General features: G+C 38.4%; 2 protein-coding genes and 1 pseudogene across 12 annotated transcripts; 2 read left to right on the top strand and 1 right to left on the bottom strand.

Moving 5' to 3' along the window:
- Positions 1–3,679: 3,679 nt before the first annotated feature.
- On the top strand, positions 3,680–81,443 carry PPP6R3 (protein phosphatase 6 regulatory subunit 3). Of its 9 annotated transcripts, none has more exons than XM_075426356.1 (26): positions 3,680–3,806; positions 18,076–18,158; positions 26,234–26,315; positions 28,960–29,192; positions 30,599–30,785; positions 31,687–31,824; positions 32,352–32,417; positions 32,857–32,969; positions 33,652–33,765; positions 34,470–34,599; positions 36,450–36,602; positions 38,433–38,582; positions 39,090–39,154; positions 41,646–41,761; positions 42,152–42,237; positions 51,471–51,557; positions 55,244–55,341; positions 57,470–57,524; positions 58,242–58,372; positions 59,567–59,685; positions 61,036–61,189; positions 62,568–62,674; positions 64,462–64,612; positions 67,655–67,672; positions 67,983–68,105; positions 71,806–81,443. In XM_075426356.1, exons 4-26 carry the CDS (start codon positions 28,966–28,968, stop codon positions 71,855–71,857), a joined length of 2,640 nt encoding a protein of 879 aa, XP_075282471.1. In that variant the 5' UTR covers positions 3,680–3,806; positions 18,076–18,158; positions 26,234–26,315; positions 28,960–28,965; the 3' UTR covers positions 71,858–81,443. The 9 variants fall into 9 exon arrangements, with proteins under 9 accessions (XP_075282471.1, XP_075282472.1, XP_075282475.1 ...); XM_075426357.1 differs by lacking the exon at positions 26,234–26,315 and adding an exon at positions 12,158–12,347; XM_075426360.1 differs by lacking the exon at positions 26,234–26,315 and having other exon boundaries at positions 55,295–55,341.
- Positions 46,899–47,471, bottom strand: LOC142361881 (protein lin-28 homolog B pseudogene; annotated as a pseudogene).
- Positions 81,444–107,237: 25,794 nt separating the features above from the next.
- On the top strand, positions 107,238–115,598 carry GAL (galanin and GMAP prepropeptide). Of its 3 annotated transcripts, XM_075426493.1 has the most exons (7): positions 107,238–107,401; positions 107,576–107,656; positions 108,367–108,421; positions 109,767–109,853; positions 111,989–112,149; positions 112,898–112,975; positions 115,333–115,598. In XM_075426493.1, the coding sequence occupies exons 2-6, from the start codon at positions 107,576–107,578 to the stop codon at positions 112,943–112,945; spliced, it is 432 nt and encodes a 143-aa protein (XP_075282608.1). In that variant the 5' UTR covers positions 107,238–107,401; the 3' UTR covers positions 112,946–112,975; positions 115,333–115,598. The 3 variants fall into 3 exon arrangements, with proteins under 3 accessions (XP_075282608.1, XP_075282610.1, XP_075282609.1); XM_075426495.1 differs by lacking the exon at positions 111,989–112,149; XM_075426494.1 differs by lacking the exons at positions 107,238–107,401; positions 107,576–107,656 and adding an exon at positions 107,478–107,558.
- Positions 115,599–124,979: the final 9,381 nt, after the last annotated feature.

The following is a 124,979-nucleotide window of genomic DNA, read 5'->3' as shown; positions in this document are numbered from 1 at the left end:
TTGGTTGTTACACTTCCACCACCCTATAGCGAAACAAGTGGACTATAAGTGTAGTGTTGTAATTTTGAAAAGTATATTTTAATAATATTTAATCATTATATGATTAAAAAAATTTAAATATGGAAGTATTGAAAAGATAATTATTTCAAAACTTCCAAAGGGGGGAAATGTAACCAAGGTGATGGAATTAGTTAATCATAAAGCACGAACAATGCTGCTATGTCCCTTGTACAGCCCTGCCCATCTGGACATTAGGTCTGGGAACAGAGGGTTTAGTCCCTAAGTAATCATTAATGTTAAACACTAATGGTGAAGAGGGATTTTTAATAGAAATAGCGTTACCAAATAGTTGCAGGTGTATTTGTGGTACCTATCTATTGTGTGAATTAACTGAAGCAAAAAGTCATACATCTCCCCCCAAAGAAGTTAGTTTTAATTAAAACCAGCAGGTGCCTAGAACTGGTCAAGACGACCCGTGCCACAGGGACAAGAGCCAGAATAGGACTGAGTTTGCGCAGAAACTGTGATGAAGAGGATAAGCCTTCATCTTGGGACCCCCGACGACCACCACTAGGAGGCACTGCGCAAGCGCGGGTGGGAGGAGTGTATGAAAATGGACTGATTTGACTATGAAAGGAAGGGCTTATGTAATCAGATGAATATGCATATTTTGATCTATATAAACTGCACAGAAGGGGTATGGGGTATGCATGTTCGGTGGAATTATCCCCCGTGCATCCAGGTCTATTCCCGGATTTTCGGTGACAAGATGAACATGTGAAAGATGTGAAGATACATTATTCAAAGTGGAGTAGCTCTGTCCTGTGTTGCTGATTCATAATGAAGTTCAAGAAATGTATGGTTTTCCCCTTATTTTGGTATAGAAAAGAAACACAGTGATCTGTGCTACCCTTCAGTTTTCATGTGCTTTACATGAGGTGCTTGCAAGAACTACCCTATCACTAAACTGTCTTTTCAGCTCTGTTGTTTTTTCCCTCATTGTAAATAAATAAGTCTTTGCCTTAACCATAACATAGGTGTTTCTCTTCTTAAACATATTATGACCAGTAACTATCAGAATGAATATATGTAAATACAAAAAAAACCCACCTCATGCATGATTCATACTTACTCATTATAAAAACAGAGCGCTCCGGCACCATTCACAGAAAGCACATGCTACTATCACCATGGGCAAGGCAAATGCTAGTATGATGGAATATTAGCTTTGGCCTGGACTTCACCATAGCCCCTTCAGCTACTTGCTTATACACTTTGACGAAGAGGCACTAACACTATGCGTCATGGTGCTGCAGTGCCCTGATGCAGCAAGCCTCCAAGAAAGGGAGTGTTTTGTAAGTCCATGATGTCAGTTGATAAGGACAACAACAGGCTTTTCTGGCTCTGTTACTATACTGGGAACGGATGTTGAGAAGGCGGGAGGTGCAGGAGTTGGGACTTGCAGACAGGCTGTCTCCCTTTGCTTTACGAGGTGACACCCCACTCTGCACAGAGGCACCTCCATGAACCTTCATTCATAGATAGGTAGACATCTTATATACATAAACATCACTGCCAACCCTAAACTTTAAAAAAAGCAACACAAAATGTAAAGGGCAGAACTGCCTTGCTGGGTCAGGGAGAAAGGCTCAGGCTCAGCAGAGCCCTCTTTAGCAGCACCTTCAATCCCAGGAAATGTGAGGTGGTTCTGGGCCTAAAATAATTGCTGGTGGCAACCAGGTGAGTACTGCTGGCCCAAGGTGCAACCAGACATTTTTGGTACCTACCACCTTGCTGGTGCCACCTCCAATCAGCAGGCCCCCACAGCTATTCAAGAGCCACTCGCAGCAGAAAACGGTTGAAACCAGGCAAAACCACATTGAAACCAGGCAAAAGCCCACCAAAACCAGACAAAACCCATTGAAACAAGACAAGGCAGTTTAGCTGACGCTGGCTCTGCTGCCCACAGGTGAAGCACTGTTGACCACAGCTGGGTGCTCTCCTCTGAGGATGGGGATCTCATCCTGCCAGTGATAGTTTGAAACCTGGAGGGCTGCCCTGAGAAGTGAAGGGGCAGCATCTGGAGGGGTCACCGCCATTTTGGGCAAAGGTAATTCAGATGACTTTGTGAGTGAAGGCCACAGGCACCCTGGCTGGCCAGAATATGCTTCAGCCTCTAAGACACTGGGTGCAAAACAGTGGTACAGTAACTCGGCAGAAACAAAGACGCTCTAAAACTTGTTTGGGAATTTTAGAAAGTGAGCATTCCTTACTACAGCACCAGATGCATGTGGGATATTGCCTCCTAGCGTGCATACCACAAATTGAAGCAGACATTCCTTTATTCGATTTCTTAAGTTTCAGTCCCCGGGCAGTCCCATGCTGCGGAATGGTTACATCGTTTACACAACACTTGGTCAGCATTTTCACACTGTACATGTTCAGTGAGGAAGGGTCCGGGGGTCTTCCTTCTAGGGGATGTGATTTTTAGTATTATAATGTCTTATACTGAAGGATAGGTTACTTTCGGACACGACTTTTCAGCCAGAACCAGCCAAAACTAGCTAAGTGCTAACAAGCAGTCTTCTCAGGACATTCTTATCTCTTCAAGGACAGTTCCCTTGATTTACAGGTAACACTAACTCTTCTATGTAAAAACAGCAAACTCCTATAATTCTAATCACATCAGGGCCTTTATGTGGATCACTAGCTCTTTCAATTATGCTAGGGCCTTTATGATAACACCACCGTGTGGCAGGTGGATTTTTGCCAGCTGTGGGGCACACGAGGCCACCTGTTCAGCTCTTTGTCACACGAGCTTTCACGCAGAGGCCCTTGCCAGCAGGGTCTGGCCCAGCGGGGTTACAAAGCTGCCACCTCAGCCAGCAGTGCTGCAGGTGACACGCAGGAAGGGCTGCCAGTGCCGGGGCACAGCACCTGCCTGGTTTTCACACACGTTTATTCTGGTGCTCTTTGCTTAAAATACACTGCCAGTTGTTAGGTGGAGTGGGAGGTCCCACAGGCACCCGCACGGTAGCTCAGAAAAAGAAAAGGCCTTCTTGTAGAGAAGGCGAGCACTGATTCCCCCACCTCCCGCACGCTAAGCGAGGGCTTTACCGCGCGAGCCATCTTCCCTGCTCGGTGGCACCTCCCCGCCCCGCCCCGCAGGCCGCCACACCGCACTCCCTCCAACCGACTTGTTGTCAGGCAGTTTGGCGCCCGCGCCGCGCCCTGAGGGGCGTGGCTCGGAGCACTGGCCAATGGCAAGACGTAGAGAGTAAGGATACGGGGAGATCGCCACCACAGTCGCCCACCCCTCCCGCCGTGACCTCCTGCCGGGTCTGAGCGCCTCATCACTAGATTGGGAGCAAAGCGTTTTTTTTAAAAAGGAACCTGCTCATTCTATTGGGCGAGGGAAACGCCTGTCAGGGTGATGCTTCCTTGTTGCTAAGTCGGGAAGGTGGGAACCGAGGTGCACCCGCCCCATACGTTGACTGGACAACAGGAAGCTGAAAGCCCGCCCCCATCCCCTTTCGACCCTGTTGCAGTCGCGTAACTGAGTGACTGACACCCACCAGACTGCCAGTGAGAGGCCGAGACCCACACACCGCCCAATAGAAAGGCGCAAGCCGAAGAGGAGGGTGGTGGCGGGGCGGTATGATTGGCAGGTGGGGGGGAGGGAGAGGAGGGCTCGCAGGAGCTGATATGTCCGCCATCTTGGAGCGTTGGTGATGGTGACAAGCAGTAGCTTTCCCGCCTGAGTGGAGGCAGCCTGGGTCCTGTGGCGGGGGGACGCGTTTGCCGAGGTATGGGCGGGATAGCGGTGAGCTCTCTGCCGTCGCTTCGAGCGGACCGATGCTCCGGCGGCTGCTTTTCTGCGGCGATGCGGCCCTGGCGCCTGCTCCCTCTGTGTGGGGGACTCCGGACGCTCCTCAGGCACCGCCGGGCCGGGGCCTGGCGGGGCTGCTGGGGCCTGTCGTGTGCGACGGGACGCCGCACACGCACCAGTGAGCCCGGAGCGCTCGGGCCAGGCGCGGCGGCCCACGGCGCGGCTGCAGGGTGCCGTGGGCCTGGGCGCGGCGGGGAAGGCCCGGGCTGCGCCGGAGGGAGCCCTACCCGCCCGCCGCCTCTTTCTTCCCGTGGCCGTGACGTTGGGTCCTTCGGCAGCTGCCCCGAAGCTTCTTCCTGGTGGCTGTACCGCTTCATCCCCGGTGGGGAGCCGGCCGCGGGGACGCCCTGGCCGTTCCACTGTAGCTTTTGGGCGCGGAGCAGGTCGTGGCGCGGTTGGGTATGGTGGGCGGTGCATTGTTTCCCGGTAGACCGAAGGAGCTCTAAACTGTGTGTTTTGTCGAAGTGGGAGAAGCTGTCTACGAGTACTTCCTGCCTGGGCAGTCGCTTGTGCAGTTGCTGTAACTTCCAGAACTTTATTCTGGCTTCACTGTTGTCTGTCGGATAATAAAATAGATAAGCCTTGCTGATAGCTAATTTTGCATTCACTTTCCTTCTTTAAAATAAAAGCCTGAGTATTTTTGTGAGGACACTGCCTATTTTGTTAGGGTTGGATTGTTTGTGGGTTGTTTGATTTTTTTTTTTTTTTTTTTTTTTTTTTTTTTAAACAAGGCAGCTTCTTTCGATTAGAGTTTTTTTAAGAGCATAGCAGTGTTTGGGTAAGCTTTAACTGCTGGTAAATATATTTGGCAAAATCTGACTTTGAACCTGCCAGTTCTTTTGGTTTTGTTTTGCTTTGTTTTGCTTCTCGAAGCACAGGAGGGAATTAGTGTTACAGTCTTGTGTTTTCTCTGACTTAAGTACGACTGAGGCTAAAGATCATCTCTGTCAGGATAAATTTTTAGAACAGTGGGGTGCTTTGAATAGGTATGTTGCTGTTTTAAAACAGTGTTCTGAGTGGAAGAGTACGGAAAACTTACAAGTGGGTGGATAGCTTTAGGAAGTGTTCCTTGTGAGTTGTTGGACAACTTGAAAATGAAAGATTATGTTACTGCTAGTGATCTTACTTGGGTTTAAAATGTCCTTCAATGGAAGTAGTCTAAATGTACTCTTAACAGTGTAGTGTGGGTTTGGTTTTGGGTTTGTTCTGGGTGCTTTTCTTGTTTGATTGTTTTGGTTTTTTTTAAATTGATGAATATTAAGCTTGTTTGAAATTTCCAGCTAGTATATAAAGTAGCTTGTGAACTGCATGAATATGTTTGCTTTTTTTTTTTTCCCCCCTGGAATACTGAAAGATGGGAAGTCTCCCTCTTTCAGTGTTCCAAACAGGTCACTGCAGTGTGTATTTTCAGTACAATGTACATTGTAGTAAGGGTCTGTGATTACTTAGCTCTGTGTTATTTGTTTTCAGTAGTGAGGCATGGACTTACTGTAGCTTGCAAGAGTATTATACAAAAGAACACTACAGAATTATCTTTGAATATATAACCTCTTAATGAAGCTTCATGCACATGTGGTATCCAGTCTGCATATTTACTTCTTGTAGTTCTAAGTACTTGTTTAAATTCACTGAAGTAATTTGTTTGCTCTATCTATGATATTGCTTGAACGCAGGTGATGCTTAGTTGCTGTGCGAAAAGCAGAATGCATATGCAGTATTGAATCCTGCACTTTCTGAGTTGCTAAATGAACTTCTCTTATAATACTACTAGAAGATTTTACTTTGGTCAGAAGAACTGCGGAAGAGGTCTGTTTACAGTGGACTTAGGCAAAACACTGAGTTAAAGTGAAAGTTGTAGTTTAGAAATTGAGGAAAAGCAGCCTGTTCCACAGGAATGTCTTGAAGTAGGCTAGTGCATTATAGTTTCTTTGCAAGCAAGTTAGATTTGTATGTAAACTGCTGTGAGTAGTGTATTTGGATTCTTTTAAATATAAATCAACTAGCCATTATTATTCCCTTATGGAATTAAAGATATTAAATAGTTTGTATGTCTCTCCACGATGCTGCCTGCAAACTGTTCACTCTACTTCTGTTGACTTGCTAAAGTGAGAAAACACGATTGTTTCCTTCAGAACCCTTTTCTCTTGCACTTAACAGAGGTGATGCTATAGCTTGTATACCAATCAGAGAATCAGCTGATGTTCTAAGAGTGAAATTTAAGTGAATTAATAGTGGAATCTGAATTTAACAGTATTAAAGCAGGAAATTATGTGTATAGTTCTAGTATTAACAGATGGTTAGAGAGTGAACTCTTATTGTTGTGGTTCAACAGCTTTGCTGCTCTACTTGGCTTAAGCTTGAAATGCATGTCCTATGAAATGCTAAAGAAAACAACGAGTATGGAATTGAAACAGTCAGTAGGGAGAAACACTTTGGACTGTCTAGTCCAGTCTCCTTTCTCTTCATTGATGTCCCCTTTTGTCAAAGTGCTTAAAAAGCCTTGAGGTATTTGCTTAACTCTGCAGTTAGCTAAGATCACTCTGTATCAGTATATTGAAATAAGACATTTTCTAGCTTCAGTGTTCCAGCATACTACACAACATTTTCATAAGTAGGAAGCTTGCGTATTCACTTCTCAATGACTGGGTTAATGTATGTCCTTTAGAAGTCATGATGGAAACTGTGGCTTTCCTGCTTGAGAAGAGGCACTAGTGTGAGCATAGTGATCTGTTCTGAAGTAAAGTAGGATGTCTTAAGCATATTTGTCTACCATCTAGATTTAGCTCTCATAACGGCATCTTGATCTGTAACCCTAAAGATTGTTGTGTACTCTAGGTTGTTTCATATGCCAGGTTTAGGAATGGTGTGTTACCTCAAAAGTAGACACCACATCCAAATTCTAGAGGACCAGATGTCTGATTGGATTATCCGAAGAGCAAAATGTGGAGCCGTTGTTTTTGGTAAAACTTTCCACAATAATAAAACAAATAGGGAGAAATGATAAATAATATCTTGCTTGCCTCATCTTATTTTGTCAGGTTGGAGGAAGAGAGCAAAGAACTCGGGGAACTATTTAGTGATCATGTTTGATCCTGATATTTTTGGGGTGAGAGGCAAGCCTGAAAAATCAGTCAGAAAATAAAGTTGATAGCTTTTCATAGTGTGTTTAATTGTTTTTGTGGTGTGTCAGGGTGCCAGCATCTGTCTTGGAAACTGTGTGCTACTAAGCAACTAAAGTAAAATATTTTTCTACTCTTGGATAATATATGCAGCTCTATAGCTAGCCTGGGACACTTCTCAGGCAATGGGATAGACTGAATTGATAGGATTGTGAAGACATTTGGTATAAGCTGTTAACAGCTTGCTTGTTTGTGGAATATTTCTTCACACAGTACTGGGAAAAAATGTGTTACTGTAAAATACGAGACTCTTCATGACCTTTGTTTATTTAATAACTTCCGTAAAATGCCAAAAAGTGTGTATGTGATTTGGAGCGGGTGAAAAAGTTCACGACTAACCGTTTGGATGTTCTTTCTTCTTGCTGTTACTCTGCATAGTCATCCCCTAATCCTGTTAAATGGATGTATATTTTCCTCTTTCATGGGACTCACACTTGGAATGCTCAGTGACAGAATCTATGCAATGTGTTGCATGCCATCAGAGGAAAAGATTATCAAAAGGGCCTCAGCATACAAGTGTATGGAACTGTGTAGCTGTAATACACTCTACTGGAGTGGTGGTATATGTTGTTGGGCATGTTGGCAAAACGTCTAAGAAGCACACCTATGAAACTGGTAGTGAGGATTTGGTTAAAGATGTGAGGGGAGGCAGAAACGAGTAAAAAAACATGTACGTATGCACAAGCAGAAGCTGCCTATAGTGAGATTTGAGGGTTAGTTTTCTTGGAGGAAGTTTTGAGAACATTCCTGTTTAATTTTGAATGAAGTGATTCCAAGTATTTATGCACAGTCGAAGTTCCACGTGTGTAAGGAGATGGAGTCCATGGTCTAGTGGTCTCCATCCTGTGTCCACTGTGTCCTCTTGAAAATGAGCAGTGAAAGACCATAGGCCAGCTCTTGTCAGTTGTGCCAAAAGATACTTTTAAACATGAAGAAAACTCTAAAACCTTTTTATGATGACCAAGCAGGTTCTGGGTGAGGCTTGTGAAAGGGCCATGTGATTTCCAGATTGGTAACAAAACATGCTTGGGATTAAGGATGGAAACATCCAATTTTTTTTAGTAAAAACTAATGACTTGTTTCTGGGTTTTTAAAATATCTTCTAGAATATAGCAATTGCAGTTCTAAAAGCATTGTCATTGTTATTATGTATCAGGTGAATCATAGGCCTCTTTCATCCCTGCTACGAAGTTGCACAGTCCCCACCTTCACTGACCATAAGCAGAGTTTCTGACTGGGTCGGTGTTATGTATAGTAAGATTCTATTGTGCAAATTTAACTTCTACTAGAGGTTTTTGGAGTGAATCTCATTATTTCCCAAACTAGTAGTAGAAAGAAAGATGCTTCTGTAAATGTTGCTCTAGAAGAGTGAAGCATAAGACCCTAGTTCCCAGTTAGGTGATGCACATTTCTTGCTTTTAATAGTGGTGGTGCATTCCAGATGGAAGTCCATTTGAAAATTGCAGTAGCGTAGGGGTTGTATTCCCATCTTCCATGTTTGTCTTTATGTTCTTTCAGGCTGTTACGAAGGAGGAGTTTGTCACTGCTCATGGCAATTCTGAGGGCTAATAGCATTTTGGTAAGCGTCTTTTCATTGCTCTGAGTGACAGCTGTAGAAGTTAGACTGAACTGGCTATGAAGTAGTCAGTTCTTCCTTCTGACTGTGTCAAGCAAGCATTCATCAAAGGATCCTTCTGTGTGTGTACTTGACACTGATGATGGGCTCTTTATGTCTTCAAGCCACATTTAGTGACAAAAAGATACTGTACGCTGAACATGGTACTTAAATGAAATTTGTCTGATAAAGGAGGTGGTAAGGATAACGTTAGTGAGAGGTCTGCATTTCTTAATGGTCAAGGTAAAAAACCTAAATGCATCTTTTCGTGTTGCTTGCCTGTACTGTAGTGATTAGTGTGCTGATTTTGTTTTAACAAGTGGTGCTTCAGAGAAGGGAAACAGGAAATTTAAAGGCAATGTAGATAGAAATCCAGTAGTTGTGCAGTGGTGTTACACCATCTTTCATCAAATTGTTGAGCTCTGCAGGTTGTAAGAAAAGATAATAGCTGTCATGGCTGTGACATTAAGCATTCAGTGCTTAATTTTAATAAACTGCTACATACTCGTAAAACTTTACAATTCCTTTTGACATTGATGAGTCCTTCCTGTTGCTTTAACAGTGGTGTTATGGGATGGCTTTCCCCATTTAAAAGGGATCTACTTTGCCATCAGATTATGAAAGCTGTGTCTATAGTTCTGTAGCTTTATTGTTTTTTGGGCTAAGGCTCTATTCTGGAGTCACTTATAATTCAAAAGCTTGTAAGTTTCGTGGTGAGACTGGTTATATGTTATTGGGGACTGAACTTATAACTTTACTCTTTCTCAACCCATTATAAATGTTTGATTGCTTTTATTTCAGTAGTTGAGCCAGACACAGTTGTCTTATTAATATGATTTCAGTCATAGATGGGTATATACTCTTTTTTTCCTGTGGCTGTCTGTTCCAGTATGCTCTCCTGGTGTACTCATTTATTTTGAGAGCCAAAGAAAGAACCTCAACATGGGTGAACTGAGTACCAGCCACACCTAGCTTGGATATGCTGTGCTTCAAAAGTGCAGTTTATAAATACAAATTAATGCCTAATGCTCCAGTTACTGAATAGGGAGTTTAGTTGCCCAAATTTGAGTTGTATAGATGGGGTATCAAAGGCAGGAAAGAAATACTGAATCTCTTACATATGTGGGTGGGTGTGTGTGGAAAAAAAGATACAATATCTGAAAAACCCGTGGGTTGTTTGATATAATTTGTAATATAGGAAACACCTGTGGGTGTCTGATACATTTTTCATTATAGGAAACTGGCTTCCTTTTAGGGAATAAGAGAAAGCAATTATGTTAATGCTTGTACAGGAGCTTTTTTTTTGAAATACACTGGTCCACTCTCTGGACTCCAGAATTCTGAAGTTTAACTTTTACTCCTCAGAAAAATGTGCCAGCTGTAAGGCTGGAGGCCAGAACGCAATGGGGTTGCTTTTTTCCCCTCACATGTTGAAGTTGTAGCCCCATGCAGCCAAGAATGAAATTGTTAATAGATAAAGTAAAAAATCTTTGACTATGATACTGATCATGAGATCACTCTCTCATGGGAGGGGGAATTACAGATTATGTCAATATTTATAATTTTTTTAAATTTATTGGAGATTGTGTAGATCATGAGTGTGAAGATAAAGGTCTTCTCTGGAAATGTGAATCGGTAACTATGATGTTATATAGTGGAACTACTAAGCAGCAGAATGCAAGTAAAAATGATATATGTGTTTTACTGCTGAGTGGGTTTTTGTAGAGAAAAAAGTAATCTCAATTTTTATTATAGGAAAAACTGCAAGCAACAGCCAGTGAATCCATCCCCCCCAAAACTAACAAACTGGCAGTTGAAAGTAAAGAAAGTGGGAGAAGGAAAGAGATGAAGCTGTCTTTTAATTGCAGATAAATCACTTGTAGATTTTTGTTTCTAGACTTTAAAGCATTTCAAACTAAGTTAATTTCTGTGTCACTTGCCACACCAGTGACTTGACTTTATGGAATGTTAGTAAGATTTACATGACAAAATCGGTGTGGAACCCTAAATTTTACTTAAAAGGATAGAAGATGTAAGTTCAGGTCTTAAGTGAATTGACTTCTAAGTTTCTGCTCAGCAGGGTATTGCTTTTTAGGGCTATATTATGGAATGCTGTTATAAATACCGTTTTAAGTTCTGAGCTAGTATTTTAAACGGCTTGCTTTCTTTGAAAGTCTATTCTTCAAATCCCTTGAGTGTATATTGATATCTATTGGTAGCTAGAGAAGGGAGTTGTAGGAACAAATGGGTGCTAGAAGTATTCTGTGGATTACTGTGTTGTAGCCTGTCTTGAAATGGCATGAAGAAAGTAAGAGAGAAAATATAGCCAGTTGAAATATAAGGGTCGTTCTAAAATAACATTGTATCCCTAAACTATGGCATGTTGCTTGAATGGGTTTTTTGAACTCCGTTTGCATATATATATTGTTGTACTTATGATACTGCACAGCTGATGCTCACTTCAGTGTAAAGATTTAGAGTATGAAAGTAATTTCTCTTTGAAAACAGTTTTCTTATCAATGCCACTAAATCTTTGAGGTAGACTTGCCCTGTAGTTTGCTACTTGCAACTATGATAGAGTTTTGAAAGACACTGTGTAGTGACTGTACTCTTCTGATGCTCCAAAGAGAAGTGTTGAAGCAGATCTTTAGAAAAATGATTTTGAAGATTACAGAGAAAACAGAGTAGATTTAGCATTTCCATATAAAACTTTGGCAGCTTCTTAATAAGTAGGGTGCGTGTTGCAGTTGGAAGAAGGTGGTTTAGTGTTACGCAATCTTGATTTTTCTAATATTGTCCATCAGAACAGGAGTTCCATGGGGAAGGCATACTTCTGTAAAGTGCAAGCACCAGAGGCATCTGTACCTGAAAAATGTGGTGTAATTGCAATATGCGTGGTTTGTAAAAGCACAGTGTGGCAAAATTTGGATTACTGAAGTGATTTGCTTCAGAATATAAATTGCCTAAGGGGTGGGAGAAAGAGGAGGAAAGATAAGACTAACTTAAAAGCCACTGCAGATTCTTATGTGTAAAATGCCTCCTCAGTGATCTTTCATTATTTTGCTGGGTTTCCAGTTTCTGTTCTACAACTTTTTTCATATACTCAAGTAAAAATGGTAGTCATTCATTAAACTTATGTAGGTGAGACTTGGTGAAATGTTCTAATTCAAGGTAATTTTCTCATGGTTTTGTAAGCTGAGTCTCTCAGAAAACTAAAGCTAGTCATGCCTCAATCTGTAGTGTTGCTATGTAATGTTAAGTCCTCATTGTTTAAATAACATGGGACTGGGGGATTTCTAGCATTTAGGATTACAAAAAAATGGTGGTAAAATGCTTGTGGAAGATATTGAATCTCTATTCAGTTGTGTTAATCTTTGAGTAATAAAATCGCAACTGTTTGGCATCCAGTATTTCATTGACATTCCATGTATATTAAAATATTTTTCTTTTCCAACTACTTAACTTTGTCCTCAGGATATCTGGAGAGATGGGGAAACAGTTGTATAGACTATTTTCACGAATATACGGAGTATGTTCTTGTGAAGGAAAGGAGAGTGTTCTTACTTGGTTAAAGGCTCAACTAAAGGCATAACATCGGTACTAAACTAGGGAAGATTCCAGATGGCACTAAAGCATTTGTCTAAATGCAGATACCAACATTTAGGTAAGCAAGTGTCGTAAAGTAGCATCACTTCCCCTGTATCCAGGTGCTGCTGTTGTATTTTATTTCTCTTGCTTGACATTGGAATAACTTTTCTACTTTTGTCCTAGGGGTTGTATTGATAAACATGAAAATTTAGGGACTGTAGAAAGAAGTATAGATGGGGCTTAAGCTTTTTGGTAACTGAAGTCAAATGAGTAATTTTTCCCCAAGAGTAAATCAAAATCAAAGAATTATTTCAACCTGCTTAAAGATTAAAAGAGAAATTATCTTCAATTTTTCTTTTCATGCTATCAGACCTGTACACTCTTTGAAGAGTGCTAGGGATTCCAACTTTCAGTTTGAAAAGCAAAACATGTTTGTGATACTGTCATGTTAGGGGAGGATTAGCCTATGTATGCATACAGGGTGGGTTAATTAGTTCTGTCAGTTTTCGCAGGATATCGTCGCACAGAAATCATAGGTAGTATATTTAGTGGCTCAGTTCTTGATATCCTAGTTTAAAGTGTAGTCCTGCCTGACATCTTGAAAGTGTGCCACTGTCAAAACTTATTTTAATAGTTCGGTAAACCTTAGTGTGAGGGGAAGCAGGAAGATTATCTTGACCACAGCCTTTAACTAGTGCAGTTCAGGTAACCGGCGAGGAAAGTCCAGGTTACCTGAACAACAGGTCCAAGGAACCTTTAATGAAAATGAGGCGTCAAGCAAGAAACGAACAGCTTTGGATTTAATTTTGAAGTTGCTGTCTTAATGTAAGAGTCCAGTCTAATTCTGGCAGCATCTGATTGGAGCTTCAGGAGGCAAAACACCCGCAGACTCCTAGAGGCTGCTGACTTCCACCTCTGCATTGCGAATGATCTTAAGTACTCTTTTTAGCAAGACTAAGATGTTGGGTGAAAAAGAAAGCTCATTGAATTCACTGTCTATATAGAAAGAACACTCTGGTGTCCTGGTTAGTTGCTGCAGTAAGCAGCTTTCTTCTACCTCAGTGCATTTTCGTGCACCTCAGAACTTGATTTGCGTCCAACTTTCAAGGTCTAATCAATGAGGTGAAAAGGAAGATGAACTTGTTTATCTGAACAGTTAAAGGTTGTTCAGAGAAAATGGGTATGTTCAGATGATACACTACTGTGTCTTGCTGGAAGTGTCCAAGACAGTTATGCACACGCTTTTGTTTAGTGTGCCAAACTGAGTAGTGTTTTGAGTTTGAAAGCTGTGTGGCCAGTTAGCATGCAGTTGTACTCGGTTTAATTAAGGGAGGTGAGAGACTGGGCTGGGTAGCTTTGTTACAGCAAAGTGTCTGATGCAGATGTATTGCCTTCTAGTAATACTGGTTCTGGTACTATCTTAAGGAACTCTGTATTGTGCTGTTGCCAGGTATTGGTAAACACATTCAAACAGTAGTCTTCTCATCTCTAGCCTGCTTTTTCAGCAGCGTTCCATCTGGGTGGGGAGGAGTGAGACAGATTGAGTGAAATGCTGACAGTTGACTGTGGCTCCAGTCATGCACAGCAGCAGTGCAGCCATGGTAACTGTATCCTTGTGATCTGATGTCTTAGACTTGAAAAAAAAAATATCCAAACCCCCACACTCTTTGAGACTACTAACTGGAACAGAATAGAATAAATACTTAAGGAAAAAAAACCCTCTGCTGAAATTCATACATGAAACCTTAAGGCTGTCTCCTTAAGCTGCAATAGTTTTTCCTTAAATGTTCAAATGAAAAAGGAAGTGTACTGCTGAAGCAGTCAGTCGGCATTACTGTTTTTTACATTTCTAGAGTAGTAGTACAAGAATTCAGGACTCATTTACACTTGCAGATTATCAGATGTCTGAGACAGTAGTAGAACTGATGTTGAATTACCCAAATTCAGCCTTGTGTCTTGTTCTTATTCATCATCAGATTCAGGAGAACTTCTCCTCTGCTATCCTGCAGCAGGCCTAAGGTGATAGAATTTGGGGCACAGATGGAAGAGGCAAATCCTGGTTGCCCTAGTAGTGTGTTCCCTCTTCCTTGGCCGTGCTGACTGTGGTGATTGACAAACCCTTTGAGCTGTTTCAGTATGTGGACTTGGCAGAATAACTCCTTCCCTTCTTCCTCCACCAACTGCATTTGTCACCTCTTAAAGTATGTTTTTTTTACTTGGAAATGACTTGGCAGAAGTTTGTCCAGTGTCAAGGAGCCAACAGAGGGAGACTGCACGGTAAGGGATAGTGCGGAGCTTTTTTACCTAGCCAACTTAGCCTCCTATAGCATTCTTGTCAGAGACTGGATGGACTTTCAGTTCTGGTCCTCATTCTGTGCGTGGATGGTGATACTTCAGCATACAAATGTGCCCTCTAAGCAAGGTGTTTTGGAACTGATAGCAAAGCATTCCAGCTTTAGGTCCTAGCATGAGCCACTTCTTACAGTGTTTAGAAGTTGGCTTGGTTATCATGCAGATTTTTTTTATAAACTTCACTAGTTCACAAATGACAATAGTGGACTAGATCAGATGCACGTATTTCTCTGCCCTTCAACTGTGTCTGCCCTACCAAATTCACGGTGGTGGACAACATTTTAAGGTGAAATTTCTTTTCATTGAAGACTGTTTGTTCAAGGGATTGCTTAAATAAAAGGCTTTGGGAAGAGGTGTTCCTGATTAGCTTCTGTAGTGAGCCCTAGGTCATGAGCGTTCTAAGGAGGACACATTATTTTTGTTTCTCTTACCAGACATTTGGAGACATGTGGTAAGGAACAGTGATGATTTTGCAGTGTTCTGCCTTGAGCATTAACATTAAGCAGTCTTGTATTGCTAGACTGTAACTTCATTGGGGAATCTTTCTGGGCAATAGCCAGTGTAAAAAGGAAAAAAAAATTACTATTTTTTAGTTAAGTGTTGTTTTAAACACTTGCTCTTGTTCCGAGTATAATATGGCCCAAAGAGGGAATAGAACTAAACCGTGCAGTGACCTATGTTTCCCATTATCAGTTGTGGTCTGGACACCTTTATTGTTCCTGAAGAGATGCTGGTGTTCTGCTAGTAGTCTTGTCAGACTGATTGCTCCCATTATGAGGGTGTGGGGGCCACAAAATGAATCTGGAATTTTTTCATTGAGGTTTTTTACATCACAAAAACCTGATTTTATATAACAAATTTATTTCAGATAGAGTAGGCTATATAAATTACTGTTTTGAATGCGTGGAATGAAGTACAGTAAGAGCAGCTCTATTCAGTAGCTTGGAATTCTTGCACATTTTTACTGGGATGCGTATAAGTTGCACTGGTTTTTATAAGCAGAGATCTGTTTAGTTTGTGTTTGGGCCAACAGAGATGCATGGGAGTAGTTTTAGAAGCAGACGTTTCCCAGTCAATGCAGCACTTACAAAATCTGTGTAGTCTTGCTTATGACAGCTGGTCACATAGTGGTTAACTATCTAAAAAAGTGTAAATAAAGTTCATCAGGTAATACTTTAGAACAGGCTTTACCATTCTGTTACACTTCACGTGAAGATGGATGCTACCCTGAATAGCTGTGCCCTGCATATCCATGCTCACATGTTCTAGTGGTGATGAGTTTTCATAGTTTTGTGTTGGAATGTAATACATATACATCACAATACATCCATTTTGCCTTTGTGTGTTATCTTCAGGTTTAAATTTTTGATATCTTCTATCATGGCCTCACTTCTCCCTGACAGAAGTACCATGTTAATGTAGCTGAACTATTTCTGGATGTGAGCCATCCCTGGATGTAGGAAAGCCAGATGTAAATAGACTGGAACCTCATCCAGTCAGTTTGGATGCTTTTTGTTACTATTTTAAGGAAAAAACTTCTGTGTTTTTTCTTTTTTTTTCTCTTATCTGTACTGCAGTCCCTTTCAGTACCTCATCGGTGCTGCGGAGGGGAACAGTCTGGGCCGGTAAACCATCTGTACCACTGAGTGGAAGTTGTTCTTTAAACTAAACTCTACTCTTACAGATTCTGAGGTGGACTGAAAATGTCCCGATTGATGAGAGCAGGCTTCTGGTGCAACACTATTCGCAGGGTATGCCATAATACTTGCACTGCTAGTATCTTGTTAGTTTTGATTATGCAGGTGTTTTTATTTTTCCTGTATAATCCTACTGTGTTGAATTCAGAAGCTGACTGTTCTGGTGCTAAACAATGATATTTAGACACTGAAGTTTTCTTTTCAAACAGAAAGAGTAATGGAGAAATACCAGAAAGAAATCCTTGTAAGGGGAGTAATAATAGTTTGTTTGGATAGTTTTACTGGCAATTGAAATCTCTATGGACAATATCTTAAAAATTTGTAAACTCTTCTGAAAGTGTATAAAGGTAAGCAGGCTTCTTATTTTGCTCACACATGACAAAATTGAGCAGTTTGGAAGACACAGCTTCTTATCTTTAACAGGGAAGATGTAACATTAAATCATTCTTCTCTTTGGCAGAATACTTGAAATGCTTTTAAGGTGTGTGGTTTGTTTTGGTTTGTGTTGTTTTTTTTTTTTTTTTTTCTTCCTTTGGCTAAAGACATATTTGTGACAAACTCTGAAACCAGAGCTTTTCAGCCAAATACTAGGCAGTCACTGACATGAATTAATAAATGTACTACTATATTTGCTACCCTTCCTAGTTGCTAGTATTTCTGCTTTTTTTTTCCATGAACAATATTACCCATGTTCCCAAAAGAAACAAAAGTCTTGTCTTGCTTGAAACCTGCATTAAAAAGCAAATTTAAAAAGCCCTCTAACTGGTGGAACGGGAAGGTGAATTTTAGTATTAGAAATGCATCTCAGAACAACCAGAAACGCTACATCAGAAAAAAGCATCAATTGATAGGATGCTTTTTCTTGCACGTTTGATGTTGACCAAAGCACAGGGAGGTGAAGTGTCACTCTGAAACCAGTTACAGATATCTAATTAAGATCTTTAATGTTACTTTGCTTTATGTTGAAATAATTAAGTATTAATGATGGAATTTTAGGTGACTGACTACTGTCTTAAAACAGCTGGTTACTTTGTAAAGTCTGTATGTGGACTGTGTTATGTTTTTCAAAATTAAACTGATTTCAAATTGAAACTGACTGAACTGTTTATACAGACTTACACCAAAGTAATTGGTATTGTTAATGCTTGTATGTTTATTTCTGTGCAGGTTTGTAAATAAATCAGATGTTAATACAGCACGAGAATAGTTACCAGGACAGAAAAAGAATGCTTCAAAAAACTCTAGTAGTGTGTATTCAGATTTTCTGAATCTGAAGACATTATTTCATATGAAATTGCTAATAGTTTGTAAAAAAGGAAAGTCTGGGTTTGTGTTAGATTCTACAGTCAAATGCAGATTATAAAGGCACTTATATTTCAGTGAAGCAATGAAGGTTCTTCCTTTGTCTTCCAGAATTCAAGGAGAATGTTTAATTAAGGTTAATTTAAAAGTAAGTCTTTCAGATGACAAGCTGCTTTTGAATTTGTCTACTGCACTGAACTGACACTTTTCTTCATAGCAAGTTGTTTCCTTCTTCTTTCGTATGTCTTATTCCATGCAAAGCAATGCTTAGTAGTCATGCAGTTGTTGAGCTATTGAATAGAACCTGTTAACAGTATTAAATTATAAAATGTGTTTGTTTCTTTTTGTTGTTGTAGGAGGAAATCTGCTGCTTCTAATTCAATCCTAATTCAGTCCTGCTAATCTGCTAATACTGTAGACTGAAAGATTTTTTTTTTTTTTTGCTGTTGCCAGGATACCCTGTAATGGGCAAGGAGCCTGAGAGAATACAAACCGTTCTGTTTTTTTAACTTTTAAAAAACTTTTGTGTTGAACAGGTAAGAAACTATTAAACTTCACCTATAGCAGTAGGTTTAGCTTCTGCATCTATAAAGCCTTATCTTAAAATTTAAGTGTTTCCTGAATGCTTTAAGTTTTTCGTGTCCCTGATGTCCACTAAAAGCTTATTTACCTGATTTCTTTAGGTTCACATTTACCACCATCTAAGTTGTTCTTCCTTCTCCGGTCCAGACTTTGTGACCATTCATTCCCTTGACGTGCAGCTTTTTTCTGCCTACTTTGTAGCTGGCTGTTTCTAACTTTGTCTTTTAACCCACACTGCTGTTGTGCTATCTTTTTTTCTCTGCCTCGCTTTGGTCTTACAGAGAATCAAGGGTCATGTAGACGCACTGTTGTGATTATTCTATTTGTTTTACAGGATACATGTTTTAAAGTGTTTTGGTTTTGTGCCAGGAGGTGTATCTGATGCCCAGCCTCCAATTCTTTGGAAGAGGTTTCAAAGCAAATGTGTTCATGAACTGACATATATTAGGTATAAATGAGGTTTAGCACCATAGGTTATTGTATTGACTTATGGTAATACTGTCTTCTGCAATTGATTTTTTGGTACAAAACTGCATGCTTCATTGTAAAATTGTCTTCTAGGTAGCCGTGCATTGTTTAGCTTGCTGTCTGTAATGTTACGGAACCATCTGCTATTCTCAGTACATAGATTATCTTCATTTCCATTTTGAAGATAATTGGGATAATTCAGAATATGAAGAATCTGAGTTCTGTGACTGGTGAATATTTTAAACGTGTACATCTTTGAAGTGGAGTTACTAGAAAATGACTTTTCTACTTGGGCAGGAGAGATCAGTGTCTATTTTGTAGTTATTGCAGGTAATCAAGATCTATATTTATTAACACTTACCTATGGTTTGAGATAGAGTGGAGGAATTGACAAGCATGCACGTTTTGCTTGGTATAAAATTGCTCCTGTAACTTCACTGCAAACTGTAGGTGTCAGCTGATTTCTTTTGCGGGATGGTTATGACCTCCTGAATTTTGAGGGGTTGGTGTCTCTGAGTAAACATTAACTAGTTTGGACTTATTTATGTGCTTCAGCATGTCAAAGCAATTCATTATTGGGGCATCCAGTCGTAATGGGGGGGCTGCATATGCACATGATGGATATATATTTTATATAACTTATGTTAAAAATATAGTTCTGATCGAGACAGAATTGCAGTTAGTTTGCATAAATAAGGGAGCCTAGTATGATAAATAAGGGTGAAAGTGATTTCACTTCTATCTCAATTCTTAACTAATTTGCAACCACAGCAGGCCCCCTCTTCTCTTGTCTGATACAGGAGTGAAAGTTGCTACTTACAGGAGGGAGTGGCAGCTCTTAAAGAGGATGTTATGAAAAATACTGTGTCTTCATGGAGTTTTCTGATGTGTTTCTCTCCCAGTCAAGAAAGGACTACTACATAGTCTTTTGCTTGCATTTCACTCAAATGTGTGTGTTCTGGAAGTATAATAGTTCAGGAGCATAGGTATTCTAATTTAGTATAATGACTGGAACGAGTTGTATCTGTAGTACAAGCCTGAATTGCACAATAGTCAGTGAACATGCTGAAGTGTTTCTCTTGTATTCCGAAACATCGTTTACTTACCTGGGAATTCTTGATGGTGTTTGGAAGAAGGTGCAGTGTTTTTTTTTGGTATGTAAGGGAAACTTTACCTGCAAATAGTTCAAAACAGTGAAATGTACAAGGAATGTTCACTCACAATTCCTGAATCTCACAATGTACTGTTGATGAAGTCTTACAAAGATAATTATAGAATCATAGAATGGTTTGGGTTGGAAGGAACCATTAAAGGTCATTTAGTCCAATCCCCCTGCAGCGAGCAGGGATATCTACTGTTAGATCAGGTTGCTCAGAGCCCTGTCCAACCTGGCCTTGAATGTTTCCAGGGATGGGGCTTCTACCACCTCTCTGGTCAACCTCTTCCAATGTTTCATCACCTTCATCATAAAACTTTTGTTCCTTTTGTTCCTTTTATCCACTCTGAATCTCCCATCTTTTAGTTTAGAACCATTTCTCCTTGTCCTTTCATAACAGGCCCTGCTAAAAAGCCTGTCCCAATCTTTCTTATAAGCTCCCTTTACATACTGAAAGGCCTCCATAAGGTCTCTCTGGAGCCTTCTCTTCTCCAGGCTGAACGAACCCAACTGTCTCAGCCTGTCCTCATAAGAGAGCTGTTCCATCCCTTTGATCATTTTTGTGGCCCTCCTCTGGACCCACTCCAAGAGGTTCATCTCTTTCCTGTGCTGAGGGCTCCAGAGCTGGATGCAGGACTCCAGGTGAGGTCTCACCAGAGTGGAGCAGAGGGGCAGAATCCTCTCCCTCGGCCTGCTGGCTGTGCTGCTTTTGATGCAGCCCAGGATACGGCTGGCCTTCTGGGCTGTGAGCACACATTGTCGGCTCATGTTGAGCTTCTTGTCAACCAGTACCCCCAAGTCTTTCTCGGCAGGCTGCTCTCAATCCCTTCATCCCCGAGCCTGTATTGATACGAGAGGTTGCCCCAGCCCAGGTGCAGGACCCTGCACTTGGCCACATTGAACCTCATGAGGTTCCCATGGGCCCACTTCTTGAGCTTGTCCAGGTGCCTCTGAATGGCATCCTGTCCCTCAGGCGTGTCAGCCGCACCCCTGAACTTGGAGTCGTTGCAGATTTTCTGAGGAGGGTGTGCTAAATCCAACTGTCTACGTCATTTGTGAAGATGTTAAACGCTACTGGTCCCAGTACGGACCCCTGAGGAACACCTCTTGTCGCTGATCTCCATCCGGACATTAAGCTGTTGACCAGTACTCTGGATGCAACCATCCAGCCAATTCCTTATCCACCAAATAGTCCATCCATCAAATCCATGTTTCTCCAGTTTAGAGAAGGATGTTGTGGAGGACAGTGTCAAAAGGCCTTGCGGAATTCCAGATAGATGACATCCGTAGCTCTTCCTGTGTCCGCTGGTGTGGTCACTCCATCACAGAAGGCCACTAGGGTGGTCAGGCAGGACTTGTCCTTGGTGGAGCCACGCTGGCAGTCTCAAATCATCTTCCTGTCATCCATGTGCCTTAACACAGCTTCTAGGAAGAACTGTTCCATGATCTTCCCAGGCACCAAGGTGAGGCTGATGGGTGTCTTTCACTAGATCAGGTTGTTCAGAGTCCCAGCCAGCCTGACCTTGAACACTTCCAGGGATTGAGCATCCACAGCTCATGACCAGAGGCAGTTCCCTCAGCCTTCGCTTGTGTGGCTTGTGCCCTTGCCCCCATCTCGAAGGCCCTGAGCTCGGCCCACACCCCACGTATCAATGTCTTTCATGGACTAGAGAGACCAGGAGGGGACAGAGGAATCCCAGTGTGGTCAACAAAGTATCAGATAAGAGAGGAGGAAAGCATTTTTACTGTTACTTTTTTGTTTTATTGTTTTGGGTTAATGTTTATTTCCCAACCTTGAACAGAACTCCTAATGAAGCAACTAGAAGGGACCTTAATGCTGCAGGCCAGCACTTGCGCTGGCACACCTGCAGTCTTCTGCTTTTCTAAAGGAACAACTGTCTCTAACTTCTTTGCTTGATCTGTTGCTATTCTTTATGCACCACTGCAGAGCATCTGGCTTCATTTTCAGACAGACATCAGGGAGCCTTCTCGTCCTCAGACTAAAGAAAGCCCACCTCCAGGCCCTAGGGACCTCAGTGGCCATCCAAGGGATGACTCCTGTTGCCCCAGTACAGCAGCATGGGGAAAGCCAGGTTTTCTCATTGCCTTTTCTTGGGGCTCAGGGCAGAGGAGATGGCAACCTTTCAGGAGGGGTAGGGGTGAGGAGTGGGAGAGAGAGAGGCTCACACCACCTGTGGCAATTAACAAAATAATTGTTAATGCTGGGAGATGAAATGAGTGAGCCTGCATGACAGGTGGGTGGAGAGGCCTCCCAGCTGATGCCACGTGTGGAGGCTGAGCTGATGGTAGGGTGCTGGCAGGGTGCTCCTGCAATGCTGTGTTGATGGTGTCGTGGAGGGTAGCCCTGGCATGGTGTAGTGGTGCCAGGGGAGCCATGCTGGAGGTGGATCCACTTCCACTGGTTGTTCTTGATCTTTGGGTGGATCCACCTCCATGGGCTCCACTCCATCAGTCACATGAATGATGGTCATTGCTACCATGTGGCTGATTGTGCTCCACCTCTGATGCTGCCTCTTCTGCCTCTCTGTCTCCTGCAACCACCTATCTGTCTTTCAACACAAAAGTGGGCAGCCATTCAGATTGCTGCTGTGGGACCTCTTTGTTCCAATCATTCTTGGAATTCAAAGGCTTTGAAACTCAGCAAAATGTGAGCCAGCTGTCTGGGGTCTGTTTATTTATAGGGCCCAGGAGCAAATGGCAGTTAGGTGGCTTGTGACACCAGGAGGCCACTGTGATGGCAATGTGTGTGGCCAAATATGGCTGCTCTGGGAGTTAGGGGGGCTGTGGCCTGAAAGATTCCATCACGTGGGAGAAAGGGGGGGTGGGGAAATGATGACTGAGGGCACCTTTCCTGGGGGTTGCTTCCACGTGCCATTCTGCTGCACCTTGGGCTCACGGACTGCCTTCCACTTCCCCTCGTGTGCCTGGGCTCCAGCCCACTTCTCATCCTGTGACGGATCCCCTGGATGACTCCCTAGTGGCAGCAGTGTGTCAGGAGGGTTGGGGATCCTCGGTGACCTCTCACCAACCCAACTCCCTGCAAGTAGTGGAGCCCTCTGTGTCTGAGAGCAAAGCATCCAGATAGCTTGCAGGCAGCAAAAGGAGGTGCAGCCAGCCTGCACAAGGTCTCCCCGTGCTCCATAACAAGATTGTTGGTTGGTTTTGTTTCCATTTCAGTATGTTTTCTAGTTTGCTATGGCATTTTGAAAATGGGAGGATGAGGACTGTGCGCACTATTTGAAATATGGGTGCAGTACCTACTGAATTGTTGAAGTAAAAGTGTTTGGATTTTGTATTCCATTCCTTTTAATTTTAAACCATTTATTGGCTCCCTCCTCCACAAAGTTTCTTAACTGTTAGTGTTAAGTAATGGAGTATTCCTCAAAAATTAATTTCCTCTAGGGTTCACTTCTATGGCCTGAACAGGCTGTTCTGAAACTGAAGAGACTGCTATGTCTGTCTTTGTCTTTATGTGAGATTTTTATTCTGTCAAATTGATTTTACATTTTCAGAAATTTAGAAACTGTGCGATGAAAACTCTCCTGTATGACTGCTTTTATTTTTTTTTTATTTGTGATTGTTGTATGTAATGTAGTTAAATCTAGGGACTTAGCACTCATGATGGGCCTCACTGATTGGTAAATAAATTTCCTTTCAAATAGGTTATTGGGTAAGTATGGTCTCTGTTGTATTATGTGAAATATTTCAAATAATAGAATGTTAGGGATAGAAGATAAAGAATTCCGTATTTTTCCCCTGAACTGTCAGTGCAGAAGCAGCAATGTGTGTTGCTGTGTGTAAGAGACTGTTTCTTGCATTCATCAAGTTGGAAAGAAGTGGGGAACTCAGTTACAGCATAACTGTATAGCTGTAAATTACTATTGCCTTATGGAAAAGAACTATTTAGGTTCAGATCTTAAAGCTAGAATACAGGTGTCTCATTTTTTTTTGTATTGTTCAAATTGCCCTCTATTCTAGACTAAATGCATAAGTACTTAATTTTTCTATTTAATATGTCTTGGGATATTGACTACTTTGAGGAATTGTGCCTCAGACTGCAAGGGACAAGCAGTTGTAGACAGCAGGTTTATAACAGGTGATGCTCTGGCTGAGTGAAATAGGCAATTTGAAAAGTAGCCAGTAGAGTCTTCTCCGTCGATTTGGGTGACTGGTAAATCTGTTTAGCTCTAAATTGTTTTCAGATGTGCTTAGTTTTGTTTTGAACAGGTGGTCCATTTCCAGTGTCAAAATAAGCACTTTAAATACTAGTATGGTGTCTAATTATACTGTCCATCCTTTGGAGAAAGGGGAAATAAACAGCAAAACTGGAAACTAATTAAATATACCTAGGGGCTAACTGGTTGAGGTTACATGAAGCTGGCAGAATGGCATATTTCGCATTTTAAAGAAATCACTTAATGCATTTAAAGGTCTTAAATATTTGCAAATTCTCTTTTGAAATCATAAAAGCGTAAGAATTGTTACTTTGTCTTTCCCCAAACTTACCTACCTGTTTGGTTTTTAGAAGGCAATGAATTGATTGCAGTAGAAATGCTTTTATCAGTTAGAAATGTAAGACCACCTTGAAAGCCTGTGGTGGCACCAAGGACGCTGTTAGTGGTTGCTCTCCTTGCAGTTGTGTTTTGCTTGTTGCTACACAGGAGTTATTTTGCTGAAGCTGGCTACATAATTTAGGATGTGTTGCAATCACGGAAAAGTTCGTGGTGCAAAAGTAACTGATTTTTTTTTTTTTTTAAATCTGTGTACTTGAACCCTGTAGTAAGAAAATATGATGGTACGTAAAGAAAACTGACAGTTCTGAGTTTAGTTTTTTATAATGCAATCCTTGTTATAACTATGTAGGATTTCTCAGAATTTCATATATTACTGAATCTTCAGCTTGACACTGATACAGTTTTTTTTTTTTTTAGAAAAAAGTTTATCTTGCTTGAAAAATGAAACTGGGTATTGCTATAATATCTGCAAAGTTCCTAACGGAAGCTCTGTGTTTGTTTTAACATCCAGTTGTTGGGTAAAACAGCCTTCAGCTGGCTAGCTGAGATCCTTCTAGTTTTCTTTCTGCAGTGGTCTAGATCCCCATGTCTGCTTGTAGCCACCAATACTCAGCTGTTAAGTAGAAGTGTGAGGTACGAAGTTGGAAATAATTCCTTGCAAATAATGTTTGTCTTGTTCATTGTAGCTAAGTATGATGCTTATAAGTTTAACTTAAATGAGCAGCTTCAATAGTTTCCTTATTTTCTGAAGGGACTTCAGGATACTTAAAGGTAACTAGTCTGTTTTGTAAAAGGAGACATTGTTCAAAATTAAACTATATGCTTGCCTGACTGGAATTCACGTCTTTGTCTTGTAGCTCAAAACCAGGAACGTCTGTGTTCAGGAAAGGTTTGGACAGCTGTGTTGACTTGAAGCTACAGAGAAACTTACTGACACAATTATTACCAACTTTTTTTGACTGAGATGCCAGTTAAGCATTTGACATCCAGAAAGAGCCAGACTAGTTCCTGTTAAGCAAAATATGGTCCGGTTTTCTTCAGCTGTAGTAGGCAGAAGACTTAAATTTTTTTCTGGTCTGAGAGGATTGCTTCTAAGCCTTATTTCTTCCATTTAGCCAACAGTTCAGGTGCATCTCACGGCAGATGACAAGCTTTCTTCATTTTGGCGAACTGCTTTCTTTACTTTCGAACTGAAGTCAGGTGTTTACTACATGGAATGTTGTTTCAGCATTCATTCAGTTAAGAATCTAACTAAGAAAACAAAGCACTATTTTTCTGAATGGTAGGTGTTGTTTAAGATCTTGAATTGTCATAACTTGTACATCAGCAAGTTGATAAAGTTTCAGAAGAACTATTTCCGTGAATTAGAAGTCTTGCTTGCTGGGAACTTTCAGATGAGATTGTGGAAAGCTAACTCAAGTTACAAAAGATCGTCAAATATCTGCAGCAGCTTTACTATCTGTAACATAGTTTTTTTTCCCAAATCTGAGAGTTTTTAGTATTATCCTGAATTACTATGCTTCCTGTTCTATCTAATCTTGAGCATGTCTTGTATTTGGCAGTCTTTTGCATCTTGCATTGAATCTAAGTGTTGTGATTTTTCTGCTCATTATGGCAATGGAGTTGAACATTGGAAGTAATACAACCCAAATGACCTGTGGAGTTTATTGTAAATTTGAAGATAGTGAAATTTTGGGAGGAGCACTTGTGGTTTGTGGTCATAAAGCCTAATTCTGACTCTATTAGTGGGACTGAAATTTGAAAAAGCATGAAGATAATTCAAAATTTCAGAATTGGTAGGTTTTGGGAGGGAGGATGGAACAGTAGGCTGTGGGAAGAACAATAACTTTGTTTTTAAACTTCCATTCAGAACTACGGTAGGCTGATTCTGGATTACCACCAGTGATAACGCCTAAGAAAATCCTCTTCGGGGTTCCTGGACTTCCTCTTTGGCACATGTTATGTTGTTTATTTTTCCTTATTTCGAAGGACCTGGGCTCCTGTTCAAAAGTGATGGAATAATCTCTGGCCGGCACCTGACATTTTGAGGGAGCATCCCCTAAAAGAGCTTGCCTGGGAGACAGTTTGTGAAATAACGCAGTAACATGTTTGCAGTAGTATGCCTCTTTTTTGTTGCTATTTTCTATTGTTGAGTTTCCTCTTGAAATAAGTAACTGAGACATACAGTGAAGCTACTGAAATAAACTTTAATCACTGCAGAGGGATTTACATCTGGAATTAGCATTGATTGTGGTTACTTGCAAAGATGCTACTTGCACTAATTGGGGCAAGGGGAGAGATTTGATCTACTTTCTAGAGGTTTAAAAAAAAAATCAAACAAAATACCGTGTGACTTTAATAATGCACTGGTTTCACTTGCTTACAGTAAATCTGTTTGTAGCCTGAATACTCACAAGCTAGTGTTTTTGATAACAACTTTGTATAATTTGATTTAAGCTAATTTGTGAGATTGGGTGTGTTCAACCCTGCTAGTAAGTTTACTAATAATTTTAATAGAAAATATTTTTTCTATTTTTATCACTTAATCCTTGCATGGGATCTTGGATGATTGTAAGTATTGATACTCAGTTGAAATGACCTGTACCTTTTCCTGATTGATTTTTGACTCCCATGATTTTAAACAGAAAGCTATGTAATCTAGGGGCAGTTATGTATGCTACAACTTCTGACAAAAGGCTAAGCAAAGGTAGTATAATGTGGTCATTGTGTAATGGTTAAAGCAACGGTGAAAACTGTAAAAGCGATTAAAACTTCTCCATACTGAGTATACCAGGCTTTTCAGTATTTTGGCTAAATACTGGAAGCATTGCTAATGAAGAGAGTCATAAGGGTTTTCCTGGGTCCTTGGACTTGTATCTGTTTTCTAAACTGCTCAGGTACTAAATTTGACACTTCACTGGTCTAAGTAGCTATCATGTGCATGCTGAATCCGTTTTAATTTGGAAATAAATGCTTAAAGCTGTCTACCTCTTAGTGTGCATAAGAATTAGATATTTCTGTTTGTAGGTTTTTATAAGTGTATGACAAAGCATAGTTCTATTATTGTCTTTAAGCTTGTTCCTGCACACAGCCAGCAGCTTTCAGAAGTATTCTTGCTAAAATAGCAGTGTTCACCTATGTTCTCTGTGGTAACTACGTGTCCTTACTGCTAACGATGTCGCTAATGCACAGTAGAAATTAATGTATTGAGTTAATCCTTCACACTTGCAAGGCAGTTACTAAAGGAGCAGAAGGAGGGTTTCTTTCCTTACTTAAATGAGTACCGCTCAAAACCATGCTGCTTCCATTGGTAAGGGAAGAAAAGTTTTTCTTTGTTCTGTAGTATCTGTAGTATCTTTTTCAATTCACTTAAGTTCTGCATGCACATAAGACCAGCTGATACTGTATCAAAGGTTAAATGCCATGTAAAAGCCCTGTTTTGGCAAGGGGTGGAATGGAGTGAATTCGTGTATGGAGCTTCATGAGAGGTGAAAGCAGAAATCTGTCATAGACTGAAATACTCTTTTCTGATAGCACAGTTGTCTCAGTAACAACTGCTTGCAAGGTGTCTTAGAGCAACAGAGTTAACCTGGAGGTGCTGAAGCATTTTACAGGGGAAGGTTAAGTTGCTCATCCTTGTACTTTTCTGTTAGGGCATTTTACAGTGTTTCAGTGGTTGGGGCCAGTGCCCTTCCATGGATTTACATAATAATGGGTTAATGGTTTTAAACTTAAACAGAGTAGATTTAGGTTAGATACCAGGAAGATATCTTTTACAGTGAGAGTGGTGAAATACTGGAACAGGTTACCCAAGGAGGTGGTAGATGCCCCATCCCTGGAAATGTTCAAGGTCAGGTTGGACAGGACTCTGAGATATCCCTACTCATTGCAGGGAGGTTGGACTAGATGACCTTTAAAGTTCCCTTCCAACCCAAACTATTCTATGATAAGATACTTTATTGTTCCTTGTTCTTCCTTCTGTGTCAAGCTTTTGGAGAGTGGTACCGTGGAAAACTAGGTCCTGTGTTGAAATTGGCTCCAGCACTTTGATGTGTGCTGCCTGCAAGTTAAAATTATAATTTCCCCACCTCTATAGATGTTTTCTTCAACAGTAGGGGTGGTACTCCAGTGCATTTATGCAGTGCCCGTTTTATCTTCTCCCAGCTCTGTTAGTTGCTGAGCAAGTTGATCTGAATCTGAGACGTGGTGCATAGATTAAAAACAAAGGTTTAGAAGAGCAAATTCAATAAAATGAAAACCAAAGTTACTCTGTTTTCTTTCATGCATGTTAGCATGTTCCTTTCATGTAAGTAAAACCCTGGAGCTGCCTAACTTTATCTTTGGATGTTGGAACATTGGCTATTGTTAAATATACAAAAATTACTGCAGAATGTTCAGTCATCTTTAATTGAGCCTGATTTTTGTAGCTTTTGATAGTTAGCATCTACTGTTGTCTCATTCAAGTTCTAGAAAGTTTCTGTGCATACAGGTACCTTTGGGGTTAGAAGATATGAAATACTACTATGAAGTGTTACTACAAATACTGCTAAAATAGATTTGTAAACTTAATGCTTTTTTTATATTCTTCTTACTCAGACCAGCATGTTTTGGAAGTTTGATCTCCATTCGTCATCCCACTTAGATACACTTCTAGAGAGAGATGATGTAACACTAAAGGAATTGATGGACGAAGAGGATGTTCTGCAAGAGTGCAAGGCTCAGAATCGCAAACTTATAGAGTTTCTGCTGAAGTCAGAATGTCTGGAAGACTTAGTTTCATTTATTATCGAAGAGCCACCTCAAGACATGGATGAAAAAATTCGATATAAGTAGGAAAACTTTTGGGGGTGGGGGAACTTGGGAAGGTGGAAAGAGGGTAACTTACTCCAGTTAATTTAATAGTGTGTGTTGAATCCCTGCGTGCTGATAATACCAGTACAATACTGGTATCTTTAGAGTAAGTTTGCTTTCAAGGGATTTTGTAGAACTTTTAAAGAAATCATTCTAATATTTGCATATTTTTCAAATGGAAGCCTTGTATCCACAAGTGCTTCTAAAATCAGTTACTGTCTGAATGAGGCTTGCAAAAAAAATATCAGTATCCACATGAAGAGTCTTGTAGTTGTAATTAAAAAAATAGTTGAATGAGAAACCCTACTTGGCTAATATATTGAAGTGCTTAGTTTTGTTTTATTGGTGATTGGTAAGATGTTTTGAAGGTGCTTATTAGAAGGTCTTTAGCACTCCTTGGAAGAATTTACATGATGTTTAATTGCTGGCGTTTTCTTTTGCAGAGCTAGAACTGTAAGAATTGAGTATGGCCATGACTTCAGCTAGTTCGCTGAGAAGGTTGAAACTCAAAAGTCAACCTAGCAATTCATATAAAAGCATGTCTACCGTTTTTGGCCTATTTTAGAGTTGTTTATGCAGAAGGCTGCTTTTTTTTCTTGAAACAATATGTAAAAAAAAAAAAGTTAAGTAAGCTACACTCTTAGTTGCAGCACTTCACCATTTCTGGTAAACTAAGACTCCCCTAAGTGTTCCTAGTAGAGTGTGAAATTGAAGCATCTTTCGCTTGGAAATCTTAAGCTGCTGATGCTGTCAAAATTACCTCTAGTGTGATTTGGTAATAGTACTGTCAAATGCAAGAAATTACTGGTCTTGATGGCCTCTTAGTTGAATTACTCAGTGTTCTGAATTGTACTTACGACTCTGTGTCATGAAGCAGTACTATCTAGTTTTGCAGGCTTTACTTAATTTCTGCATAATTGCAATATGTGTATATATAAAACCTAAAGCTATTCATTTTGACCTTTTTAATGTAATCCTTGTTATATTAGAAAGTGGCAAACACACTGCCTGCTCCTCAGTATTGATCCAGTACTGTCAGTCTGCCTGACTTCTTGGTGACTAACTTTTTTCCCTTCAAAAATGGAAGTGGCTGCTGAGAGGATGTATCAGTACTAGAACAGGTGGACTTAACAATACATCTTAAAATAAAAGCTTGCACTTTCCTTTCACCACTTCCCTAGTGTTGTCCTATTGCTACTGAAGAGCAGACCTGAGAGGCTGAATGTGCAGTTATGTTACCTTGCAGTAGTTTGCTGCTTTAATTACTGCAGACCAACCCTGCTTACAAACTTGATCAGAAGCCTTACCAGGTTCTGAATTCAGAGCTGAAAGTATCACAGCTTTGAAGCATGAGTGATGGATGTTTTTATGTCCTTTTTCCCAGATATCCAAACATATCGTGTGAGCTGCTTACATCAGATGTCTCGCAGATCAATGATAGGCTGGGAGAAGAAGAATCCTTACTTATGAAACTGTACAGCTTTCTCTTAAATGAATCTCCTCTAAACCCTTTATTGGCCAGTTTCTTCAGCAAGGTGCTAAGTATTCTTATAAGCAGAAAACCAGAACAGGTAAATATTTACAGGGTCTCCAATTTAAGAAGTGCTTTAATAAAGTTACAGTACTCAGCAATGCTACTTTAAGACTATGCATTTGAGGGATAGCAGCAGAGTCAAAAAAAGAGCATTCAGCTTCCATACTAGCTGAAAATGCTAGCTTTTTTATGGTATGCACAGGATTAAAAGATATATCTGGATGAGTAAGATGTATTTGATTCAGATTTGCAAGAGCTATTAATGCAACCAGTGTGTGAGTGCTTACATTTTGACTTAGCTTAGCTCAATATTTTATTTGGTGATATTTGCATTAACTGCTGTTAGAGGTGAAGTAAGCATATTGAATTGGTGAGAGTGGGTCCAGTTTGATGTAAAGAATTGTTACAGAGCAAGGTGAGAGAAATTTGGAGTCTTTGTTCAGAAATGTTTTTATACTCTGTGTTCATGTGGCACACTACTGTAAAGAGGTGATGAAATTAAGTTTGTGACTCTGTTCTGTATCTTTAATTTAGTAAGCTTTGTATTTGTTTTTATTTTGTTAAGGTTTTGCTATGTCAAGCTTTGCCCACTAAACAGGGATGAGAGTAATTCATACCAAAAAGGAAGGCTGACTGTGCAGTGGATTATAAGTAGTTTGTGGTCAGCAAGTTGGGCTTGAGAGGGGGCCCAACACACACTGCATGTAGTAGATCTGTCCCGTGTCACTTTTGCTACTCTATACATGTGTATAATGTGCTACTCTATACGTGTTTGTAATTTTATCTTGCTTTGTACTGCAGACTTTGTGGCAAAAGTGTTTAAGAGGTTCTCATTTACTTTCTGTATTTGGTAGGAGAGAAACTAAAGCCGATTTATCTAATCTACTATGTAAAATACAGATAAACAAATGTCAGCTTACTTCCTTTTTAATTTCTAGATTGTGGATTTTTTAAAGAGGAAACATGACTTTGTAGACCTCATTATTAAGCACATAGGGACCTCTGCTATTATGGACTTGTTGCTCCGGCTACTGACTTGCATAGAACCTCCACAGCCCCGGCAAGAAGTGTTAAATGTAAGTAAAATGTCTCAAAGGTGTTTTGTTTGGGTTTTTTTTTTTTTGACGTGTGAACTGTCAGATGGCTTATCTTCTGCTGGTGTTACTAAGTTTATTTCTTAAATGTGCTGAAATTAGATGTGTGGGATTTTTTGCTTGGAGCTGCCAATATTTTTCCAGTGGAGCCACAACACTGGTGGGGACAACTTAAACCTGAGTGGCTAGTCTCTTCCCCTGGTCTTCAGTATTTAACTTATGACTGCCAGATGCACTTTTAAAAATGCTTTGGACTTTACTGAACACTTGGTTTGGCATTGGAAAGTTTATTTAAAAGTTATACCCAAGGCTTTTTTCTTTTCACTTGCTCAGAAACCCTAGTTTTGCTTTTTCCTTTTTTCTGAAGTATTGTTAATATTTGTTTAGGAGTATTGACAATATGACTCATGCCAATTGTCAAATGACTTCTTTTAATTTCGTTAATTTTAATTCATTTAATTCATTCACTTGGATAACGTTCTTACTAACATGCACAAACACTTTTACAGTGGCTAAATGAGGAGAGAATTATCCAGCGGCTTGTAGAAATTGTACATCCGTCTCAAGATGAAGATGTAAGTATTGGTATGACACTCTTCTGTATCTATCTGTTCAGCAAGATGCCGTACAACATAGTGTTAAAACTTTCAGCTTTACTGTTTTCTGCTTTTTTTTCAGTAAGCTGATTTCAGTATTTAAGTGTGGTCGTTTGACGGAGGGTGTGTGGTTCTCTCCCCTCCCCAGTCAAAGCCTTCCACATACTCAGTGTTGTCTGGACATTCAACTCTAAGGTTTTGCCACCTTAGTACTGCAAATAGATTCTTACCTCATGCCTCAATGTTGGTTTTTTTTTGGTCTTGTTAAGGTTTAGTTATGGCATGAAGCTATTGTCTGAATGTTTTTTGGGTAGCAGAGGCTCTTGTACACCTTGAAACTTTCACCTTTTTTAATTGAAGTATTATGGTCCAGCAAGTTATTACTCTTATAGTGAAAAGCTATGATTTTTTGTTCCAGAGGCATTCGAATGCATCACAGTCACTCTGTGAAATTATCCGTCTAAGCAGAGACCAGATGTTGCAAGTACAGAACAGTTCAGAACCAGATCCACTGCTTGCAAGTCTAGAGAAGTAAGTTGGTTTGAATTTCTGATTTTATTTTCAGTTCACAAAAACCACTGTTTTTAACTTGTGACTGTGAAAACCTTTAGGAATGGCAAGCTCTGCTTTTCAGGTGAATTTTCTTGGCTACACATCATCTGTCTGTAATTTAAAACAACTCTGCAAGTAAGCAGAGCACACCTGGAGGACTTCCCGGCGGGGGGGGGAGGGGTGTGTGTGTGTCACATTAATATTTCCTGCACTGCCAAAGTTAGTGGGGTCAGACATGCAGCGGTCAGCTTGATACTGTGTAGAGTACGCATGGGAGACTTTGGCTTTGATCTGTTATTTGTTTTAAGTTAGTCAAAGTGTAGGATTCTGCCAGAGAAGACTTCCTATATTTCCTTCTTCCTTTTGCTGGTCATAGGTTTAGGCTTGTGTAGCTGTTACGGCAAGCTGAATATCTGACTGAAAACTTGCTTTATGTAGTGTCGGTTGTCAGATCAAAGAACTAGATCAATAGAAGGAACAGGAAAATATGGTTGGGGCAGTGAGGGTGGGAGTAATTGTCCTAGTGGTACCTGCTAGCTTGAAATAGCTAGTTTTCTTTGTATTATCTCCTTACTAATTTTACATGGGCAAATGGTAGCTACTTCGCTTAACAGCTGTATCCTGAAGTAGTGTTATATCATGCTAATGCTTTTCTTTCCAGACAAGAAATCATAGAGCAGCTTCTGTCTAATATTTTTCATGAAGAAAAAAATGAATCTGCAATAGTCAGTGCAATCCAGATACTCTTGACCTTACTTGAGACAAGACGACAGACGTAAGTATTCTTATTTTACTTAAATTATGCCTGCATAATTTAGCTAAACTGTTGTTCAGTAATAGCATGTGTCTTCCATGTACTTATGACTGAATCATTTTTCTGGCCTCTTGTAGCTGAAGGAGTGAAAGATGCCAACAGCAACCACTTGGTTTGCTTACTACGCTTTCACCAAATGACTGGTCTTCCTGCAGTTTTTTTTCTGGAAGCTAGTTTAAGTGCCACTTGACAGATCAGACTAATTACATTTCATCAGTTTGTTTCTAGATACAAGGAATAAAATAAACATGTACAGTGCAGTGAGTAGGTGTTGACTCTTTAAAAATTTATTTGGAGTTTTATTACAACTTCACTTTGAGAAACTGCTGAGCAGATCTCTGCTACATTCAGTTTGTTTATGTTGTTTAGAATAGAGAAGTGAAGCTCTTCTGTTTCCTCTTTTGAGGCAGATAAAACAGCTGTAATGTCTAACCTTAAAACTTTGTTGGACATTTCAGGCACAATAAACCTAAGAATACTAGGAGTGGTGTTTGGAAAAATCTTGTTCAACCGTCACTTCACACAATTTATATTTGTAACCCTATGGTTTTTACTTGCCACTTCATTCTTTTTACGTGCCTTCAGAACTCTCAAAATCATACCTTGAAGATGTTTTACAGTTAGTTTTGATATTAATTATCAGATTTTGCTTGGGTGTGTTTTAGATTTGAAGGCCATATAGAGATCTGTCCTCCAGGCATGAGCAATTCAACATATTCAGTCAACAAGAGTGTATTAGAAGCTATAAAAGCACGACTTTCTTCCTTCCATGAGCTCCTACTTGAGCCTCCAAAAGTAAGTGAAACCTTGTGTTACCAAATTAATCGAAACAAGACTGTCACTGTGTGACTGTATTTTAGATAGGTTATAATAACAAATAAAACCTAGTTTGACAGCTTTCAGGCAAGTGCACAGGCTCCTTCCCAGTCTGTTGTGAGCTTTGCTGTTCATTGTTGTTGTCCCTGAACTAGTGTGTTCTGCTAATTGATACCCTTTTCCAGTTTAAACTTTCTTTAATTGGCAGAATAGCCTTGAAGCAATTACTTCTTTCTGAAAGCAATGAGAAGAGATTTGGTATATATTCTCACAGTGGGTCCTGTTTTCTGCTTGGAAATCCTATCCGGATAGGAAACATGGACTATGGATGCATGAGTTGTTTGGAACTTTGGCATGGCCGGTATGAGACCTGCACAATTCCTCTAGACTTGCCCAGGACCCAAGTAGACCATCTCCACGGCGTGCACCCTGCGCTCTAGGCATGTTAAATTCTTTGGGCTTTTTAACTGATGTAAGCAACTATGTCAAGCAAAAGATAAATACAAGATGTATAAAGAGGGAGTTTGCCTATGGTCTATTTATTTTTCTGATCAGATTTTCACTGGCAGAATTTCAGCTGGAGCATTGCACCCTGAACTGGGTGCCAAAGTCCAGAAGAGGGAAGGACCTGTGGGCAAAAGTGAAAACAAAGAGCAGAGGTGTATAAAATACTGGGGGGGATGTCAAAGTAGTGTTAAAGTTTATTTTAGCCTGGAGAAGATGAGACCTCAAGATTTCCAGATGCAGAAGAGGTAATAAAATACAATAAAGAGAAGACAGTTTCTTTGCAATGACATAACAAGATACAAGTCTATATTACAGTAAAAGCAGGGTCACAGAAGATGCTTGAGTATTTTCTGGTATTTGGACATAGCATTTGAGTAAGTCCTCTAGTGAAATTACTGAATCTGTTGCTCATTTTGAGCACTAGTTGAATGGGCATGCTTACATAAGGCAAAAATCTAAATGAACTAGCAGGATGTCAGTCATCTTTTTTTCTGGTGCAAGGGTGCACTAGTCAGGCACAATGACATCCAGTATTACAGAAAACGGTAGTGGTGGTCTTGTCAAAATGTGTTTGTGCCCTAAGATAGGAAGACATTTTTGTTATGAATTTCCCTGCTTATTGCATATTTGATACTAGATTTTTAGCTCTTATGATAGCTAGTACCAGATTTTTCTTATTAGCTGACACTTAGTTATGCGACAACCAGCTAAAATTTCAGTGTAAGTGCCATGAAGCTTATGATTGTGCTAAAAAGACCCGCGAGTGTGGAAAGAGATTCTTGCTGTATTTGAAGTAACATGTTCAAAGACTACAGGTGGAGCTAGTTTCATGTATGACATTAGAATAAGACACCAGAGAACCCTGTGACTTAGTGAAATTGTTTTCATGTATATGAAGTTAGGGTTGTGGAGGCATTATAACATATTCAGAGACTGTCCACCTAGCTGTTTTATGTATGTTGTAGCAATGTAGACTATATCACTGGTTAATCCATGTACAGCTGAGCATTTCCTATGAAGTATCTACTAATTCCTTTCAAGGATGAGCAGAATGCATCTACTTTCAGATGCTGTCTGTAGTTAACAATGAATTTTTACAATGCTGTTGATTTCATATGGCTGTTTTTAGAGCTTATTTTAACTCCATAGACAGGAAACAATAGCATTCAGAACTAAAAATTGCTTTTTTCAGGGTGAAGGTAAGACTTGCTAAAGGACTGATTGCATGTATTTTTAAGCACTACTATGTTGTTGAACAGTGTAATGATGAGCTGTTTTTTTTAAAGATATTTTAATGGGTCTTATGTGCTCACCTTTTTCAGAAAAGTGTCGTGAAGACAACCTGGGGTGTATTGGATCCACCTGTGGGAAGCACACGTTTAAATGTGATTAGGTTAATATCTAGCCTTTTACAGACGAATACAAGCAGTGTGAATCAGGAGCTTATAGAGCTTAACACTATAGGAGTAATACTGGTAAGAACTTTATGCTGCCTTTATTTTTATGGATTGCTCTTAAGATCTTGTCTGTTTTTTCTGTCACTGCAGATAATTTGTAGTATATTTTCAGGCCTAACTTTTCAATTTGTTTGTGGCTTCTATTGCACCATTTAAGAACTTTTAATACTGAATTTTACTGTTAAATTCATCTGTCTGAAGTCAGCATTTTCCTCTGATCACTTGAGTGGTTCCTATTCTCTAAACCTTTGTAAATACGTGAAGTGCTTTTCTTAAGCAGCTTATCTTTTTCATCTATATGTTCTGAAGTTTTCAGCCATGTTCCAAGCTTCCCTGCTGTTTTCATTCTTTTCCTGGATTATTCCCTCAAACCCCGTTTTCCTCTCATGATAATGTATGGCACACCAAATGGTATCTCAGCACTGTCCTGTAAAGGGACAGCTATTCTTGATACCTCGTATACCTTCAAACCTCTGAAAGCAAGATGTTGCACAACAGACTTTCAGTCAGTTAATTCACTGCTTTTTGCTAATGTGGAATGTGTACTTTGAGTACTTCTTGCCTCAGACTATGGCAGGACATATTCTTTGTGTTTAGGTTGACAAAAAAATTCAGATGTTGGTATCGGTTAAAAAATAACTAGCAAAACATGCTAGAACATGTACTACAGTTTCTGAATACAATATATAAACTTCTGCTTCGGAGCAGGCAGTTGCAAACTTACAGTGTAAATATTTTCTCTGCCCAAAATTGTTTTAGTCTAAAATCTCTTTTTTTCTTCAACTAGTTAATAGAGCTATGGTTGTAATGTCTTCATCTCAATATCTCTGCACAACTTGGGTTTGCAGGCAAGTGTTAACTTGTATACAAACAGCTAACTTCACCGTAACTGAAGTTTTTCCTGTATGTACTCTCTAAGGGAATGTGCATGCTATGAACACTTCATGTTCTCTTAAGTAGATTATTTTGTAAACTAATTTCATTGAGGTTGAATATGCTTTTCTGTTGCAGGTTTTACATAAGGAAAAAATAATTATAGCCATATAAACTTCTTGGTGCTTTACTGTGCAGACTTGACTGTTAGGAAAAGTATTTGTTTAGTTCCAGTAGCAAATCTTTGTGGGAGGATGTCATTACTTTAGGAGGACTGAAGGAAGGTAGAGAATCCGTAGCTGCATTTTAAATGAGATTTAAATTGTTCAGTATTGTTCCAAACACTGAACTAAATGCACACTGTTACTGTATCTCAACCTCAGTATTTGTCTGTCTCTTGTAAGGTGTTTAATAATATTAAACTGCATCTGGATTTTCTGAGGTAGCCTTCTGTGATATAAGAATAAAATCGGTAGATTACAGATTCAAAACAGGTAGATGATTTTGTCAGGAATCTCACTGAAGTGAGGAGCACGTTATAAATGTTATTGTAGATGCTAGAAGGTTAAGTTGAACTCAAAAAAGAGAAATCTGTCAAGGGCTACTAAGGTCGTAAATAACACTTATGACTCTGGGACTCTAGGCTGCAGCTAGCAGAAAGAATGTAAGTAGGGACATTCCTCCCTGTCTTTGTTTTCTGAAAGTGCATTATTGACTACCCTCAGGATAAATCCAGTTACAGGTGAGTTTTTGTTCTGACCCAGTATGATAGTCCTTGTGTTCAGGTAATAGCAAGCATGAGAATTAACTTTTTTGTAGGTCACAAATTTTTCTCTTGAACAATAATACTTTTTGTAAAATGTAAAGAATTAGTTCCAGTGTAGTTATTCAAATGACTTGCTGGGGTTGAGACTATTGGTCATGTTTAATGAAAAGACCTTGTTTTGTGTAAACTTTGTTGAATTTGTATTTCAGGACATGTTCTTTAAGTATACATGGAATAACTTTTTGCATACTCAAGTAGAAATCTGTATTGCATTGATTCTTGCAAGTCCTCTTGAAAGCACTGAAAATGGCACAATTACAGATCAAGATTCCACTGGGGACAATCTCTTACTGAAACATGTAAGTTGTATTTTTTTGGGAATCTCTTGAATTTTCCTGTATCCAGGCTATCATGGCAGCTACTCTTACATAAAATATACCCTAATTTTACTTTATGTATAGAATGAACAGGAACATTTTTCTGTTTTTTCTTAAACTGTCAGCTCAGGATGTTAAACCTGAAAGTGCCATAGAGTAGACTTTTGCTGCCCCAAAGTGAGCATGTGTGTAGAGGTGCAAGTATTTTGCTTGAAGAAGTTCCTCTTACTTTCAAGAATTAAAATTGCTATTTCAATAGCTTTGTGATAGTAGAACTCATCAGCTATAAAGAGAAGTAGAATTAATATAGATTGAGCTTTTAGGTGTCTGGTTGAGATCCGACTGCTGCTTCAGAACTTTAAACCCTTTAATGAAAGTATTTATCCTGAACCTGAAATGAGTTGTCTTTAGTATTTATTAAAATTAATTGTATAATATGTAATAGTGTTCCACTTTACTGCTACTAAGCTTACTTTACTTTTTTAATAGCTCTTCCTTAAGTGCCAATTAATAGAACGAATACTTGAAGCATGGGAGATGAATGAGAAGAAACAGTGAGTAACTAGTTTTATCATTCCCTGCAACTGTCTACATAAAACTTGAGTTGAGATGAATGTGTGACCAATTTATGACTTATCTGGCCAGTTCTAAAAACACTTGTATGTTAATACTTGGATTAAAGCTTTCTCTCATACTACTTTTTGGTAGCATTCTTAATGCTTTTTCCCATGACCACTTGAGAATACAATAGTTTGTCATTCTTGCAATGTATGAGGTATTACTAGGATCTTTAAAGTCTACCCATCTTCAAGCGCAGAAATATACCATAAGTTTTCAGAGGACAGGAAAAACTTTTCTCCAGTAAGCAACTGAAAAAGTTATAAACAGATCAAAGCATATTACATATTAGTGAGCAACAGACTCCTAAGTAATAAAAGCCAAGTTCTCAGCAATGGAATACCTTCTAAAAGTATGTGTTTATGAAAGGATGGAGTTTCAAGTAGCTAATGTTGTCTGAAACTTTTCATAGCAGAAGTAGTAATCCTCAGTCTTCACCTTATGTGGTAAAACATTCCTCTGAAGGCTTGTAAGTTTGGCTCAGGAGATACTGAACAGGCAATGTTAGATCTAACTTGTCAAAATACAGAATTGGCTGACTGGGATAGCGTTGCTGGTTTCCCGGTGTATTATTTTAGACAGTTCTACTCCCCCACATGTTCCTGTTTGTGTATTAGATAGTAAATATATTGCTAATGTGACTGATGTGAAAATAAGGATCTTGAAACAGGTGAAGAGAGTGGTACAAAGATTGTGACTTAATTTAACTGTAGAGAACATGCTCTCCTAAATGTCTTCTGTTTTATGTCATATTCTCTTGAGGTTACAGAAAACTGTCAACTTTATCAGCAATTAAACTCTCATAGGAGAGAAATGTGGAAGGGTTATTTCGATAGATCCAACTTAAAACTAATATTTGGTTGGATAAGAATGTTCTTGATCCAGTGCTTACTACATGGATGTATTAAACATTTAGTCTCATGTTTGCAAATACTAATGTGGAAAATGTTGTAAACCTCTGCTTTTATCTACAAATAATTATTTTTTATTTGTGGGAAATGAGCAGACTGTAAGTCTTTAAGATAATAAAGGTATTTTTAGCTTAGCTGGTTCAGAAAAGGGATTTTTTTTTTTAAGTGATGTTATATTCTGTCAACATTATTTCAAGCAGCTCTAGAAGCTTGAGACTGACTTCTTTCTACTGGTAAAAATCTGACACAGTAAAAAGCTGTTTGATTCACTGGGATTAATAAACATTTGTTAAGAGGATACAATCGTATTCTAACTTTTTAGCTAGACAATAACAAGTCAGTCCATTTTGTCAAATACAAGCACTCTTTATGGCGTGTCCTGTATTAGAAATTGTAACCTTTGCCATCATCATGTGTTGTTTGTTTTGAATATACTTGTTACCTAAGCAGTGGAGGAAATAAGGTGGGAATCTCTCTCTCAAGTTGTTCCTGTCAACAGTGTGATACTGTTTCATTCATGACATCTTGCGGTCACATAACCCAATTTTTCACCATCATCAAACACATGAAGTAACTGAAATTGTTATGTGACTTGTGTTTGCATAACATAAGCTACTTCCTGAACTGCTGTCACTTTATGAAGATTTCGGTCAAGTTCATGGGAAGCTTGTTTAGCCAATTGAGTGGGTCTTTCTTGATCACACACACCCCACCCCCACCCCCCCCGCCTTTCCCCAAGCACAAGACCTTAAAAAGCTGGCACAGCACATCTGGTTAGCTTGCAGCTAAATACTAGAAATTCAGTCCAAGTCAGAGTTCTCCTGGTTCTAGCTGATCATAACTACTCTAAACACTAGTCATTCCTGTCTCTCCAAAGCAATTCTGTCACATAAAAATATTCAGACTGCCTTGTAATAAGTGTACCTTTGGCATACACCTATGTGTCACTCCTAAACTTCAGGAAAGCAATGATTCTAACTTAAATTTCAGTTGGTCGTACCATTGCAGCTCTGTACGCTGAATGTAATGTTAAGAAACTGCAATACTAGAGCACACCGGATTTAAGAATTTTTTCTCTTTTGATCATGGACTTAAAGTTTTGAGAGAATGTATGGTGTATTGGGATTTTGAAAAATACTTTTAGCAACAGAAACTTTGTGAAAACTATGGATGTGTTGTTAATTTTGTCTTTATTTTGATAATGCTCTACATTTTTCTTTCTACACACACACAAAAGTGAAAGCAGAAATAATCTGTTCGGATACTCTGCACTTCCCCCTTAGTAGTTTACATGCTTGTTAAGTCTTCTGAACTGGCTCAGTGCAGTCAAACCAGTTGGTATCTTAAATTCTTGAGTATTTTTGTGAACCTTTGATTTTAGGATGCAACTCTTCTGCTGAAGAACCTCTGTGCTATTTGTCTTGTGCAACTTCATGACTCTGGAGTGTTTCATAACAAAGTGTTGTAGCACAGTTGCTCTGAGTGTGGGCACTTGAATTTCTTTTGTCTCTTGTAGGGCTGAAGGAGGAAGACGGCATGGCTATATGGGTCACCTGACAAGGATAGCAAACTGTATTGTGCATAGTACAGATAAGGGGCCTAACAGTACACTAGTCCAACAGCTCATTAAAGGTAATGTTAATGGTCTTAAGTTTGTCTTCATGAATTTTATTATCACATTTTAAGGAAATGAATCAAACTGAAATTAAAAGGCAGCTGTTGGATAAAAGAAGAAAATACTTGTTATTTCTAATGCATTCAATTTAAAACCAGCTATCCTTAAACATATGTTTAGGTCGTTCTTTCAAACAGTATCAAAGCTCCCTAAAATAAATGCAAAGAGATGCTGACCTGCTTAATTTGGACTTGTTTGCTGGATGGAGTAATCCTTATAGATTTAGGAGGATGTATATGTTCTTTGCAGTATTTCTGGCAGAGCAGAAGAGAATAATTAAAAATTAAGTGATGCTCCATTGTCAATAGTATCAAATTGTGGGGTCTCTTTTCCGTTTCCTACACTAGAGCTACCAGAGGAGGTCAGAGAGCAATGGGAGACGTTCTGCACAAACTCTTTAGGAGAAACTAACAAGAGGAATACAGTGGACCTGGTAAGTAGTGACTGGTAAGGTATCAAAATTGCTGCTGTTTACTTGGGCCACAGTTTCTTTTTGTCAGCAGCACAGACAATCTTCCCAGCTACCACGTACTTGTGTCAACAAGCACATCTAGTTGCTGAGCTGTGGAATGGATAATTCTGTAGTTTACTTTTCAACTAAAGCCATATCATTAATATTTTGTATGGGAATCTTGCAATAGCTCAGTTTGTATAACTCATCCCGGACAATTAGCCAGTACGGAAGATTTCTTTACAGCTTCAGGTTAGTGTCCTTGAAAGCTGGTGTCCTGCTCGAAGAGTACAGACTAAAACTGCAGGAGCTGATGTTAATTGCTTTATCTAGAGTATGTAAATGACCCTGTAAGTTTAATGTGAAAATGCTACCTGCATCCTACTGCATGTGTTACTGACCTTGCTTAAGTCAAGTAACTTTGCATGCTTCTGTCGTGTACCTGTTGTATTTCCTCTGCTCACAGCAGTAGCAATAGCACTTTGAGAAAAGAGTTAAGCTTAAGTATGAAGATGGTTTGTGTAATCATGTTAAACGTGCAGTTTAAGAGTAGTCGCTTGGAGGCTTTGTAAACAAAGGCTTGTTTTCAATGTCAAGAGACCAATTAATGAATTTTAATACACTTGACTTCTCCAGGAATGCATTGCTTTGCATGTGGCTTTGTTAACTTGTGCTAGTGCTGTATTAATTGGGCTGTAAGACTAAGACTGTTAAATATGCCATTTCACCATAATATAGAAATTGTAACATAACGCTAGCGTGATGTGTGTGGCAATAGAAGCAACAGGAAGTCATCTGAAACTGCAGGTTGTGGATAGGGCTAAATGATGTACAGATAGTATTTTTGCCATGACCGTGTGAATTCAAAGTTCATAGTGCTTGTAGAATGATGCCATTTCCCTCCTTTTAGAAACTAGCTCTTGGTCAAGAGTCATCTAAAGAAGCAGAATTTTAAGCTGACTTACAATTAATAACATTGTAATTAGCTCTTTAAATAACTAATCATTTACTTGGACTGACTTGATGTAACAACAGTAAAACCTCATTTAAAACATCTCAACTCCACAATATTCAATTCAATAGAAATACAAAGCATTAAAACAAATTCTTGTATCTAAAATGCCATCTGGAAAATACTGTCTCTTTGAATTATTAAAAGTATAGGTTTTGTTTCTGCTTACATGATCAATTCTCACAAGCCTTGAATTAGCATTTAGTTCAAAGATAAGCAGTAATGAATGGTACAGTATGGTGTAGGATGTATGAAAAGACAGATCTCATAGAAAACTCAGCTTGCTGTTTTACTGAGTCAAGTTTAAGTTATGCTGATTGTATGGGTGTATCCTGAAAGCACAGCCCCACAGTATTTCTTCCCAGTCATACTGTCCCCTAATATCCATACTTTTGATCTGTGCTTTAGTGTCCATAGACGTGTCCTCTCCATCTGTAAACCTCGATGATTTGGTATGTTTGAGCTCATCTGAAAGTTGAGGAAAGCATCCTGGGTTAAAACAGCTTGTCAGTACTAATGTTTATACCTGATTTAAAGTGCAGATTTTCAGTGTCCCCGGAGCAAGATCTTAAGCACACTTTATTTTATATGGGTTAGCCTTGTATTTATTGCAGTTCCTGACCTGAATTGACAGAACTGTGGTTTACTGTTACACTTGATCCTCTTCAGTCATCTTACTGTATTTACTAAGCTCAGGTGATCTGATGTGTATGTATAATCTTATGATGTGAAGTTCATTAAAAAATGTGTAAAGAAGGTAGTTGTGTGAAGGCTATGGAAGTTAACTGATCTTGTGAGCACTTTCAATGCTTCAGTCATTTGATGCTCAACGAATTAGAGCTCTCTTCCTAGAATGGAACAAGGTATATGGTCCTGGGGTCCCATGCATAATGAACTGCTTCTGCAGCCATGAGACTATTGTTTTTCAGTTGTTTTACATCAGGGATGTTGATTGTAAATCACTTTCATTCTCTTTCTCCATCTTCAGGCTTTTCTGTCTTTCAAACAAGTTCTGTTACATTTTCTAAAATGACAGTAACTGCAGACTTAAAGTGAGCATGTAGCAGAACTATCTCAGAGTTTCCCCAAAACACTTTGCAGGCGTTACAGGAAGTTTATTTCTGTCTTTCCACTGCTAATTGACCTTCTGGTAGAAGGTATGTGGTACTTCACTATGCTTGCCTACTTACACTTACCTAGCTGAAGATTAAACAGATGTGGAGTAATTAATTTTCGCTTTAGACAAGGTACATTAATGATACTGGTACAGTGAAGAATGCTATAGATGTTGTAATACTAGGTTTGTACAAGAGATGTTGTATAACTTCAGGTATGCCTCTTTATGGCATCCTTCCAATATCAGTCATGAAATTGAATGGTCGTGAGGAATGCTTAAAGACTTGGTGAGGAGAACATACCTCTCCTAAGCCTAAAAAGAACAGTCTACAGCACAAAATGTTCAAGGTAGCCTTAAAAATTACTATGTAAGTCCTTGCTCTTAAGGAAAATCCTTCTCAATATTACCAGGAAATGAGGCAAGAAGTGTCACACATTAGAATGAATTATTTGTGAAAAGTGTCTGTGCTGTGTGTTAGTGTTAGGAAGTGACTGGTCTGAACAGTGAGGAGCTTTCTGAAGTAAAAATTAATTGCTGGAATTTGCAGTGGTAATTCCCACTCCCTTCTCTGGCATAATTCTGCCATTTATTTATTAGGGTGGAGTAATGCTAGTTTCTTCTTTCAGGTTTATGCTTCAACTACAGCAGCAGTCAGAAAACAGGAACAGTAACTCGTGTATCTTAGGCATTATGTCCTGTTGGTTCCCAAAGGGAGAGTCTGGGGGAGAAGACACTGTGTCTACCTAAGAGTCCGGAGCTTGTTTCTGTTACAGCATAAGGGCAGGATTTTTCCTGGGTATTAACTCGTTCATTAGTAGTAACTAAAGCTAAATAAACAACTTCTTACTTGGTTTTGGGTGTCTTTTCCCCCAACAAGTTGCAGTTGTAGGGGTAGGTGTATTAACTTTTCTCCTCACAAAATGTACCTGTGTGAGGGGGGCGGTATCTACGGCACCTCAGGTTGTGGTATTGAATACCATACAATTACCTTGAAGAGTGTAGACTTTGCAAGAATATTTTCATAAATACACACTGAGAACTAACCTTCAATGGATTCAGTCTGTTGTTTGATCTAACAGTTCTTTTCCAGACACAACAAACCCAGAGATCATTTGGTGCCTAACTGTTCTTCCCACTTATTGACAGTTTCAGTGTTGATAGGTCAGGTTTCCTTCAGAAATTTGCTAACTTGAAGTCAGGGTACTTCTAGTATGCAAATTGCAGTGCAGGATGGAATGGTAGATGTGCAAAGATAAAGCACTCCCAATGATTTTTTTTTTTTAAAGAAGTGTGATACTAACACAGGGAAAAACTTAAAACCAAAATATACTTCAGGTAATAACTGTCTTTGTTTCTCTTACATGTGTCCTGACTTCAGCATTGTCCTGTGATGTTTCTGGGAGCTTAGAAAGGTGTCTGTCTTACATGAAGCTTTGTATGCATTTCAGTACTCCTTTTGTATAGTGATACCATAAGTCAGCAAAAACTCTAAAACTCGTTTGGGAATTTTAGAAAGCAAGCATTCTTTATTACAGTGCCAGATGCACCGGGGATATTTCCTCCTAGCGTGCATGCCACAGATTGAAGCAGACATTCCTTAATTCAATTTCTTATCAATAAGTTTCAGCCCCTGGGGCAGTCTCATGCTGTGGAATGGTTACATCGTTTACACAACACTTGGTCAGCATTTTCACACTGTATATGTTCAGTGAGGAAGGGTCCAGGAGTCTTTCACCAAAGGGGTGTGATTTTTTTTTTTTAGTATTATAATCTATTATAGTAATGTTAGTATAGTTAATGTATATAGAAATATAGGCTACTTTTAGACACTACGTTTCGACCCGAACCAGCCAAAACTAAGCGCTAGCAAGCAGTCTTCTCAGGGTGTTCTTACCTCTTCAAGGACAGTTCCCTTGATTTAAAGGCTCCTTGTGTTCATCTTCTTGGCATCTTGAAGGCAAAGGTTTTGAACACATTCCTAAATAAGCAACAAAGTTCTGCTGTTCTGACTATAAGAAGGCCTTTATGATAACAATTCCCCCCTTTGGGATTTAGGTATTACTTAAGTCCCACTATATTAACTTATTAACAAGCAACAAACTACATTTGATACAGCATTGTACAATCACAACTGCACATACTAGGGTAAGAATCACTAAAATTCTCATTATGATTAATTTCTTAACTGAAAGTGACAAATCCAGGGCATCAGCCATGACCAAATGTCTTGAAATCCATATGAGGTGTCATCCTTCAGTATTTCACGTCTGTCTTCACTATTTTCTGTATCATAAAGTGCACATTCCGAGTCCACAGATCTTCTTGATTTCTCAAGGCCATTACTAAATTCCATTTAACGAGCCCAGGATTAGACAACATATGATGATTACATAAATGCCTGAAAATAAAAATTGAAGGTAAGATTCTTATATTATTGAAGGTAAGATTCTTCTTATTCTCATGCTTAATAGAATGTAACTTTGCCTACAGTCAACATAGAAATAAGGTTCCAGGTCAGTCAGTGTACAATTCATTTACTTCTGTACTTGATGAAGCTTCCTGTGGTGACCAGCTCGAGTGCTCTGAGATCTTTGACCTGCCCTCCTGAGAGTTTATGGGGGCAGTCAGCCACCATGTGCCTGATGCTGTGACAGTAATGGCACTTCTTTGGCTGCAGAGGTAGACTACATTCTTTAGCATGGTGGTCAAGGCCGCCACACTTGTTGTATCTCTCCCTCTTTGGTTTTCTTTTTTGTGCTGATTTCACTTCCTAAACAGGAGATCCCACCAGGACCTGTTACACGTATTGATTCAAGGCCTTTGGGAAACTTCTTGAAAGTAAATTCCACTGGTTCTCCTTCTTTTAGGCTTATAAATCCTTCCATGTAAATCTTAGTTTGGTGTACAAAGACATCAACCGAAGACTCCAAGGGGCTTTCCTCTTGGTTGCTCATGGAGGTGAACCCGAATCACATTCTCACATTGAACCATTTATGATGGCCAGTTCCATGCAAAACCTGGGATTCCTTCTCCCTGCTCCGGAAACTTCCCAAGCTCATCTTCACTATTACTTGCCCCTTCAGCCATGTTGTTCCACAGACACTCTGCTGCAAGAACATTCTGGTAGCCCATCGTCCAATGCTTCTTCCAGAATTATTTCAGGTTCCAGTTTACTCAGTCTACCTTTACATGTATATAAATGGAGTTTCCGGTATGGGAGTTACTGGGTCACTCATGTTCCATCTAGAATATATTTCATTCCAGACATTATTCTGATTTTCTGGGGAAATTTAGTGAAATGAATCATGCTCCACCAAAAGTGAGAGTGACACCATATTGGCTCTCAAACGGAGCTTTCACTCTGCCTCAAGTACAGTTGGAAGTACAGGTTCTTTGTGATTGTATTCAACTTACATTCTAATATTTTGGAGAAGTTAATAGTAGAAAAGCTAATACCTTCTCCTGAAGATTTGGAAATTTGAATACAAACTACATGGTTAGTGTGGTTCCAAATGCATATGAACCCTTGAATTAGTTCCTAGACTAGATTATGTGAGACATCTTTGCCTTGTTCTCCGGTACCAGAGGAGAGGAGACAAGTTGTCCAAAACAGCGAGAGCTATAGTAGTATTAAAAAGATTATAAGGCTAAAAATCAATCAAAGAAACCACATATAACCAGCAATCAATGTTAGTCTTATCTTTATTAACCATGCTCCCCACCCCGTGAGTCCTAAGGATTGTAGTATGGACTGTAGTCATGACCCAGGAGTCCCGCCTTGTTTCCAGTACTCTGGAATTACATTTTCCAATAATACTTTAACTACCTCTCTAGCCTGATTGGTGTGATGGGGAAAGGCTTCTGGCCATCTTGTAAATTTATCTGTAAGATCCAGAAGATACTTATATTGATTACATTGTGGTAATTCAGAAAAATTAATTTGCCAGCATTCTACTGGAGACTTTCCTGTATTACCTCCGCAGGTGGAGGTCTAGGTTCTAGCTTTGGATTATTTTTACAACAAATTACGCACGGCTTTACTTGAATTGCATAACTTCTCATTTTAGGTCCAATTGCGTAATCCTTTATGCTAACAGTTAAAGCTTCAACTCCTGTATGACTTCCTTCATGGATTTGCTGTAGTATTCTCATCATGGGAGCGGTTACCAAATACTGTCTGTTACTGGTGATCCACCATCCTTCAGTGTGTTTTTGATTGGTCCATGAGCATGGGTCATTCCAAATGCATATTTAGATAAATATTCACCTATTGATCCGCTGATAACTATGAGTCTTTTGTTAATGCTAGTACTTCAGTGTTTTGAGCAGAAAGCGTATTTCAAATCCAGAACTGAAAAAGAAACATTACTTGCAGCAGTGTTAGTCATCAAAGTGTAGGGATTAGGTACCACTGGATGCATGTCAATTACAATCTGATTGATAGCTCTTAAGTCTTGTCCCATGTTAGGTGGTAACGGTCCTGACTCCAGTACCTTGTCCAAAGTCACTATTGCGTATCTGGTTTTACGTTCCTCTGTGACAAAACTGCTACTGTCAATATATAATGTATGATCTAGAATTTCAAGAGGCAGGATTTAAAGAAATGGAAATTCTTATACTCGCATCGTCCTGTTCTAGCAATGTGGCTTGATACTGTACCATCCAACTAGGAGATAACCAGTGGCGTCCATGTTGTTCCAACACTGCCATCACTGCATGAGGCATATGAACAGGTTTGGTTTTTTTGACCCATGGTTAGCTTCTTGGATTAACAATACTGTTGCAGCCAATGCTCAGAGACAGGTGGCGATCCTTTACTCACTTGGTGCAATTGTTTGGAAGAATAGGCCACGTGTCTTTTTCCAATCTCCGAGAATTTGTGTTAGAACTCCCAATGCAATGTGCAGTCTTTCATGCACATATAAAGCAAAAGGCTTAGTTAAATCTGGCAGTCCCAAAATGGGGGCAATTATCAAGGCCCTTTTTGTATCATCAAATCTTTTGTGACAATCGGGAGTCCATTCCAATAGTTCATCTGATCCTTTAACTACTGTACAGAGGTTTAGCTATTAGGCCAAAATTTGGAATCCACGTGCAATGCCAACCAGCCATTCCAAGAAATCCTCTTAACTCTCTCACTGTCTTGGGAGAGGAGATTCTGAAAATGGCCTCTTTTTGATCAGGGCTCAATTGCCTTTCCCCCTGAGAAATTTCAAAACCCAGGTAAGTCACTGTTTGTCTGGGTTTTTGTTTTTTTTTGACCAGCTGGGCCTCTTTTGTGTGACACCTGATATCCTGCTAGTCCCAAAAAGTTCAACAAGCTAATGGAGGCCTTTTTTCACACTACATTTCAGTTTCAGTACCCAATAATACGTCATCCACATACTGTAAGAAAGTGACTTCTACGTTTCTTCCCTGCCATTCTTCTAGCTCTTTAGCCAATACATTATCAGAGTCAGGCTATTTTTGGATCCCTGGGCAAGCACTGTCCAGCATAGCTGCATCTTCCTTTCCGTAGTAGGGCTTTCCCATTCAAATGCAAAAAGTTCCTGGCTCCCAGGTTCCAATAGGATATAAAAGAAAGCGTCTTTCAAATTCAGAACTGGAAAATAAACATTACTTGCAGCAAGGTTAGTCAGCAAAGTGTAGGGATTAGGTGCCACTGGATACACGTCAGCTACAATCTGATGGCTAGCTCTTGAACCAGTCCATACTCTCAAGAATGAGTTTTCTTAACAGGCAAAATCAGGATATTAGATTCAGATTGACATTCTTGTAAGAGTCCGTACTGTAAAAATTTATCAGTTCATTCATACCTAGCTTCTGTTTTTGTAGGATATTGTTTTCACGTTATGGCTTAACGTTAGGTTTCAGTTCTACCTTAATAGGGTCAACTTTGACTCTTCCTGGGATTCCTGTTGACCGTACCAAAGGAATGACAGAGATTTAGAATCTCTTCTGGAATATTGAGATCCTGCTCTTTTTGTTTCTGTAACAAACATATCTGAGCCTTTCAAGCATTAATTTTTTTTTAATATGCAATTGGATTGAATTTTCAGCAAATATTATTTGAACTTGTAATTTATTTAACAAATCTCGACCTGAGAGAGGTACGGGGCACTCAGGTACATATAGAAATTCTTGTATTACAGGTTTTTTTGCACTTCATTGGTTGTAAAAATGGCCTTATTTCCTTTTTCCCATTACTCCAACAGTCGGCATGTTAAATTTACTAAAAGGTCCTTGACATGTAGTTACCACAGAATAAGTTGCTCCTGTATCCATCAAAGGGGTGTGTGGAATAATGCAATATGCTATAGTGCAGTATAAATTTTGTCATCTGTAGATTTGCTTTGTACTGCTGATCCTTCATAGAGTATGTCTTAAGGGGCAGCTGTCGCTGCTGTTACTTTAACTGTTGTCCTGGCTAAAATTACTTCTGGGGTCCTGTTCTCATTGAAGATTAGTACTTCGAAGAAGATGTTGCTTAAATAGCAGTGTCACTGAACAAACTACTCCGACTAGTTCTGTGGCATTGTCAAAAAAATCTGTCAAGGATAATACGTCAAACAGCAGTTGCTGTAGCAACAACTCCATGTTTGTTTCTGCAAGTACACATTGGTTATGAATTTCTGAAATTTAATTCTTTTGTCTTTTTGTAAATATTGTAGATACTTAAGACTGTTTCCCTTTAATTTTTATATACAGGAAAGGAAGAGGATCGCTGTATATGATCTAGTAATTTGGTGACTAGTAATTCACTTGCTGTTTGATATTTCATGCAGTACAAAGACGATACAAGTTTTGTCTCATTTTGTTTGAGGTAACTGTCAGCTGTAGGACTAGTTTTTTATGTTAAATAGTCATTCTGAAGTAGACAAAAGCTCTGCCTTTTTTGGGCTATCTAATATTCGTGTATCTGTTAATGCTACTGAAATATTTTAGGGACCGTTTAGGTGGTATAACAGTTGAGAATACAAAATTGAGTTTCTTGTTTTGATATGAAACTGAAGATTCAGCCAGATAGTGTGAGTGTACTTGAGTGACTGTCATATACTATGAAAATGACTAAATTCCTTTGTACAGGTAACTACCTGCCACATTCATTCTTCAAGTGATGATGAAATTGACTTTAAAGAAACTGGCTTCTCACAGGATTCTTCTTTGCAGCAGGTGAGTTGAATTTTTTTTTAACAGCAGAAGTTTTTTTTTTTTTACAGAAAGAACAAAACACACCAAAAACTTCTATTTCTGTCACAAATAAATACAAATCTAGAAAGTTTAAAATAAAACTTCGACCTGTGTGCATGCACACAGCTGTGTTTCGGAAACCCAGAGGTATGTTTTTTAACACAAGTCAGGATATCTTGGTGTGCATTCCAGTCTTTAGTCTTTGATCATGCTGTGTCTGCAGACATCTGCTCATGATGCCCAAGAACACATTTTGTATGCCAGCTGTCTGGCTAAATTGAACACAATTTCTGTGTTAACTTTAGTTCTTACTAGATGTAGACATTTAGAATTGTGGCTTCTAATTGTATTTTCTGGCAAGTGTGAATTGCTGTGAAAGCAAATATGGTTTCTGTTTGGTTTTGCCAGTTTTTTTTTTTTAAATGTCGACCTTTATTTTGATGAGGAAACAAGGCGGATTGGCTGTTTGTTGTTACATGCTTTTTAGTTTTTGGCAAAATATTGAACTCTGCAGCTGTCACAACAATATAAATGAAGAGCTAAGTATCTTCCTGTGACAGGTTGTATCTGGCAGGTTGAATGTTTTTAACTTTATAGACCCTTGATACCTGGCAAGTATACATAGCCAAATCTTCCTGAAGTAAATTTCCAGTGAACTCAATCGTTTATATTTACTCTATGCCTTTTACAACTCATTTGTGTTTCACAGGTAATCATATATCATTTGATTTAATTAAAAAAAAATGAGAATGTCTAGGGTATTGTCAGATCAAGCAGACTGAAGGTTTAAGTCAAAGCTGTGTCCACCAGGAAGTTTTGAATGCTTTCATAGCTGACTGATAACGATACAGTGTCTTAATATGGTTATGGTATTAAATAGTTTTATGCTGAGTGATTATGGAGAATATTGGTGCCTTTTTGATGAAGAATGGGAGCATTTCTGTAGTAGTACTGTCCTATCTGCAATATACATCTTTTTCAGTGCTTTCACTGCTGGTCACAGTGGGAGCCATGCAGTACAAGACTGCTGGTAGATCCCTTATATCAAACATATTACTTACCTGGGTTACTAGCTGCTAATGTGAGCTGAAAGATTTTGGTTACGTAGTAACTACCTAGTCTAAGACTGGCTTCGGTACGTTATGCATCTTCTACATTTTATAAAACGTCATTGTTTATCTAGCTTTGATTTGTGGGTAGTGGCTCAAGTTTTAAGAATCTGATGCATTTTTATCTAATTCAGTGATTTTGTGTATGTAAGATGCACCTGAATATAAACTTGGTAAGTTGGGTGCTATCTGTACCAACTCTAGTGAGAAGGTAAAAATCTTCAAGTATCTCTGCACTTTTCATGCATCCTCTTAGTGACTTGCTGTGCCTAGTCAATCCCAGTAGTTCCAGGTAGTTAATCTGGAGAAATGCAAATAGTCCAAAGCTGTTTATTTCAAGTTTGTCACCATTTCCTTAATTTTTTTTTCTTGTAAGCTAGTGAAATATACTTTCTAAAGTGGTCTTGTGAGAAAAGTATGATACTAGACAAGATAAATCACTGATGGAAAATGCATTGAAATTATTCAGAGCATTTTCCAGCTGCACAAATTTGTTCATAAAGGTGTCTCTAGCTTCAGTTAGAACACCCTATTCTAGACCAATAGTTAAGGGAGGATGTAGGAGGTAGACTTCCAAAATTCAAGTGGGCCCATTAGGAATTGGGTAAGGGAAGAAAATACTGAGGAACCTATTCATCTTGGGTTTATTTTTGTCAAATTTAACTTCTGCCTGTGCAGGATTATATTTTCTATGACTTCTTTCTTCTGGCATCCTAATCTAGTATGATACTGTTTTCTTCTAATGAAGGCCCTTTGTTCTAGAAGGGAAGGTTTCTCTTCTCAGAAACACTTTTTATGCAAATTTCTGAATAACACTTCAAAACTGACATCTTTGAAAAAGTGTTCCATCACCTAGTTCTGGGTTGTAAGGTTTCTTGTGCCAGCAGTATTTAATGTGTTGGCTTGCTGTGGCCCTAGAAGCTTTTACTCTGGGAAGGAATTGTTGTTCTGTTCTCCACTAGCTTAGTACCACTTTTTGTCTCTTATAAGCATACTGAAATCATATTAAGGAACAGGATAGAACTTTCTAGAGTCTCAGATGCACTAGCAGCTTATAACTGCATTTTATATACTTGCTGTAGACATTTTTGATGTAGTGATAAGATTTTCATTCGTTTCACAACTAGCTGATGTCATAAACCTCATGTTAATTTTCTGTTTATCCTGATGAGTGGTGTTCTTAATGATTACACTTTTTGTAAATCAGAACAAGTCTGTTTAACCTCTTGGAGTTTTTGCTTCCCGTGGAGATAATTCAGTAGTGTCTTTCAGTCACATGCGCTTTTTAATATCCGTATTATTGAAAACACTTTCCAGGAAAGAAGAGCCCAGTAACCTAGTATAAAGCACAGTAATTGCTTTATAGGGAGGTCAGTTGGTAATTGATTGTCTACCTGTGTAATGTTGATATACTAATTGTGTATCAAATCCTGAAGTTTTTCAGAACTATCAGATTTAAAATTTAGGATTAAAATATAAGGGAGTTCTTGCTTTGGCCTGGCTTAGTGTCGTGACCCTAGCAGTCATAAGGGTTTTTCGGACCCAATCCTAGCTCCAGTGGTGTCTTGCTATATACTTCATCCTTCTGTATCTCCTTTCTTTTTCCTCCAGTTTTCATAGTGCCTTAATCCAAACTTGCTTTTTTGACCATTCTCTGGTTTTCTTTCCATATTCACTTTGTTCAGCTTTACCACCCTCTTCAAAAGTTTTTTCTGTATGCTGTGCCCCTCTAGCTACCTGAGCAAGAAACAGAGAGATGATGTGACAGCTAGATTTCCTACAATTTCTTAGCATTGGATGACTTTACACATGGAAATAATGCTATTAAAAATCCCTAGAGAATGTGTGATAACTTAATTATAGTCCTCGGAAGTAAGGGACAAAAACTGCTGTCATGGATGGGAGAAAATGTACGTGTGTACCTTAATGGGTATATACCCATCTGCTGGCAGTTGATGCTAACATCTTTATATATAAAGAAAGAAAAAAAATAGTAAAGTTCGAGTCAGTGATGCTGCATTGGAATGTAAAATGTTAATTTCCTTCTAGATGTCAAATAGATGCTGCTGGTATGTGTGCCCAAGCCTGGTATTTCTAGTGATAACTACATGATAAATATGCAACTGTGCTTTAGTATCTATGCATAATGTATTTCTCTGATTCTTACCATTGATAACTTCATGTAAATTTCAACAAAGACAGCTTTTTCTTTTATCTGTGTTGTTTCACTGTTATACTGTGTTGTTTATACTGTCACAGTTATGCTGTGTTGTTTCGCTGTTTTTGGGGTGCATTTGGAAAGGTGCTGATTAATGTGGTTAAACTAGAGATTTAACTTTCTTATTGAGAGCTGCTATTAGACTGGCTTTCAAGTCAGTAAATGTAAGTAGGTATGTAGTCAGTGTTACCATCTAAAATACAAAGGTTAAGTCAAATCCTTTTACTGTCCTTTATGTTTAGATTAGAGAGACTTTTGTTTCTTTGGAGCAAAATGGGCAAATAGGATTTAGAGTATTATTAGAATCATTATATCACTGTCGTTGGTCCTGGGGTTGCCAGGCCTTTTCTGATTATCAGATGCAACAAATGACGTCCAATTTTATTGACCAGTTTGGCTTCAACGATGAGAAGTTTGCTGATCAAGATGACATCGGCAAGTGAGTATAACGTTATACTAGCTTTGACTATAGTCTCGGGAGTTTCCTTTTTTTATTGTGTATTTGGCTGTGCTTTTGCTGATGATAAATACAGGCCTTTACTGATGTGAGGCAGTTGCCAGTCAGCCCTGTCTGTTTGTACCATCTGTGTGCATTGATAGACGCTTCCCGGAACATCGTACAGAGGAAAGCAATGACTTATCTTCCATACCTAGTGTCCTGGTTGTGCCAACATGAGAATCCAGTACTTGTGAATAATTAACTAAACTATAACTCTGCTTTTGAAAGCTGTGTCTGGCCAATGACGTGACATTGTTGGGGGCACTTTCACTTTCTCTGTGCCTCAAAGTGTTTTTTGTTGGTGGTTTGGTTTTTTTTCCCCTGCTGAATCTATGTGCCAGTCCAGACGAATAGCTCTACTTTTAAGTTTTCCTGGAAAAGATTACAGGAACATACTTTTTGCAGGGGAAGGAAAGGCATCATAAATCTAAAATCTACCTTTGTTTTCAAGGTCAAGGCAGTTAAGACTCATTTTCTACAAATAGGGTGAGTGATGAGGAAATGAGAACAATATTGGCCAGGGTAAGAAAAGAAAAACCACAAAAAAAACTAAAACACAACAAAAACACCCCACATACAACTGAAGAAAGAGATCAGTTTTTAAGTAAACTGATGCCATAATGGGAAGGGGAAATAATGGGTGTTCTTGCTGAAAATAGAGTTGGATCTTGATTTTTGTAAGAATTCATGGCTTGGAATTCAAGAACATGCAGATAAGAGTATAAAGTGTCACTTTAAGATGGTTTCTAGAAGGGTAAAATACAATAAAATGTTTAAGTGCTGTTCTGTAGGATGTGTTTAGTAAGTGATGGTTGACTGAAGCTTGGATGTGCCCTCTAAGAAACATTGCTGCCTTTTTACATCACATAATCTGCTGAGATTATAGATTAAGATATGATCGGAGTGGAAGCAACTCAAGATACTCTTTAACTTTGTTAGAAACAAGTGGATTTTGGCAAGGAGTTAAAATTCCCTAAGATCATGCCTTTGGTAGCGTATGGTCGTGGTGGAAAGATGATGACTGCTTGTGTAAGCAAATCTCTTCAGATTTGTGATAGGTATACTGATGATGTACTCATCAGGTGAATTAAACTGTTGGTAAAGGTACTTTAAAATTACCTCTTGTGCAAGAATCAATTACAGTTTAAATTACCTTCTTAGTATTGTACAGTAATCCAGATGGTAACTTGCACAATAATTCAGTCACAATTAACACTTATCTTCCTTCAGACCACTTACCTTGTTCTCTAATTTGTAGTGCAGTGAGGGTTAGAGCAAGAGTAGTACTTGCTCTGCTGAATGCACTGCTATTTGTGGCTAGAGGAAGACGATAGTAACTCTTCTGAAAGTATGGTAGTATTTCCCATCTTCTCTTCTGTTTCTTTTCGCTTCCCTTAATGATTTAGTTTGCCTAATGCTATTTGTAGTTGAAGACATGTTTGTAATTACTTTAGTGAAACTGCTCGATAGCTTAATATGTGAAGATCTTTAAAGCCTAATATTTAGTGTTCAGTTTGGAAAAAACCTTCAGTGATTGGTTAAAAAAGAAAGATTCTTATTTTCTTTAGGAAACAGAAATTCATATTACATTTTTCACTTTCTTTTTTCTTGTTGAGAAGGTCCTGCTGTAGATTGTTGAAACGATTTAGAAGGTATAAGAACTGTCAATACAGATCTTTGCAGGATTTTGGGCGATATCACGGTAGACCATAGTCAAGTCAGGCATTCTTTAAGCCTACTTTTTTCCGAGTTCGTAACAGTACAGTATTTGAGATTTGCGCGTATCATTTCATTGATGCTTTCTTCGGCTTGTTGTATCTTCATAGCTAACTATAGGGTAGAGACAACGTAGGTTTGCGTTTTTGTTTAAAACATCTCACAGTTAGAAAAATCACATGAACGCCAGGCCTCGTCAATGTGGAATTTGACTGTTTTATGTTGGAAACTACTTTGTCTGTAGGGATAGTTTTAGATGATTGGAAAGCGAGAAACATAAGAGCAGTGAGATGTCTTCATGTCATAATACAACATCTTGTTTTATTGCATACATCTGCTTTTTTTTTTGTAGTGTTTCTTTTGATCGGGTCTCCGACATCAACTTTACCCTCAATACAAATGAAAGTGTAAGTATGTGTTCCTGTACTGTCAGAAAAATTACTGCCTTCAGTGTGACCTCAGAGTTTTCGTGGTGGTTGTTAGATTTACTCCTTTGATATGTAATCTTTGGAAAATAACTACCCAGCCCTGTTCCTGTGTCATAAGATTTTCTAATTGGAAGACACTACTGTTCTTTGTGATCAGTATTAAACAAAATTGCTTCTAATTTGTATGGCCAAGTTCAAGAATAGGCTTGGATCTGGTTTGTGTGTATTGCACACTTGTGTGTTATGGGTAGAAGCTCCTTAAGTCTTGCACTGATATTTTGGTGACAGGAAAGTAAAGACAGAGACTTTAACTCTAGATAGTATTTGTCACTTGAGCTGAAATGAACCACATTACAGAAAATAAAGATGAAATACTTGGTTGTCTGGTTATATGAGAAGCTCTCTAATGTCATTCTTCCATCACGTTTAAGAACGGCATGCAAACTGCTAGCTGTTGTTTGACAGTCCATTCAGCTTGTTAGTAGCTAAGTAAAGCAAGCACCACTGAATATTTTCTTGACAAGCTTTAAATTGTTAAGACATTCTGGTTTTCTGCTGCTTTTAGAGAAATGGATGGTCTTTTTCCCCACTGGTTTAAGATTGTCTTCAGAATAGTCATATATTTCCATGACTGTTTACCAATCTAAGTAGAATGATTAATAATAAATACAGATTTTGTCGTTTTGCTGTATTTAGGGCAATATAGCTTTATTTGAGGCATGCTGCAAGGAGCGGATACAGCAGTTTGATGATGGTGGCTCTGATGAAGAAGACATCTGGGAAGAAAAACATATTGCATTTACACCAGAATCCCAGAGGCGTTCCAGGTAAGAAACGTGTTTTTCATCCAAATAGTAGTAGAGTGAGCACTCAATACTGAGCATGTCTTTTGGTTCAGGCTGACTGTGAGCACAGGCTGTCCAGCATAACTAGCTATCTGCATTCTGTGGAGGAATGAGAGGGATGGCTTCAGTGTTTGTCTTCCAGCTGTAATTTGCAGAAGATGGCAACAGCTGCACTACCTACTCAGCTCTTCTTGCACTTCAGCTTTTCTAGCTTGTGTTTTTTTTCCTGCTGCTTATCTTTCCCTCTGCTTTTCAACTTGCTCAGCCATTCTTGTCTTGGACAAGGCAGTCCAGCCTCACACTTGCGTAGCCCTTGCTGTTCTCTCTACAGTAGCAGTGTGGCTGTGGACAAAACTGCATAGGAAGCTGCACTGAAGGGAAGAAGCATCTGGATCCCAAAACTCTCAGGGCTGTGCAGCCTTCCATTACATGTACTGAATTTTGTCCCAGGGTAGTCTTGGCTTTTCTGACCTTTTTGTGACTTCAGTCACAAACCTGATCTCTTCTTCCCTTGCAGCCTTCGGAATGCATGTTGCTAATACCTTCTGTACAACATCAATTATTTTGATGGTGTTGTGGTTACTTAATGTGATATGTTTCTGGGACATCCTTACCTTCTCACATTACCTTGCTTTTTGTGCTAGTTGTGCTCACTGGGAAAGGAGAGATGCCCATAGGGTTTAATGTATGTATGTAGTTAAAGAGGACGGACTGGAATACAGTTGGGGAGATTTTAAAATAGATTTGTTGTTTGATTTTTAAAATCAAGGTAAATCTTGTTAGATTGGTATTGGAGAGCTTTGTATTTCAGCACCTCTGTTTAGTGAGAAGAGACCAAATAGACCAACAATCTCTGTATGCAGATCTGATTACTTTACTTGCCTTTTTTGCTCCCTTTTGCATGGCAGGAGGAAAATCAGTCTTTGTCTTTTACTTGCAAATAAGGGGGGAAGATAGCTTCTTTACATGATCAAGTGAAAAACCTTAAACCTTGCTTTTTGAGAGAGAAATGAAGGGAATACTAAAGGGAATACTAACAGCTAACAAATTGCACCTCAGTAAGTCTATCGGGAATTACAGCTGTTGTAATTCTCTTTAGCCTTAAACTCTCCAGTATTTTATTGTGCCTAGGGTCTGGTACTGAACACAAAGTGAACTATCTCTTTGTATTTTAAGTTCGGGCAGTACGGACAGTGAAGAAAGTACAGATTCTGAAGAGGAGGATGGAACAAAACAAGACTTGTTTGAATCGCACACCAATCCAGAGGACAAAATGGAAGTAGACTTAAGTGAACGTATGTAGTTTTTTCTCCCAGCTGCTTTGAGTTAAAGGAAAGTGTTAGATCTAGCAATCTTATTTTGTAGGAGTTTTCCTTGTTTACAGTTTTTATTCCAACTATCTTAAAGTAGTCTTTCCCACTGTAAAGACCGCTTGCAACAGAGCGTGCAGATGTTGAGAAGTTTGAATTCCTCACATGTCTTGAGTCAAGTTACTTAGTCTCTCTAAAATTCATATTTCTACTCTTCAAGAGGGGAAAAAAAAGGAGGAGGAATCAGAAGGGGAAGGATGAAATGTAATCATTTATACATCTTGAATGCCTGCAAAACTAGTAGGTTGTTAATCTCCAAACCTAAAATACAGTTATTTTTACTGGAAGCCTTTCAGACCAACTTCTCATCTAACCATGCTGCCTTTCAAAAGACTTACTACAGAAGCCAATTGAATTTGCATTGGTCTGGTGTCATGCGTGAATGAAAGACGCACATCAGTAGACTCTGGTGTGGAAACTTCACGTTCAAGTTGCAGTAGACTAAACTGGCAATGTCTGTAGGTAAAGGCCCTGTGTTTATCTAGACTGTAAGGTATTAAAATAGAGGCAAAAGTTAAGGGTTTTCTTTTCTTTTGTCAGACTGGTGTCACTGGCATCTGTGTGTCAAACAAGTTTTGATCCATGTGGGTCTCTTCCCATATCTGCCTGGGCTGGAATTTCTAATTGCTAGTCAGAGCTTCCTTTTCAGCCTGTTTTTTTGTATGTAAGTGTTAATGAAAAACAGTTTCCCTTGGGTAGGTGAAGTATTTTGGATTAACCTATCCTAAATTAGATGCTGTTAAGTCGCAGTTGCTCCAAAATTCAAAATCCCAATAAATATTAAGTTGTAAAAAGCCTTAAACTTTTCTGAATTTTAGCAGTGGTGTTAGTGCATGAGATACTTAGAGACTGCCAATACCTAAGTTGACATGCTCGTTTTCTTTGTTCAGGAAAATGTGCATAGGAAACTGAAAATGGATGAAAACTCCTAGAATTTCTTTTTATTATTATTATAGAAATCAGTTTTGAAAAATAACAAGTGTTGATGTTAGTTTAAAGAATTAGAATGGGATTATACTTGTGATCTAGTATGGTTTATTGTTTTCATTCTTAGTGTTTTTAAAATTCTGCCTTACTAGCAGAATTTTGCTGTTAGGGAATGCATTCATTTTTTAACAGTGTGTAGGGCATTTTTCTGCATGTGCTTTAAAGTCTAGTTATGAATATTGCTGCTCTTTTTGGAATGTACATACAGAGAATCAGTGTGTTAGGCATGTGTGCACTCATGTTCTTTACTTAAATTTGTTCATAATGAATTTGTTGATGGCTTTTCAGCACCAAACTGGTCAGCTAACTTTGATGTACCCATGGAGACTGCACATGGTGTAAATCTGGATTCTGTGGGATCTGATGTGTGGAGTACAGAAGAACCTATGCCAGCAAAAGAAACTGGCTGGGCTTCCTTTTCAGAGTTCACATCCTCTTTGAGGTAAGAATGTTAGTGACTGAGGGCAAGTTCTTCACTACTAAATGTAATGGCAGCTGCCGTTTGGTTTCCTTCGGGTGTCCATCTCTACCAAAGCCTGTGTTGCCAGTGTTCTGGTGGAATACAAGGTGTGTAGTGTCCAAAGGGCCCATGTGTTATAACAATATGTCTTTGTATGGGTATACATCATAGCAGGCTTTTGTAGGATGGGTGGATCCTAGTGTGTCATTGTTTTAGAGGGGTTTTAAAGAATATTTGGGTCTAGAATTCGGGCTGTGATTTTTTTTTTTTAATATTTATTTTTTAGCGTAGACTGAACCCAGTGAAGGGTTGAATGTGAACTGTTGAATGTAAAGGTCATAAAATGTATATGATGATTCTGTTTTATGGATATTATAAAACAAGTAGGTTTGAGGGGGTCTGGTTTTGGTTTTGTGTGGTTTGAGTGTTTGGTTTTGTTGTGTGTTTTTTTTGTTTTTCCGAAAACTTGCATGGTTATGCAGCTGTGATATCTAGGTTAGGCAGCTGTATGCTATTTGGAGGATGCCTGAGATACACTTGCCTTTCTTGGCTTGAACTCTACATAAATGAAAAGTATAACTGAAGCCCTTTGTGTAAGTACGTAATCATATAGATGTGAATTTTGAGTTGCCAAATACGAGCAGTCAAGAACTGATTCATTCTCCAATCAGAAGACTTCTTTTTATACACCTGGCTCTCAGTTGTCTATCTGGGCTTTAAAAAGATTGGCTATAGAAATATGATTTTTCCAACATAAAGAGTGTATTGTTTCATGATCAAGGCAGGTAAGTTGATAACAGAACTATGGGTTTAGAAAATGAAGACATAGAGTTGCCACATTAGTGGATAGAAAAGATGTTAATTCTATAAATAGTGAGAAGTGCTTCAAGTGGCCAAAGCTTGTCCTTTAGAATGAACAACTTGTCGCTATACTGCATATACAATTAAGTAGTAAGATCGCCTCAGTAGTGGGTGATCAGGACTGTGTGCAGTCTTGGCAGAGAAACATCTTTCAAGTTGCAAAGAGTACGTTTAGAAAGTCAGTTTAAAATGTTGGTAACACTACAAGGAGCCAGTGATACTTGTATGCCTTACATACCAGCACCTTGTCCACTACTACTTGTCATCAAACTGAACAAAACCACTACCAAACATATACTCAGCTCGATTGTGGTAGATTTTGCCTTAGGAAACTTCTGTTTAGCATGTCTTCCTAAGGCTCCTACAAACCTGCTGTCATTCAGTTTTGGTAGAGTTCTAAGCCTTGTAGCTTTGATATAAAACTAAAAATACTGTTTTAAGAACATTTCGTTCTGCCGTTCAGATATGTTTCTAAAGGTTTTTTACTTTGTATTTGAAGCTCAAAAGATTCCTTAAGAAGTAATTCTCCTGTGGAAATGGAAACAAACACAGACCCAATTGATCCCTTGAGTGTAAATGTAACTGCTCTTGCAACACAGCTAGAGAGTAAGTACACTGCATTCAGAAACAGATTTTCAGAGTTGTACCCAAGAAAGATCTACCTGAACTTTAAAATTTAGGTTTCCAGAGATCTCTCATCTGGCTCTGCTGCTGTTTGGCCAAGTAATGAAAATGACTTGTCAAAGAATTTCTGAACTATTTATAATAGTTTCTTACTTGAAACAGGAGCCGGTTTACTGTTACCTCTAAAAAGCCTGCACATCATGAACAGAAAAGCATTACGAAGAAGCTAAGTGTGTTCTGTTAGAGAATCCTCACCTGTGTCAGCACTTAGTTAGCTAAGTTGATGCCTGTGAAGTCATAGCCTTTAGTCTCTTCTTATGTGGCGATAGGCCAGTAGCCTTAACATGTTCAAATATCCCCTTCCTGCTCATTCAAAAAAAAAAAAACAAAACAAACAACTTTAAAACCGCATGAAGTTCAACAAGGCCAAGTGCAAGGTCCTGCACGTGGGTCGGGGCAATCCCAAACACAAGTACAGGCTGGGCAGAGAGTGGCTCGAGAGCAGCCCTCAGGAGAAGGACTTGGGGATACTGGTGGATGAGAAGCTCAATATGAGCCAGCAGTGTGCGCTTGCAGCCCAGAAAGCCAACCGTATCCTGGGCTGTGTCAAGAGAAGCATGGCCAGCAGGTCGAGGGAGGTGATTCTGCCCCTTTACTCCGCTCTCGTGAGACCCCACCTGGAGTACTGTGTCCAGCTCTGGAGCCCCCAGCATAAGAAGGACATGGATATGTTGGAGCGGGTCCAGAGAAGGGCCACAAAAATAGTCAGAGGGAAGGAACACCTCTGCTATGAGGACGGGCTGAGGGAGTTGGGGCTGTCCAGCCTGGAGAAGAGAAGGCTCCGGGGTGACCTTAGATCAGCCTTCCAGTACCTGAAGGGAGCCTACAGGAAGGATGGAGATAGACTTTTCACAAGGGTGTGTAGTGATAGGAGAAGGGGGAATGGCTGTAAACTAATAGAGGGCAGATTGAGATTAGTTATTGGGAAGAAATTCTTCACCATGGGGGTGGTTGAAACACTGGAACAAGTTGCCCAGAGAAGCTGTGGCTGCCCCCTCCCTGGAATTGTTCAAGGCCAGGTTGGATGGGGCTTTGAGCAACCTGGTCTAGTGGAAGATGTCCCTGCTCATGGCAGGGGGGTTGGAACCAGATGATTTTTAAGGTCCTCTGCAACCCTTCCCATTCTATGATTCTTTTCCAAGTTCCCTTCACTGTGCACATGCTAATTCGTTCTACATTTATGAAATGGTTAAAAGCCAAACATGCTAGTTAGCTTTTTGTATAAATCATTAACAGACAGAACAAAAAGTGCAGATGAGAAGTCCAGGGAGAGGAGACTTCCCAAAGGCTTGTCTGTACTTGGAAGCTTACTGTCAAATTTGTAACTGTCGTAACTGACAAATTTGTGAATGTGTGGGCTTGTGTAATGAATTTAAATGTACAGAAAAATACCACTATAATCCTATTAGAGTCTTGTTCAGGCAGACCTGTTGCAGTAAGCGTTGTCAATCTAAATCACTAAGTGGTGTGCAAAATGAAAAAAAACCCAAACAGGTACAGAATGTGACTTTTCCTTAAGCTATTTGTAAGAAATACTTATACTCTATGTATGTGTATAGTGGAGGTTGCAGATAAGTGACTTTCTCCGTAAGGAAGAATTTAAGTAGTATACAAAACTGCAAAAATACCGTTCTGGTTGTATTGGCTTGTATACTTAGTCATGAAGTAAACATAACCAGCCGTGTACTAAATTACTTCTATATATCTAGCCCCAGGAAGTGTTGCTATGGAGGCCAGCTCAGATGGAGAGGATGATGTAGAAAATGCAGACAAGGTAACTGAAACAGTAATGAACGGCAGCATAAAGGAGACACTGAGCCTTACTGTAGATGCTAAAACTGAAACAGCTGTTTTCAAAAGGTGAGAATACCTATTTATTGTCTTTCCGTCCTTGTAAAGTAAGCACTGTTGATGGAACACTGTGTGTCATCAAAAAGAGTTCTTTGCAAGTGGTAAATCCTGAGGCTCTAACTAGAAACATTCCCCCAAAGTAATTGTTTTAAAATTTTACTTCCAGCTAGTTACTATAACATATGACTGACTTTATCAAACCTTAATTTCAGTGGAAGATTAGTAGTAGAAGATTGAGTTAATGACTCTTGACCCTGGTGCCTATTACTATGCATTTTTTCAGGTACAGTTATTCTTTTAACATAGCTTTGATGTGCAATTAACTAAGCTTCTTAAATTTTGCACAGAATTGTTAGATTTGGATTGGAATTCCATGCCTCTCATCCAGGAGGATGGAGGACAGAAGTTGGAAGGCCAGCCAGGCAGTGCTCTTGAGAGTAACTCATCAGACATTTGAGATCATCACTGATGGTGTCAAATGTGCTCTAGACTACAGGTGGCACATTGTTCTTCTGGTTATTGTAGAGTTCTAACTCCTCAATTTTGGTATCTTCTAATACAAAGTGTTTGATTCGGGATTAACTGTCTTACAATATGGTTATATTCCATATTCCATATTACATATATCAACATTGTGGTCCTTTTATGGGAAAGCACATTTATTTCGTCTACTTGAAATCTACCCTACTAAGATCTTGTGATCTTAGATTCATTGATCAAGTGGTTTTTATTTAATATCAAATCCTTATGTAGGGAAACAGAGGCTACAAACAGTTCGACCTGCAAAAATATTTTTGCCTTTATTAATTGAAGCTGGTGTGTCACCGCCTTCCCCCTTTCCTCTGCTGATCTTGACAAATTGGAACATATTCCTAGCATTTTAGCATGCAACCCTCTTCTTATTCTTTTAGAATAATTTCCTAGTATCTGTCCCTATTCTAGCTTTAAATACTGAAAACAGATTGTTTTGGAAGTTGCTTAAAATACCAGTCCATTTCAGTAGACTTCCCAGTGTTAGTCCTTACATTACCCTTCTTTTAAATCATTTCCCTTGGTTCGTTAGAGGCAGTAGATAAGTGCTATTCATTTTGGATGGTTCAGAAATTGAAACTTAACAGCTTTCAGTCATTCTTGCTTCCATCATTTTGATTACTGAAGCAATAAATAACTGCTCTAATCTCATATGGCACCCGACTTAACTTCTGATGTTTTTCAGTATGGAGGAGGGAGCATTTATGGCTGCACAGTGCTTATAAATTGAATGATGGTGTTAGATGAATTGAACCAAAGCAGTTTAGAGGAGGATTGTAACTGAGTGCAGACTGATGTGGCGTGGAATCATAGTGCTTTTGTGACTTCATAAGTGATGAATCTGCTCTCCAGTTTATTCTGTATTTTGGGGAACACTTTTATATGGTTTGCACTCCTGTTGTGTTAGATGTTTACAGTTGGATTTACTTATCCATGGTGGGTTTATATTTCTCCTTAAACTGCTTTAGTTCACCACACTTTATCTTCTGATACTGGTGCAGAAACTAACATGAGGAAGCAGTATGTGATGACAGTGCCTTCATGGAATTATCTGTTTGAGCTGTGGAATAAGCACTTTAGTTCTTATAGTTAAAAGGACACAGAGGTACAAAGGGAGGCAATATCATAGGATATTGCACCATAGGTGGGCCAGCCTTTTGTGGGAAAGGGAGCCCAGATGAGTTTATCTAGCACTCTGTCCAATCGCATCTTGAAAAACTCTAGCCGTGGGGACTCTAGGATCTTGATTTGGAAAGGGGAGATTAAGGAAATGTAGAAGGCGGCTGAAAGATGAGGTCTCAAATATGGAGACCGTTCTATTCTGATAGAGGTACATGGCCTTAGCCACATGAGCATAGACTCAGTATTTCTTTAAACTGACTTTTAAATATGCCAAAACAACAAGTGGGAGAGGAAAAGCAGTGTTTCGTTTGGAATAAATATGTAAAACAATGCTTAAAAAAAAAAGTCTAGGTTAAAGGACAATTAGAATAGTGAGAGAGGAGATTCTGCTCTGGCCTGTGTACCTGGCAAAGTGGATGCTTCTAGACCTAAGTTTTATGTAGGTTTCTGCCAACAGAAAATTAAAGGTGTTGCAGTCAGTGTTGAGGGGAGGAGCATCATAAGCAGAAGTTAGGTTGTGGAAAGTTGCAAAGGACAAAAATGTGGTGTCTGAACTTAGTTCGAAATGGAGAATGAGAAGGGAAGAATGATAGCAGAGACTACCCCTTTTTCTAAAAAAAAAAAAAAAAAAGAGACCAATTCTGATGGTGAAGGTGACAAGTATTTTATTTGAACAAATACAAAGAGTATACAAAGGGAAAATGAGATGGGGAAAACTGGATCTTGATGAGAGATTGCTATGCAAAAGATGATATTTTTACAGGCTCTGCAGATAGAGGCATGGGAAGAAAGAGAAGGATTCATTGAAATTTAAAGGATCCATTGAAAGGAGAACTGTAAGAATAGGAAGAAAAGTCAGCAGAGGAGAGTGGCTTTAAAATGTTCCTGACTTGTTGCATAAATAGATTGATGCCACAGAGGTATAAGATTGATGTTTGTGTCTACTTCAGAGCCACCTTATAACTATCTCTTGCAGGTATATGGTCAAATTTGTGTTTTAGTGCACTCATAATGGTGTGGCTGAGGTGGGAGAGGGTGGAATAGAGGCAGAAAAGCTTTGATTTAGAGGCAAAACACAAATATTTGTTTGCTAATGACTTTTGAGGCTGCCTAGTTACATGGTCATGTTTTATGTAATCTGAGCATACTGCTTTTTTGCTGAACTGTTTGGTTTTTGTCTCTGAAAGGAAGTTCATTAGATTGGGTTGCGGTCTTAGTACCGTATAACCCGTACATCATATTTCACTGTGGAGTTATTTAGGAAGTTTATTAAAGACGGTGATAAGTTAATAATTCTGCTGATATATTTCATAGACAGACTTTAGTAATGCCAGTTTCTGAGGGAATCTTGAATTTCTTTCATACTTTTTCTTCCATTTTGCATACTTCTGGCTTCAGAGTGTTGAAATCCTATCGGTATGTATAGTAAAGGATCTTGACTGTGTTACCACTTGAGTCATCACACACATTCCTTATTTCCTTTCTGATGGTATTTTTAATTGCTGTATTTCGTGCCCTTTTATCCAGTCGAGTTTTAATGGACATAAACACTGATGCATTATTAGGTGTTTGTAAAGTCATGTGCTTGATCTTCATGTTGCAATCATAACTTAAAATCCATTTGCATGTGAAATACGGACCCATCTCCCGTTACTCCTGTTGCCTGAAATTTCCCTGTGAGTAAACTTCAAGAATTAAATAACTTCTTTGTTTTTTTTTTTTAAAGTGAGGAAGGAAAATCATCTACCTCGCAGGATGCTTCTTGTAAATATGTAGTAGAAGAGAATGCCGAGGTTGCAGAAGAGGCTCCTTCAGCTCTGCAGCCTGCTAACAGCAGTCCAGAACAGAGGTAACTGTATTCAAAGATGTTTTCAATCCTCTAAAGAGCAGTGTTTGGTTTTTTCTAATAGGACTGATATAAAGAGATTAATGAATTCCTGTTAGTTATCATCTCTGAGTTCAGCTCATTCTAAATGTGTGCTTGCATATATTATTTTATAAAGTTCTCACAAGTTGTGTTTTCTGTTGATTCAAAGACTCTTGAGTTGTCAGAAATGTATTTGCCTTGTACTATTTGTCTTGCAGGGTGTTGTGAAGATCCCCATTCTGTTTTGTGATACATTATCAAGTTAGAATAGTTAATTCATACACTATGAAAATTATGATTTAAAAAATTTTAGGGTAATAAGTTTAACTTTGTACTGAAAATTTACGTGAGTCAGGTCTACCATTTTTTCGTTGTGTATTCTATGCTGCAGAAAATTTTGGGAGGAGTCCACTAGTGCAGCTGTATGGAAAGAAAATGGTGCCTTAAGTCATGCATGTTTGATTGTGAATCAGTTATTTGCACCTTTGTCTTCATCAGGTATTAATCTGAATACTTGTAGATTTGGAGAATATTTTTTCAAAATATGTGAATAATTTGCTTCAAATAAAACTTGCCTGACATATGGAGCAGGTTGGATTGCTTAGCATACTTATTGGAGGAAAGAAAAGAAGACATTTTTCTTTGGCAGTGTGGCTACTAGTGCAGTATTGGAGAATAGTAATTCAAGATACAATTCTGAGGAGACCTCCACCAAACAGAAGAAGCTGCTCTTGCAGAATTTTGGTTCTCCTAAATTGTTAGGTAGTGCAGTTTTCTAAAAAAAAAAAAAAAAAAAAAGGCATTTGACAGTATTCCTTCTGTTTCATTTCCTGTTGAAATACTAGTTTGCGGGGGACTCCCAAGTCACATTAGTATGGAAACGTATACTAAGAGTTGATTGTGTGGCTTCACCAAAATCAAATGCGTATGGGGTGACATTAATCACTAAATGTTAGAAATGCTTAATGCGGATGTTTCATATCTGATATAATTGCTAGACTTTAGTCAGAGCAGATTCATCTTTATCTTAAAAGCCCAAAACAATGAAGAGCTTAAAGTTAGGTGAGAAGATTTCTGCCGTTGAAGGCTGTATTCATTGAAGACCTTGCAGTGGAACTTAGTTATTCAGAAGTACCTTAAAATTAGTATCTAGGCAAGAGTTTACTGTTTTGCTAGCAGAACTAATGGCTTGTTGAACATCAGGTACAATCCCACAGGCTTGATTCTTGGTGGTAAGGCAAAGGGGTTATGCTGCCATTTCCAGTTTTAGATGTAATTTAAGGATGCCCAGAGGAAATGTGCTATCTTGGAGAAAACCCTTGTTAAAGGAAAACCTAAATGTGTATTTACTAAACACTGAGTAATCCGTAGGGTCTGCTTCTCTTTCTGCAAGGCAGAGCTGGGGGGGCCAGAGCTGTGCATGCTGGCTTCTTGTTGGGGAGCTGAGGATGTTGTGAATGGGATCATGTTCTGAAGGGGGAGAGTATTTTTCTTAATTACACGCAGTTAAAAGCAATTCTAGGAGTCACTTTTGCCTTGGAGTATAAACAAGGATATGACTCTGAAAATCAGAATTCAAAATATATATATATATACACACACACAGAAGTAATTTCTGAATCTGTATTTAACTCATTTTAATAGTTTAAAAACTGTAGTGTTTCTTGACTTTAATAGATTTTAAACTATTATTAGGGAAATACGGTATTCCTCACACAAATCCCGTGAAAGCAGTAATCATTTTTAAGACTTTGTAGATGCTATATTGTATATTTAGCTTTCTAGCGAAAACAAAATTGGAAGGCTTTTGTAAGCAAAGATTTAGAGTATAGCTCTACACGCAACACAGAACTCTACGGCATGTTCTAATTATACTGTATGCAGACTGAGAAAGTTGCACGCATGTTTGACAAATTTAGATTCTGTTTTTTAGACCTATTAATGAGCTAGTATGTCTTGCCTCTGTGGTGTTGTGTTACACTAAAACACTGCTACCTTTTCCTGTAAGCCAGAAGTTTCTACTCTGCATAAATTCCACAAATCTAATCAAGAAGTGGATTCTAATCAGGAAAAAAACCCCACAACTATGTACATAGTTAAAGTGGGAAATCCAGAATCTGTCTGTCACAGCCTCTTCTTTATCTGGAGCTACTGCTTTTATCAAGACAGTGTTTTTAATGCTGATAAGTGTTAAATTGTAGGGAAGAAGTCTTTGGATCCTAGATGATTGCATTTTGAGTAAAGACGCTTGTCTAAACCAACAGAGGGTTCTAAGAGGTAGCAGTTCGTTGGATTGCTTTTGAGTTACAGGAAATCTTGAGGAACTCCTTTCATTGAATACAGCAGGCTTCAGCGAAGCTTAGTACTTTCTCTAAAGGTGGCTGTCACAGCAGATCCTCATATAAGCGAAGTATAAATATCAAGATAAACATAATTGTGCTGTTGGGACTCCATGCATGGATGACTAGTGGGAGGAGTCCCCTAGGTTGGTCTTTGGCTGGTGGCCAGCAGTAGTAATCTCTGCTAGGAGCCTTGTTCTGTCATGGCCGTTTTTCCAGTTAGTGACTTACTGCTGTGTGGACTGTTAGACTTCGTGTCCATGCAGCACTTGTTTCTTACCTTCCAGGTTTCTCTAAAAAGTGTTTACTTTTGTCTCAGAGCTGTCTGTCTCTTGTCTAATGTGTACGTTATGTTTTTTTAAAAAGTGTTTTTAGAGCTTAGCAGCCAAAGACTTAGCTAGGGGACTCCTGCTGGTCATGTGCATGTAGAGCACGGACCCAAGAGTGGCTTCTCTGTGATGTACACCATCAGAGAACAGGAGTTACAGGTAACTTTTCTCATGTGTAGTTCCAAATGGTATTCATATTCTTTAAGGGAATCTTCAAATGTATTCAGTAGACTTGCACTGAATGGAAGTTGAGATTTTTTGCCTTTATTGCTTGCAGTTCCTAATGTTGTCGTGCACTACTGATTTGATCTTATTTGTATTAGCCCAGAGTAATTAAGCCCATGTTTACACTAAACTTCTCATCTAGAAATGTGTATACTGTTATCATTTTCACTTTTGTAGGTTTGCTCCTTATTTTCCTCCATACTTCCTGAACTTTTCATACTAATGGTCTGACATTCAAAGTATTTGTAAAGTGGCAGTTTATAGATTAGATTAGTGACTTAAGCAGTTTTTTGAAGACACCATTGTTTTTCCTGTTGTGTCTTTGCTGCTTACTTTCAAGTGCAAACTGAAATACTTCTGGTATTGCATTTCACCTCACAGAATAAGATTTGGAGAAGTATCAGAAATGTGCTTTATATTAGTGAGTCTCTTCGGGAGATACTGCATCTCTAGAGATCACTTAGTAGCTCAATTAATAAAGATCAAACAGTCTTCAATGGTGTGCTCTGTTAATTAATATCCTATGCTTAATTAGACAATAAGGACTCCAGAAGTGCTGAACTCCAGAATATAAGTGGGATGAGCATGTTCTTAGCTTGTTTCCTCTCCAACTCAGGGATCATGCTGCACGTGATTTGGGGTTGTTTGTTTTGGGTGTGGATTTGGGCGTTTTTTTTGTTTGGTTGTTTTTTTGGCTGGTGGTGTGTGTTTGGGGTTTTTTTTGCATCTATACAAATTTGGTTTGGACCCTTGTTTCTTGTATACTTACATCTTTTTCTGGCCTCTTAGGACTGATCAGCACACCCATTTAGGAGAAGCGTCTGTTAATGGCCCTGTATGATATGTGATGTCTGCTACCTTGGCTGAAGAAAAGGAACTGATATCCAGGTGTTCGAGTGTTTCTTGAGGATTTCATCTAGACCCTGTTGAAGCCAGTCACTGCTGCACTAATTTAGCAAGGGATCAGGACCAGCAACATTTATATTCTAGATTTTAAGACATTGTACAGAAATTCCTAAGTGTAAAAAATATTGCACATTGAGAAATACCAATAATTTTTGCGTATGTTTATATTGTATTGTTCTAAATAATGGGTGGCCTGTGAAAGAAGATCCTGCTACCCATGTAATGATGACAGTAGTGTTACTGTAGCTAAAATGGCTGTAAGAATAGTTTTATAAAAAAGTGAATACACAGATCTAATGTATTTGAGACGTAAATATTTGAGGATTAGTGTGACCAAAGTATTCAGCAGTTTTCATACATTTTTCACCTTGTAAAAAGAAAAGAAAAAAATGAATTCATATTTCTTCTGAAACTGAAATGCCCTATAAATGTTATTTTGGTTGTTTTAGCTTACAAAAGTGATTTAAATAAGAAATTTTTGGTGTTCAACATTTTACAACAGGTTTTTTAATTGGTAATTGTTTTCTGTATTGTTTAAAACAGATAAAAAATGTAAGTCTATTGGTAGAGATTTTAAGTATTTATTGCTACAACTTAGTTGACAAATTGATGTTACTGTAAAGCCATATGTTCTGTTAAGTCTTGTTTGCTTGAAACAATACGTTACAGGTGAAACACAAGAATATTTAAAGTGCACATGGCTTGTTGAGTTTAAGTGATTCACCTGCCTTTTAACCCCTTCACCAAGATTTAGTTTAAAACTAGCATTATACAATGGAACATTTCAGAGCAATCTGTGTATTTAAAACGCTGTAATCCTTTAAGACAAGTAAATGAAATGCCTGTGCTGCTAATGTAATTACAGTACATGCATTTTAAAAGTATATAGTGTTTTTAATACAAATTTTGGCAGCAGAGCATGTTAATTGTTACTTTCACTGTACTGATCTGTGTGAGGCTTTCATTTGTATGTTCTAAACCAGTTTTTTCCACAGCTGGTTTGTGTATATATATAGTGATTATGGAAACTAATTCTGTGTAATTTATAATTTTCTATGTCAGTGTAAATTCCAACAGCCTTCTCAAACAAACAGAAGCAATATACTGTATATTGCCACATTGTCTGGTGAAAGGGTTAAAGTACTTCACCTCCTGCACTTTTAGATGCAAATCCGTTTTTGTTTCTGTAATAGTTCTATTCCTTTTTTTCACATCATTTGTTTTCCTGACCAGTATTTAAAGCCAAAAGTATACTCTGAACAATGGCCAATGATTTATTTTAGAAGGTGTCTCAAGCAACGTGCCTAAACATTACATTGCATACAGAAATAAAAAAACAAACTACATATGTATAATGGCATTGCCCTTATTGCTTCCTTTCTTGCATTTTCTGCAGCAAATTTCAGTAGCACTTGTCATTGCAAATAGTTATAAAGTGATTGGTTGTGTGAAAATGGAGGGGAAAAACCACAGTATCATAGGTGGAATTGGTAACTGGTTGCCCTTTTATTTGTCCTTTATAAATGGTGGAATCCAGTCAGTTTCAAAGTTGTTTCTTCTTCAGTTCAGAATTACTTCCAGATCAGTTTGACCAAAAATGTTTGTATGTTAGCTTTAAGGTTGGCAGCTGTCCTGTTAGCACTTTCTGATCTGCTACTGAATAAGTAGTTTTGGAAACAAAATCACTCATTTCAACATATGAATTGCAATCCAAGTAGAAATTCCAAATACAGGAAAGCAGTGTGTTGGCTTGCAGAAGTTTGACGCTTATAAGGAATATAACTTTCGTCCTTTCCAGTGGAGCTGTTGGTCCCTTGCTAACAAGTTGAATTAACTGGCTACGTGGCCATGAAAAGTGAAGGAGATATTGGCAGCAAATTAGTTGAAACTATTTCAGCCCTGTTGCCTGCAGTTCAGCAAAGTCTTCTAGTATGTTGTCCTTCCTTCTGTTAAGGAACTGTCGTATTTGGTCTGCTATCCAGTTCATACAGAGCTCAAAATTGAAAAGAGGGAGTGTTTTTTCCCCTTTCGCTCCATTTCTGATAGGTAATATCAGTTGAATGGAGGTGCGAGAAGTGATGGTGAGTGGGATTCACCCTTCAGTGTAGTTTGTCTTCAAATTAAAGTGTGCAATAGGGGTAAAGTAGATTGGATTACCTAATGCTGATTCCAGTGGTCTTGAGGATTCTTCCTTGCTATTGCATTTATTGTTAGTTTTAACAGTTTCTGTGGGAGGTGAGTTAGGCCTGGGATTCAACCTTGGTTTGATGTAGTGTGGGTGTGTTCTGAGGAGATGTAGTGTTTTATCCACAAACTATCACTTGTACAAGGAATTCTGAACTTCACGGGAAAGCTTTGGAGGTGTGGGTTTTTTTTTGGGGGGGGGGGGTGTATGGGTGTGTGAGTGCACACACACCCCACACACCTTTTGCTGTCTTTTACCAATACTTTATGCTGCTCGCATAGGCTTATGAGGGTTTGAATATACTTGGAGAGTTCTGAGTGGCTGTGTTACCCAACCTATTTAACCAAATTTGACTTGCATGCAATAGAATTTGAGTCGTCTTTTTTAAAAGATATGTTAATACATTTGTGAGATGGGCTAAAGTCTAATACCTTTGTACAGGTTTGACTTCCTACAGTGTATTTAGCAGAGGTTGGGATGAAATAAGCTTGCTTTGGGTTGTACTGAATATGTGCATTGCCACATTTCATAGTGCTCTTTGAGATGGCTAGAAGCTTAGTCACTTGAAACTGAGGAATAGCAATGTCAGTTGATATCAAAGGGCAATGGATTTAACCTTCAGGACTTCACTGGTGAAGGATTTTTACTCAATCAAGAGTGTTGCAATAGCTCGTTGCCTCTTCAGACTTATGTCTCTGCTACCTGGCAGAGTGGATGAATCATCCCTTCTTGACCAGTTAAACCATTATTTTTAAGTGTAAGCCTTGTACTAGATTTTTATAGAAAGATTATTCCATTTAAGTAAAAGCGTAAGCCATCATTTTGACTAACATTATTAACTGAGCAAGCATTCACCTGTTCAGTGGGTTGACAAGTAGTCACTGAGAATACAACAGGATAGTTGAAACAATCTCATTATATCAGTGTAAATACAACCCAGTGTGACCATGCTCTTGAGTGAAACCTACCTTCTTGCTCCTGTTAAGCCTTGTTATCTACCTCTTGAAAACAGCAAGTTTTGTATTGTCTTCTGCATACTCATGTGGAAACTTAATGTGACATTCATTCTTTGTGTGAAATCCACTGAGGAGTTACGAAAGACTTATCAAGATGAATCAGGTTGTTACTATCATTCATTATAAACTTATCTTCCTGTTTAAATTAGCTTTAATTTCCTTGGAGATTTTGTTTTCTAACATACATATTATACAGTTGTATCAGGAATTTTATTGTATACAGTTTATTGTATATAACTGGCTCTATTAAGACACTTAAACAATCACTTCTGACTGAGAATAAATAGTGCTTTTTCCAGTGTAGTATAAGTGCTTGAAGTTTCATTGTAAAGATGTCTGTATTGTTTCCCAAACCAGGATGGAAAATGGAAGTTAATGCAGCAGCAACAAGCCTTTTTTGTTTAAGTTTTTAACTTCTGTCTTTTAGTTTCTGCTTCTTACTTCCTAACAGGTAAACATTTGGCATCTTTGTTTCATTATTGTTAGAATACATAAGGTTACACCATGGAGGAAGACTAAGGCAATAAAATTTGAAAATATTCTTAGCATAAAAATAAGAGAGAACTTCCTGCCTGCTTTAGCTCGTCTTGAGATTCAGCTTACCCATTGGCTTAGGTAATGTTTATGTTGTTGTCTCACTATTTTAGTCTCTGGATGATAATTAGGTAGATTGGCGGTTAATTCTCAAGGGCGTAATAGAGATACTTCATTTTTTTTCAGATTGAACGTGAACCTGTTACAGATCTGTTGGGACTGCTTTTGAACTCCACTATGTGCTGCTACTCCTGTCTGTCTTAACTGGGGGGTGTCTTCCCTTCCCCTCTTACCTACACCAATTATCTGTTAAAGGGTGTCACAGTTTCATTTTGGATAATAGACTAACCTGTTTTTTTTTTGCCAGAGCACTGGACCCTGACTGCATGCACTGCAAATAAAACCTGCTTGTCCTTATACCGAACAGAATTGTTTGGAAAATCCCTCTTGGTAGGTTTTGGTTTTTTTCAAATTAAAGATACAAAGTGTTGGACTCTCTTCTGCTGGTTCTTGTATCAGACAGTGGCACAATATTGCTAAAATAAGCCTACTGACTGTCTGCTAAAACTCAAGTGACCGTGTTTCTGCTGCTGTTGGAGTTCTCCAGAGCACCTTTCCTGCTGTATCCTTACAGAAACACTTGTTGTTAATGTTGTTTGTTAAAAAGGGTTGTTCTTCTGTAGTCACTGCTAAACCATTGTTCTGAAGTGTGCTTTTAAATGAGAAGGGTTCTGCTTTGGAGTGAGCCGTAGTGGGCTGTGCATATTGATCAGCCAGCATTCAAATAAGAAAACGTAGTAACTAGGAATTGAGATGTTCGTGGTACTGTGGGGTCCTATTCTCTCTCTGTAGTCCCTTTAGAATTAAGTAGCTTGAAAAGATAAAAGGGCTGAGGAAGTCTACAGGTCTCTTTTTTTTAATGCTGGTACTGTGCATGTCTAGTTTGAAGTACTCTAAAGACAAGTCTCCAGATTCAGGAAGTGGTGAGTGACTTCCTCATAGCTAAACTGTTTCAAGTGTTATTTACATGATTCATACATAATTCATATTGATTGCTATGTCCAGGCACTTAAGACAGTTTTTTTACTAAGCTGTATACATAGATACATACTCGTGTGTGAACACCTCAATGGGTAGAATATATTTTGCTCTTAACACAGCCAGCTGCAGTGTGCATAGTGCGTTTTCTAAATACACTGAACTGTAAAATACTAGGAAGAAGAAAAGAGGTACTTGTGCATATGGTACAGCCCATTCTGAAGCAATTCAGTAAATGTAAAATGTTTTTAAGCTCCTGTCTCTGCATGTGTAGACACTATAAGTGGTATCTGGCCAGCCTGAATGTAATTTGATGGGAGGAGGAACTAGTGTCTCTGGTTTCTGAGGCCACCTTCAACTTTTGTCAAAGATGATTTCTGTGCTTCTCTCAGAAGTAGTCCAACTACTTGATATAATTGAGCCTTTTTCTGACATGTTCATAGCTTCCCAGAAACTGAGGCAAGGATTTGTGATTATTAAATTAACACTGTCCACTTCAGCCATAAGTGGTTTATCTGTAAACTTGTACAGATGTTATGCTTCTGCATGCTGTCTTAAATTTTTCTCAATACAATGGTGAGATCTAGCTGCTTCAGCAACTGTCACTAGTACTATCCTCAAGAGCACACTGACAGGTTGACTGCAGCTTTGAATTTGGTGTTGCACAAATGTAAACCATTGTAACACCCTGTGTGAGAAAGGTAGGGTCTCTCTGATGTCTTGGGAACAAGTCTCCAGCTGCTCTGAGGAGTGGTCTAATGCATCCTGAAAACAGTCCTAAGGAAGTAAACTCACCTGGGTAGTTACCAACTGTTCATTATGAGCTTTCTGATCTCTACTGGAAGAACAAATTGCCCTTGACTTAGCAGTAAGTCCAGAGAATAGTGGCTACAGATAGTGCATGCAGGACTCCTGTCCCTAGCCATCCCAGCATCTGAGCAGAGCAGGCTGCACAGAAGGGTCTTTGCAGGTGACTCGGCTCTGAAGGAAGCTTGCTTGACATATGAAGGCATACCTAGTGGGGATTTCCAATTATAATGTAGAACAGAGTATCTCGGAAAAAGGCTTTCATTGTAAAACTAAGTGCAGATTAATGGTTGTGTTAAGCTTGAATTTGTGTATGAGGGTGCTTGGTGCTCTTTCATCTGAGCTATTCTCCATGATCGTTTTCCGTCATAAGAGAAAGTATGGACTATGTTCTAAATGACTAACAGGTTTCTTCAGTAGAAGGGTAGCTGCTACTTCCAAATGTGTTCTTGTGTCTGGAGACAAATAAGGAAAGTGATGTCGGGGTAGCGCGACAGATTCATACAGAAACTAGATCACACAGTTACACTGAAACATATTTATTAGGAGCAAGAAATTATTCGTGTTCACGAATGTGAAAAGTCTGTCACCCAAAGGTTATATGTAGGCAACAGAGTCGCATAGGAAGATCCTCTCTATTGCACATATCAAGATACTGGTTTGGAAGAAATAAAGCAGATAAACGACAAAGTTAAGCTTTGAGGGCAGGGGAAAAGAACTCCAAGTTCTTAATCTCAAGCTAGCTCTTGTTTCTCTTTTTGGTCATTGCAACAATTAAGTGAGCTAGAAAAAGAACATTTAGATCTTTTGAGGTGGCTAACTGCCTGCACAATAATGGACTGCTGTAAAAAAGAACCTCTGAATGGCCTTCTGCTCCTGGGAGAATTTTTTTCACATAGGTCATGGCCATGATACTTGCGTCAAGTTAGTCATCAGGGAAAAAGATGAAGTTGTGAATTGCACTAGAAGAAAGAAGCAGGATGCATAGTAACTGAATCCTTTGAGTAAGCTGTTAATATGAAGTCAGAACATACATCAATGGTGTGGACTAAATACTATGTACTGAAATCTAGCCCTCTGGAATGTGAAGATTCAGAAACTCAAATAATTGCTGCGGCTAGACAAAAATTACAAGGTTGTTAGTTTACTATGGACATCAGTTGCCTTAAGAGACTTCTGTCTGGACTTGCTATGAGGACTGCAGATTTAGTCTTCGCTTACATGTAGCAAACAATATGGACTCTGATAATATGACATGTTTGAGAAGGTAATTAGTTATTTTTTTAAGATTTCTTTTGAGACTGTCCCAACACCCAACCATATATTGTCAAGGTACTCCACAGGTTCTTATCTGACTGTAGGACTTAGTATGGCCTCTGGACTTCTGATTTGCTCCAGTCTTGATCCAAGCTAGTATGTCTCTGCTGGAATACTGCTACCTTTGACAATCTTCACTGTATGTTCTCATAACAAAAAAGCTATTTTGACGTCAGAGCGGAAAGGGCAATGGGGTAAGAATGATTTTATATACATAGAAACTATGTGCTACAAGCAATGGGGTAAGGATGATTTTATATACATAGATTTTATATACATAGAAACTATGTATGTACTACAAACTTCTCAATGTTTTAGAAACTCAAAAATAAGCATAAGTTTTTCTATTAACTGCAGTTTTTCTGCTGAGAAGTAAAGGTAATGATGTTTACTACTAAGCTGACATGCATTTATCAGATCTTCAACTTGCTGAACATATGTGTAAGGATTGCTTACTGCTCTTTTTGCTGCCATAGTAGCTTCTGTAGTGGCTGTGGATGGAATTGATGAAACACTGCAGTAACTATACTGCATGTATAGTACTTGAACTTTGAAACAAACTGCTCTTACTCTGAGTAGTGAAGTGGAGAGCGAATCTGTCAATATTGCCTTGTACTCAGAAGAGGCTTGTATCCCTTTTACACAAGAGTTTTATCAGGATAATTTCTTGCAGAACTTACATGAAACTGTGCTAGAGATGAGGATTTTTTTCTACACTCAAAAGATGACATTTACAAATAGGGTGACATAAATTATTTCAGCTTTGAATTGTTTTTACCGTGCAAGTAGCTCTTGCTTTCTCTGCATTAAGAATCCTGGAAGCACTGTATTTGGCATTTTCTTTTGCCTGATGTCTCATGGAAGATTTCTCATAACTAAGATTTGGGACTGTGCAAAGATAGAATGAACTGTTATTAGAACTGCAGAAATCATGTACTCAAGACATAAGTGTTTATGAAGTAAATGTTCCTTTTTCATCGATGCTAGAGGCTAAATAGAGATGAAGGCTGATAAGTAAAAGCATGTATGTCTAAAGCTGAAAGATAATTCAAAATGTCTTCTGCAAATCTGTGTAACAAAAACTGGAATTCTACTTTGTTCTTACTAATATTGCTTTGAGTCCAGTAACTTGCCTCTGGTGAACATTAGTTATATTAAAATTGGCTTTTAATAGATCTGGATAAAGTAACTGGCTAGTAGCAATCAAGAAAGCACGCCATTTTAGTAGTCTTGTTTGTAATTGATAATAGGTCTAAAATTCAGAAATGGCATGTACTGTATAAATCAAAGCAGTAGATCTAACTGAAATAAAAAAGGCTGTTCTTACTGCATATCTGAAGAGTTAACATGATGCAGAAAGACTGTTTAAATTTTCTGTCGTTGGCTTACTAGCTACCTATAGAACTGCAGTGCCTTACATCTGAAATCAGATTTTTGCAAAAGCAAAAATTAAGTACATTGCAACGTTAAGAGTATGATGCACCACACTTACCTCTTTCTTGGATATCTCTTAGAATAACTTCTAAGCACTGATTGGGAGTCCTCTAGCAACCCAAAGCTCATCTACTGCTGAGCCTTTTAAACTCCTTGTAGCCTTGTTTTCCTGGGTGGGTTTTGTCTTTTCACCCCTCTATCTCACTTAAGTGTGCTAGATCAGCTTGAACTCTGGGTCTGTCACATGCTATGTGAATAGTTCAATTTAACTTTGAGTTACATACAGTGTAATTCCAGATCATCTACGTTTAAATTCACATACTATTTCTCCTCCATCCCCTTGCCCACTTCTTGAGAACTGGCAAAATGGTAGAAATCCAAATAAGACATATTCTTCCTCTCTGGGACACCGAAGTCTGCCTGTTTAAGGAGAAGAAAATAGCCTGTTCTGCTGCAAGAGGAGTAAGAACTGACAGCTGGGCAATGAGAAGAGGCTTGCTGGGGGTCTGATACCCAAGATGATGCAGAACACTTAAGGGGTGGCAAAGTCCTCGGTTTTCCATCCCCCATGGCTGTCAGTGCTCAGCATGAGTCAATTTGCAGGGTACTTACGGCCTGCAGAAGTTGAGGCTTAGTGAAGTCAGTATCTCCCTTTGGTTAGTAGCCAACACTTCAAAAGTTGAGCTGCACAGCCAACTTGCATTGTAACCAGAAAGGAAAACGTGACCACTTGTCCCATCCCATGTCATGTGGTTTTTTCAGCTATGTATTTCTACCCACTTTCTAAGGATTCAAAAATTCCAAAGCATTTCTTATAATATATCTTACTACTGTCACTATCTTTAAGGGAATACATTTGTTCAGTTAAAATACAAACTTGTTTGTAGTGGATTACAGGTGTTAAATAAAAATATGAATGCATAAATGGATTTGAGATTAAAGCTTTTGTTACATTCATGAAGTTTTGCAACTGTTTACAACTTCAGAGAATCAATAGTGGTGGTGTGTTTTCAAACAGCTGTTCATGTGATATTAAAAGCCCTTTTAAAGAACAGTACAGGGAAACAATGCCCCCTTTTCATAGACTTGAGCACAGCTAATAAACGGCATAGTACAACTCCTCCATTACACACATCATCTGTCACACTAATCACTAATATAAATCTGACTGTGTCCAATAAGTAAGGAAAAGCTAGACAATTTTATCTTACAAGAAAAGTTTTAAAATACTTGAAGTATACCAGAATCATCTTAGTAGTGAGAGCAAACTCGTATTTAAAAAAAAAAAAAAAAAAATCAGCAGTCTTGGCTGTGGTACTGGAACTCTGTCAGGGAATTTGCAATACTCCCTATGCATTTAAATAAATAAAAACACTTAAGTCATGAAACTGAGATTGTCAGAATTGTGCGCTTTTGTGTTGGTGAAACATCTGCTGCAGAAAATATGCTTGAATGACAACCAGGATAACACTTTTTTAAGATTACTAGTATTGTGTTGTTGACATACAGGTAGCTTGCATTTTTAACATCTGAAACTTAGCTTGGCTGTACTGATCTATTAACTTCTCATTTAATTAGTGTGAAAGAAGTTGGTTTTTGTATTTGAGAAGGCAGCATTCATGAGCTGCAATAGGTAGATCCATCTAAGAGTTAAAGAATGTTTTCTGAAATCTAGAAGCGTAGATACAAGTGAGCCGATATGGTAACTGTCTTTTGAGTTCATAAACAAGTCAGATCTTTTGAACAAGATACCAGGTTTGTGTTGTCAGCTGATAAATTTAATACCTGCAGTTCCAGATGTGATTTCAGATTTGTATCTTTGATTTCTACTGGATGTTGCAAAAAAAACCCAACAAAACTAAACCACTTGTGGTCCATATAGGCAAAAACAATCCAAGACATTGAATCTGATGCTGCTTTGATATGGTTAAGGATCAGGCTTTTTATAAATGAAGTTATTTTGTGAAATTTAAGACTCTTATGTGAAAGAGTGGGGGTACTGACATTAATGCCACATTAACAGAGAGGTGGGTCATAGTGATGCATATAATTCATACGAGTAATATCATGGCAAATTCCAAAACTATGAGGATTTTTATGAGTAGATCGGGAACTTAGAAAATGAAGAATGATGGACAAAAGTCATGACCTGATCATACTCTGAAACGGTATTGAAAACAAATCACAAGCAACTACATAACTTTTTGAGTAACGGACGTACACCGGAAATGTGAAGTGGAAAGTGTCAGCTAAATTGCTGTAAAACAATAAGGGATCACCAGAGCTCTTCGAATAGCACGTTCTCTTTACTTTTGTCTATGCATCTCTCTGTGTAAGTTGAGGTCAGTTGGTTTGCCTTTACTGCGTTTACTGAGATGGTATGTTAACTTTATGCTTTTACATAGTAAATGAAGCTGTGAGGCATAAAGCCAAGCATCAGCTGAACATAAAATCAGTAGTTCCAAGCAGCTGGATAAAAGAAAACAAGTGTAGCAACAGAGTAGCACATGAAATAGTTACTCGATCCAGCATAGGCAAAAAGCCTTAGCTGAAGACCTTGAGAACACCTTCCTATTCTTAGAAAAATTTATCCATTTGGAGAGAGAACATTGAAAGCTATGTGAATTAGAGAGATCTAGTAAATGAATCTTAAGAAAACACTTGTAGAAATTAATGGCTAGCTGTTAGAAAACTGAAGGGAGAAAGAAATCTTCAAATCGGAAAAAGGACTGCTGCAAAAAAAGTTGTAAAGTTGGGTCTTTAAAGCTGCATTTTCAGCCACCTGAGTTTTGATAATTTAACGTCTGCCCTTTTGGATTGACTGTAATTGATGGCCTTGCTGGACTTGTCGAATGCAAGACGAAAGACAAACAGACTGAGGTGTCAAGAGCCGAAGAGCTAACAGAGGAAGTAAATAACTGGTGCTTATCTTATCAGACAAAAGTAAGGGGGAATAGCCCATCACTGTAAACTCAGTGATCTGTGGGGCGCCTCGGAGGCTGCGCAGCCAGAGATTGCTTCAGAGATTGCTTTGGACAAAGCACAGATGGCCCCCGAATACAAATACCAAGATGCCTGCTCCGAAGGCGTGTCACGCTGCTGAGTCCCGCTTCTGACGACACGACATTCCATGCCAAGAGCCAATCGATACACAATAATTGACTTAGTCCCACCTCGCAAAAAGATTTCCAAACATATAAAAATTGGCACTTGAAAACTCTCTTTGGGAGGAGGAGCTAAGCGAGAACTTCACCTGACGGACGGGTCGATGGGCCTGAACCTCTCTTCCCCCCCTCCCCAAGAAGGGACGCCTTTTTGGTAAGAGTCGCGCCTCTGACTTTGTCAGACATATCCCCGGGAACACATTGTTAACTAAAGCGCTAAACTATTACTTTGAGCTCAACTTTTGTAGACAGTGAATTTATCAACAGCAATTCCGAATCTGTGATAACTGTTGCTTGAATAAATTACCTATTGTTTCAACTTTGCGAAACTGTTTCAGTGAAAGTCCTTGGAAGGGCTCTGGCAGGCTAGTTGAATATCAGACTCCCCTTACCCCCCCCCCCCCCCCCCTTTAACGCGACATTGACACAGCAAATAATTATTGTTTTTCTTAACTTTAAGAGTTTATCTGTAATAAATGGTGCCAAAGCCTGGAAAGTTTGTCTTCCTGATAAAAATTTTTTGCAAATTTCCAAACAAATACAAAGTGGATCTTTTGACTCATCTGTTTCACTGTGAAATACAGCTTGTGGTCTAAACTGATTTGATGAATGTACTGTTTCAAATAATCTACATCTGTAGAAGGGGATATCACTATATGCAAAAGAAGGAAAATGCAGATTTATTAATTTAGCTGAATTCAAACACTTATTCCAGAATAAGTGACTTGGAAATACTTCATATCTTGTTCTCTACAGTGCAGTTCTTTGTTTGAAAAAGAAGATACATTTTTTGATCATATATTGTAGTAAAAGAATCTTTCATACAATAATACAGGAAAGAACATCAATGCAGACAACAGACAAGTGATTTAAAACAGATGTGAAATTCCCTCTATGTAGAAGATTATAGGCACTGGTGATGACATTAGCTGCATATGACTAATCACAGTTAATGCTTGCTGTTGCCAATTAGCTTTATTAGCACCAGCAATTTGAGCACAGGATGACATTACTTAATTACTGCAAGCAGCTTGTTCATTTATTGAGTAGTGTGCATTTAGAAAAGGGTTATTCTATCTACAAATTAATCATAGACCTCTATCATTAGAAATTCAGGAACACTGAGGAAAAACGACTTTACCATGCAAATAGAAAAAATGGGATGATGAAAGTCTGGCAGTAATTTTAGTATTTTATGACTTATTTTTTTATAAAAAGACAAAAGCTATTGTAGGATTTCTGTCTGAAAGCTGTACATGAGTGAGACAAAATTACTGTCATTAAAGGCAAAACATGATGACCATTAGGTGGTAGCAATGCAAAAAATATCTTGTGAAGGTGTACAGCAAAAATAAGGGTGAAGTTATCAGAAAAACAAAAACCCAACCCACACTCCAAGCTGCAAAAGAAACACAGAACTTATTTTCTTTTTTATCACATGAAGATACGTTTGATCTATGGCACAGGTATCAATTTTTCATACAAATTTGCATATGAGAATGGAATATGCATAATTTCGTTAGCAAAATGCAAAAAGAGACATTGTGCAAGTACGTTTACTCAGAAATGTTATAGGAAATGAAACAGAGCTGTAACTATGAGCTGATTTCATTTGCACTGCCACACTGGCTCACAAAACTATTTCTGTAGAAATGTCAAAATCATGTTGATGTTTTGGAAACAAGAATTGAAAACAAGATTTTTTTTGTTTCACTTAAGTCTTTATTATATACCAGAAATTGTGTTTAATTCAAAAGATAGTAGACTCAAAAGACAGAACTTACCTTTCCTATATTTTAAGTCTGTAGATAATTTGAGCTTGATTCAGGAATCTTATTCTGTGTTATACAATAACTATTTGCAATTTTTCTTTTAAGCTATCTGTTGCAAATCTTGTTTTGGACAAGATATCCACTGTTAAAAACTGAATTTTTTGGGTTCTCAAAGAATGACAGAGTCCTTAGCAGTTGTTGGCTTCTGGACTGTTTTTATTCTTCTTTTGTTCATCCACAATTCCTGTAGTACTGCTAGAGAAAGTAGCCAGTCTGTGGTTTGTGTTATGTGGGCTCCTATGGCAAGGCCACATCCCATAATCAGTTGTGGACTCTGCTATATGCAGGATGCTAGGGTGTGTGAATCCCTGTTGTGGGATGAAAAAAGATTTAGTAAAGGCCAGCAAGGCTGAGAACTCTGGCTTGCCCTTGGCAGTGCAACCAGCTAAGGCTGGTGAGACAGTGGAAGAGGTTGCACAGAGATGTGGAAGTGTCAGGTTGGATGGAGCTTTAAGCAAACTGATGTAGTAGATGTCCATGCCCGTGATGGTGAACACCTAGCTCCAACTCCCCTAAAGGTCCCTTTCAGCCTGAAATGTTCTGTGATTCTATGAGTCAAAGGTTCATCCTGCCTGTGTCCTGAAACCTCCTGCAAACTGTCCTTAAAATAAAAGCACATACGCAAGTTACATCATTGTTTTCCACTGCACTAGCTGTGTGCAGTGTCCCATGTCTGTCTTTCAGTCCCAGGATATCTGCGACTCAAAATTTCCCCTGAATGCTACAAAACTGGGTTTACCAGCTTAAGCTTCTTTTCAATAGTATAGATGGCTTTATTATACCTGGATGAAGGTTTAGCTCTCATGATATACCTGCGTCCACAGAAGAAGATTTTGCTGGTAGAACGTACTTATACTGTATATTGGTACCCTTTGTTATAAGCCATTAAACTAAGCAGGCTGATTGAAACTAGCCTTCAAGCCTGCTTTTGACAACAGTCACTAATGATAGAACATGAATTGTTTAGAACGCATTCCAAACAGTCTTTTCAAACTTACCGTAGTTGAAAAATAACTGATCTTCTTTCTCTGTAACCTTAATTTCACTTTCCATGTGTGATCCGATTAAAGTAGCATGTATGAACTCCTATAAAGTATCTACCCAAAAAGCAACAAACTCTTAATTCTCTTCTAGCTTTACATCCATTTTCAACTTAACTGAATGCATTCAGCTTTCAAAAGCCTTGTAAATACAGTTATAGTTGTCTGGGCAACATGCTCTGCACTTCTCAAATGCCAAGGGTATCAGTAGTTGAAGCTTCTGAAAACACAGAGTCAGTAGGTTTGAAGTGTACAGTGTTCATAGCAAACAAATTAAAGCAGCCCCAGGAACTGAATCAACAGAAGAAGATATACTGCAAGCATAATGCAGAGATGCTGCCCGAAAATAAACACAAGAAAAAAATTTGGATTATTAAATGGTTATATGAATGTTCAGCTTTTTGATGTGTTTGATCTCACACTACATTTTGTTAGTCATCTGCTCATGCTTCAGTTTCTTCTTGGCACATAATGAGCTTTTTTCCTCCTTTCTGGAGCAACAATTGCTTGTGGCAGACTGTCACCAGTTATTCCCAGGATCAGTACACTTCTACACAGCATGGAGACACCTCTCTAATTTCTGTGCTGAAGATTACGCTGTGGAACTCTCTAGCAATACAGACAAATGTGTTAAAAGACAGAGGTGTATATATATACATATACACACAGTAATGATCCAAGGGAAACATTAGGATGTCAAAAAAAGACAACATCTGGGAACTTGCATCTGGCTTGTCATGTGCTTCCGGGTTTTTTTTAGGTTTGTTTTGCGAGGGAGGAATTTTTGTTGGTTGTTAAGGTCACAATTGGACATTTTCTTTCCTTTGGGTGCGTACAGTGTGCAATATTGCCTGAAAGGTTATGGTGCTTGTCAAAGATTGGGATTATAGCATCATTGTATGAGAACAGCATTAAAATAGTTGGGAGACAAGGATGAGGCTGCAGAGAAAATGCTCTATCATCTTCCTCGTTGCAGAGAGACATTTTTGTTATTTACAATTTCTTTGAATTAACAGGTACTTAGAAAAATGGGAACAATACTGTGTTTTAAACGTAATACCATGTTTGTATCCTGAAGGATACAAAAATGCAAGGCGTAGCTAGCAATGACACACCTATATTAGTAAACATAGATTGGCAGTAAATTTTCCATTGTTGTTGTATAGGTTTTTGTGAGAAGCAATGAGTATACTTGCATTGACACTAAGCAATTATGGTCTTGTTCTGGATTTCCTACGTTTCTGCTGGGCCATAGGGATTATTGCAAAAAAAAAAAAAAAAAAAAAAGGACTTTGTCAACGTTCTTTGAGAGCAAAGCCTGAAAGAGAATGAAGTAGCACTTCAGATTCAGTAGTGCTATAAGCTATTTTAATAGGAAAGGTGGGAAAGGGAACCCATGGTCTGCAGAGAAGAGAAATGTGGAACAGCACATTCATTGCAAGAGATGTTCTTCACTGACTCTGAGCATCCCAAACTGATGAAACACAGCCTGGCACAATAGCAATGAGAGGATAAAACAGTTCTGTTCAATAGAAAAATAATTATCTTCTTCCCTCCCATTCTTGTGACATACCACTATTCAAAGCAATCTTATTTATGTAGGGATATGCAGAATGTTAATGACCCATGAAGATGCAATACTGTGTGTGAGGAACCCATGATGCCAAATTTATGTCACTGCAGCATTCCCTATCTTCCTCCCCCCAGACTAAGCAATAATATTTTGATCAGATGGGGTGAGGCAAGAAAGGAAGGGGCAATCCTGACACCGTAGTTGAAGTTGTTCCTAAATCCGTAGATTTAGGAAAAAGACCTAACAATGGTTTTGATATTTTGTGAAGAAGTACAATTAAAAGCACATTTAGTATGCAACTGATACTTTGTTCTGATATGGCCAAAACTAGCTATTGGAACTATTCCAAGCAAACTTTGTTCTCTGTCCCTGCTGATGGCTCCTTCCATAATGCTACCAGCTAATGTATTCAGGTTGGTAGTCAGGCCCTCCACCTGCATTTGGCTAGTTCTGGATTCAGATATCCCTGTTTCCTAAGTGTGGGGAACAGGCTCAAACCCTTCTAGTCCTGGCCTTATCCCATAGCTATTCGATAAGCCCCAGTAAACTTCTAATTGTTATCAGATTGCATTTGCACAGGCTGCAGAGTTCTTTCAAAGCCAGCAGTCAAAGTTTGATCTCCAGGTTTAGGCTGACAGAAAGAAATAACGTAGAAAAGTAGAACTCTCTTCTGTGTTTGCTTCATGAGCTGAGGTGCTATTTTGGCTGACTAAAGTAGCTAGCAGTATTCTAGTCAATATAGACCATATAAAAATCTTATTTCTGTAATGGATTCATTTTTGGATGCTGAACTACCCACCATGCTCACATTAGCGAGTCACAAATTGTTTTTACTCTGTTACACCTAACGATATTGCTCGTGGAACTAATAAGGAGCATTAAGCATAAGTACAATTTTAGTAGGGCCTGTTACGATAGGACAAAGGGTAATGGTTTTAAACTTAAAGAGGGTAGATTCAGACTAGATAGATAAGCAGAAATTTTTTATGAAGAGGGTGATGAAACACTGGAACAGGTTGACCAGAGAGGTGGTAGATGCCCCATCCCTGGAAACATTCAAGGTCAGGTGGGACGGGGCTCTGAGCAACGTGATCTAGTTGAAGATGTCCCTGCTCATTGCAGGGTGGTTGGACTAGGTGACCTTTAATGGTTCCTTCCAACCCAAACGATTCTGTGATTCTGTATTTCCTTAGTGCTGATGTTTCCAGAGTATTCTACCATCCTCTCTTTTATTAATACAATTTTCTTTGGCTACATTCTTAAAGTAAAAACCTAAATAAGCTTGTAAGGTTCAGAACAGTCTGAAATCCTGTATCTTAACCCAGCTGTCATGCAGAGCAGTAGGAACATTTGCAAAAGGCAAGCACAGCATAAACAAAAACGTGTAACTCTCAGTCTCGAAATGTTGTGAAGAAGAGAGCTTAAAGTCAAAGCATGTAGTTACTGTTCAGAACAACTGAATTAGTCTGAGCCAACTATTGAATCATTCTGTTTCTGTGTCAAGCTGTTTGCAGATATGCTGGCTCACAACAAAGTCCAAGCCTTGTTGACATACATGTTCAGCTTTGGTTCATTAGTATGCACAGCTTTAACTATTGCTCCTCCAAAGGGAGAACAGCTACTGGCTATGTCTGTAGAGTACAGGGGCAGCCTGATCACAAGCTAGTATGAGATTTTTCTAACTAACTGTAGTGTTTAGACATCTTACTGTTCCTCTTTCTCTCGCTCTCATTCCCCCTGTTTTTTTTACTGTCCTGATTTAATTACATAAGCTGATTATAGTCCTGATTTAATTACATGAGCTGATTATAACCCACTGTTAGGACACATCAAAAGTTTATAATTGTTAGAACATTTGGATACGTGCCTGTAACCTACACTATATTTCTGAGCCTCTCAAGTGACTCTCACCCTGGTGAAGGGGATCCCACCTAGGCTACATCTCCACTGACTGTTAAAACATGGTTATCAATTAGTGGAAACCCATACAGAGCCATGATGTGGCTGTGTTTTAGCATATTCATAAGTGAGGTGGAAAAGGGCATGCATAGAAAGTTTGTCCTCTAAACTTAAACAGGGGAGCAAAAAAAAATGAAAGTAACCTGCAGAGTGTTGCAAAATGATTTCACAATACTGAATAAAAACAGGCAATAAAATGGCAGATAAAATTCTATGTTCATAATTTCTAAGTGATGTGCTTGGGATTAAAACAGCTGACAATATATAGAGAGAGTCTTATAATAGGCTGTAATCTAGCTACTGCACTGGGGATTACTCTTGCAATTTTTTTTTAAAATACAAACTTTATGCTGAGGGAGTAGTTAAAAAAGCTAGAAGAACTTTAGGAAGTAATAAAAACAAAGGAACTTAGCTCTTTATAAATCCAGTTTGCACTTGCATCTAGAATACTGCTTCCACATAGGATAACAATAAAATAGTGACAGCAACGGCAGAGAAGATCAGAAGTCAGAAACAGCATATGTGGAATCAGAATCTTCTGCACTGAAAAAAGTGACTGAGAACATGATAAAGATATGTAAACAGTCAGGAATAGAAAATGATCAGTTTCCTACACCAGAAGAAGATCATTGGGCTAAACTATTAAACCACAAATTTAAGAAAAGGAACTACATAAGTAAATGTGGAACTCACTGACAAAGTTACCATGGAGCAAAAGGCTTGGACAGGTTCAAAAGTGATTAGACAAATGAATGACAGAGAATAAAAAAAAATTAGGACTATTCAGTGTATAGATACACTCTACTCAGGAAGTCCACGTGCCACTGACTATGGTAAATGGGATATGGGATAGCAGGTGTGGTACCACTGCACTTGTCCATTTCTGTTTTCTTTCCCCAGACCTCTATTACTGTCTTTCTGAGTCAGAGCAGCAGTAGATGCCTTCTTGAAAGATTAAGCTTTGAAGAAAATCTTTATTAAAAGGAAGTATTAAAGTGTAAAACACTTCTCATTCATGTAAACAGACTTGTGGATTAACCGTGGAAATGCAGGCGTAAGCAGACATTTTTAAGTACAAATAGAAAATTTCTATCAGCAAGTTTCAGATTTATTAGATGAGATGTTGATAGCACTCCAGCAGCACCTCCAGCTAAGGAGAATGAGTTGCAAAGCAATCTGGCTAATCATTATTGTGCTTTCATATAGTACATCTAAAGGGATAAAAAGTGTCTTGGAAGTGAAAGTTGACTTTAGTCACCAAATTAATCACTAAGATACAGTCCTTTTTTATCAGTTGGTTGATTTTGTCAACTACAGCTGAAGAAATATTTTAGTTTGAAAGTCAGAGTTGCTAAAACTTCATACCCTTTCCTTGCACTTGAGTTTAATAGCTACTTGGACTAAATCATACCACTGTGATAGTAAGTTAACTGTGCCAAAATTTCGATGAATTGGTATAAAAGCTATTTTTGAAACATGGTTTCTTAAGAAAGTTTCCCATGCTTTATGTCTTCTCTGAGACTCTAAATACTGGTTAGCATTTGGAATAAATATTACAATATACTTTTTTTATAATACTGTCCAGTTTTATAGCAAACCACACAGCAAGTACCATTTTTTTCCTATTGACAAGTTTTGTATTAAAACAAAATTTACACAAGACTGATCTTCACACAACAATAGTTCTTCTGCGTAATTCCCTTTAATATGCAAATGTCTGGTTTCATTCAATAAAAAATTTTCCTGTTAAAAATACTTTCTAAATTTCCATCTATGTGATGCAACCATTATAGAAGTAATATGTACTGATGTTCAATTGACATGAAATTTCTTTATTATTCTGATATGCTAAATTGCCAAACATTGTTACAGAGAATACCCTGATATTCTGCTATAATTAGTACTTAACTAGGTCATAGGAATAGCTATAGTTTATGAAGATGAATCCACAGAGTAGTGGAAAGAATTCCCTGAAATTTTATGTAAGTATTGTATCCCTTTTTCTAGAAGGTGTGTTTCTGGGGAGTAGGAATTATTTTTGAGGGTTAAGGACTTGGCAGTAGGCCTAGTTCTTTGATATCCATCCTGCATTCAGCACATCAAAATAGTAACATTCCTGTTAATTAAACTATTGGCCCTCTTTTTTTGTATTGCATTTATACATACTGTGCAACTTTGAGTAAGTGAAAGTGTAATCATAAATTAAAAAAATGTTCTAGGAAACAGCATCATTCATTAAAATGTCTGTAATTCTTTAAGACGTAACTACAGAATAAAAGGAACATTTACAGCTATGGCTGAGAAGGAAATATTCTATCAAGAGCAGGTATAATAACAGGTAATAGCTAAACAAAAAGGTAGATTAAGTCAGGATCTGACCTGTGGTCTGGGAAGTGCTGGAATCAGCTGAGGAAAATGAAGGCAGGTGGGCAGAAAGGAATGAAAGAGGGAAGGGAGGAAGAGAAGAAGGCAGGAAGCCACTTGTATCATCTTGAAGTCAGGGATGGTAATCTGCCAGATTCTGGCAATCTCTTTAAAAAACTGTTATAGTTTGGCTGTGGCCGGCAACAAAAGGGCCACGCGTCCGCTCTGCCACCCCTCCCCCCACTGGAGTGCGGAGGAGAGTACAAAGAAACAGGCAAAAACTGGTGGGTCGGGATAAGGACAGTTTAACAGAACAGCAAACAAAGGGAACAGTGACAACAACAATACAGAAAAGGAGAATACACAACACAAACAGCAGAACACAGAGAACCACTCTCACCGCCCACTGCCTTGCGCGCTCCCAAGCCGTGACCGACTTCCAGCCGCCCAGCTCCCCCCAGCCAGAACCCAGCATGACGGCACATGGTATGGAATACCCTGCTCTGTTTGGCCAGGTTGGGTCAGCCTGCCTGGCTGTGTTTCCTCTTGGCTTCTGATGAAAAATCAACCCTGTCCTGGCCGAACCCAGGACAAAAACCAAAAAGAGTAACACTAGCATCAACATTTTTTTCTGAAGAATTATCTGAGCCCAAGATACTGTAATTTCATCCTTAGCCAGGTGATCGAAACACACTCATTTTATAAACTATTTCAAGAACTACGTATTTAGTATTTACTGAAAGGCAATGGACACAGACTATTTACCAGTTTTACAGAACCTCAATAGGCGTAGCCAGGCCGTTTGGTCTCTAAGTAGTCATCACACACAAAGACAGAGGAATCATTGCCTGGTTCTGTGGACACAGTTCTGTCAAAAGAGGCTAATTGTAAAAGCTAGTGAAAAGCTGTAGCAGCAACTAGGCTGCTAAGCATTTAAGAACTGTCTGGGGAGGGGAGGAGGTACTGAAAAGCAGCTATACATCAAATGGGGTCTTCAACTGGAGGAATTAGTCTCACTAGACTTTTAAAAAAACCAAGAGCTGAAGGAGGTATAAACATCAACTAGCCATGAACAGAATGGGAAGGATCACAGCTGATCCTTCTCCAGGCAACCACTCATCAGGAGATAGAAGAAGTAACTCAGGATCAGAACCACAAATATTATCTCTAATTGCATAAGCCATCCAATAGGCATGCCATGAAATGGAGGATACTGAGCATAGAATAATTGCATTTCCAGATTTCTGTGTGAACAGATCTGGGAATAGGCACAACAGTACTGGGGACTGGAGATAACAAAGCTAAGCCTTAAATCTGTCATCTGTTAGTTTTCATGTACCTGAATGGCAGACATACGTCATGGAACACTACCAAGACTGTAGCTTTTTCTCTCTGATGAGGCTTATTCATGGAAAATGGAGATCAAGATCTTGTCATAAGCCATCATCTTTGTCAGTAGTATCTGTCACAGGCTAATGTAGATAGATAATATTGCCTCTTACCACTCACAGCATTGAGGAATGTCCGCCCGTTGGAGTTAAAAGTTACAGGAAGTCACTTAGATAAAAATGAAGGAGAGTTCAGTACTGGTGCCAAGGATTGCTGATTTTTACATCCCAAGATATTTCTCAAAACGGTATTTCTGGATGCATACTAAAGACATTTTAATTTCTTGGGCTTTACAGCACCTGAACGGAGTCTGAATCCAAATCCTCACTTATACAATACAAAGAGTAAAAATGAACCTCTGTGATGGGAATATGCCCATAACAGAATGGGCAAAGTTTGAAGACAAACATAGGAAATGGAAAAGCCACTAAGCAAAAGACAAAAGTGAAAAATTAAAGAAAATTAAAACCAGAAAAGGAAATACATCTAGCAAAGAATGATACAGCAGGAGAAAACTGGCATGGGAGATGAGCCAGAGGCTCATTGTCAAATTTGTAGGAGGAAAGATGGTAAAAATAAAAGGTATTGGATAAAGGCAGTTTTAAGGGAAAGTCTGCAATGCAGCTGAATGTCTGGAGGGAACTCAGGACCATATAGCCTGCACAATGGCTGTATTCAGGGAACGTAGAGAGGCATAGCTTCATACCTAACATCCACTGCTAAGGCAAAAAAGCTACAGGTTGACTGCCTGATAGAGGGTGGATAAGCATACAGCAGACACTTACAGAGGCATAGCTCATGTGGCTGTGTTCCTGAATGAGCTGTTCTGTGCGCCTGCACTCATCAGCATCTCATAATACTTACCACAGAATACACCACAGATTTCTGTGTCATGTTCACGAATAATTATAGTTATCCCAATTTTCCTGTAAAGTTTCCACTAAGATACAGTTGTCAGTAGCCTAACAAAAATTTATTATGAAATAATGTACTTTTATGCACGTGCCACACCAAAGTGAATGTCACAGTTAAAAAGCAGCACAGGTGAATGCAATTTGTAACATACAAATACATGGGGCACTGAATCTCCACCTGATTTGCCTTCTTAAAAATCTCTGCAGGAGGGGAAAGTGAGCAAGAAGGGGAGATTCTTACAATGGCTTTCCTTCAAACATATTCTTCTATGAATATAAGGATATTCATATATAATATATATATTGCTGTTCCTTCCCTTACATATATATAAGGGAAGGAACAGCAATCAAATGTTTTTCCTTATATCTGACTGTAACAGTTTTGAATTACATGAATTATAAATGCTTGATCGGTGTTGCAAGGTAAAACAGCTTGGAGAGGCTTCCTAAATAAGGTTGGATATAAGTTGAAGGTATGAGGTTTTTTCAGTCTGATCCCAACTAAATATAGAATCACAAAAAATAAGTATCACACATTTAGGACACAATATTAAAGGCAAATGCATGCAGAAGAGTCTAATTAGAACTTACAGGTAAGCAAATAATGTATTAAGGTTTCCAAATACAGAGTTAGAACGCTAAATTTAGGGGTGTTTTTTTTTTTTTAATTTAAAAGTGTTTAAACACTGCTTAATAAGAAAGCTTGGTGGTGAACACCTCCACATACTGCATTTGGTATAAAGGTAATTCTTATTCAAAAAGAACTGATGTGTGACTGGGACAATAGTTCCACACCCCCCAACTAGTGTTAATACAGTCTTAAGCCAAGTCCTGCTCAATTCCCTCAAGTCTTATGAACAGTTTCATTGGCAGGGTGGGGTTGGGGAGTGGAGAGGGAAAAGTTCAGAACAAATAAAAGATAAAGAAAAAGGCAAATGTTGAGAACTATTTCATCAAAACTGAATATGAAGAATATCCAAGGAACCAGACTGAGCAATATAACAGCATCTAGAAAACAGAATGATAAGTATACGTGGCAGTGCACACACACAAATGTAATTCACATTGCTTACAGTGGAATTATTTTGGCAATGAGAGGACTATTTTACTATTTAATGTTTTCTGAATGGTCTATGAATGACTGCTTTGTTTTAAAAATGCTGTCGTGAGAAAAGATGAGTCTGCATCTTAATAGCCCAGAATGACTCACAAGACTTCATGGTTGATACCAATTGCATTTTAAAGGTCTTCATTTACAGAAGTCTAATAAAAAAATATTTTAGACATTCTAAATATTGAAATGGCTTTCAAAGCATTCAAATTTCCCTAAATATCACATACATTCTTCAAATAGGAGTTAATGTAGGAATAAAATAAGCAAGCTAACCATAAATATACACAAAATGAGTAACTTTCATTTATATAAACTATGAACGTTATTTTCTAACTGTAGCCCATACAGTGATAACTGACAGAAAAATGTGATGCTATTTAAAGATATGGTAACAGTTTCTGAAACCAAGAGCAAGATCTCTGTGGTGACAGAAATAATGGAAAATAAAATGGTGTAGATATTTCTAATATCTGAGGTTCAGATCAGAAAAAAACAGAACTGCCACTTCAAAGGGTAAGTTTTTTCTTAGTCTTCAAAAAACTGCAGTAATTACTAGTATTATGCACACAGTATCTATAGGAGCTTGCAATAAAATAAACTAGCTATAATATGTGGTAAGTTGTGTTATTTTATGCAGTCAGTGAATCTTCCAGTATTTTTTTTTTCATTAGCTGGCTTTTTCATACCTGGCTTACAAGCAAAAAAGAAAACATCACATTTTAACAAGCACAGTTTGAAATTTGAAAACACATTCATGAAATGAAACAATTCAGTGAAATCTTAGGACAACACAAAATGAGGTTTTTTCAACTTCATGGTTAATTTTTTTTGTTAACAAGCCAGTTTTCTTCATATTGAAGCCTGTAACAGAAATAGGATTTAATCAATAGTAACATTCTTCAGAATTACTTTGCAAAGGTATTACTTGTTGTTGCAATTTCAGTTAACTTGCATGGTAAATGAATAAAATAAGGAAAAAATGATCACTCATAGTGTCAAATCAAAGATATGCATGCCTTTTAACAGATGGGACAGTGATCGTTCTTCCATTATGTTCCTCTTCCTGAAGTGAGTTTTTTTCCCAGTGAAAACCTGTAGTGACCTAATTCAAAACTGGGGCATCCCAATTTATCTGAAGGGGAGCAAATGAAAAGCGTATGTGTCATTTTTAACTTGCTGCAAGGTCAAAGAAAGTTCTCCAATACATTCAGGAGATATCTGCTGCTAAATAAGGCAGCAAAAGCATTTGCGCTGCTTCCCCACACTATACAATGAGATCTTCCAACCACTTATTCTCCAAGTTTAGCTCTTGAAATACCAAGGATTTCAGCAACTCCTTACCAGCTGTTTGTGAGTGGGACTCTAGATACTGTTTTAAAGTTAATACACAAAACTTGAAACATTATAAGCTAAATTGTGAAAATATCCTTTTCAGATTTCTTATTTCATTATCTTTCATCCATCATCTTTCTCCACATTCAGCTGAAGTCTGATTTCACCTTAGGCTTGAACTCATCAGTGAGAATAAACAGCTACTTACAAAACCTAGACAGTGTACCTCCTATAGCAGTTGACTGCTGTACTAATTCTGCTTACAAGAGTATTGCCAATAGGGTAATAAAAAGGGCCGGAATTTCAATTACCAGGAGAAATTTTTGAAAGGTTACATTTACATGAACTAAACAAACCTTCTGACAAAGCCATTTAGGAAGCTGGTGCAGTCTGCCCCACCAGTCAGATATTAAGAATACTGAAATACATTGAACATATATTGACACTGGGGACACCTGTCCCAGTTGTGTCCCCTCCCAACTTCTTGTACACCCTCATGGGGCAACATGAGAAACAGAGAAAGCCTTGATCCTGTGCAAGCACTGTTCAACAATAGCTGAAACATTAGTGTGTTATCAACCATAACCGTTGCTATGAAGAAAATTAAATCTATCCCAGCCAAAACCAGTACAGCTATAAAGGCGAAAACTAGTCAGAGTAGAAAACTAAAAGCTGATGCAGCACAAAAGTGCTCCCCTTATAAGCAAGCATTGTATTCTCATTTTCTGTAAAGTAATTAGATTTGGCATGTTGCAAGATACAATTCTGACCACTTGGCAAATAACTAACTTTCCATGTCCACAGTGTAGGTGTTTACATAAGAACTAGTTGTTCAAGCTGTCATTATAGTTGAAACACAGCTAGTCAGTGGAATCCAGAAAGTAACCTAATTCATCTTAACATACACAGGTATCTACAGTTAGATGTATTTGCACTCTAAGTTCCAGTGGCCATACTGAAGAGGTTTTTTAACTCTAAAGGAGCTAAGAGAACTGACTGGCTCATATGCAGCTGCCTAAAAGTAGGTAGATGAAATAAATTCTACCCCCATTTTTTCCACACATTTTAACAAAGGAAATTTTTAAATGTATTTTTCTTTAGCCTAGAGACATGTCTACAGGTAAAAAGACAACTTTTTTCCTCCCCCCCATCCACCTTTGCTCACCTAACTGTTGTTCCTAATTCAAAATACCAGATACCATCTGTCAAAATGTGCAGTTTTTCAGTATTGCATTTGATTTTGAAACACTTCCTTTTAACCGTCACCAGAGTCTGTATATACTAACTTTCAGGGACTACAGTAAGCCATTTTAATTAGCAAATGACAGATGGGAACGCAAGGGTCTATTTTTATGCATGTGTGCATATCTTTTCCTAATAGGGGAAGCAGTTCTTTCAGCCATCCATGCCTTTTCATTTGTTTGTCAAATTGCAACAAGTGGGCCGTATCAGGTTCTGCAGCTACTGATACCAATTCTTTTCACAAAGACATATTAATGATACCCAGGACATACAGAGAAAAAATAAAGTGGAAACAGAATAAGCGTAATTATTCCTATTTTTATCATGCTAGCAAATTCTACTTTGATACAAGTGTTTATTACAGAAATGTTTACGAAATTGCTTGTTTTCTTCTTGAAGTGCTAATGCACACCATTTACCTTTTCAAGATAGTAGATATCCAACGAAAAACGGGCATAAATATTTTAAGTCTATAATGTTTCTTGTTTTTTCGGTATATACAAAGCTTATTTGATAAAAATTGTGCAATTATACAACAAAATTAGTAAGCTAGCTGTCTGCCAGGCATATTTCTGCTCTTTTCTGATTTATTTAATTTGCTTTATTAGATTATTTAGGGAAAATGGAGCCTCTAAATTTTCGGTAATAAATGAACTGCTGTGCTATAAGAAAGAAAAGAAAGAGAGAAAGAAAGAGAGAGAGAAAGAAAGAGAGAAAGAGAGAAAGAGAGAGAGAAAGGGAGAAAGGGAGAAAGAAAGAAAGACAGAAAGAAAGACAGAAAGACAGAAAGAAAGAGAAAGAAAGGAAGACAGAAAGACAGAAAGAAAAAGAAAGGAAGAAAGACAGAAAGACAGAAAGACAGAAAGACAGAAAGACAGAAAGAAAGAAAGAAAGAAAGAAAGAAAGAAAGAAAGAAAGAAAGAAAGAAAGAAAGAGAAAGAAAAGAAAACAGAGAAGTATCTAACCTTTGAACTAATCTGAAGATTGTTTTACCTCAGCATTTGTACATTTAGCAAATTAAAATTTCAGATGAAGAATGAACTTTTTATATTCTATGTAAAAAGAAAAAAGTACAATCTTACAGGGAAGACTGGCTAGTAAAGTCAGACTTTTGTGGCTGAAGTTCTGAGGAACAAACCTATACTTCTGTAAAATATTTAGATCTTGTTTTAAAGGCTTCTAGGTATTTTTTTTTTATAGAGGCATATACACCATCTACCTTTAGCATCTAACTAAAACTCTTCAGGCAAGTTCTTCACTGCTCATATTTTCAGCAGAGAGGGAGAAATTACTAACAAATATTCAGAATCGCTTTCTTGAGACCTCACTGATTGCTAATTTAGATACTTCCATACCTGAAGTTAGATGGTGTGAAACTCACCTCATGAGAAAAGCAATGTTATTGTTCTGAATACAGCTATCAAGACACGTGTAATGATGTGTTCTTGAACCTACAAATAGCTTGAAATAATAGGTTCAAAAGCATTATGAATCATTCTTATTTTAGTTTGATTGACTAGAGTAATTATTTTACTCTGGTAATTATTTTACTCTGAGATGCAACATACAAAAAAAATAATCCAGTAGGGTGACTTGGAAAGTACTAAATTAATTTATTTTTTCATGTTACATGTCTCAGCAAGATAAATTTAAAATTAAACTGCTGGTTCAAACTCTGCAAAAACATGAATCTCCAAACCTTCTGATGGCACTCTTACACTGATAAGAGAGAGATGAAAGTTGATTAAAATATACCCATAGAACAGTACTGATAAACTTTACAATCCAGCTGAACTGTTCAATCTAGTAATGATTTTCTCTACTTGACAAATAGAATAAATGTTTCTTTCCCCCACGTAAAACCAAAACATTCCCCAAGTAACTCCTAGGAAACACAGAAGGAAGATACTAAACAGAAATATGGTAATATATTCCCCTGGTACATCTGGATTTGAAACTGTTGTACATTTATTTCTGTCTGCCCAAAGAACAGACAAAATTAAATGGATATGGATGAGGAAAATACAAGGAATAAAATGCAAGCAAGGTAGAAGATAGGGGACTCTGACAAACTGATTTGCCCATGAATGTCCGTTTTTAAGCATTCCTATTCTTTTCTTCTTTCAGAAGTACAAATCTGGGAGAGGTAGCAGATCCAATGTCAGAACAAGAAATAAATCAGTATCACAGTTTAGAGAATTTTCCATGGGGTGTTTCCCTTTGCTGAGCTATCATAGAATCATAGAATGGTCTGGGTTGGACGGGACTTTAAAGATCAGCTACTTCCAACCCCCCCTGCCAAGGGCAGGGACACCTTCCACTAGACCAGGTTGCTCAAAGCCCCATCCAACCTGGCCTTGAACACTTCCAGGGAGGGCACATCCACAGCTTCTCTGGGCAACCTGTGCCACTGCCTCACCAGTCTCATAGTGAAGAGTTACTTTGTTATATCTAATCAAAATCTACCCTTTTTTAGTTTAAACCCATTACCCCTTGTCCTATCGCAACAGACCCTGCTAAAAAGTTTATCCCCATCTTTCTTATAAGCCCCTGTCAGGTACTGGAAGGCTGCCATAAGGTCTCCCCGCAGCCTTCTCTTCTCCAGGCTGAACAGGTCCAACTCTCTCAGCCTTTCCTCATAAGAGAGGTGTTCCTTCCCTCTGATCATTTTTGTGGCCTCCTCTGGACCTGCTTCAACAGGTCCATGTCTTGCCTGTGCTGAGGGCTCCAGAGCTTCAGTTGCCAAGGGGAGCTGCTCCAGAGCTGGTTCAGCAGGTCTCGGCACGCAGCAGCTTCTCCCAAGGCGGGGGAACGCCAGGGCAGCGCAGAGACCCACCGGGAGCTGGCAGCTCTCAAGATTGCTGGTGAGGGGGCCTGGGCATTGCTAGAGCAATGGTGACCACCCCCATCCCTATAGAAAGCAGCGTAGGGAGCATGAGTGGCCAGGAGCACTGCCAACAGCATGGGCAAACAGGGTGTGGCACGTCAGTTGGCGAGGGCAGGGGCATTCCACTGTCTGAGAAGGAGAGCTGGAGCATACATAACCCAGCGACTGGGCACCGCTCTGTGGCCATCTGCACAGGTCAAGGGCGCTCATTCTAACTGACCCCCAAGGCAGAATGGCGGGCACTCGTCTGAGAGCAAAGGCTGCAGCTCCAGCTGGGGGGGTCTGCACCACCTGCCCTAGCGGTGGCCAATGCCTCCTCCCAGAAGGAGCTGCTGAAGGGAGAGGCTGCAGTGCAGACCTCAGACTGCAGGAAGTGCCTAGACCTTTCTCCTGGGGCAGGGACCAGTGGCAGACCTGCCTGCAGAAGGTGTGCCCGGGGGAGGACCTCCTGCAGCCGGTGGCAGAGCTGCAGGAGGCTGTGAGAAGGCTGCGTAACATCAGGGAGGCTGAGGAAGTGTTAGATAGCTGGTTCCAAGCACAGTCTGCAGTGGACCTGCAGCCCACGGCCAAACAGCAAAAAAACTCACCTGCTGGCACACACAGAAGGGAAGGGGTCCAATAATACAGATGAATGGAAGCTTGCAAAGGCAAGGACCAGCAGGAGGAAGAGGCTTCCCCCAAAGCCTGAGGTGCCCTGACAGAACTGCTTCACCACTCTGCAGACTGAAGAGGAAAGGCCCATCACAACAGGAGAGACGCTGGAGCTGAGTAAGGCAGCCTGATCGCTCCCTGTATAACAGCCAGCACAACTAAGAAAAGGCAATGGGTGATAGTAGTAGGTGACTCTCTTCTGAGAGGTACAGAGGCACCCGTTTGCCGACCTGGCACACTCTCTGGAGAGGTGTGCTCTTTACCAGGGGCTGGTATCAGGGGCATCATCAAGAGACTACCAAGCCTTATGAAGGCCACTATTATCCCCTGCTGTTGTTTCATGTGGGCACCAATGATACAGCCAGGAGCATCTTGAGGATTAACAAGAAGGATTAGAGAGCCTTGAGAGTGGCAGTGGGAGACTGCAGCACAGGTAGTTTTTTCATCAGTCCTCCCAGTCAAAGGGAAGGGGGTTGAAAGGGCCAGTTGAATCTGGCAAATCAACAAATGGCTACAGCACTGGTGCCACAGCCAGGGGTTTGCTTAGTTAGACCATAGGAATAGCTTTGAGAAACCTGGCTTTAGGAACGGTCCCTCAGAGCAAACCTCCGCTCTGGAGCCCTTCACCTTGGTGCCTTCCAAGGCAGTCAGTTTCACCTCTGTGCTGGACAAGATCACGGAGCAGATCTTCCTGGAAACTATGCTAAGGCACATGGAAAATAAGGAGGTGAGTGGTGACAGCCAACATGGCTTCACTAAGGGCAAATCGTGCCTGACAAATTTGGTGGCCTTTTATGATGAGGTTACTGCGTTGGTGGATAAGGGAAGAGCAACTGATGTCATCTATCTGTACTTGAGCAAAGCGTTTGACACTGTCCTGCATGGCATCCTCGTCTCTAAATTGGAGAGACATGGATTCAAAGGCTGGAGCACTCTGTGGATAAGGAATTGGCTGGGTGGTCGCACTCAAACAGTTGCGGTGAACGGCTCAATGTTCAAGTGGAGACCAGTGGCATTCCTCAGGGGTCAGTGCTTGGACCGGTGCTGTTTAACGTATTTTTTTGTGACACAGACAGTGGGACTGAGTGCACCCTCAGCAAGTTTGCCAAAGACACCAAGTTGAGTGGTGTGGTTGATATACTTGAGGGAAGGGATGCCATCCAGAGGGACCTTGACAGGCTTGAGAGGTGGGCCTGTGCAAACCTCAGGAAGTTCAACGAGGCCAAGTGCAAAGTCCTGCACATGGGTCAGCACAATCCCAAGCACAAATACAAGCTGGGTTTTATTCTGTTGTTTCTTTTTTTATACACAATTAGTCTAAAACCAATGTGCTGTTTAAACCAAAAATTATTTTTAAAAGATATAAGATGATCTAACGTGTGGTAGTCACAGTTTCGTTGCAACGATATATGTTCTGTGAATAATAGCTCTGGTAGCACAATGATTGATGTAATAACAGGAAATTATTAGTTGAAATCAGTGTAATTCAGAACAGAAAATAGCCCATCATTCAGAAGGTATCTATAATATTTAGTTCTATTTGACACCAAGCTGCAGGTGGTAAAATGGGCAAAAGATTCACTCCGTGAAAATTGCCTACATTTTACAGAAATTACAAAATGTGAAGAAAACAATAGCAAAGGCTTTGGAAGGATGAAGAAAATGACCCTTCTCTTATTACTACTTTTTTTTTTCTTTTAACATGTTCTCTGTTCTACATCTGTTAAAGAAGAAACAAGTTCTATACACGTGAGGGCAAAATAATCAAGAGGTTTCTCAAAGACTTGAATAGCAAACTACTTTCAAACTGTAGTTGCATATTGAAATTCTACATCATCTTCAGATAAATGAAAACAGTATTATCTTCAACTTATCTCTGCTTAGGTTAATAATGCTCAGCTGAGATGCAAATATTGAAGGGTGGGGTTATGCTGTTGAACAGAAAAAAAATCCTCTAACTTTTCAGCTCTGTGACAGTGTCCTCATTTACCACCAAAATAGCATTAAATCTTTAGATCAGTGAACCAATTCACAGCCTTGTTGGCAAGTGGAATGCCTTGTTGCTTCTGGATACTCAGATCTGTCAGTCTCCATAATCTGTTGGTAAGAAATTTGTGCCTTTCACATTCAGAATTAGATTTAGCCACAGAAAGCCTTGCATTTGTGATCTCCGTGCTCAGTTATGGTAAATCTCTGTATTCAGGGTTAAAATGCTGATCTCAAAAATCTAAAATTGTTTCCAGTGCAGAAAAAACAGTAACACAAGTTACTGGTGTCACTGCGTGTTAGTGGTCCCCTGGTAAATATTGAATTAGATTCAAAGATAAACATCTTCAAACTTCTGCAAAGAATAATTTCTAATAAGCTGGCTGATGACACTCTGCCAAGAAAGCATTTACTTTCTGTAATGTCAGTGTTTCACTGGAATTACGCCAGTACATGGGAGACAATTTTTTTTCTAGTAACTCATCTTCCAAGCCTAGAATTCATTGCCATTGCTCTTATAATAGTAGAGATTTTGTGTGCTTACTTGAGGATGGTCTTCAACAGTATGTTCATGCTTGATGTTACCTCGGAAGCAGGAAAAACCCTCACTCATTTTTCATGCAGATGGACATCACTCTGTGAATGCAGTGGTTTTTAATATTTCATTTTAATATTCACTGGTGAGTTGCTGAAGCCAAACCTGGCTATACAACTTCAACAGAGAAACAGCAGACACACTTTTTCCTGCTTCATTCATTATCTGTCAGTAAGCTTGACAGTGAAGCAAGCCACTGCAACTCCAGACACTTCCAAAATATACTGCAAAATCCACATTATTCAGTGTTTTTCCTGAATATTATACAAAGTAGCTATTCTTCATGGTTTATGTTTTTTGTTAATTAAAAATTCAATAGGTCATCCTCCCTCATCAATTGTATATAAGTGAAATTTTCACCATTAAACAAATGGTAGATTCCTTAGGATTTACCACTTGTTCTTAAAATTAAATCTCCAGTGGCAAAAATACGATTATTTTTTTTCCCAAGCCAAATAATCCAATACTCTGATTTGTTTAATGTATATTGTTATTTTCTTAAAAATTCAAAGATTTTTACTGTGGCTGAAAACAGTATTCTCCCGGTGTTTTCATTTAATTATTATGAAATACCATTACAATTATAGGACAGAGTACATGTTGTTATGCGAGACAGCCAATGGTAACCCTGCCTCTCATGTATCAATTTGGAGACATTAGAGACAGTTATGTTATCAAAACTTATTGTTCTATTGACTTGAGTAAGTTTTAGATGAGCTTCATTGTGAGTTTGTCTCATGGTGAGCCTCTGGTGAGAACTAGGCAACCTAACAGCTACTCCAAATTGCATTAAGCTTTTACACTTAACCAACCAACAAATACATCAATGGAGGAATTAGTATATTGAAGGGTCACCTCAGTAAGAGAATAAACAATGTAGTCACGGAGATGGCCATTTTCCAAGCTAAGCTAGAAAAGCCAGGCTTCAGACTAATTCTAATTCTTCTGTTTGAGCAGTGAGATTTAAAATTCCTACAGAATAAAAAAAAGACTAATAGCATTCTTGACAAGGAAAGCTGAGGGAATGAGAACATAAATTGTAGGAATGACTGATACAATTATTTCACTGACACTAGCTTAAAGATAGATTTAGACAAAAAAGTGTGATGGGCAAGTGATGGATTAAGTCTTTGAGTACACAAAAAGGCTTTCTTTTGCATCTGACTCCAATGGAGATGAAGAGATAATTTTACTCTGTAATTTAACAAGGAGATGCAAGTATTGTTATGAAAAATTGGAATAAAAATTACAGACTAAAATACATTGTTTAAAATACTTTTTACAGGAATGAGAAGAACAAACAGTCATCAAAGGTAGCAGAAATAACACATTTTTATAATATTGCTTGAATGCAAATTTTGGCATCTCAATATAACTTCTGTGGTTTTATTTGAATAACACAAAGAAAACATTCTGTGTCTTGGAGCATCCTCAATTTCAAAAATTACTTTTTGGGAGTTAAAAGTTGAAAGCTAGGACAGTTCAGTCAGAAGTGCATTTCTGATAAGGAAAACAACATTTTGAAAAGATCATATTGCTGTTTTCCAGATCTATCTAGTGTGAATTGCGAGGATCATACAATGGCTGATAGAACATCCTCAGCAAATGATAAAAAGCATCAAATGAAATCTGCAAAGTTAAGCTTCCCATTTATGTACATTAGCATTTAAGAACTGTATAAAATAAACTTTATTCAAGCAGTTATATAAGCTAGCCTATTATATAAACTTTATTCAAGCAGTTTAATAAGCTAACCTATTATAATCCTTCTGCTCCTGAGAAAAGCGAGTAGGAAACAGAACTACAAGACACAGCTTCTGCTTCTAGCCTGGAGTATGAACATCATGCTACACTGAAGTAAAAAAATGTTTTGCTGTTAAACTGGTGAATTGTAGGTGTATTGTATTGTTCAATAGCTGTCTCGGCTCCACATTCAAGTTCACATACACACTATATAAAATTTTACAGAGAATCTGAAGCAGCTTCAGGAAAAGGAGCTGGAAGTATAACTTATTCTGTGCAACATCTGTGATGCTTTTCTTACTGAAAAATGAATTTGAGGGACTTGTAGTGAGTAAACTCATCTGTTGCAGAGAAAATACAATTTGGCAGGGAAAAAAGGGAAATAACATTGGAATCTCTGCCTTGTAACTCAATTTTGCACAGCCCGATGCCAGCTAAGACAAGCAAACTGGCAAAACTTTACTGGTTGTAAATTAACAGGCCGGGGCTAGTCGAATCCCTGGAGAGAGCTACATCCATAGCCTTTCACATATAACCTTAAAGAACATAAGAAAACCAAGTGGTATCTCAGATACAAAGCCGTGAGGAAGTGCAATAACAGAGTTTTGGCTCAGCTCCTTTTGCTCTGACGCTCGAGCAAAGGGTGTGAGTTAAAGGGGTTTTAAGGGACCGTGCGCAGCCTGGACCACTGGGAGCTCCAGGGATCCCAAGTGAAGCGGGGAGGGGGTGTGAAGTCCTCGGTGTGACGAAACACAAAGCCCAAACACTCTGAACCTTGTTAGCCAGCACCACACGCAGACGTTGTGTTCATCTCCGCTTCCTTACCCGAGTCTCTGAAAAGTGCCCAGTATTCTCTCTACGCCTTCTTTCTCCCCGCTGCCGGCCCGGCCCGACGCGACTCTCGGGAAGCTGCAGCGGGGAGCAGGCGCAGGCCGGGCTACCCAGACCAGAGCTCCGCTCGCTGCCCATCAGCCTGCCCCAGGCCGGTGTAATCAGAGGTAATTGCCCGAGCTGTTACCTCCCTGCCGCCTGCGCCGTGCTTCCAAATACCTCTAATTGAATTGGTGTCATTTTTGCCCTTCCTAATGCAGTGGGCTGGCGAGGGGGAAATGACCCAGGAGAGGCGGAGGAGGGCGGGGTGGGCGGCTCTCGGCTCCCCCCTCGCCCCTCCCGCGCGGTCCTGCTGCAGCCCATAAAGCGCGGAGGGACCAACGGATGGGAGAGCGGGTGGGCGAGCAGATCTGCACCCGCACCTCGGCCATGCGGTGAGCGTCCGCCGGTCGGACCGCCGCCCCCAGGACCCGGCACCGGCGAGGCGCTGCGAGAGAGCGGCCGCCGTGCCCTGCCCCGCCGCAAGGTCAAGGTACTCCCCCCCCCCCCCGGCGGGAATCGGCTGCCTAACCGGTAGCGGTGGGCGCCATGCCCCACGGGAGGCAGGCCCACCCGCGGCGGGGATGCTTCGCGTGCCCTGGGGGATCCGTAACTGGAAGGTGAAGCGGTCGCTCGGAGCGTTTACCCTGGTATGGTTTTTTTCTAGATGCAGTGGGGCACTAGTCTCCTGTTTCTGTCTTTAATCCTTTGTGCTGCCCTGTCAGAAACGCTTGGACTGGTCTTCTCAGTAAGTACCAATTTCACTATTGGAGACCCTATCCGTTAGGCAGTGTCCGTGTCTCTGCTGGCAAGTGACAGGAAACCTTGCAGTGATATATACCGTGTTTAGATACAGGAGCTGGGCAAGATGCAAGCACTCAAAACCACTTTAGGTAATAAACAAGTATTTAGTTAAGAATTTGAGGCTTTTGAATACTAGCTGTGTTGTAACAAATAACATGACTAAAGGGGAAAAAAGTGTTTGGTTTATAGATCAAAATTGAATGAATGCCCTATCTGACTCTTAAAAGGTGGTGTGCATATGGACTTTTTTTTATAAAGGGCTATCATATAAGTCCAAACAATTAAAAGAGAATGCTGCTGTTTGTTAAGGTGATAATCAGGTGGTGATATAAGTTTGGAGTGTAAAGTTAAAATTTCTGCCTCCAAAGTGTGATTTGCAGTTTCATTTATACAGTGTGAAATCTTCACCACATGGATGTCAATAGCAAAACTATTGACTTAGATGGGGAGGGGGCAGGAGTTCACCATTAATATTTGCTTCAATATTATTGGCTTTTATTTTTTACAGTATTTCTTGATTGTTGTTGTGGTGTTTTTTTTTCTTAAACTTCAGAAGACACTTTCTGCTAAGAGAATATCCATTTTGGTGCTGTTTGCTTTGTCTTCAGAAAGCACCATGTAGTTCATGCATAACATGCATTTCTTTTCTTTAAGGCAAAAGAAAAAAGGGGCTGGACTTTGAATAGTGCTGGCTACCTACTTGGGCCACGTAAGTCAAGCACTTTTTTTTGGGCATTAATTCAGAAGTTTTATTTCTTGTAAACCAGTTTGCTGTAGCGTGCTACTCACTTTTCTGATGAATACAGTAGTAATTTTGTCTAAACCTGCAAGACTGAAGAAACTCTTTTGGGAGAATACTTTAGACATTTGTTACATGCCTATTGTAGAATCGAGTTGTCTAAGACAACAACTGTTTTTTCCTAATGTAGAGCTGTGCTGTGAGGCTTTGCATCCAGAAGCACATCAGGTCACTCTTTGTGCTTCTGAAAAATGACAAAATGTGACACTTTGTCACTTCTCAATGTATTTCAGATTTCACCTTTAAATCTATTTGAAAATGGCTTCACTACTTGGCTTTATTATACTGCTGTTCTTTTTTTCCATTAAAGCAAAACTCATGACTCTAAATATTAACAGGTCACTTTGTGGGGGAAAAAAAAAAAGAAGTGACATCCCAGATGTTTAAAATACAGGAACATACTGGTTTACAAAGATGGAGAATCATAAATGTAGATTATAAAAGAAATGAAATGCTAAGCTGTCTCGGATATCTGTCCTTTTACCATTATTTCTTGTTAATGTAATAACACCCATAGCCAATGTTTCTATATTTTCAGTCTTGGGAATACTTAACAAATACTACAGATACTTTTAATGATTATCTTCATTCTTTTCAACTAATCTTAAGGATACCTTAAAAGATTAATATATCTTAAACTTCTTAACAGGTTCTGTAAATGTCTGGAAGTATATGTGCCCTGAAGCAGATCTAAAAAAACCTGGCAAAGATACTGTCGGGAAATGTACTTGTCAAAATGCCGTTTATCTAAGACTGGATAATAGGAATAATCCCTTGTTATAGGTCGTAATGATCAGCTTTTACTGGTAAAGGAAATGCCCATTGCAAGGGGGACAGAAGAGGCACCAGGGGCATGTAAGATAGTTTTTGAAGGTTATTCATGTAAACTATCTGCAGTTTTCTTTTAAGCAAACTTATTGGCAACATTTTCTAAAAATAGAGGAAAGAGTAGCAAAAACAACTTTCTGAATTACACGTGAATATACAAACTTACATTTTCTTTACAACTTCCTCTGAATTCAGTAATAGCTTCAGAAAGTATGTAGCACAGAACTGGGTCTGTAAATGATATAAATAATAAGCACAGATTTGGAAGAAGGGTTATTTTATTTAATGACATATTAATTGCTTCTTTGTTGTTTTTGTACATCAAAAGTGCCCATTGTGATCTTTTCTTTGAAATCCATGAAGAGCAAGGAATGCAGCAAAGGTTCTTAAGTCAATTAACTCCTCTGATTTTTAATTTATTTATCAGATGCAGTAGATAACCACAGATCTTTTAATGACAAACATGGTTTCACTGGTAAACGTGAAATACAGCCTGACAAGGATATTAAAGCAGGTAATGAAGTGCTGAAAGCCAGTATTGTTGATTTGATTTTTTTATGTTTAGTAATTTATTGTTATTGATTTAACTACTTACCTAGATACAAGGCTAACTTTAACAAAAATCCTACTAAACATATAAAAGCAAGAAAACTGAAATTTGGCCATTCAGTGTAATCTTTGTACATGTTCATAGCTTAAAACATCTTGGTGCTTTTAAAGTGTAATAGATCATATTACTTTGAATAAACCTAGTTTTTTCTTTTCATATGTTCAAATAAGTATTTCAAATGTCACCCTAGATTCTCAAGAGTTAATTTTTCCAGCAAAGAAGTGAGCCCATAAAGGAATCTTTCAGTAGGGAAAGAAAACTATAGGACTGGCAAATTTTTTTGTTTGTGTGGGTTTTTTTTTGTTCTTATACTCCAGAGCTGAAACCAGACCTCAGAATTGCATGGCTCTATGTGTTCTAAGAGTCTTCACTACCTTAAAAAACTATATATATATCCGTGTTAAGCCTCACAATATTTCCCATATTTAAACAAGATGGATTATCTTCATTAAAAGATTGAGAACCTGGTCAAAAGTGAAGTCAAGTCAACATATTGTTTTGAGGTTGCATGTGTCAGAATTTAGGAAATGGCAACGAAAAGGATGCAGCCTTGTTCTGGGTTCATCTTCCAAAGCTGGGTCTCTACAACATGTGTCTAGACTCTCTTTATGAAGAGAAGCTATCACTTCCAGGGTTTATTTTGAACACCTCCTTCAGGATAAGATGTAGCCACTTCTAGAAAAACTCGTGTCTTTCTCCTGAGGAGGAACTAAATCTGCTGCAGAAATCTAAAGTAAGCTGGGATGAATCCCCTCTTTAGACTATTGAAGAGTGATCTGTTTCTCGCTGCAACCAGAAGAAGTGGAAAAATCCAGTACTGACTGGAGTGCTACTGCATTCATCGCTGCACTAACAGGGGAAGACAAAGTCCCAGCCCCAGAGCTCTCACAGGCTATTTTAAATACACCCAGCACAATGGGGTTTTGGTTGGTTGGTTAGGTGGCTTGTTTCTTTGTTTTTAAGGAAAAAAAAAAAAGGAAGAACCTAATTCTTCAAATATGGGTGTGAAAATAAACTTTTGCTAGTCAGAGACAAAATGAAAGGAAGGTATTTGCAATCTAACAGTGCAGGTCACATTACAACATGTTGCTATTTGTGTATATACTGCCAGCTCCTTCATAGGAATATGGTTCTTAAGAGTTGTGGAACTCTTGCCAGGTACTGTTCCACCTCCACAATTACAAGTAAAACCAACAAAACTTGTCTGGATGGGACCTGAAAATTATATGAGTGTCTGTGTTACAAACATAATTTTAGATGCTCTTCTATAATCAAAAATTTTCTTGGAAGCTGAAGTTTATAGAGTTCCTGTCCAAATGAGCTATGAATATAAAAAAAAAGTAAGGTAGTCAGAATTCTTATTTTAATTGAAAATGAAGGATTTTTTTTTAGTTAAATTCTATTGATTTATTTACAAAAGTATCTTAAAATGGCAATATTCATACACAATTATTATTGTATATGAATTCATGTAAGGGACTGACTGCTCTCTCTCCTTGAAGGAATGCTGCAAAATTCACAAGCTTTCCATACAAGCTAGAAGAACTTGTAACCTGTATTAGTTACATAACGCTAGGTTCAGAAGAAAAAAAAAAGTATGCACATAATTGGGAAAATCATTAAACTCCAAGGGCACAACTGTTTCTTTACTAGAGCCTGTAAGTAACTGACTATACAGAATTAAGGTCAATAGCACAGTATATAGAAATGCACATGTACAATATGCTTAAATCGCTAAAGAAAAATATTTAGCAATAGATACCACATTGGTAATAAAAACTGGGTCACTAATATAATAATGATTAATCATAACAAAAATCCATAACAGGTTAGTGGAAATAAGATTTAAACTAATGAAAACTTCAAATACAAATACTATTAATGTAAGTAATAACAACAACTTAGTGTCAATTCAGAGACTGGCAGGCAAGACTTTTAGATGTAAAGTTCTTAGATGTATTCTTAAATAGTGACTCTATATACCAGAAATCTCTGTGTCCATTACAACTCCCCATCAATATTTTTTACTTATGCTGCAGACCTCAGCCTACCATCTGACCTGTATGTGACTAGAGGCCTTCCCTTCCATCATGGAAGAATTCCCCCAAGATTCATCTGCTGCAAAGTCAGTCTTTCAGGCTGTTTTCTGAGATTAAACACATCCCCTATGATAACATCAAGGGACAGTATTATCAGTGAGGTAATAATGGACTGTCAGTCAGATACTGATACCCATCTGTTCTGTATGCAGAGAACAAAGAATCTTAGGGAAATTACAAACTACTTGTTTTATAATATAGAACAATTTTCCATCCTGTTGATAAAAAGCATACTTTTCAACCTCTGAAAAGGCAGCTTGATAAATTGGGCCATTTAAAAAGCATCAAAAGGCCTACTTCCACAAGATCCCAGTATACTGTATTAGATACATATGCAAAACCAACAATACCTTTCTGAGCTTCTAGTGAAGTCCCAGGCCTAGCTTTTGGGTTACAAATCACTTCTTTGTCACTTGAATGGTTTACTAGGAACAAAGTCAGATTACATGAACTTTTAACTGTTTTGCAAAACTGATGAATTTGTTTACTAAATTTACCTTTCCCTTCAGTCTTGGGCTAGTGGACACAAAGGAGAGAGCTGAGAACAAAGGTTAACTCTCTTCTGCAACAGAACTCTTAAGGCCTTAAAGACCATGACCACTAAAGTGTCAAAGCAGCTCCTATGCAGCAATAGCTGCAAAGCTGGGCAATTTTGATTCTGAGAATCGCAGATACCTACTTTAAAGTGGCTTTGCTCTTCCATGAAATGAGAAGTTTTCTTCAATGAAAAATCCCTTAAGGATTTTAAGGAAAAAGAAAATTCGGATAGTTTTTCTTCAGAGTGCTCATAGCCACAATTTCACATACAATAGATCTTTATACCATGTTAACAACCAACATGTTTTACAGGGAATCTTGGAAGACCACCGGCTGATGAAAATATCGTGCGCACAGTAATTGAGTTTTTGACTTACTTGCATCTTAAAGGTTAGTGAATGCCTTTTTAAACTATCACACTTTCTGGTGTGAAATTTACTGAGAAGGTAGGACTATCCTTGAATCTACAAGTCTGCTACAGATTTGAGCATGCAAGACTTTGAATAGCATCTCTGGTGGAGGGGGAGGAACTGTCAATTCCATTTTATTGCACTTAGGAATAGGCCTGATTTAGAGAGTGCAGGAAGTCCTGCCAGACTGCAGGTCAATGAATATCTAACATAGCAGGGTTCTAATATCATTTGATTACTCTGGGCACTGTGAAAATAACAACAGCTACTACTAAAATTTTATGGACCCAGCTTTTAGAATAGTTGAACACAAACTAAATACAGTCTGATTATATGGGAGTTAGTATAAAACAGTTCAATAACAAATTAAATAAGACCTTAGTCTAATGCTAGGAACAGTTTATTAAAATTCTGAAACACTTGTTCGTCACAAAAGCAACACATCTCCCTTTCCGCAGGTATTCTACAATAAAGTCACATCATAAAATTGCAACACTAAACTGAATGTCGGCAAACAGCTCAAAATATTGCTAGTAAAAATTCTGTGGAGTCTCAAAAATTGTGAGAAAAATTGTAAAACTGAGCTTACAGCTTATTCTATAAGAATGGCAACTTTAGTATAGTATTAGGTGAAGAAGAAATCTGTCTGCTGAGTTTTAATCTGTTTTGCTTTTTTTAAAAAAAAAAAAAAAAAAGAGCTTTTAAAAACCACTTCAGCCCTCCTAAAACTGTCTACAGTTCAAAGACCTAATATATACTTGTGAAGAAAACAACAGGAAGGAAAAAAGTTAATTTTACTGCAAATGTTTGAGGAAATCTCTGTCTCAGGAAGCAGATAATTTAATAAATCTGTAACTTCTGTATTCTTACCTTTGTGTTCAACAATCATAAGCAATTTTGTGGCAAGTCTATGGTGTGGAATAGTAACAAAGAACTGTGTTACATTTGTATTGTAATTTCATTATTAAAAGAGACTTTTTAAGAAATATGTTCATTTTCTGTATATTTTGGAAACAAAATTCTAGATGTCTTTGGCAATATTTTCCAAATGATTTACATCCACCCAGACAAAATAATTCTCAATACTGAAAATATCAACCCAGTGTTTATTGAATCAACTCTGCATTTGAAACAAAAACTCTTTATGGTTAGTACTAAGGGCCTGAGATAATTAAAAATACATATTTAAAGTAGATTATTAGCATGTATGTCTACTGTGGATATAATAGTACCTTGTTTGTTGTGCCACTGTGAAGAAGGAGCCCTAAACACTCTTTTACCCTGCTAGGTAAGCCTAGGAAGTAAAGCTAACAACTAGACACAACAGTGCGAAACATGTTGAGCTCAAGCATGCACTCTCTGATGCGTAGGCTAAGAGCTGCTAAGCTGGGCAAGAAAATAAGATGCATCTCAAAGAAATACAAATCACTTCTTCCCTGGGATGAATGAGCAAAAAAGGTTGTATTGTAACTATAAGTAACAATTCCTTCTTTAGGATAGTCATGACAAACAGCTGTTTTTATTCCTCATAACAAAAAGGAATCTCCAGATCATATAAAATGTCTTTGCTCCGAGTTAGTTCTTGTATTTGCAGATTTCAAAAGACAAAGAATGATATCGTATTGTCCCTTAACAATATTTATTGGTAAGACTTAGTACAAACTTTTACACAAAATCAGAACTGTGAACTTATGAGGTGAAAAACATACTTTGTTATGGTAGAGACTTCAGCATTTTTGCTCAAATGGAGCTTTACTACATTAAATATATTGGTTTAGATATATTCCTTTGGGGAGAAGGGGAAAAAATCCCACTCATGAGATTCAGATTCAGGGAATGGTTATTCAGATTAGACACACATTTTAATCTGCAAGATAAAGTGAATATTTTAATTGCTAAGAAGTATCCTGGAGATAACTAAAAGTGGTCTTCAGCTCTTTCTCTTGAAAATTGCTCCCTCCAGCTTTAAATGCTTCCCGTATAGAGCAGACTGTAGGTTGGCAGCCATAATTGGATAATATTAAAACTTTTGTGATGCTGGGATCCAGCAACATCAATTGACATAATAAAATTGATAGAATTTAGTTGTCATTCTGTCACTGCTGTTTCTAAAAAGTTGAAATTATAGCAGGAAGATATTATTAACTTTCAAAAGAAAAAAACAATAGTTTATAAATAAAAATATTAAAAGTTCAAGGATTTGCCTCCTATAGTTGAGAGAAGAAAAATGTAAAAATGTATACTATTGAAATTGGATTTCATTATTTAATTGCTAAAATAAATATGCATACTTACATATGTGTTAATTATCTTTTTTCTTTTTTTTCCTTTTTGCAGAGGTGGGAGCACTTGACAAACTACCTTCACCAGAGGAAACAAATCAGTATTGAAGAAGAATGCATTTTTATTTTGTTGTAGCATATATTGAGATTAAATTCTAAACAAAAGCTCCAAATGAGCTGAAGATGAGAAGTATTCTTTGCATTAATCTGATAAATGATAAATAGCATTCTGTCCTCTGGGAACTTTTTGTTTGCTCTTTTTTTTTTTCTTCCCCTCCCCTGTGATGTTACAGTGTAAAATTCTGCCTTGGTAAAATTTTTCTGTAGATAAATGATAAAATAAAAGTAAAGAGCAACTACATTGTTTCATTTTAAAATTAAATACATACCAGCACACAATACATCATATATAAAGCCCAGGTTAAATTGTTAGCTGACACTGCATCTATACTCTGCAAAATTACAGTAAAATAAAACATAAATACTACATATTGGGTACTATCTAACCGAGAAAAAGAAGAACAATGATTTCAAACTGCTGCCATACAGACCCTTTTTAGGTCACAGATCTTTCTGTGCTTCCGTGCTTCATGAAAGCCTAACTTCCTGTTCATATTTTCATAGACATGAAATAAACTTACGTTCATTTTAAATTTCATATTATTTCCCTGTAATACAACAGCCCATTGACCAAAGTATATCTTCAGGGAGTACAAATTTAACTGTTCTGTACAGGTAACAGGTTTACACAAAGACGAGGTGTAGGACTCCTATGTTGTCAAGAATACTGGATCTGTATTCATTAATGAAGAAACTCTCCCATCCACTTCAAGATTAAAAAAATGTTTTATTTTATGAGATGCTTTAGTCGTAGTCCAGCAAAAGCAATTGAATACATGCTTAATCCCTATGAAAGTGCTTTGATGTACCAGGACCGAAATGCTAGGCGCATATACAATAAATGTCATATCAAGAATGAGTAAAGTTTATAGAGGATGCAAGAATCTTAGAAAGGTATTTCACATGCAGCTGACTTTCACTCTCTGCATAGTGCAATGAAATACCATCCTTTCAAAACGCTGCTGTGCACTAGAGTGCACAGACTGACAGAAATTTTGAAGAACATTATTACATAACCTGTTTTTCACTTTCAACATAGCAGAATACATTCTAGGTGCCAAGCCACTAGTGCATAATTTGAACCCACAAAGTTATCTCACTTTGTCAATAAACTCATGCTCTTCCACTTATAATCACTCAGCCTCTGATCTAATGTCTTATCTTCACCTTTCAAAGTGTACACAGTACACTTTTTTTATCAGATCCAATGAGTTTTTGAGCAAGATCTTCAGGCAACGTTTTTATTTCTTTGAAAGAGTAATTTAAAAGTATACACTGCTAGTATGCATGCTGCTAGTTCAACATTATTTGGTAAATTAATGGGCTTCCAAAAATGTGAAAAAAAAGAATAAAGTGAAATTTACCTTCTGTGGATTAGTATAGTTCAGTAATTCCAGACTGATTTTTCACTAGTAATGTCCACATTTCCCATTATAAACTTGAAACGGAGCCCACTAAAATCGAGGCGTTCTTTTCAGTGACTTCCATGGACTTTAGTTCATTGACTGCTAAGAACCAGCATCCATTTGCAGAACTTCATAACAAGCCATCTTTCTATGGCAAAGCAGCTGAATGTATTATCGAATAAAAAGAACATAATTTTAGCATTGAATTTCTTTTCTTTTGAAATAGGATAAGAAACTGAGGTTAAAATTAGAGAAGTTATTACTTAAATCAAATTAGCATACTGTCAGCTGGTTAAAGTTGGAATGTTCTTGTTAGAATGTTTATCTGAAATTCAAAAATTTGACATGTCTTCGAAATACTAAAAAACTCATAGGGTCAAGTTCCTTGGAAAATTTACATCACTGTCTAAGCAGGGAGGCCCGAAAGTTCTTACTCATTGTGCTGCACTGCTATATGCATATATTATAAAAGCCACAAAAGATCATTATAATCTAATTAACAAAAGCAGTCTACATACTTTCACTTAATAATTCCTGCATTCAAACACATACTGGTAGTATTCCAAAATACAGAGAGGTAAAATTTTCACACTGTTTCTTCACCCTCTACAGCTCTTATCTTTGCAAAAACAAACAGGGAAAAAAAACAATAACAAGGCATTCTTCTGGATCAATTTCAGTAACATTCTTATTTTATTAAGATTCTTATTTTATTTAAAGCGCGACTTCGCTACATCTCAGACCTAAATTCTGCAAATATTTGGAATGACCTGTCCATAATCAACCTCTCAGACAAACACCTGATAGAAGATGGCCTTTAAACCACTACTGAATGCAATTAGTTTCAACAGGGCAAAGAAGCAATAAAAAGATGTGAAAAGTTTCAGTAGAAAATAAAAAAACCCCTAGCCATTTCCTCCATATCTCATTTATTTGCTCATTTGCATACATTGTATCCCACTTTTTGTGTAGTATTAGATCAAAAATGTATCTGCACTACACATAAAAGCCAAAGTCTAAAAAAAAGAATAAATCTAATTATAAAACTCAAAAACTGTTGTACTGTTTGCCAGTGACATGAAATTACCCATCATTCAAATTTAACTCTGACAATGAACAGAAGGCTTGCATGACGCTGAATGACTGGACAATAAAATGGCAGATGAAATTAAATGCTGATGCAAGCAAAGTAATATACCCAGAGGAAAAAAAACCCCTCTAATTTTGCATATACATAATGATGGTCTAAATTATCTCTGGAAAAATAGCTTAGACTCATTGTACATGGGCCTCTCAAAAAATGTCATTTTTAAACCTCAGCAGCAGTTAGAAAGGCAAATGGAATGTTAGGAATTATAATGAAAGTAGCCAAAACCAAACCAGAAAATATCATTCTGCCACCATTCCCAACTTTGACACCAGCTGCAGTTTTGATCAGCTTATTGCAAAAAAAAGCACTGTAGAACCAGAAAAGCCATAGAGAGAAGTGACGAATATTTTCAGCAACAAGGGACAACTTTTATACACAGAGGCACTAAATAGATTGTGACTTTAAAGAAAGAGACTAGTAAGGAGAAAGATGACAGTGTCTTGAATGTTGTGGTAAAAGTGCTTAGCGAATTCACTTCTCCTTGTAACCCAGGATTTAATGATTGCCTGATAAGATGATCAAGCAACATTTTTTAAACCCCACCCCCAGAAAAACTAGTCCTTCTCCGTATATCTCATTATGAAATTGTGGCACTGAGAGGCACAGGACATCGTGGAGGCCATGGGTTCTGAAATGAAACAGTTGTATTCACAGAAGAAAAGTTCTTCAATGTCCAAATGAAACCACTACCTTAAAAAGTTTAATTAAATTGTTTCTTAGGACACATTATGGGCCTGTGTGCACAGAGCTACGAAACAACCCTTAGAACCTGATCAGGGATTAATTAAACAGACTTTCTTCATCTGCACAGCACCTGATGCCAGCTTATCAAAGAAACTTGGAAATTACATTTTTTTGGTTAAAATTCTGCTGAAATGAATAATAACTCTAACCAAAAAGCTATAATTTTATATGGTGCTTCACCTTGTCAGTTAGTCTACTAAGACTTGTTTAAATGCAGATCAGTTCAGTGTAAAAGAGGGAATTTCTGGTGGCACAGCTGAAATAAAACTCTATTTGGATTAGAAAGCCATCAGGCAGCTGACAGGATAGATGTATTTTTCCCACTTGTCTACTCATGTAAAAGTCAATCTGCAAAATTAGCACAGAAAAATTGGATATGACTCAGAATACTGAGGACATTTGAGGGGGCTTGATGCTAGGGTTAACATAATTCTACTTTCAAGTTTAATGTTACCATAGTTAAAACCAAACTCCAGCCTTTTTTGCCTGACTAGTGCACTAACTTCCTAAGATAACAGAACAGCTTGGTGTGAGTTTACAAAACATTCTGACAATTTTTTAGCTGTTCTTTCGCCTTTCAAACAAGATAAAACAAATGAGAGTTATTCTGTGAGTTATTAATGTGTGAAGCAACACATTAATAACTTACAGAAAAAGCAATGAAAGTATTTTTACATTATTTCAGAATATGTGTTACAAAAAAAGCAACAAGTTAGAAATGGACACCAGGAGATACTTTGTAGTTTGTCTAGGATATAAATTACCTCAGGAGGTTTCTAAGGCAGATATGAGGATTAAGAGAAAGTTTAGAGCTGAGTGTTACTAGCAGAACAAATGATTTTTCACCAATTAACAAAGTACATTAACAGAGTGCAGTACTTCTGTCACTATTTTGTGATCTATCATTTATTTTTAAACAAATGCAAATAATAATTCTGATAATTTTCTGAGGACTGAGTATGACATGGACCAGCCACAGAAAACTGCAACTCACAGATCGCTCTACTATCCACATTCAGTGTTTGAGTATACAAATACTAGTTGCTAAGATTTTTAATACCTCAGAGCATAGGGTATTTGTCAATTCATGTGTAACACTCAGCACCTCCCAGAAATGAGCTTTAAAAAGCCAAAACTGAGCTGCAGATGAGATTTTTATCTCCTTGCTTGTAAAGCACTACCTTATTCCCAAATACTTGATCAAATTCTCTTGAGATTCAACTCATGTATGTTCCGTCATCTATGGTATTTACAATTGAACTGATCTCCACAGATTTTCCACTATAGTACATATAAATCTTACAGCCTTTCTGAGTGCTAGGCCAAATGAGTCTCACGTGGGATGTCTCTAAGATGGAAAATTCTAAAATACCAATATACAATCTATCTCAAATCAGGATAAAATGTTACCACTGAGTTTGCAATTTTTTTTTTTTTGCCATTGGTACAGTTTCTAATATAAATGTTGACTATCACTTACAAACACTTAAATAATTGATTCAGAATGGATTGCTTCTATAATTTCCCCTTCAGAATGTTTATGAAGTCATATGTTTCCTTGAAATTCTATTCCTTATCATTAAAAATCATTCCACCAGAAAATAATTGATCTGATTTATGAACATTTACATTTATATATATTAAAGGTGATATTTCTTCACAAGATTTAAAACTAAAGCTCTGACCATTTATGCCAATAGAAGTTCCTACGTTGTATTTATAACGAGTATTCTTTGCTGATTATTTATTCAGATGTCAGTGTAGAAGAATCACACCCTGCTCCCCTAAGCTCTTTCTGCAATTTCATAGGGTTGTCCTACTCCTCTTGAGCTCCTAATCTAAAAGATAGTAGATTAAGGAACCATTAGCTTTCTGGTTGTTTTCAAATCTACTGTTCACTGCAGCTATTAAAATCCTACTCAAAGTAGTCTCCAAAGACTTGCATGAGAATTTTATGCACCTTTTCTGTAAATCAGTGTTTGGCGAAACTTATATTGGGTAACTTCTTTTGGGGCTCTTCACAGGAGCTTTAGACACTTGAACGAAAGAGGGCAGTTCTGCTAAGGGAAGATCTGAATCACCTTCTGCTCTCTACTAGCTAGAGAGCGAGCCTTGGCTCTGCTTCCAGAGTAACCTTTTAAATTAGGCATTTTGGTTTGCTGCTTCAAATCAAGCAGAATGAACCCAGGACCTAGGACTTTGAGAACCCGTAGGAGCAGACAGGAAAAATCACCGTGTTTTTACAGCCAAGTGTTACATTTTCGCAGCACTTTTCAAAACATAGTTTTTCAAATTGTTCCTGCTTGGCTTACTTGCTGGTTACTTACTCAGTCACTGTTTAAAAATATAGCTATGAAACTCAGTATAGCAGTATGGATGACTTTGAAAGTAGGTTACTTTATATCAGTTAAGATCTGACCTGAACCAGTGGAGAAACATTAAAAAAACCCCACAAAACTACAACATCTCTTTAATAAATTTCAGATCTTATGCTGATTATAATTTCTGAAATAAAAGCTATGGTTGCCCACATTCCATACACAATACTCCTCCTTCCCACCTGCTATAAAGTATATTCTTCACTAAATCCTTCTGTCACTTTGGGCCTTCAGAGCCATCTATAGATTCTAGCCATTAAAGAAATTATACTGTGTCTGTGTATTATTTAGAAACATCTCCACATCTGCAAAATCTTAATTAATTTTATGTAGTCCAAACTATGTAACACTTTTTTCCCCAAAATATTTACATTTTTCTCTCCCTTTTGATCCATTTTTGTTTGAATTCCTTTTTCAGTGTACATTATAGACAGTACTTTATATCTCACCACAGCCCTCAAACATCTGTTTCCAAAACTCATTTTGATTAAACATAATAGTTCTATTGTGTTAATCATTATTTTGGTATTTTTCTCCCCACTCTAGTTATCTATTAGCTTAAAACACAGTAATTACCAATAATTCCTATTTGTGACTGTTGACAAGCCAAATATTCTTGACTGGGTGAAGCGAAGCAGACATATCTTTTTCTTCTATGATCTGTAGTAGCTGTTACACATATGCATTATTCTTTGCCTCAGCCAGACAGAAAGGATGCTTTCCTTTGGGCGGGGGGAAGTCCTTTTTATTCCACTTCCTTATGTGAATTCAGAGTGGAGTCACATCTGTGGATAGATTTGACGTGTATTTTTCAGAAAAAACAAAGCAATAAAAGATTCTAATTCTCCATTTTCAAAAGTGATTTAAGGATTTTTTTTTGGAGACATTAATTTATTTTGAGATGTAGAAACATGCTTAACTGGATTTATGGGAGCATGCAAGGAGTTCAGGTGTTGAACTATCAACAAGATCTGAAATTTTAATTATTTATATGCAATCGGAACCATTACTAAAGCAAGAACTTGTGTGCATTTATAAGTCCAATTTGATACTAATCTGATTCTTACGATGTCAAAATACATTTGAAAACCTGACCCTTTATAGGTGAAAACATGAAGAACACTACTAACTTGTGCTATCAAAACTTAGTCTTTGTTACTATTGATTTACATATATTTAAGCACAAAGTGATGTTAGTCATCAAACAAAATGATCTCACCAAATATCTCATGGCCAAAAATCTGCTAGCAGAATGTCAAGGTAAATACATAGCAAAGTTGTAATTACAAGCTCTGCGCTCATGTGCAACATGGGCCATATCTTTTGCTTAGACAACACAGAACACCCTGCACTGGCAAATACAGTTATTCAAGTGTGCATATGCTATGACAGTGCCTGGGTCCTCACAGCTGAAACCTGACAGAGGCTTGGCTGGCTGGAGTTAATGATGCAGACATCATTTAAATTTCCTCAGAAAGATGATAAGACTTTGGCACCATAATGCTTAAATGCTTGTGCTAGAAACTGGGACTTGCATTTCCCTCTGAAAACTGTAAAATTTCTGCAGAACCTCCAATTCAGTACAAAAATAATAACACTAAAATCACTTAAGACCTTAAAAATATGGCTTGCAACAGGCAAGATCTTCCTGTAGATGAAGGAAAAGATAAACATAAAATGAACACTGAATATACATTCATGTTCTCACAGAAGCCACAAAGATCTGTATGCACAACCCTGTATATGTGAACCCTTCATCATTACTTAGTATCATGGCACTTCCCTTCTGAGCTCCATAGTGCCACTTCCCAGCAAAATCACAGAGGGGACATGTACCATATTCTCCTGGGAGCATTTTCTGTTCAGTTGTGCCAGCCCTGAAGCAAATTTAGCAATTAGGACTCTAATTCAGCCACGAGTTGCTCACACATCTCAATAGCGTTGCATTCTACAGAGCTTTAAAAAATTTGATGACTGCATGGTTTTTGTTGACTTTCTAAATTTGGAAATACTATTTGTAAAAGAGGTTGGTGGAACAGAATTATAAGAATCATAGAATATCTTGAGTTGGAAGGGACCCATAAAGATCATCGAGTGCAACCTTCTGCCCCTGCAGGACTACTTAGAACTAAAGCATATGACTAAGAGCATCGTCCAGATGCTCCTTGAACTTGGACAGGCTTTGTGCTCTGACCTGTTCCCTGGGGAGCCTGTTCCAGTGACTGACCACAATCTCAGTGAAGAACCTTTTCCTAATGTCCAATCTAACTTCCCCTGATGCAGCTTCATCCCATTTCTTTGTGTCCTATTGCTCGTCACCAGAGAGAGGAGATCAGCACCTCCCCTCCACTGCCCCTCTTCGAGAAATTTCTAGGCTGTGATGAGGTCACTTCTCAGCCTTCTTTTCTCTAAGCTGAACAAGCCAAGTGATCTCAGCTGCTCCTCATAAGTCTTACCCCTTCAGGGCTCCTCTCCAGCCTCTGGTCCCCTAGTTTGTGTGTATAACCAGGATAACCTCATCCAAGGTGCAGAGTATGCCACTTGTTCTTGTTAAATTTCATATGGTTGGTGATTGCCCAGCTCTCTAGTCTATCCAGATCTCTCTGTAAAGACTCTCCACACTTCAGGGACTCCACAGCTCCTCCTAATCCATTATCATCAGCAAACTTAATGTACATTTGACTCCTGCATTCAGATCCTTTAGAAAAACTTCAAAGAGCACTGGCCTTAAAATTGAGCTATGGAAAGCACCATGGTGACTGGCTGCCAGCCTGATGTAACCCCATTTATTCCAACTCTTTTAGCCCAACTCATCAGCCCATTGTCCACCCAACATATTATAGACTTGTCTAGCTGTATGCTGGACGCTTTGTCCAGAAGGATGCTGTGAGAGACAGTTATCAAAATCTTTGCTAAAATCCAATAAATCCTACATCTACTGGCTTTTCTTGGTCAGCTAGGTGGGTGACCTTGTCATAAGAGGAAATTGAGTTAAACAGGACTTTCCCCTCGTGAACTCATGTTAGCTGTGACCAATGACTGCACTGTCTCTCAGTTGTTCTTCAGTAACTCCCAGAATAAATTTCTCCATGATGTTACCATGCACTGAATTGAGACTGACCCTGTAATTATCAGGGTCTTCCTTCTTACCTTTCTTGAAAACTGGGACAACATTTGTCAGCTTCCAGTTGACTGGGACCTCTCCAGACTCCCAAGACCACTGAAAAATAATGGAGAGAGGGCCCGCAATAACATCGGCCAACTCTTTTAGTACTCTGGGATGAATCCCACTGGGACGCAGAGACTTAGTGCCTCCAGCTGGAGCAGCAAGTCGCAAACAAGTTCAGAGTTAGCTGGGAGTTTATCATCCCCGTAGTCATAGACTTGTAACACAGGGTTCCAGGGTTCCTAGGGCCATTCATCAGTGTTAAAGACAGAGGTGAAGCAGGCTTTGAATGTCTTTGCTTCGACTACATCCCTGTTTCTGAGGTGACCAACCTCACCAAGCAAGGGACCAATGTTATAATCTCTGATGCTCCTCCTTTTGTTGTTAGCTTATTTTAAAAAGCCCTTTTTGTTGTCCTTCACAGTACTGGCCAGCCTGAACTCAAATTAAGTTTTGGCTGCATGAATTTTCTCCCTACAGCAGCAAATAACATCTCTGTAGACCTCCCATGTTGCCTGCCCTTGTTTCCAATGTCCATACACTTTCCTCTTCCACCTAAGTTCCAGAAGAAGATCCCTGCTCAGCCAGCCTTCTGCCTTGCTTTCTTGGTAGCTTACTGCTGTTCAGCTAGAATGCCAAAGGCTGGAATGGTACAAACGGAAATAATTTGTTGATTTCTGGGAAACAACATGGATTTATACCAATTGAAAAGCCAGTCTTAAGAGATAATGTAAGAGC

This window comes from Opisthocomus hoazin, chromosome 7, assembly GCF_030867145.1.
Source record: "Opisthocomus hoazin isolate bOpiHoa1 chromosome 7, bOpiHoa1.hap1, whole genome shotgun sequence".
NCBI classification, from domain to species: domain Eukaryota; kingdom Metazoa; phylum Chordata; class Aves; order Opisthocomiformes; family Opisthocomidae; genus Opisthocomus; species Opisthocomus hoazin.
This window is presented reverse-complemented; position numbering and strand designations above follow the sequence as displayed.

Coding starts and splice junctions, on each gene's coding strand:
- PPP6R3 (XM_075426358.1), top strand. CDS start 28,966: ATGTTTTGGAAGTTTGATCTCCATTCGTCATCCCACTTAGATACACTT. Junction 34,600..36,449: donor TCCTACTTGAGCCTCCAAAA/GTAAGTGAAACC, acceptor CACCTTTTTCAG/AAAAGTGTCGTGAAGACAAC. Junction 36,603..38,432: donor ACACTATAGGAGTAATACTG/GTAAGAACTTTA, acceptor TTTGTATTTCAG/GACATGTTCTTTAAGTATAC.
- GAL (XM_075426493.1), top strand. CDS start 107,576: ATGCAGTGGGGCACTAGTCTCCTGTTTCTGTCTTTAATCCTTTGTGCT. Junction 107,657..108,366: donor CGCTTGGACTGGTCTTCTCA/GTAAGTACCAAT, acceptor CTTTTCTTTAAG/GCAAAAGAAAAAAGGGGCTG. Junction 112,150..112,897: donor GGGACAGTATTATCAGTGAG/GTAATAATGGAC, acceptor CATGTTTTACAG/GGAATCTTGGAAGACCACCG.